Source organism: Cavia porcellus, unplaced genomic scaffold (genome assembly GCF_034190915.1).
Source record: "Cavia porcellus strain 051 isolate PalLab524CR breed Dunkin Hartley unplaced genomic scaffold, mCavPor4.1 scaffold_22, whole genome shotgun sequence".
NCBI classification, from domain to species: Eukaryota; Metazoa; Chordata; class Mammalia; order Rodentia; family Caviidae; genus Cavia; species Cavia porcellus.
This window is the reverse complement of record NW_026947505.1, coordinates 24,525,944-24,670,122: the sequence shown is the minus strand read 5'-3', so window position 1 is coordinate 24,670,122 and position 144,179 is coordinate 24,525,944. Positions and strand designations below refer to the sequence as shown.

General features: G+C 35.0%; 1 long non-coding RNA gene across 3 annotated transcripts; it reads right to left on the bottom strand.

Moving 5' to 3' along the window:
- Positions 1-43,590: 43,590 nt before the first annotated feature.
- On the bottom strand, positions 43,591-104,203 carry LOC111756349 (uncharacterized). 3 transcript variants are annotated; one of them, XR_010042068.1, is made up of 6 exons: positions 104,110-104,203; positions 98,009-98,075; positions 97,485-97,580; positions 76,693-76,741; positions 74,912-75,058; positions 43,591-45,100 (listed from the first exon to the last, which is right to left on the bottom strand). It is a non-coding gene; the product is annotated as an uncharacterized LOC111756349 (long non-coding RNA). The 3 variants fall into 3 exon arrangements; XR_002790834.2 differs by lacking the exon at positions 43,591-45,100 and having other exon boundaries at positions 74,797-75,058; XR_002790835.2 differs by lacking the exons at positions 43,591-45,100; positions 98,009-98,075 and having other exon boundaries at positions 74,797-75,058; positions 104,110-104,184.
- Between the last annotated feature and the right edge of the window lie 39,976 nt (positions 104,204-144,179).

Sequence of the window (144,179 nt, the reverse complement as noted above, 5' to 3'; positions counted from 1 at the left end):
CTTCTTTAGAGAAGCCTTTTGGTCCTCACTCTCAGTACACTTTTCAAATACACTCTCAGTATTACTTTTCAAATCAGGATTGCAATATTCATTACACACTAATTTACATGTGATGTTAATAGACTTCCAGATGGGCCTTGATTTATAATGGGGTTATGTCCCAATAAGCCCATCATTAGATGAAAATATTGTAGCTCAAAAACGCATTTAATAAGATGCTTCCTGATTCATCACAATAGGGTTTAAATTTTTCTTACTCTATGATGATACCAAGGATATATGAATTCAGTGGAAACTGAGCTTTAAATTTTGGATTTAAATCTCTTCTAAGGGCAAGATACGTTATGACCCTCTTTCATGGTGCTGAACAACAAACAGCAGCTCCCATTCAGCCTCACAATCACAAGAGAAAACAACGAATACACTGTCATCTTTGGGGATCATTAGGGGACTGGTTTCTGGCCTTTCACTATACCAAAATTCAAAGATACCCAAGTCTCTGCTATAAAAATGATGTGGTGTTTGCATATAACCTATCCATATGCTCTTATATATACTTTAATCTCTAGATCATGTATGTAGCTGATGTAATATAATGTATTATTTGTATTGTTTAAGAAATAATGAATTTTACTTTTGCACCATCCTAAGTTAGAAAAATTATAGGTCAAACAAATAAACTTGGTACCCTACTGAATACAGCCCTTTGGTTAAATTAATTTAGAAACGTTAGCAAAGAAAATTTAAAATGACTAACATGTTGTAAAAAATCAAAGGATGAGGAGTTAAATTAGTTGAGTGTTTTTTATTTGTTTTTGCTTTGTTCTTATTACTATAATTTGTTTATCCAGAAAAGCAAACTAATTTACTAGTAACTACATTCAGAAAATTGAGTGGAAAATCGCGATTGGTTTGGAGTCTTATAAAATCAGGTAACTCTTCCTAAATAGTGTCACTGTCAGAGCCAAAAGAGAAGTTCACAGAAAATGTGTCAATATATATCCTAAAATTTATTTCCAAACATTTATTTCCACCCAAACCCTGAGATCCCTTGTAGTGAAAAGCAGGTTGTCAGAGACGTTACAGAGTGAACCTCAAAGTCAGAAACAAAAACAAAGCAGTATGAACAAGAGCTTGACTTTTAAAATCACATTTTAGGTTCTATCTTTTACTCCTTTCTCCCAAATGTCACAAGCCAAGGGCAAAATGAGTCTTGAGATTTTCAGTCATTTGTGACTGTTTTATTACAATCTTAGCATTGTTTAAAATACCGATTTTTTTTTTTTTTTTGGTCATGAAAATGGATGTGTAAGTGCAGAAAGACCATGCATATTATTAGCATAATAATGGGAATCTCGCACAAAGCATTGGCTCATCTTGACTTCTCTGACCTTCAGCACTTTAGCTGTAGTTAGAAATGGCTCTGGGTTTTTAGCCTTAGTATGCAAAGGTGGGTGGAGATGGCATAATTTCTTGAAATCATTGCCCTCAGAGAGTGACAAGGTGTAAATTTCCAAAATGTTTGAAATTTCCATCAGCTAGCTGAGTCCGGATGTGTTGCAATGCATAGCACACAGTTCTAGTTAAGGATTTATCTCAGGCTCCAAGCCGCAGGCCAATGAACGCCAGTGCTGTGAAGGTGAAAGGCACACAGTCTCCAAAGCTAAAGAGCTATCCACATCAATTTGCAGCCAGCTAAGTGGCATCAGCAGTGGGAGAGCTATTTACACTCCCTTCCTAGCTGAGAATTATGGTGCTGTAACTGAGAGGGAAGCAAAGGGAATTTAAGGGGCTGCTCAGAAATATAATGGTCATTTATGGCTAAAGTACCCCCATAATAGTAGGCCCCTCGCTTTCACCTGCAGAATATTTGAAGAATCTGCAGTGCAACCCCCCCACACACATACACAACACAGGTCCCCTGGAGACCTTCTGCACCATGTCCATTCATATTAAGGCATGGGATGGCATTTGCTTTGCATATCCAATGGGACAAAACTGATGGTTCTTCCTGAATTTTGTCCCCAATCTCCAAGTGCTGAGAGGGTTCAACTCACCAAGCAAAACATGTTGAGGAGATGGGAGAAATATAATTAGGCAGCATTTATCATGCAATTTGAGAAAGTACTGTATTTTTTGCAGCAGTGTAAATTATAGTATTACATTATCAAGATAATAATTTGTTTTTGTGACAAGAAATCACACCATTATGTGTTGCATCTGTATTATTTTTTAAATTAAGCTTAATTACACAGATAAATTATGTATGTAAGAATTCCACTTTAAAATTTGTATACAACATGTCATCTAAGATCCTATTAAGTGTAAGTGTTTGGAATGGTTCTTCTCATATCTAATTGTTCACAAGAAGTAAAAATTAATTCTTTCCTGGGTGACCAGGGCACTCTGCTGTGTACTGTCACAGGCACCTATTTCACCTTTGGACAACTTTATTTACAGAACAAAGGACACTTTGGGGAATCAAGAGCTCTGCCAGGCTCCACTCAAGGGAAGCTGTTCCAACTCAAGAAAGTAATAGAGCTAATTCGCTTGCTTGGTTTCATGTGATCGAGGAGAAAGCTGCTTTTCCCTCCCAGTTACACATCCTAGAAGATTTAGAGCAGGCAAAGAGGTAAAAAATATGAAGTCAATCTAAAATTAAAGTTACCAATAGAAGGTTTATCTTGGTCTAATACATTAAGGCACAGCAGAGATTTGAGAGCCCATCATATCTTCTTGGGTCTCAGTCTCTTCACCTGCAGAAGAAAGATGGAACTAGTCCATGTAAACCATGATATATTAAGTGGAGCAATTTCTACGAAAGACCAGTTCAGGGCCTTACTACATGTACTACAAGCACGACATGAGAGTAATTATTCATATCATTTTGTTTCAAAGCAGTGATTTGAAACCCAGTTCAATCAGAAGCTCTGCTTTGGAATTCTTTATTTACAAAAGGCCCATGTTTGCTTCGTAAGATGTATTTATCAGCAGAGAATGAGTTTAATACTGCCACCTTTCTTGAGCCATTTGAGAAATAGAGACAATTTAGATAAATATAAACTCAGCTGTCACTGAAGCAATCTGAGCCATCCTTTCCATTACTAGTTGTGTGTAAGGAGATGCCAATTCCATTACATCTAGTCACTGTTCCTTTCTGCAGATGGCGTACAGATGCCCCAAAGTCAGTAAGAAATGGAACAAAGAGGTATTTCCATATGACCAAGTTAGGAGAGTATGCCTTTAAAAACCGGTTATACATCATGTAATGCAGTTTTGCCTAATTTCTTATATTGATTTTATGGATCCTGCCTTTGAAACCATTCCCTGAACTTTTCAAAATGCATGGTTCATACTGAAGAATACTGAAGATCTAGAAAACTCATGAGATGATTATAATTTTCTTTCCTCCTACCAAGCCATCTTCCAGTTAACCAAAAAACTTTTGTTTCTCAGTCATATATTTTTATTAAACACAGTCTCCTCAACATTAGCAAAAAGAAGAGCAGGTGCATTTCCAGAAATGAAGGAGATACAGAAGATAAATTACCACCAAGGAAAAAAATAACCAAAGGAAAGCACACATTTTCAGAAATAAAGAACTGCATTGGGTCTGAGCATATAAGCATAAGAAAGCAACTTAGATGACAAAAATAGGCTTTCAACACAGAAAAGTATGACTATATAAATAACTAAGAAGTGAAAGGTATAATGCACTAAATTTTTCATGCTTTATTTCAAAGCAAGAACAACACCTAAGATAGGAATATTCAGAGAAGAATGAAAAGATTTATTTTTTGCTTCCTATGTTACAAGTCCACCACCAGGAGAGAAGATAGAATATATTATCCTCAATAACAGAATTATTATAACACAAGAATGGGGTGAAAACAGAGCTCATGTACTCAGCCTTAACCAGGCAGTTACAAAGAGAGGAGACTATGCTGAGGGAATCAAGCAGCTAAAACTGATTCAGTTGTACCCAGGCAGGACCCTGTATCCCCATTTGCAATGAATTTGCTAAATTTTCCAACTTCTGAGAAGTAAGGGTACAATTAAAGTAATTTTCTTTAGGCTCAACAATCTAAACAAAGCAAGACATTGAAATAAATTTATGCCATTACAAAGGATGACATAAATATTCAGATCAACAGTCATGGTACAGATGACTCAACTTTGGACCTTCTTCCCCACCTGTGTTTTCTGGAGATTCACAGCCCACAGGCAATTCTGGCCTATCACCTGTGCTTACACAACTTGTCAGGAAAGGAAAGCTTGTAGTACATTTTTAAATGGTTATAAAAACAAACAAACAAGCACAGTATTTTGTGACACTCCCCTCAAAACATTGTATGAATATTGTGTGAATACAAAGATTATATGAAATTCAAATTTCATTGTCAATAAATGTAGTTATATTGGACTCAGCCACAACAGCCCCATGATCTGAGACTCTCTTTACTGCACACCAGCATGATTCAGCAGGTGAGATGTGACAGAGACCAATGGTCCACAAAGACTGAAATATTTACTTTTGTGCCCTTATATGAAGTTGAATGACTTTTGGTTAGAAAAGAGCACAGGCTTTAAAATCAGGAGTATCTGATCCCATTTCCAGCTCCATCACTACCAAGGTCCAGTCCTTTCTCCTTTCTCCCTCTCCCTCTCAGGAGACTTCCTTCTTCCTATGGTGTAAGTGGATCACTTCTTTGCATTTGTCTTGATCCTCCAGTCATCCACTAGATTTCTCCTTATCACTGATGCCTGTAACTCTACACTGAGCCAGACACTCTGATACCTGTATTTCCAATCCTATCTCTGAGTCTTCAAACTTCCTACCTCTCGGGTATCTCCTCTTGGACATCCTGTGAGCACCTCAACTTCAACCTCTGCGAAAGTGAATAAACATATCCTTCCCATCCAAAACTGAACATCTGTAGAATATCAGGAACTTAGGTGACATATAAATTCTTTTCTTACCATTGACATTTCAAAGTATCACCAAATCTCTATTGTCTTTGAGATGTAAGAACCCAGCAGACACACCTCCTTCCTCTTGTTCTATCACCTTTCTTCTTTCGGTTCTAATCAGCTGTATTCTAACCCAGCTACCTTCCCAGAATTGGAGATTAATCTGCCAGAAATCCATACCAGTACATAATTCTAATGTGATCATCTAATTCTCTGATTTGAAAGTTTTCTATACCTCGCTAATGTGTCTCAAATTAAGTGCAAATCTCTAGCCAGGTATCAAAAACCACCTCAAATGTCTCATGTCCTTCCACTTTAGACTCCATTCCTACTGTTCCCTCAACCACACTGGACCATCACTGTTGCCAGCAAGCATCCCCTTTTATCCAGTACCTTTTATTGTCTATTATCTCCAATTCACCTGAAACATTATTCTAACAGATTCCCAACCTACCATTCTGATTAATACATCTATTTCAGTGGAGTTTCCTGACTGTTTGAAGTCCTAGATGATTGTTTTCTTCTCTGAAATCTTATAATTGATGTGTTCTCTCACAGTGTTTGTAATCTTTTTTCTTAAATAATAACACTATGCTTGTATGTTGCACATACAGACAGGAAGACTATATTGCAGGAAGTCAGAGTGATTTCAGTCTACTCCAACTCCTTTCCAGCCATCTGACTTTCAGCAGTTAACTTCTTTTGCCTCTGTTTCCTGACCAACATAATGGGTACAGTCATGACTAGCAGATCACACATTGGGGAGATTAAATGAGGTCAAGTTTATAAGACACTCATCACAGAATGTGCCATGAAAAGGTAAAATTTTTATTCCACTTTCCTTTACAGGTAATATGTCTTCACATCACTGATAGAAATTAAGCAGCTGAGGGCAGCCCTGTGTTTTATTCATAATGGAATCTTCCCAGAAAATGGCCTTAAATTAGGTTCTCAAAAAACTTTTGATCTAATGAACCATAACAACGGTGAGATTTTAATCAAATCCAAAATAGTGTTTATACGAAGTCTGGAGAGTAACTTGAAAGTAAAATTGAATAGCTGTAGATACATATAGATTAAAAATCACTTAGGAGTATTGTATAAATAAAGGTAAAGATATTAATTCTTTCTGATTTCATGAGCTCACTAATTAAGAAAAGAAGATACTAGACAGTGAGTTAATTAAATTTGATTTGGCAAATTTGACCTTGGCAAAAAATTGATTATTAAATTGATCAAAACAGTTCTTCATGGTAAGAAAAGATTCCAAAGTAAATTACTGTGATTCTAATGATCAGTCACATGACATTTTAAAATCAGTGTGTTTCTTAAATCTACTGGGGAATCTCAGTGGTTACTGTCATCCTGAGGATTTCACCTTTCAGAATAAAGGATTCTTTTGTAAGGTACTAGGTCACAGCATGTATGATTTCTAGGGTCTATTCTTATCAGAAGAAAGTGAGGTTTATTGGGGAACTTCGTGCAACTTTATGAAGAAACATTATTTACTGAATTAAAAAGACAAGGAACTATTGATTTCCCGGAAGATTACATAAAAATCTCACAACCAAAATTAGCTTAATGGGCTTGTATGAAAATAAATACATTACATACTCAAAGAACAAAAATATAATACAGAGTTCTAAATATACACTTATTTGTGTGATTATATTTTTCTTGCAGCTGACCTTGTAAATTAAAATTTCACACATCTAAGTTGAGTTTGCATCAAATATTCCATGATTCAACTCTTAAACCATTTGCCAACTAACAGCCCGCCATCTACTTATTGTTGCCATAACACCTAAGTAGGAGAATGTCTTTATAGAGAAATCCAACAAAGACATAAAATCTCATAAGGATCAGTGTTAACTTTCAAGAGTTTAAGTTTAGATATCATTTTAGTGTCAACAGAGTAAAACTACATAGTTTTCTGTTGAAGAGGGGGGAGGTGCTGTCCTTGGAAAATAGCAAGACCAGGAGTTGGGCACCTGAATTCTAAGAGTCAATTCCCAGTGGATCAGATGGCTAAAGGTAAGTTCCTGTGAAGTCCTTAGTATGAGAAAAATGGCCTTTGAAGAGTATTCAGAAGCCAACTATACCTGATAAAGAAAGAAAACATAAAACAAAAAGAGAATGACTGATTCTTTATATCTTCTCAGAAAATTCTGTAGTTTATTGCATTTAGGAGCACACTGAAAGAAGACCAATTCTAAGAAATGCGATACAAAATAACAAATAAAGCTCTTAAGTGCCCACTAAGCCCAGATTCATGCTGAATGTTCTATGTGCAATAATCATTCAATTCTGATAGCCTAAAATGGAACACCATTTTAATAGCAGCACATTTTTTTTTTTTTTTGTGGTACCAGGGATTGAACTCACAACCTCACGCTTGCCAGGCAGGCGCTTATGCCACTGAGCTAAACCCCTGGCCCAATGGAATACCATTTATAGATGGAGAAACAGGGACTGGGAGGAATTACTTTCTCAAGATCACAAAGGTAATGAGAAAGCATAGATTTGATCTGGGTGCAATGGTCAGATATTATTATCTCATTTATTGGCAAATACATAACAGATAATAAACATTAAGTTTATATATAATTATGAAATAAAAAGGAAGCATTCCTTCCTATTGTCAAAGTTGCTTATGTCCTAGGATTTTTATTGAGTGAAAGAGAAAGAATTTTGCTGTGATCAAAGAGAAAGCTGTGTACATCTGAAGTTCTTTCTTGAGAAATAAATGCCCAAGTGCAGTTATAGTTTGTAGGGACAGAACATTTTTTGGAAATGCAGCTTGTTTTTGTACAACCAGAGCCCTGATAATTTATTCAGCTTTTCAAAACATAAAAAAAAAATGGAGCTAACTCTGGTATTAAAAATCATGCTCAACCCAAGGGGAATAAAGGAAGACAAGTTAAAGAGTAGTTTAAATTGGATTTAACCCCAGTATTATGGTGCTTAACAAACTCTGAAACTCATCATGTATAGGACTTTCATCTTAATCATGCATCCTTGTGTCTAAAAATACCTGCTGATGAGACTTAGCACAGTTAGAGATGCCTCTTGAAAAACTACTAAGGATGCTTGTTAAGAATTCACGTGTTTTGATCAATGCTTCTTCCATTAATAAATGAGACTTCTGTTTATCAGAAATGGCCTTCTGGGGATACAGACTCTGTCCTTGTTCCTGTTAAAGGCCTTGAAATTATGAACATTCTCTTCTGTATTTAAAAAGCACACAAGCAAACCTTTTAAACACAGCTAAAGTGATCTCTTTTCCACATTCTATGAAGATAACAATAGCTTCATAATTAAAGTACTATTATTACTATTTAATTGTCTGTTTCATTGTTTAATGAATAGGAACTAGTTAAGTATGGTGATGGGGAAAGACAAAGGATAGTTTTCAAATGGGGAGGCAAATCTCTAGTTTTTATAATGTGGGCTGAAAATTGCTTTATTTATACTTCTGAACATCAGAACCTAGATTCACATATCCTTGTCAAATTATGAATCTCTTTCAACATGATTTGAAAATGTGTTTAAGGATTTTTCCCAGTTATGCATATTTAAATGATATCACATTTACCTTTTGATAGGTTAGAAGGGCTATTCTACATGCATTCATCAAACATTATGAGAGTCAAAAGATCAGAGCATCTTTTTAACCACTCTCCAGCAAGGACAGTTTTCAGGCAAATGAGGTCAAGGACTCACAAAGCACGCAAAGGCAGAAACACAGATCAACTAGTGATAAAACTTACTCCCAAATCTCCACTAGTTGGGCTTAAGCCTCATTGCTTTAACCTCTGAAGAAATCTCAACTTTTATGCAGAATTAATTCTTCTTGATACTTTTACCACCAATGGCAGAGTTACACTTGTGTGGTTTTATGGCTCTGGATTCCATGTTGAATTGTGTTTTATCATTCGAATAGGGCTTTGCTGTTTCCAAAAGCATTTTTACATTTCTTTTATTTGACAATTTAAGCCTGTGAAATGGGTAGTTCGGATACAATGTACATCTTACAAGTTAAGTAAATGAGTTTGATCTTGTGGCTAAGGAATGGTTCAGATACCTCTTCAAACTTCTAGAAAGACAGATAATTACATAAACAAGTTATCAGTGTGGCTTTGATTATCAATGTTAATGTTTTGCCAAGCAACAAAGCAAGGGATAAGATCTTGAGGAGTGCCTACTTCATGAACCTAATCATCATTGTGCAGAGAAGTGTTGAGAGTCACTATGCAATCACACACTCAAACACAGAGGGGGTGAGGTGGAGACAACCTGGAGAAATTTCTCAATGCAAATTGTTCTCAACCCAAAATAGATGTTATCTGGGCAGAATTTCTTATCTAACTCAGTGTTTGTGTTCAGATACATACAGGTATCTTTGGATAGGAGAGGAAGAAAACAAGTGGCACTTCTGAAAGGTATCTGCAGGAGAAGGGAATTAATTTTCTTATCCAGAGAGAAATCAATTATGTAGGGTGAAATAATTTTTCTCGAATTTTGTTTTCCTCAGTAACATTTTAGCAGTAACACCTGTACCAAGGTCATCGCTGCCACCAACACACGCTCTTCACTGTCCTCCCCGCCAAGGATGAGAGTTACACAAGTCCGACTCATTAGATGTATCAGAATCTTCTGGATGAGCAAATGCCAAGAAAGGTAGGAAAAAAATCCAATATGATAGCAGATACTTATTAATCTCAAATTTCTTTAATGAGCATCTTACATGTTGTCAATGTGACTAATGTGAACTTCTTCATTTAGCAGCAGTATCACAGAGAAAATATCTGAAAATTTTGGCCCCAAATATTGATCTCCACAGGTTTTCATCTACCATTTTCTTGGAACCAATACTTTCTTGTGCTTAATATTGATTTTAATATGTTTCTTTGCTGTTAGAAAGTTTGGTATTGTGTTTTTATGTGTAGAATACACATTAAACCAGAAGTCGCATATTGATTGTCCTCCATTCCTGCCATACGCTACGCGTAGAAAACATATTTCTGTCAATTTTTATTCCCTCTGCACTGACCCCATTCTATTAAACAGTAAGAACTGAGAGATGATGATTTTAGGAATCCTTCTAGTCTGAGAAGAAATGAAAACTACATTTTGTGGTTTTCTTTAAAGATTCAAAGTTTAAAATATAATCTGATGACTTGCTAGCCAATTATAATATTGCATAAAAATTATTTTAGTGAAATTATTGTAACTTTTATTACACTATTCAGCTTCTACATACAATTTAAACCAATCAATGAGCTGACACATTACAGACACATTAAATTGATGTAGAAGCATTAATTAATATTTTTGTCTAATGACACTATTATACACCTAAAATATATGCTCCCTAAACTGATGTTTCTGGTCATTTCCAATTCTTATAAACCAATAATATCATCCATTTCCAGATTTGTTCATTTCTACTTCCCAAATCATGCAAGTATAGACTATGTAAATTAAAGATTTAGAAGCCAAGAAATGTTCTCTGTCTTCATTTACTCTACTTTCTGCATCTTTGTTTTCCTGACTAATCTAAAAATTTAACCAGCAGCCTTATGATAAATGGCCTTTAATTGGCAGACACCTATCAAACTATTATGGAAGTCACAGAGTCAAGTAAATTCACAGAACACCTGGATTTCAACTATGGAGTAAGGAAGAGAACCAAACTCCCCAGTGAAAGGGGAAGCCGCGGAAGACAGGCAACATCAGGGAGGATGGACAGCAGGACTCTGTTAATGAGAATCAGCCTAAGAGAAACAAGGGATACCAGTCCATCTATGAGCTAAGGCATGAGAAAACACATCATACTTTAGTATTTAAAAGTCAGAATGCAAAGCAACACAGCAAGCAAAAGACAAAGAGTTCTTGATGTAATATGTGCCAGAAAAGTACCAATTAGAATTCTGTGTATGCTTAGAGCTTATATGAAATAAACTTATGAACAGAATAGGTCCTTAGATTTAGCAAAATGTTATCTAACTCAGTGTTTGTGTTCAGATACATACAGATACCCCTGAATAGGCGATGGAGAAGTAACTCCTAAAATGTATCTGCAGGAGAAGGGATTTAAGTTTCTTATATAGAGAGAAATAAATTCTGTAGTTGGGGTAAGTGGTAACATTAGGATTGGCAAATGGAAAGGCTAGTGGTGTATCAGTAATTCAGGTGGGTGCTTGGTTTTATGATGTCTTTTCTCTTTCCTACCCATGGTCTTGTATACAAATAAATTTGTTCATGTGTCTGATTCTAGAAAACATGGTCAAGACTAATGAAAGCCAGGCATTTCAAATAAGTCATTTATTCTATTTCAGAGAAAATTTAATAGAATTTTATGACTAAAAAGATTGCTACTAAAAAATTTTATTATTCTGAAATGGGTAAAATTGGATGTGAATTTAGCAGATAAGAGTTGGAAACTAGAATTTGGAATTAGACAGGCAGTACAGGCAGCCTATAAGAAGAGGGGTGAATTAGCAACATAAACATCAGAACCATGTGAAATAACGTAAGTATTAATATGAATGCTCACAGGGTGATGAATCCATTTGGCAGAGATGGATCACTAATTGATTAGCAAATATTTCTTAAATGTCTCATTTATCTGGTACGCTGAATAAGATAATGAAGTATACTCAACTATAAGCATATAGTCTCTTACTTTAAGACTTTATTAACTGTAAAGGAAGAATTCAGGATCTATCAATCTATCTATCCATCTGTCATCTATGTATCTGTCTGTTCTCCTGTGTATCTATGAGAATTCACCAAAACTGGAGTTGATGATATTAATATCTGAGGAATAAGTCTTATGAACCCAGAGAGGGAAAGGTGAGCTACACGTTATGGTAGGATAAATTCTTAGGTAGAGTCTTAACCATTTTGATACATGTTTTCTATAATATTATGATATTATTGTTCTCTTGACTTACTGGAGTAAAAAAGAAAGAAGGAAAAGGGATTGGAACTTTGGGATATCATTGCAACAATTGTGATTAAAAGAAAGACATGAAATTCCAATTTTTGGTAAACTAATCAGATATGACATAGTTAGACTTTTGATATTAGTTTAGCAGTCCCCTTCCCCAATCACTTTCATTGCCAACTTAGCCCATTAATCTCCAGAAAGTATCAGCTAAACTTCACTGGCTAATGAAATGAAAAACCAGGAGTAAAAAAATAGTTAGAAATGGTCCAGGGCTACTGGTAACCCAGACACACTGCAATCCCAAGTATAAAACCCTTTGCAGGAAGCTACCCTCAAAGCAATACTTAAAGAATTCCTGTTAATGAAGGTCTCATGGGAAAAAGTTACTATTTGAAACTACAATGCACATGAAGGATAAAGGTACGTAAACAAAAATTAGAAAAAATAATTTATCAACAGAATCAAAACTGAAAAAAATTAAATATTACAATTATCAGACAGAGCAGATCTGTTTTAGGAATATAAAATACATTTTAAATATGACAAAAATCTATACTTAGCAAGATTTGAAAAATATCCCATAACACTTTTACAAATTAAAAATAAAATTAAAATGATAACAGAATGAAAACAATGTAATACACATGAAAATACAACATAAAGAAAAATATCACAAGGAAAGGTGAAACTTATAAGAATATAAAAAATTGTTAACACATCAATTCATTTTTTTAAAGTATACTAGATCTTGCTGAAGAAATAATTAGGAAACTAGAATACAGAGATTTAAAGTAATTAATGAGAATAAAGCATCCTAGAGACACAACCAAGATGAAAAATAAGAAAGAAAGGCTAGGAATCTAGAATAATGTATTCTAAAGCATTCTTACTCGGAAATACAGATAAAAAACAGAAATGAAGGGGAAAAAGGTGGAAAAATTTTATAATTAATGAAGCATAGCATGCAGTATTCATTAGTATCATATAAGCAAGTAAAATAAATACAAAATAAATTCAGCCTAAGTGCATCCAAGTAATATGAAAAATGGAAGCCAAAATAAAACAGAAACATTATACAAACATGCAAAATAAATTTATACTAAGAATAAAAGGTTGAGTAAAGATTAAAAATCTATTAATGTAACAAGAAAATTAAAGTATAAAAAAGAGCAAAATAAAAGATAGATAATAGGAAGAAGGAAGGTAGAGCTTTCTCAAAGGGGAAGATGATCAAGAATGGAGGGAGGGAAGGGAAAGAGGACGAAAGGAACTTGGACGTGCTACGTACATGTACCAGCTCTAACCAGAAATGTAAACATACTTACTGCAAACATACAATTCATAGAGAAAGGTATCAAGAGATAAATGCAGGGGAGAGGAAGGGACTAGAAGGTGGATGGGAGAAAAGGATTTAACATGTATAATGTACATGTACTGATTCCACATAAAGAATGTAAACATTATGTATTACAAATGTATACTAATAAAAAATGAAAAAAACAAATCTATTAATGTAATACATATTAGTGGCTTAAAGGTGAAAAATAAAACATATAGTCATTTAAATAGATGAGGACAAACATATCATTTACATTACAAGTTCTTCTGAAATGACTGAGAGATATCCTCCAACATAGATAAATCAATAATAATTAACAATAAAAATTACTGACTTTGTAAAATGCTTGTATTTTTTTACAAAGAATTATGTTAAGTAGTTTCAATTTTATTCCTCATTACGATCTTAAAAACCATGAACTATTATGATCTGTAACTCACAGACCAATTATTTTTCTACTCAATTTTTACAACCTTGAATCTAAGGCAATATTATTCTTACATTTTCTCTGCCCATTAATGGAGGATAGCTCCTGCCATGAATTAAAATAGTTTTAGTTATTTGAGATTTAATATAAAGCCACCAACACCAAGAATTTTTTATTAGCTATAGGTTCAATTTGAAATATTTCAATTAAAAAGAAAAGTTAGATAATGTATGTGTAACAAGTATGTATCTTACATCTAAAAGATGATGGATTTTTATTGTTCTTTTTATACTTAAAGATTACATACACTGGGTTTTTTATTATCTTTTACAAAACAAAGCAAAAAAAAAAGGAAAGCCTTTTGAATTATGCACAAATAGGTGCATGAATTTTATTTACATGCAGTGTATCTTATAATCTTTCAGTCCATAAAATGAATGCTTTCAAATGCAAAATACAAAACTATTCTACATAGACTATTATTTCAATAACTATATGCTAATATGAATTACAAAAAAGTAATAAAACCTATATCCATAAAGCTGATAGAGCATAAGATCTTGAGAATTTAGCTTTTCAAATTTAAGACTAATTTCAAGCAAAACAGAAAGGATGATTCAGATACAGCCAAAGAAAGTTATATGAACTAAGAATTTATGCCTAAATGATATTCTTAGAAATACAATGTAAGTAGTTATTTCTACATTTGACCATGTTTCTAAATTACAGACAAACCTTAACATTAAAAATATGTATTTCAAATATTTCTAGAGCTTAATTTGTTTTGTATAAAATTCAACCTAAAAACTTTCTACAGTTGTTTCATGTGTGTATATGAGAGAGAGAGAGAGAGAGAGAGAGAGAGAGAGAGAGAGAGAGAGAGAGAGAGAAAGCACATATATTTTCTAAAGTGCTGGCCAACCTTAATGCATCTACTCCACCTTCTATGTCTAGTGGATGCTTTTATGCTTTTCTTGCTCCTGGGATGTTACCAAGCTTTCAAAACCTTACTTAGGTGATGTGAAGATTGAAAAAAAAAAAGTTATATATACCCTTTCATGGCTGCCCTCGTAATGTGCAACACAGAACATCACTTAGGATTTAAAGGTCCATAAAACAGGATGCTTGCTTAACCCCTTGACTGCTTGGTGTCTGGAGCCCACAAGTTGCAGCACCTTGTAATGCTGGTGTTTGTGAGTGGAGAAAGCTAAGGCATGCTCAGCCTTATCCACATATATTCATTCTTTCATAGCGACCCAGATCAGAACCAGCATAGGACTCTCTTAATTAATTTTATTTTCTTTGTCTTTAATACTGTTCCTGGAAATTACAATTTTGAAAATCAAAATGCCTACGGATATATAATAATCCAGGAAATTTACAACAGGAAATACAAAGAATACATTTTCTTTCATGGAACAGAATTTAAAAAAGAACAAAAAGCATTTGCACACATGTCAGAAACATCAATACTAGTGGCATACATCTTCTTAAAAATAACATGAATAGACTATAACAAACTTGGAACTTTAAAAAGAAACAGAAATCAATACTTCTTTAAATACAATATGGTATCACAGTAGTAAGTTACAGATACGGGGTATAACAGGAGTGTTAGCCATTTAAGACAGCATGAAAAGCTCTGAGAGAAAAGGAAAAACCAACATTGGATGAATGTCCACAAGGAATTCTAAGAGAGCGTGAATCAGCCCATGTGAGCCTCTTGGAGCTGAAACTCCGAGACTGCCCCTTGGAATGCTTTGGCATCCTCCCAGAACTTATGGTTTGATTATACATGGGCTTATATGACATGAAACTGTTTTGTTATTATTTTATATGACTACTTCAATTTAAAGAATCATTGCTTCTTCTCTGCACAAACCACTAAGTGGCTTTTGCTAATGAATAACAGACAGGGATTACCCCACAAAATGTTTACATTCTTATAGGAGGGATATGAAAACTATCAGAACAATTATAATAAAAGGCCACATTCAAATATAAAATAAAAATAAGATACAAATGTACTTGGATAATGCTCATTTATGTTTTATGCAACACGTTAACATGTATCATTTTATTTGAGCTTACATCTTCTTGCACAGTACATAATGGCATCAGGGACAACTGAAGCTCAGAGAGGTTGGGGGACCATTCAAAAGTCACATAATTTGTAAGCTGCAGAGCTGGAACTAAACATTGCTACTCTTAATCCAAGTCCGATTTTCACGCTATTACAACATGGTGGATAAATATTTATTACATAGTCAACACTGTACTCTCCCCTAACAAAGCTACCTCTAGACTGTGAAAACAGAAGAGACAGAGGAAGAAACACAGAGATAGGCCTGAGAAGGAGCATCGGAGGACAGGGCGGGTAAAGGAGTTTCTCCTCCCGTTTTCCAGTACTCACCAAAGTTCCAAAGGTATCATCAAATGTTCAAGGGTTTACCCATCCTAGTTAATTTCAGATTTATTTCTTCCTTGAAATCATTCCTCTCATGTCTTGAATTTCAGGATTTTTAAAAGAAATATTTGTTGTTTAAAGTCGTTTCACCTCTTACTATGTAAAGCTTAGTTGAGTCCTCCATCTTCTCTCTTTGTCCATAAACTGAGTTCTCTTTATCCTCCTGAATGTTTTATGTCCTTCCCTGGAATTAGGTTGCTGATGGAGACATGTAAACTCCTCTGACACTTTAACAATCTATATATATCTATTTGGAATTTCCAAAGCCATGTAGTCTAAATTTCAATGTCTTCAAAAGAATGATCAGTTGTTTAAAAGGGTATTATTCCCACAGCCTGTTTATAAGATCAGAAGCTTTGATCACATAAAGTAATTGATGGGTGTGAAAACTGAGTAATTTACTTTTATAATCTCTTTATTTAATAAATCCATGAGCAAAATTAGAAACTGTGCAATACAATATTAATGCTTGCAACTTTTAAAGATAATAATAAATAAAACACTGAAACCTCATTTTAATTCTTAAACATTTTAATGAAGAGAATATGCTATGTGCGCCCCAGTTTTTATTAAATAGATAACAACATGCTGTGAAAATTAAAATCCATCTTACGGAAAGTGAATTAATATTTGGGTGATGAGTTTCTTTTCTGAAAAGTATTTTTTATTTTAGTACATGACATAGCACATGGAAGAGGTCATTTGTGAATGATGACTTTGGGTTTTGTAGGTTTTGCCATGACCTCAAGTTTAAAAGTCATCTTTATGAGCGATATGTCACCACTTAGGAGGCATTTTCAACTTCTTAGAGAACAAAACAGAAGGGAAATGTCCTCAGATCCTGGTTTGCCTTGTAATAGAAAGTACTTAAATTCTGACTGGGATCAATATCTCGACCAGAAAACTCAGGATGAGTTTAATTACCCTTCATGGTTCTTCTTCTTGATTTCATAGAACAGAGCTGTAAAAGTCATGTCAGGGACTATCGGTTTCCTGCCTGGGTCAGCATTTTGTGATTCAGGTTCCCATTTATCAGTGCCACCTCCTGTACTGTTACCATCATGACTACTAAACAGGCAGTGCTACTGGGATAATCATGTGGGATGCAGATGGATTTGGACATTCCTGTAGGGACGGGTAATGCAGAGCTAGCTGCAAGCCTCTTTCGGTGGGGCAGCGCTGAACACCGTCTGGCTTTGGCTCAGGCTTACGTACTTTCTCAGCACATGGATGATCAAGGTGCAGACTTAGGGCACACAGGGATAAAGCATTCTTCGTTTTGCTCAGGAGTCTAAGAACAGCATAATTTTCCCCTGTATTTTCCTGTTGCTCTTCTTCAGCTAACATGCATGTACCAGGCCACTCTTAAAAAACAATGAAATATTGATCATCTGTGTTGAAAGCTAAACTAAAATGTATGTGAAACAATAATTTGTTGTTCTCATGTCCAAAATATGGAAAGCTTAGCAACTAAATTTGCATGTGTCAGGTGTTTTTGTTTTTGTTTTTGTTTTTGTTTTGTCTTCAGGAAATGTGTCTAGGCCTAACACAAAATCTAGGTCATCTGAAACATGATATTTCTACACCAATAATATATGTGCCTCTAAGCGAACAAATAAATTGCTTGATATAAATGTGTAGAAAAATATTTAAAAAACAAAAGAAAAGTTTAAAAAAGTAAAAGATGACTTAGAAAATGATTGTACAAATTGGCCTAAAAGTAAAATCTAAAACCTCACAGGCCAATTTTATCAACAAAAGAAAAAGTTAAATTCTCCTCATTATTTTTAATTTGTGTGATAAATTGATCACTATTGAGATTTTATCAATGTAACTAACATCCTAAATATCTTCACAATGTACCAGAGTTAACTTCTGACTGGAGCAAGTAAAGTACTTACCAAACAGTAAGTAAAATTATTAAAAGTTTGATCAGGTAGATTGAGTTACAGTACACACACACACACACACACACACACACACACACCTTGGATTTGAAACTTTTCATCAATATTTCTGTCTTTTTTGTGTTTCCTTTCTAGTTATACAGGTGATTTTCTAGATGATTTGCACAAGAAAATATGCACGTACCTTTACCTTTTACTGTTGCACTTGATTCCTCATCTTCCTACGCTGATACAGTGTAACAAGCCAGAGGAATTTAAGGACATCAGGCACAAATGCAGTCTGACTGAGTTTATGACAGAGTGACACAGAACAAAGATCACGAGATCAGTCACACACTGCATCCTAAGTGATTGAATTATGCAGTATCAGAATATGTCATTGTGCTCTTAAGTTGTTAATCATCAGCTACTCTTTCAGTGACAAAGAGGAGCATGAAAGAGAAATAAAGCAGTTAATTAAACTGTCAATACCATTCTCTTTAAGAATTTGTGACATATAAGAAGAGATAGCAGACTTGATGTCCGGGTATTTTGGTAATACTTTTACCTCACTATGAAATAGGGTAACATCTTGTGATTCATTTTTGACTTGATTTATCCTATATTTTTACTGGCTTGACAAGCCTCCAAAATCAAACTGTCCAGAGAGAATATCAGTGCATCCATTGCCTCTGTAGTAAAAAATTTGGGTTGTCGGAGATCAAGCGTACATACGCAGTCCCTGCTGTTCTATATGGCCCCCTTTCCCACTCTGCTCATTCAAAGTGTCTAATTAGTAACTACACTTATTTCTCATTGCCTTTAGCTCCTCAATCAAGGATTTCTGCTGAAGGAACCCTGCTGCTGGTGCTAGAATTTAAAAAAAAATCATGAAACTCATATTCATGTAATCAGCCTACCACCCCTTTATCACCAAGGGAAAACAGAATGATTTTCCCTTCTCTCTTCCACATTCACTACTGAAATGATCCTTATGTTACTTTCCCCCTTCATGTCTGATCTTGGTAATTCTCGTGTCATTGTGAACATAAAGGGAAAGCTATAAACAAAGAAAAAAAAAAGAAAATTTTAAGGTCAAGTAAAGTTTCTGTCAAGTCTGGAAAGTTAGGCAAATATTCATCTTGTTGTCAAAAATATCTATAGTCTTTATAAAATGCAGTCTAAACAAATCACCCTAAAGACCTCAAATTTGGAAAGACACAAGTAGAATTACATTTGCTGGATATCTAATTGGTTATTTGAGCTAGTGCATTTCACTATAGGTCAAAAGGGTTCATTCATTCAACAATGGTTAGTGGTTCCCATTGGGCCAGACATCTGTCTAAGCTCTGGGGATGAAAGAATGAGCGGTACATGATCCACGTGTCTAGGATTTTATGGCAGAGACAGATAAGAAACAGTCAATTAATAAGTGCAGTGTGAAAGGCAGCAAACATTCTGGGAGACACAGGGAAGACTGGAAATTTCCTAATAGACTCGACTTCTAACCTATGTCCTCTATGATAAGCAAAACTTACTTAGGCAGAAGGAGCAGCACTTTTGGAAGGGTGGAATAAAGATCTTGAGGATTCACACCTGCATTAAAGTAACAATGCTGCAAAAATGAGCAAAAATCGCTTTTTCAAAACACTGATAATTAACCAAAATGTTGCAATAATATGAGGCACATTATTCAAGAAGAACACCTGAATGTCAGTAAAAATAAGTGCTGGGGTGTTGCAATGTGGCTTATCCCTGTTTTTTTCTCCAGACCCAGGAGCTGTGAATTCCAACTTTGTGATTTCCTACTAAACAAAGACTTAAAACCAGCCATGAAAAGTATGCCTGAAGAAGTAAATGAATTTATAAATACAAAAGTTAAAGAAAATACATGAATTCTAGGGAATATGATAAGGGATAGAAATTACTTAAACGTAACCCAGTATAAATTTCAGCACTTAAAATTACATAACTGAAAAATTCACTAGGAAAAACCAACAGTAGACATGAAAGTCCGGGAAAACGATTAGTTAACTTGACAATAGTATAATCCATAACCTGCCCAAAAAGAGAAGGAAAAAAAGAATTTAAAAAACAGATCCCTATAAACTTGCGAAATAATGACAGACACACTAATGAATGCATGATGAGAGTCATAAGAGAAGTAAAATCTACAGAAATATTTGAAGAAAAAATTCTGAAAAATTAAAACAATAAAGGTAAAAATGCCCCAAGTTTGATGAGAAATATTAATTGTGGATCTGACAAATGCACTATACTCAGTACAGTAAAGTCAAAGAGATCTATATACACAGACTTTATAGTCAAACCACCAAAAAGAAAATACGGAGGAGACTTATCAGAACCAATGGGCAGAGGCAGGGGCTGACAGAAGAAATGCCAACCAAACATTCCACACCCAGCAGAGCTCTCCTTTAAAAATGAATGAGCAGTTAAGATATTGTCAGATAAAGAAAAAAATGAGAGAATTAGTGACCAGAACATTTAAACTATTATACTTAACAGATTTCTTTAATCTGAAATAAAAGAATGCTAGAAAAGTAGAATGCACAAAAAACAGGACGCTTAGTAAATATATACATACAAAACAAATTTACATGTATTTTGACATTAACACTTGTATCTGATTTTTAAAATGTGCATAAAATACTATTTATAAAAGTGAGCTGATGGAGACACACATGTTTACAGATGTAACTTGTTTGACAAATAGCAGCATAATGAAGGAAGGAACAAAGCAACATAGCAACAACATTTCTGAAACCTATTGAACAAAGATCATATTAATTCAAACCAGATCATTTTGAATTAGAAGGTTAATTATGAATAACTAGTACTAAATGACTACTAAGAAAATATAATAAGGGGGATGGGGATAAAATAAACCATCAGAAGACATCTATTTAACATGAAGAATGTGGTACTGAGGAAAGTTTATATGTATGTTCTCCAACCATAAAAGGATGAGGCTAGAAACAAATATCAAAAATAAATTTGAAAAACCCAAAAATAAAATCAAATTAATAAACATGTGTCTCTGAGGAAAGAACCAAGAACCTACAGGTTCTTGATACCAGAAGATAGATGATACCAGAAGATAGATCCTTGAACCACAAAGGATTATTTGCAACCTGTGAAATTGCAAGGAATTTACATGGTTGGATTTCTCAATTGCTTGAAACGGATAACTCCTGTTTCCCTTCCATTTTCTCTTTAATGAGCTTGAATGTCTGTAATTGTTATGCTACGCCTAGACCATCATGGTTTTCTCTTTAGTTTCATAGGTTCACAGATTGAGAAGAATTTTTGCCCAGGATGGGTTCCACCCAGACTCTCAACTGTGCAGAATTTAGATTTAGATGATGAGCTCTGACACTTCTGAAATTGTGAGATTTTGGACTTGAGTTGGTGCTGCAAGGGGTTGTGACTTGCAAAGACATTGTAGAAAGGTGAAATGTTTTTCATTTTGCATGGACATGAATTTTTGGGGGTAAAAGAAAGGGGCTGTGTAGGCAAAATAATAAGCCAACAAATTTATCCATCAATTTCTACAACCCATGAATCTTAATCTATGTGATGAAAAGGACTTTGCAAATGTAATTAAGTATAGGGTATATGCTGTGTCGTTATTCCCTAGTAAGCTAGATTTCTATAGGGCTTGATAATAGCAACTAATAATTTGAAGTTCCTGAGTTGTATATTTTGGCTTTTATTTTTCAATGAATTTTATAATTTATTTGAGTCTAAATTGTTAATAGGAACACAATAAATGAATGGGCTTTAAGTGAGACAGAGGGCTATCATCTTGGGAAAAACAGTGCTTTACATGTTGACATGATCATGAGAGACCTGAAGCTGAAATTTTGTAAGTATTGCTTCCTGTAACTTTAAAAAATTTAAGCATTTCTAACACAAATATTGTATATGATTATGTATATATTAGAGAAATGAGAAAAACAGACGTCTGTTATTAGAGGGATGATTAAGTCTCAAAAATAGAATTCTGGGTCATGTAAATAGGATCAATATGACTTACAATGTCAAGAGAAAGGTCTCAACCAATCATGGATGAGAAAGTGTAGTGTTATTGTTTCTCTCCCTAAAGCTATATTGTAGAGAGCATCTAAGGATCTGATAGTCTTTTTTCAAGCTAACAATTATCTTGCGACAGTTTTAAGGATGCTGGAAGAAGCAAAAATTCTCCTGATTAAGAAGCTAAAAACTTTCTAAGCACAGCAATAGTGGTTGCCAGAGTGTCGGCCTTTGTACCAACTTACCTTCCCATAGTGGGAGATGAAGAAGTGCAACTGATGGATTATGGATTGCAATATGGAACAAGGATCCAGAGATGAGGGAGCACAATATTTTTTTAATGGGCAATAAGCATATGCTATTTTTATTCAAAAGCAAATACTCTTCCAAAATTGTCCCCAAACCTGCTTCACCCTGGAGAGAGACACCGTCTCTCAACCTCAGAGATGAATCTAACTTCCTTAAGGAGATAGTCATTGAAAAGCAGTTGCTGCCTCTGCTCTCATGAAATGCAGGACATGAGAGACCCTTAAGATATGTTTTCCAACATCTAGTAAGTGAAACAGTGTTTCTGAATTTACATTTTTGTCACCAAATCATCTTTCCTGGAAAGTCTATCATTATATAATTTGAGGAAATATGTCATTATTCACTTATAAAATAGGTTAATAGAAGTTAAATTCTGGGAAGCTTCTTCTGAGTCCTACCACAAACACTCAGTGGTATTTAGGTGTTCTGTCAACAACAGAGTAGCAATGTTTGGGGACTATTAAAACAATTATGACTCCCAGAGGTGTTTCTAAAGGTTTCCTCATTTTGAGATAATCAGATATAGGTTAACTCTTGACTCAGGAATTGCTCTGCTCCCCCAATTAAAACTGCAAAAGACCTATTTCTTTATATCTCTGGGTGGTCAGAGAACAGTATTAAGCTTTATTGCAAATGTGTTTGAGTATAACTTTCCTCCTTTGATAAAGATACCGTCCCTAAAAATGTGGCTACCCAGAAAATAATGTTCCCAGAATATTTGTGTCCTGAGCAATAAACTTCCATAGCTACTTACCACAAGCCTGGTGGCTTAAAGCAACAGAAATGCATTCTCTCATTGTTCAGGAGGTGAGAAATCACAAATCAATTTCACTGAGCTGCAATCAAGGTGTCAGCAGACCATGCTCTCTCTGGAGGCTGTGTAGGGTCACAGGGAGTAGGAGGGGTGTTCATTTCTGCATCATCCAGCTCTGCTAGCTCTCAGTTTGTGTTACATTTTGGCCATTTCACCAAACTAGGTGTTTCAGCAATGGGATTTCACAGAAACCCCCCCCCCTTGATTTTTGGCTAATAGAGCTTTCAATTTCTTATAGTACACAGTTGTAAGGGTTATAAAATTTGAATTAAAATTTTGCATAACCACATGTATCTTACGTGAAATTTTCTAAACTACACATGATGATTCCAATAGGTTCTAATGAGAAATTAATAGGTAAATAAGGAATAAATCATCATTTTCTCTTATATAGTCTTTTGACAACAAAGAATAATTTTAAAGACAACACAAAAACTTAGTGGACAAAGATCATCACAAAATATACCAGCAAAACTGAATCTATATGTGCTGTATGTTCTGAGAAATGTTTTATTTTGCAACTTGGTCATGTAAAATTATGGAGTGTACTTAACAAGAATCAAGTGCCTATGACCTCACTGGAGGATGTACTTTCATGTGGTCAACATTATAGATGTGGTTTGTTATTGGCCCAAACATTAGTATATGGTAGAAAACGAATTTTCTGGGCTATGCCACATTTTAAAATCAATAGAAACATTTGTGCAATGGTTCTCAAAATTTCCCATCATCATAAAAATCTCTAGCCAGGTCTCTCCGTCTCCTGCACCCACAGTGAAAGGAGTTGCCGCCATGCCCTGCACATCTCTAGAGGATGGTGATGCTGAACTGCTCGAGCTTCCTGGTCAAGCGGGGAATAAGGAGACGTACAGCACAGAGTCCAGTAATCAGAAGGCCTGTGACTCCTTTGTCTACAATGGGCTAACTCACTGCTAGACTGCTAAATCAGTGGAGCTGGAAGCTGACTGCAAGAGGGTCACGTTGGTCATAAAGTGGAGACGCAGATAGTGGAGGTCAGCCACCACCTATGTAAGCATTACCATCAACAAGGATGCTCTAGTTTCCCTGAGCAGCATCTGCCACATGATCCACAAGAACATGTACTGCCCAGACCTGAGCATGGCCACCATCTGCTGACCCAGCACCATCCCGTTCAACCAGAAGAAGCCTGCGATGGTGAAGAGGATGCAGACCCACCCCACCAAGACTGCCTGAGCAGCCTGGGAGAAGTAAAGAGCTTTTCTGTGCTCTTGACCACAGAGAGTGAGAGACTAGCCAACAGAACAGAACTTGCTAAAATATAGATTCTTAGGTTTCCCAATACAAGTCCCTGTCCACTCGGTTGGGAAAATATTTATAAATCTGTATTGTAAATAACCTATGGTAACTGTAAGGCCCAGAGTCTTCCCATGGGTTGGAAATCCCGAGAAGTCCCACTCAGTAGAAATGCAGGGCAGAGGGTATGTGCACTTAAGCAATTGCAATACCAGAGTCCTTGGGTTAAGGCAACCTACACATCAAGCTTTCTCCTACAGTGCTGTGAGACTAGCCACAACTCCCCTGCAAAATATCACATGTAGCAGAAGCACTGACAAACCATCAAGATCTCATTCTTATATTTATCAGTTCTCCAGTATCACTTTACAAGGCTAGTAGTTTGGACCTTTGAGGCTATTAAGCAAGGTTAGCTTCCCAGAAAAGTTCAATATAGCTGCTCCCCTGATGCTGAAGCCAGTTGTGTCAGAGTTTTATGCATCTCTACTTAAGGACATAGCTAGAAATCTGATAGCTGGTGAGAAAACTCTCTTGGATTCCTCTGAGAAATTCCAATTTCACAGACTAGGAACATCATTAAAAGCCACATGGGCTACAGGCAGGGGTCAGCCACAAGTATAATTGTGAAGCGCCTAGTCAACTGGGCAGCATTTGCCACTCCAGGTCCATGTAACCTCTGTTCTCTTCCCTTGGATGATCGGAAACAAGTAGTACGGCTTTGAGGGGTACTGTGAAATTTCTTCCAAATGAAACAAGGGGCACAGTATCTTTTCACTACAACTCTGTGCTGTATGCAGAAGCAAGGCTCTCACCTGCTAAAAAATCCTTCACTTTTCTTTCCTTAGCTATGTAGTCTAAACTCTTTAGCCTGGCAGACTTTGCCTTATAAGTTCTGGTCCCTAATAACCTTACTATTGTTTGATAATGAAATTTTTTCTCCCATTTTTACCTGAGTCTGAGCTCAGTCCTCCATTTATAACCCACAGACAGTCTTCTTGACACCATTTGACACTTTTGAGAGATGTGAATAATGTCACTTTGTCCTACAAACCTGTTTCCATTATCCTTCTACACACTAAACATCTTTATAAAGTGTCATTCACCTGAGCTGCAGTATGAAAGGTGCCCCTAGAAGTGAACAAACTAGCCTGTACCCATTAGGCACCCTGTGTAGAAGTCATGCCTCAAGTATTTCTGGGTCCTTGCTTAACATTTTCTCTCTCCACCTGGCACTCTAGCACAGCTTTACCTCAATGGCTTGTGTTTTTCTCTCAGTTGTGAACCTCTGGAAAGCAAACCCCTTGTGTGGTTCTATAGTATAGCAAGTATTCCTTTGATGGATGGATGGATGGATGGATGGATGGATGGATGAGTAAACAAATCAGCTAAGCAATCAGTTACCAAGCTTTTAAATAGACACTTCCATAGGTGAAAAACTAAGTCCTCGAGACACTTAAAGTCAGTCAATAGTATGAAGAAGTGAGAGCCCAGAGCATCACACCACAGGGAAACTTTACATTGAGTCAACTGTCTTCATTGGCAGTTAGAATGGCAAACCTGTCTTTGGACTCCATTCTTGCTGATAATTAACAAAGGTGACTTTCTAATGATTGGCAAGGTTCAGAACCGGATAAACAGGATTTTTTTGATCCTTCAGAAGTCTGGAAGAATGTTAGAAAATTCATTATTCAAGAAAGAGACACAGTCTAGAGATGATGACCTGTTTTCACAGTGGCATTGAAGTGGATTTGTGGGCATGTCCTACCTGGCATTTCCACCATTGTCTTTAAAATGCATAACATGAAGCTTCTGGAATGATCACAGGCCTTTTTCCTTAGACATGCACCATTAAGCAGTTTTGAGATAGAGCTTTGCTACATTCCTGGACAGGATGAATGTCAGGATGGTTGACAGCATGCTCAAGAGCAGATTTGCCTATGATATTGGTGCCATTTAAAGACAGGCGGAGAACACCACCTATAAGAACTCCCCAATGCACCTATAGAAATAAGATCCCTTTGGAACACAAGTTTATGGATTATTCTGTATGCCTGTTCATCTTTTGCTATTAATTGAAAAGATGCTAACTTAGAGAAATGTTCTTCTTTATCTCACAGAATCCGTAACTGAAAAATGTTAAAAATGAATTTTATTTTAAAAAAATCACTTCAACTTTCAGACCCTTTTTCTTCCATTTGACTTTAAAACATGCAAGAATATGCTCTGAAAAGCTTTATGTGTAAAAATAGAAGGCTTGAAAAACAGCATAGAAATTCACAGTTCAAAGCAAAAGGAGCTAATTAATAAGCTGCCTTCCTTTCTACTTTTTTTTTGCCTTTCCTTCCCACTGAGCAGCTCTAAATACTTGATGTTGAGTTGGATTTTTATTTTTATTTTTTTAAATGATTGCCTATGTATCCTGCAGACCGTTCCTCGAGATATATTGGCTGGGTACATAAACAGCTGGTGTGCTCCAGGGGCGGTGTATATTTTATTCTGGATGGAATTCATGATAAGAAACTGAATTTAGAAAGCATTTTGTAGGAAACAAAAGTCAGCCACTGAATAAAATACAAAGAAAGGGATTTAAAATGTGTTCTTATTCATTAGAATTTAATGCATCAAAAGTTATCTTATGTCTAAAGTGAGAAGGACAAGAGTAAAAGAATAGGCTTCACAAAATGAAATTCCCTAAAGACATTTATATTTTTCCTCCAGAATAAAGTAAATTCTAAAGGATAGATAATTTTGCATGAAGTAAATGTATTGTATGCCTCAAGAATAAACTCAACCAGTGCCATTCTGCTCCGTCCAATCCACAACAGTACATGGTTAGCCTTCTTTTGGAAACACAGTTCTGCAAACACAGTTCATGTCATGGATGAAAACTGAGTTTTAATTGATTGGAATCACTGCTTTACTGTTCAGGTTAGCCTGTGGTCCCTAACAGAAATGCACAGCCCCACAAATGTCCATGTAAATGATACTTTCTCTTGTCTTCAACTCCAGAGAGCAGGGGATTTTATGCTCTCTCCAGCATCCTGAGTACATAAAGAATTAATCTACAAATATTAAGAGGAGGCTAATCAAGAAAGGAGAGGACACAGGAAATATCTGCATGCTTCTTGTTTGTGAGGGAAAGATGGATAAGAGAAGGAATGCTTTGAACAGAGAAATCTACCACCCACTACACAAAATCTTGGAAGCAGCAGCAGTAGGTGGGAGATCATTGGAAATACAGAGTCTTAAGCCTTGGTTCTAAAGCAGAGCCCCAGAAACGGAATCATAATCTACATTAACCAGGTTTCCAAGGTGTATATGCATGTTAGGCTTGAGAAGTGCTGATCTCTTCACATGGACTTTCTTCCAGGAGCTCCTGGATTTTCTGAGGTGGAAAGGGAGGGATGGAAAGATAAAACAAAAGTATAAATTATGGCCCCATTGGGTCTAAATGTATGGTGAGGATCTCAAAAAATTTTGAGACTCAGAAGAAAAAGAATTCAATGTCAAGGTAAGACAATGCAAACAGACACATAATGGAAGTGTTAGCAGAGGAGATTGAGAAGACAGAGGTAGAGAGAAGAGGGTATCACCAGAGTAAAGCAGGGTGGGTTTATTCATGAAATCCAAGGGAAGCAAAGACACAGAGGGGATATATAAGATCTTTTTAGAGAGCAGGGAGTCTCACAGAAGGTTCACTAACCCTGTACCATCCTAACATGTCTTAATATCTGTAACATGCTGAGTTTGCACAGAGCTTTCTCTTGATACACTTAGAATCATATAAAGAATAGTGAATATTACATTTTGAGCTTTGGCCACCCTCTATTCTCCAAAGACATATATAAAAGTCCTAACTCCCAATTTATGTTATTTGGTTACCTGGGGCCTTTAAAAAGGAGGTTAATTATGAAAGATCATAAGGGTAGCGTCTGATCCAATAGGCTGGTATCTTTATGAGAAGAGGAAGAGACAAGAAGAGATGCACAGGCATAGAGGAAAGACTGTGAGCAGCACATCAAGAATGCAGCTGTCCCCAAGCAGGGAGAGAGTTCAGCAAAGATGAGCCCAGCATGTACCTTGATGTAGACTTCCGGCCTTCGTAACAAAGACAAATGCATCTGTGAGGTTTATGCTCCCCAGTCTGTGGCCTTTGTTCAGATACTTAAAAAAATAACTTGGATAGCTAACTATTGTGGGTTATTTATACTCAGATTAGTGAGTGAATGTTAAAAAGTGAAATTTTAAAAATAAGTGAAATTTCTAAAAGTGAATTTAAAGATTAAAGAAAATACAGAGGTATTAGTATTCAGAAGTTAATGAATTGAGAGCCACATATAAGAAGTAAAGAAAAAGAAGAACATAAGCTGAATAAAAGTTAAGAAGAAAATCAACATAAAGTAATACAGAATTTTAAAGGTAAAGAATTTAAGATGACATTACCAGTAGTTTCAAATGATGAACAAGCAAAGCATGAGAAAAGTATCAGGATCAGCAATTAGGGGATCATTGTTAAATGCATATTTGAATGTATATTTAATATTACAGGCTGTTATGGCTTGTGTCCAGATGTACCTTCAATGCCTCTTCAGTCATGGTAGGGAGAGACGTTTTCAGAGGTAGCTGAATTCAGAGTTTGCACTGATTGTGGCCCAACGCTGGGATTATAGATGTGAGTGTTACACACGCCCTAAGACAGGTAGACTGCATACAATATAAGGGACAGAAAGAGGCTTGTCCCTTCCCTTTTTGCTTTTGTTGCTTTTTCTGTCTTCTACAGCTATGAACTCTTGTCCCCTGCCTTGGAGCCAGCTGATTATAGATTGAAACCTCTACTAACTGTTAGCTAAATAAATCTTTCCCATTTAACTTTGGGTGTCAGGTATTCTGTCTTAGAAACAAGAGAAAAGTAACTAAGACATAGGATAAAGTAAATTGAATAGAAATGGTTCAGAATTCAATGATTTTAGAAGAGTTATGAGAATTTCTTTTTTGGGATAAGCTAGAGTAAAAAAGAGGACAGTAAAGGAAAAAAAAATTCCTAAATGAAGGACAGTGTATATTGGGAATAAAAAAATACAGCCAGGACAGACAGTGAAAGGAGAGAAATTTAAAATATTGGTGAATAAAATAATAGATAAGAAATTGTGAGGAGTTGGAGGAGGACAGTGGGCACCAGGAAGGAACCCAGTCCCAGAAGAGTTATTGGCTTTGGAAAGAAGAAACATTTATTTTCTGTGAAAAGGCAGCAAAGGAAATAAGGGCAGATAAACAGAGACTTTGTGAAGAACAATAGGGAAGTACATACTTAAAAGTCTTCATCAGAGAAAACATAAACAAAAGATACTACCTGAAATATTTTGTTATAATTGACAATTTAATAGTTGTCTACAATCACAGAGGACTGAACAGGCAGTATATCACCAACATATTACAAACATAAAATTTTTAATCATTCCACCTAGCCCCCTTTTCTAGAAACAATGTTATGCAGCATACTTGCCAAGAGAGAATAAACAAATTGCTTATTCAGCAGTTTGAAATGTAGCATCTTTTGAATATTTCATGGCAAGACTTCAGGTATAAAATTTCAGGAGCTGAAATCTATACAGTAATAAGAAACTGGAAAAAATAAAGAAAATTATCAGCAAAAAAAAAAATGTTAATAGAGAGAAGCCAAACAACTGAAATGACTAACTTAGGGCACAAAGGTAGAACCATTTACTGTAAAGCATGGAGTCAGAGGCTACAAAAGCAGTCACACATATACACACACACACACACACACACACACACACACACACGACAAGCACTTGCACAACTTAGTGTTTGTACTTCCACCTAAGGTATCTGATAATATGGATCTGCCTAATATGATTTACGTCCAGTCTTATAATGAACAACAACAAATTCAATACTCAATGTAACATTGGCTTTAGGTAATTAAGTTAGAAATATTTTTCTTCAAATTTTTCATGATTTTATTTTGTCTTCTAAAATGTTTACTCACCAGAGTATGGGAAAACAGGCATCTTCTTAGAAATTTTCTCTTACCGCATCTTAAAATACCACAAACATACTGAAAAGTTCCTGAACTCATGGTTCCACAAAATGTCAAGCTCAAAGGAAACCTATTGCTAGAATCGGGAAAAAATTCTCAATAAAATATGGCCATTGATGCTGGATTAAGAAAATTGATCACTGACCTCTGTTTCACTACATGAAACTAGAAAGCCTAAGATCTATATTTTTATGCATCAGACAGTTACATTATATTATGCAGGACTTAGCATAGCCTTGCTATCATCTTTATTTGGAGATTGAATATGATTAAGGAGATGCATATGTGTGCCAAGTTGACAAGGAGTGGATTTGTGGTGGTGAATTTTATCTGCCAACTTGACTGGATGCTCAAGTAGCTGGTAATTAATTATTTCTGTGTTTCTTGGAGTTTTTTATGAGAGTATTTCCAGAAGAAATTAGCATTTGAATCAGTGCACTTAAGAAAGAAGATCCAACATCACCAGTGTGGGTAGACCATGTCTATTCCATTAAGATCCAGAATAAAACAAAAAAGGGCTCTGATCTGTCTTGCCAATTCCCCCTATTCCTGTCCTATTCCATAAATAGCGTCCTTATTCCCAAGGAAAGGGAGATCTGGCTGACATGTGTTACTAGGAATTTGGAGAAGCCAAGTATGAGGATAGAGGCCTGTGATGGAAGAACTATTCTAGATGACTTCTCCTGAGCAGGTCTTCAGTTTTGTGTTCCCATTCATCTGTTCTGCCCCCTGCACAGGTCAGCTGCCCATCTGTCCTGTCTGATGTAGCCTGTAGAACCTACTCCACACTTCCTGCAAAGCTACCCCAGGATTCCTCCAAACTTCCACTAGGTTTAATTGCTTAAATTTAATATGTTAGAGATTTGATGATTGCCTTTAAAGGGAAATAAAAGGTTAGCTTTAAAATAAGTAATAATGTATGTCTGTAAGATTTTGAAAATATACATAAACTAAGTTTTATGGGCTGGACATGTTTCTTTAGCTTAAAAAGTGCCATAGGAAATTCTACAATTTAACCATCCTGTTCTCTATTATGATATCAAAGACTGATAAATACGTCATTTATTATTAGTGAGAAAAAATGGTTTGGCTCAGTTTCACCCCTCAACAACTCCAAACCCAGGAAAATGTAAGAGGCTGAGTGACAGAACACTATTTAACAAAACAGCATGCCTCATTAGTAGCAGTCCATTTGGCTTACACGATAGAATAGCATAAACCGGCCAGTTTATGAACTACAGATATTTATTTCTTAAGAGTCTGGAGGCTAGAAACTCCAAGATCAAGGCAAATTTGGTGTGTGCTGAAGACCTGTTCCTAGTTCTTGGGTGGTAACTTCTTGCTGTTCCTTAAATGGTGGAAAGAACAAGGAGTCTCAATTAAATTTCCTTTATAAAGTCACTAACCCTGTTCATGGGGGATCCATGTGGCCTACCCAGCTCCTGGAGTTCCTACCTACTAAGGCCACTACTTTGAGAGGTAGGATTTCAGCATATGAATTTGGGGGAATCACTAATATTCAGATAATAGCCACAATATTGGATCAAATACCTTGTTATTTGCTCATAAAGTCTCCACAATTTAAAAAAATTAGTTTATTGTAGACTATAAAAGAAGGAAAAAATTATTCAGTTTAAGGTAACTGTCCAAAGAAACTATCTTACTATACAGGTAGATATGGCAAGCTCATAATAAAGGAATTTTATTTTCTTTTATATATATTTTACTATGTCCCAGCCAATATAATTACAAATGAGGCTTAGGAATGACATTCCAACTGTACAATTTTAAGTAATTATTCTAATATAGAAAGTAGACATTTTCTCATGCAAATTAGCCTGAGCCCTAAAGATCAAACAAGGATGAAAAGGGTCTTAGAAAGATTCAGGACACAAATGAGACCACAGACTTTCATGTCAGTCAGGTTTGGATTTCAGGCTTGGCTGTACCACCTATGAGTTGTGTAATCTTGGAGAAGTTACATCTCCTCTAATTTTGTTTCCTAATATGTCAAGTGGGACTAATATCTAAACCTCTCAGTGCAGACATGAAAATTAGAGTAATGAAAACTTAACCAACACTTGGCACAGGGTAAGTTGTTGGTTAACGTTGACCATGACCCACTGGTATCTTTCTAAAACAATGTGTTATACTTTACCAGATAGAGGTGAGAAAATACCCACAAGTCTAGGATTTATGATGCAGACTCATTCACAAATGTACTGCACTTCTCATGAGGCCTGATAAAAAGAAAGAAAATGAATTTTACAAAGAGAACAGATACTTTCTTGAGATCCTAAAGAAATGGTACGGGTTGAGACTGTACCAGCTTCCACACAAAGGAAGATGTGATTGTGTCCTTCAAATTGCAAAGGCAATTGCTCTCTCTAAGGTCAGATTTCCAAAAGGAAAATGCCTTTTACATAGCACTGCTGACAACATAGGCACTTGTAGACAGAACTATAATTTAAATATGGAATATTCTGGCACTTATTTAGATTTACAAAACTATTATGATGCCTGGATGAACACATTAAATATGATCAAAAAATCAAGAGAAAAGAAGAGATATATAAGGACTGTACATGCCACCTGCATTTTATTGAGGCCTTTTTCCTATCAAATGAAACCACACTTCGATATTTTTCAGCTACTTCTCGAGGCGGAATGGTAGAAGCCATGGAGGGGAGTGAAAGATGATTTAATGTGTCTTGGATATACAATTCTCAAAATAGATAAGACTGGGTAAATGGCAGGGAAACACAGAATAACAAAGAGCCTCATACCTTCACATATACAGGCTGTGATATCTTGCATGGACTTTTGGTGAATGGTTAATGCTGAGTAGTAGTATAGTAAAATCTCCCAAATTTAATCACATAAAATGTAGTTGCTAACAGAACAAACTGCACAAACTAAATCTACGCTCTACATGGCCGTTGCACGGCACCAGGCAGTGATGGAATTCACTGTATTCCACTTCACTATGAAGGGATCACTGTAGGCCTTATGGTTTTCCAGGGACTTTCCAGGACAGTGACACCAATTGCAGTGTCTTCTGAGTGAAAAAATTTTGTTTTATTTGCCCCGTTAAGCAAGTTTGAACTCAAACAATCCTAAGAACCAGGCATCTGTTTCTTCTTATTGGACTTGCCCTCCCAGTCCTGGCTTAGTCCTCCGAAGAAGACACAATAATTTGTTCTGCTTGAAAATTCAGCTGTACAGAAGACAGTCAAATCTTTATACAAGAACTAGGATTATTGTGAAGCAAATTTTTGTGGGTTTTACACTATTTATATTCAAATTAGTACCATAAAGAGAAAGATCAATGTACAGAAAACTGAATTAGTAATGTTCCATAGGTTTCAATATTTCTCAAGATTTGAAGAAAAAGGCAAAAGGAATAGGGAATGAAAATACAATAGAAAAAAATAAAAAATAAAATTGCACAGAATCAAAATTACAAAGTTAGGATTATAGTTATTTCTGAGGAATGTGAAACAACTAGAACAAATAAAGTCAGACACAATCAAAATCATTTTAGTTAATAAGCATGTTAATACAGGAACTAAAAGAATTTACTATAATTCAAATACAATCTAGTAATCTCAATTTAGTGGTATAGTAAAAATAAGAAATTAGCAAAAGGTGGGGAAATATCTATCTTATTCCATTTTATATTTCAATTATAGCATATCAAATAATGAGTATAAATGAAAGAAATATATTTCTCACAATTCTAGAGACTGGCAAGTAAAGATCAAAGTGCTGTTCTGGTAAGAGCTTATTGGCTGCATCAGAACATGGTGGAGGGCATCACATGGTGAGGAAATCTTCTACAAAAGAACCCATCTATGTCAAAGAGAGCTTTTGTAACAAAAGCCACTCCCATGATAACTAAATCAGGCCCACAACAAAAGCACTAGGTAGAGCTCTCAAGACCTAATCACCTTTAAAGACCCCATTTCCTATTCTGTCACAGTCTCAATTAAATTTCACATGCATTTTGGAGAGGGCAGTCAAACCTTAGTAATATCCTGCCTATGACTAAAATGACTAAATGTGGAAAGGTTATTTGTCATGCACAAATCACATTGGGCATGCTTCTTCGAATTTCTACATTCTAGAAAAATGGAAGAATAATATAATTTTGAAGGGAAAATATGAAGCCTCAAGAATTTTATACTAGCATAAGATTTTGATTCTTCTGTATGTTTGTATGTGAAACAATACAAACACATTTCAGATATATATAACTCCTAAAGTATGCCAATCATTTATCCTTCTAAAAAAAGAAAATGTTTTCCATCTGGCCAAGATTCAGCATACAAATATGGGAAACTTGTTACATATAAAGACTGCTGGAAAGAATTTGATAACTAGTTAAATATAGATTCATGTCTAGGAAATTATAGCAGTACTATTTATATTCTCATTAAAAAGAGTAGAAAGGACTATACTAGTGGAATGATTGTTTTTTTACCATTCTAGTCAATATAATTGGATATAAGACATGAGATACATCATCAGAAGAGAACAGATAGGATTGTCATTATTTGTATTTTTTGTTTACTTAGAAAATACAAGAGAATCAAATTAAGACTGTTAAAACCAACATAATATAATTCAAGTGAGCAGTGGAAGTGAAATGAATATATTTAAAAATCAATAATTGTCCTATATACTAGCAATAGCACATTAGGAAACATAATGAAAAATGAGAAGCCATTCAAAATAATAAATGCGTGCTAAATACTACAGTGAAATAGTAGTGATGCAGGACACCAAGAAGACATGACAGACATACAGCTACCTAACTTTTCCAAAAGAAAACAGCATAAATAACGGAGAGAGAAAAATCAAGGGATTTTGCTATGTAAAATTCAAAACTTTTGTATCTCATATATAAGACTGTGAGTGTAGTTCTAGGAAATAGCAGAGACTGTTTCAAATTCAGATTACCAAAAGCAACTGCCAGAGCATGAGAAGTGACTCATTTGACTTGCCTGCTGGTAACCCTTATGTAAGTGGAATGATACTGCACGCACGCCTCTGTGTGTGGCTCTTTTCACTCATCATTGTCTGTGAGGTCAGTGTTGTAGGTGGCTCAGTCAAGCCCATCACACTATCATGTGACAGGATGACTGGAAAGAGGCATTGAAGGAGACTGGAGAGCTGCCAACCATCTGCTCTCCATCTGACCTGATGCTGACAAGGGTGTGTTTAATTTGTAAACATGTACCATGCTGTGCACTTACAACTTTTGGGCTTTATGGATGCCTAACATTCTTTTTTTTTAAATTAAATAATTTTTTAATGAATAAGGGAGAGGATGAGATAAAAGGGGGCATAACAACATAACAATACAGGTTAAAGCATGACACTTTCAGCAACCTAGTGCTTCACCACCAAATAACCCAACTTAATAGTAGTTACCATAGTGTCTTTTTCTTTGAAATATTTGAATATAACTTCATATGCTATAGCATCAAACATATCAAGACTGTGTAACACCATTCAAGTGGATAAAATCATTGTAGAGTATTTAGAACCAGCTAACAGAAAAAAAAAATGATCAATGGCTTCAATATTATCTCTTTGCCTATAACAATTTTTGTTTATACTACCACATACGATAAAATCCAGCAAGTTACAACATGATAAAATCAATGGAGACAGAAGAACCATAGTTTGGTGCGGCTTTAAGACAAGATGTTATTAAATTGGCACTAGCTGTTATTATGTCTTATTTTCTTCAAAGTGGCTGTTCATTGCATCACCGGCCATGATATCAAACAGCCCAGAATAAAGCCATTCCAATTAATGAGTGAAAATTTTATAAGGCTTCAAGGCCATATAATGGGGAATCATGGTTATCACGTACTTTTATATATCTGATTCATTTCCTACACTAGGGAAACTATTCGGAGTTCACAGATGCGAGTTTGATTTAGTTCACTTATGAGTATGGTTTCAATCTGTGCCCATTTATTGATAAACACCTCAATGTGATCCTTCTTTATAGCTGAGTAGTACTCCATTGTATAGAAGTACCACAGCTTTTTTATCCATTCCTTGGTTGATGGACATTTGGGTTGTTTCCATGATCTGGCAATTACAAATTGTGCTGCTATAAACATAGGTGCGCATATATCACTTTGGTATGATGCTTTCAGTTCTTCTGGGAAGATGCCTAGTAGTGGAATAGCTGGAACAAATGGGATGCATAATATTCTTTAATAAAAGGTATATAAGTAAAAATGTTAAATAACTTTTTGAGAGTAAGGCTAAACTTGCGAAGGAGCAAAACAGACAAGTGGAAATAAACAGTAGGAGTAATTCCATAGTGAGAAATATGTTCTAGGGATGCCACAGGAATTTTCTAACTCCTGGAGGACCTGGGTTTAAAAGGGCATATTAACACTGAAGAAAAGAGCAAAATCTGGGACCTAGAGTATGAAGTCTGGGTCAAATACAATGTAAATCTCATCCCCTCTAAAAAGTGATACTTCCAGTGAGTAAACTCAGGAAAATACAAACCAGAGAATGCTCGCCAATTCCATTATTAGATCAGGTATGAAAATAGCACAGGTCCTTTAAAATGCCTATATAGAACTTTATAATCAACACTAGATTTTACATTACTTCTGTGGCCTGAAAACTTCAAATCAAAATTTCATTCCAAGGTATCAGACAAAGCAAGTGTAAATCATATCTAGTGCAACACACTTTAAATTCAGTTTTTTTTTAATTCTATACATAAAGCCCCAGGAGTCATAATCTTATAATCAAAAGCATAAACAAAGAAGCAGAAAAACATCCTGAAAAACTAGTTCTACAGGGCCTGGGATATAGCTCAGTAGCACAGTGCCTGCCTGGCAAGCAAGGGTCCTGAGTTCCATTTCCGTAGACCACTCCCCTCCAAAAAAATAGGCTTACAAAAGCAATAGGAATTGGAATGATCAAAAATAAACATAAAAGAAATAAAAGAGGAGTATGATAGTATAGCTGAGCAAGACAAGAATTTTAGGGCTCAGGAAATGATACCCAAAAGTGAAGACTTTAGAAGCAGTGACCGAAGAAAAGTTTCCTTCTGACTTTCTCCTGCTTTCTTATCTCTTTCTCTGGGCTTGGGATGAGGTTCAATTGTGCAGCGCCTGCCTGACAAGCTGGAGGTCCTGAGTTCAATTCCCAGTACTAAAAAAGAAAATAGTAAAAACAAACAAAAGAAGTCCCTTATTTCTAACCCTTCTTTCTTGCCTAAGGTAAGCCTTAGAAACCACAATTTCATTTCCCCAAACCCAGCCTCAAAACTTAAAAATTTTTCTTTAGCCTACCACTGCCATCCGTTTGTGTCATAGTTGTCCATTAGTTAACTGTCTCATTTAACTTGTTTGATTGTAGTCCATAAGCTTCCCAGCAAGGGTCCTGCCCCCATTAAGAAAGAAAGAATCCTGCATGAAGGGACTAAGACGACTCTGGACAGATAAGCCTTGCCAGGTTTCCCCACTCAGTCTATTCCCATTAAGGCTGATCTTCTTGTTCAGTCACATTTTTATACGGAAGTCCTTGTTTTATCATCCTTCATCATAAAAATGAAAAGTTTACTCTGAGTCTTTGAGTCATTCCAAAGTCTTCCTTGAAATATAAATCTCTAATCAAGTGCTACATTTGTTATGTTTTTCTCTTGCTAACCTGCTTTTGTCATACTGGTTTCAACCATGACCCTTTATAATGGACAGAAATGAGATCACTCCTTTTTCTGGCCCCTACAGAACCACTAAATTTAACCAGGAATATAAAGAAACAAGTAGAATATCTAGAAACAATAAATACAATTAGCAAAATTAGAAACTCAACACAAAAATTAAATACTACATTAGAATCTGCCTATAACTAATATATATATATATATATATATTTATATATATACTAGAAGAGGAAAAAAAAACAGCCAGAATGCACTATGGAATAGAAGGGTTACAAAACATGAAAGAGAATTCAAGCAATATGGGTAAAACAACAAAGTCCAAGGCAAAATTCAAAGATAAAATGGCTAAGAATATTCCAGACTTGCAGAAAAATAACTTTCAAATTCAGAAATCCCAGTGAAACACAAATACAATGAATAAAAAGAAAACCATGCCTAGAAATATTTTCATGAAACTATAAAACTCTAAAGACAAAGGAAAAATATTACACCATTATTCATGCTGAAAGAAATTCAAAATAAAACTACTTTAAGATACTATTTTTTTGTGCGTATCAGATTAGCAAAATCTAAACATTTGACAAAACACTCTGTTGGGGAGGCTGGAGGGAGAGAGACCCTCTCATATATTTCTGGTGAAAATGTAAAATAATATAAGCCCTGTGGAAGAAAATTTGATCGTATCAAACAGACCTGTCCATGCATGTTTTTGATTTAGCAAACATATACCAAAAAACAGTCCTCAAAGATACACTTGGAAAAAATGTTAAAGGTGTAGCGAAGGTCTACTAATTAAAACAACTATACAGCACACACACACACACACACACACACACACACACGCCTCAAATGTCCATCCATGGGACATTAAAGTGAAACTAAAAGTTTTTTTTAAAAGCACGAGATTAAAATGAAAATAATATATATGCATAGAAGGAGTTCATATTTATTTTTTTTGTATATTTCAACTTGGACCTATGTCTATATTTTAAGCAATTACAATATAAAAAATTAAATTTAAAACCAATTATGAAAATTGAAGGTATTATTTAGGTTAGTAAAATTACTTATGAAAGAGCTCTAACATTGTAGCTTACATAATAAAACTAATCAAAAATTTAAATTTTCCAGATCAATAGGCATTAGCAATAAATACAGAAGAAATGTTAATTAATGATAATATATATAGCAGCAACAAAGTAAGCCACTTAAGAATAAATCTTAGACCTTACATAAAAAGTAGGAAAAGTTAAAACATCTGAAAGAATACATAATTGGAAAAGAAAGCAACTGTCTGTTTTCTCAAATCTGAGAAAAGTACCTGATACTTACAAGTTAAAGAGTAAAGGTTTATTTCAGCTCAGTTTGTAGAGGTTTCAGTTCATAGTCAGCTGACTCCAAGGCAGGATGGTATGGCAGCGGGGTATCACAGAGGAGAAACAGATCTTGGTGGCAGGAAGAAGGCAGTAAGCAGCAGAAGCAGCAGCAATGGCAGCCCTTTCCCTTCTATCTCATCCAAAAAACCAGGGGACACTTTTGGGTAGTGTCACCTAGAACTGTGCTAATTCTAACCAGTGAACCAATTTAGTACTATACCACACATTCTTAATTCCAGTATCATACATCCTAGCTCCAGCCAGCTCTAAAAAGCCCCAGCTATGAGTGCATGAGGCTTTGGGGGGACATCTAGATATGAGTCAGAACAGCAGATAAGGAAATATTATTAATCAGTTTTCAAAAAAATTCAAAAGATTTTAATATAAATACTTACAGGCTTTCTTCACTTGGGGATTTTGTAAACTTGACAAGGTGATTTATAAGTTACTATAGAAGAGTTTAAAAATCCAAGCCAAGAACATGCAACTTCGCCTACCAGATAGGACTGATTATAAAGTTAAAAAGGTAGACCCTCTAGTACGGAAAAAAGGTTGAGCAAATAGGAGAAATAATTCATTGGACCTAAAAGTACGTGCATGTATGGTGTGTGTTTAGATATGTGTGTATCCAAAAAAAAAAATGCCAGAATGAAACCAAAGATCAATTTTTAAAAAGAGAGAGTTTATACAATAAATTATACTGGAATAACAATTAATCTATGTGGACATTTTTTAGCAGATCCCTTCCTCACATGATATACAAAAACAAATTCTGGAGTGATTAAAAGCTTACATATAATGTTTTAAAACTAGTATTTTAAAAAATGATTTAAGAAGATAAATTTATAACTTTGAAATAAAGTTTTCTTAAATGAGGCACAAACTATTCAACAAAAATCAAGGGATTCAACTCTTTTAGAGTCATTCTTCTGTTCAGAGAAGACACATAAAGAAAAAGAGAAAATAAAAACAGACAAGCATAAGTAGAATAAGATATTTTTTAACAATGTAACTGTTAGGCTAAAACGGATGCACAACTGAGACCACTGAGGCAGGCTAAGGTGAAACAAATGGCGATAACTTTATGCAGACCGGGTACTGTCCGGCCAAGGATGTAAAGACCATTGGCCCTGAAAGCGGGCAGCAGGCGTATTTTACAGGGGTGGTCTACATAGGGGAGGGAGGTTTTGTTGAGACGGAGATCTTACTGAGTCAAGTAAAAATGTGGACACTTTCCAAGAGACAGGGATGTCCAGGTAGGACATCAGTAATTTTGGGCACCAAGCAAAGGGTATAGGACAACTTCTGTGGGCTCCTTGTATCGGGAACCCAGAGTAAAAGGGTTTCTTGCAGGCAAGGTGTGAAGCATAGAGTGGTTTTTCTATTCTGCTGTGGAGGACCCAGCCCGTGAACCTAACAATAATAAATGGTTATTATTCACAATATATAGACTTTTCATGAACAAATAAGAAAACGCACAAAGAAGAGGAAACATGAACCGTCACTGAAGGAAGGATTGTTGAGCTATCAGTAGTTATGTAAACGGACTCTCTGCCTTCCCTTTTTATTGGCCTAAAGGTTAGATAGACATCTACAAATACAAAATGCTTGTCTACACCATTCCCCCTCAAGAAAAGGCTAAAAATTTTCCTTTACAGCTTTGTGAGCTCCAAGATGGCATCAGAACAAAATGAGATCAGTCTATCTTTCTTTTCCACAATTTTCCCATCCACAAAAATCTAGGGCTCTTTTCTCTTTGCGTTGTCCTTTTTCTAAGACTTTTTGGTCTTTGTTGAAGATGAAACTGTGCCCTAAACACTGTTTTGAATAACTTTTGAACTGATGTTACTACCCTGTAATACATGCTGCAGGCATTAATACATTTGTTTGTTTTTCTCTTAGTCTGATTTTTGTTGCAGGAGACGGTCCCATGTATGAATTATGGAATCTGAAGAAAATATATTTTCTTCCTTCCATCAAAGATACAAATTGAAATCACAATAAAGTACTATCTCAACTCATTAATACCAAAGATAGAGTGCAACTGAAGTTCTCATATTTTACTGAAAGGATTATAAATTAGTGTAATTAGTTTCAAAAGTGATTTGGTATAGCTGAACAAAGATGTGCGTGAAATTATAAGGATGCCTCTTTTAATTATTTGCATAAAGACACACAAAAAACCAAAGTAAACAAAAAATACCAGAGCATATATCCAAATGAAAACTTCAGGGATGACCTGTGCTGGCAACATTGTTCATAAGAATACAATAATGTAAGTATTTGCCTATGACATAATAAGAGACAATGGGAATCAATGTCTATAGCTTCATGCACTGGACATTCATTCCAAATTCCTGTTTGTTCCTCTTAAGTTGGAGAACTGAACATATTTTTCCCATGAGAAAAAATAATTGGTTCTAAGGCCCCAAAATTGCACTTATACAATCATTTCTCCAGGACTTTAACAAATTTCAAATTGACTTGTCTAACTCAGTCTTGGTTCTCAGCTTTCTCGTAGCTCTTCTGCTGATATCACTAACTTTCTTTGCAGCCACGGTTATGATATTTTATGCAAATAAAGCTTTTTTAAAATTAACAAAAAGCACAGTGATGAAAGTTTTAATGCACTCGTATAAACATTGTGTATTCCAGGGGAGAGCCACATTTAGACCAAAGTGTCATCAGCCCTTTGTATCTGCTGCGAGACGTGACACGTGATTCACTCTCTGCCGGTAGAGGTTTTTTCAAGTCAGATTTTCCGTTTAACTTATGAACACAGCAGATATTTTTTTTTTGTTTGTTTGTTTTTGAACTTTGCTGTTGAAGTAAAGTTCGAGCTTGCAACTATTCAACGACCGAGGTACCACTGTATTTGCAATGTATATTCACAAAACATTATCTCATGTATACAAACTGCCAAAGCAGGCAAAATTGAATAGTGTTTACTATGCAGTTATTTTAAGTTACAAAAAGCAAGGCACAAATTCAAACAAATTTCAAGTTAATAATTACATTTGGGATAAGGAGAGGAGAAAAGTGATAGGAAAGCAACATACCAAGGTCCTTAAAGTAATGCTCATCTTTTGTTTTTTAAGGCTGTTTTGGAATCGTGGGTATTTATTGACCATTAGTGGTCTACAAACTTCATATATACATATACATATACATATACATATACATATACATATACATATACATATACATATATGTATTTCATGAAGCATATATACTTCATACATATACTTCATACATATACTTCATATATATAATTTATATATATATTGCTTTTAAGTATATTTCATAATAGAAATAAAAATATTTGTAATGTATATAACACACTGAACTATATGAAGCATTAATAAAAATTCTACCATTAGACAAAGGTGAAATAAATCAATCTTTGCTTCTTTTCTAAAATGGAATTAAATAACAAGGTATAATTTTTCATTAGTGAAACCAAAATTTTGTTTTTATTTTATGAAATTGCTTACAGTGCTTGAAGCAATTGTAGTTTCTCTTACTGTTCATGGGAAAAGAAACTGCTATATACTTTCCCAAAGCAACATATTTCTATTATTATTAATTTACTTGTAGGACTATATTGATATTATAAGGATATGTGTTACATCACTTGTGATATATAATGTTCTTATCACTTTTATAAGAGCAATAGATTAGAAACTAAAAGTCCAGTAACAGAGAGAGTTAAGTAAATTATGATAGGCAATATGATAGAATATTGAATAACATATAAAAGTCATAACTGAAGAATAAAGCAGTGGAAAAGTCTGATGATATATTAAATAAGAAAAGTCAGATATCAAACTGTTTTTACAATATGATGTAACTTAAAAACTTATTCCCAAGTAATTTATTATGTTGTATGTATAAATTAAATATACATAAAAGGAACAATCCTAAAAATACTAACAATGATAATCTCTGGGTGATTAGATCTTGGATAACTTTATTGTAGTTCATTAAATGCTTCCATAATTCCTCTTTTTCTCCAAGTGTCGTACTATGTATATCTTTTTTTCTATAAGAGCATGCATTTATAATACAAATTAAACTAATTAAGACTTTAAAATGTATGCATAGTTTCAATATGCAAATGGTTTTGAGAACTAGAGTGAGAATACATTAAGTAGTCCACATGCTTGTGTGAAGAGTAAAATGGTTTGGGAACATGCACGGTGCCAAGTTAAACCTGAAACATGCCATAGGAAAATATATGTAAGCAGATAGCATTTATAATTAAAAGAACCTCTTCCTTAATGTTTTCTGTATGTGTACACACATGCTTGTGTATGTGCATATGAGTTTTAATTCAAACAAAATTAAGTTTCCTGGAAAAGTTATACTAAAAAGTCCTGTTTTTCAGTGTTTACTGGCCTTATTTCCTAAGTCTAGATTGCATAATTTTAAAACAGTCCTTCACTCCATCAGTATTTTTTAAAATTGATATCCACAAGTATCTTTTGTTTTCTTTAGAAAAATTGAGTGTTCTGCTTCAAAAGCAATGAGAGTGCTGTTTAGTGTTAAAAATACTATATGAACTATCTGTGCAAGTTAACTATTAAAATCATATATTAATTAAATGTGTTAACCAGATTTGGTGACTGTGAAATTTAACAAATTTTCACAATTTATATGATAGAAAAAAAAAAAAAAACTAAAGATGACAAGTATCCTTAGGTTAAAAATAGAATCATCCAGGGCTGGGGATTTAGCTCAGTGGCATGAGCCCCTGCCTTGCAAGCAGGTGGTCATGAGTTCGATCCTCGGAACCGCTTAAAAAAAAAAAAAAATAGAATCACCCTTCTGTGACTCATGAGAGGAGTCATGCTTGTTTTCATGAAATGGTAAAATAATAAATACATGGAAGACTGCCCCATAGTAATACTTGTTGCATAAACAAATGATAACATTCATCAGTATATTGATTATCTGCTTTCAGGTTGGTCCACAGCCAATTTTCATTCAGTAAACACTTATCAATCCACTGTATCGAGCAACATTGTGCTACACTGGAGGACGAGGAAGGAGGTTGGTGCTCAGTGCGCGGGGGAAGGAGTCAGGACACAGTGTGTCTGGGAACAAGAAGATAAAGGAACATGCAAGTGCACATCTCAAGTGAAGTCTCAGAGTGGGACAGATTCAGCTTCATTCATCAGAGTGACTCCGGGGTGTCAAGTGTTATCCCTATCTGCCAGTAACTGGCTAAGGACCACCCCAGCAGACTTAAATTCTCTTGTCACTTGTATTGTGGCAAAGCTGCTGCAGTAGCTCGAGTGTATTCGAAGAAGAATTAGAGTGGATCAAGGCAGACAACAGGGCACTGTCCTGGGGGTCTAGGTTGAAGTGTGACAGGCTCAGCTCCAGAAACCAGACAGTAGAGGAGACAGAAAGGAGAAGACAGGCATGACCTCTGTCCTCAGCCGATGGTGGACCTAGAGACACAGGAGACAGTAAAGGCTGGAGGTTACTGAAATGATCCCTGCATGAGGAGACACATATTCTGCCTTGGCCACACAGCTACCCCACTAGTCCCGGAAACATTTTCCTCTGTGCACATCAAAGCCCACAGGGTATCTGAGGGTGAGTTTTTACCATCAGAGGTCATGTTATTGTAAGCAGTTTTTAAGCTGCAAATTTCTCAGTGAATTGCAGTATAAGACAAGGCAAGAATTGTGTGTTCACTGTGTAAGGGTGAAGAATCCAATGTAAGGGAAAGCGGGGGCAGAATCTGAGCTAATTTCTGAAGTGCGAATAACATTTTAAGAACAAACTGGAGAAGGAGAGCATTCCAGGGGATGACAACATTGTTCGAAAGACCCAGATATACGCAACCCACTGCTGTGACTTTCCGTCAGGTGTGTGCCTCTCGGCTTGGTGTGTTCCTGGGCAGACTGACTCCCCTGTGCTTTATATATTTCTACAACCTGCAGAGCTGGGTCTCATCTCACGGCCTCACTTCTTGTTCTTCCTGACCAGGAACATTTTCTCCCACTTCTTTGCAAGGCTCATTCACTCCCTTTTCCTTTCAGATCTTTTCTTCAAAATCATTCTCCTGAGGATTCTGCCCAACAGAGTAGCAAATACCTGAGCAAAATGAAATTCAAGATCCAGCCACTGAAGACTGCATTAGTCCTTGAAAAAATTTGTGGGTACAGTAACTACCATCTTACCTAGCTAAAAACTGAGAATTTCTAAACCAATTAAGAATGTGAATCTCTCATGCTATCTTTTGTCTTTTGGTTCACAGTAAAATCTTTTTTAAAAATTATTTTTGATATAAAATACTCTAAACTCAGTCAATGGCTATGTAGCTACTAAAGTTAGATAAAAATATATTTGTAGCCTGAAATATGAAATATAATGACTCTATTCAAACTGAAGAAACTTACATTTAGCAACCAGATATACTTTTAAATATTTTAAAATATACTATACATATCACACATATACTACTAAGTCTTATGAAAATTTTATGATCCCAAATGTCAGGCATTACAAAAATGTAAAGAATATTATGCATAAAAAAATTTCCATTACAAGGTTATTTAACTATGATAATAATTGACACTTGAATATTTGAATGATGAACATTTGCAAGGCTTTTTCTTCCTTAATCCTCAGTGGAGTTCTAGGATAGTTATTAGCAAGAGGAAACTGAAGTTTGGAACAATCAAGTCAAGTGTTAGAGGATGTGCAGCCCAAATGTGCTCAGATCAGATCAAAATTCAGGTCATCAGACACTTACCTGTACTTCTTAGATCTTGTCAGAATGTCTCATTTTATAGCTGTCACTTATAAATCCATATTTATTTTTTAGAAGTCTTACTAATAGTTTATAGCCTCAAACACAGAAGACAAATACCAAGAAAGTTAGGAAAAACTATAATTCTCTTTGTCTTTTACTCCTCTTTTGGAGGAAGGAGTACTTTATTTGATAATATCTTTTATAGTTGACCATCTGTATCACATTCTTCATAGATCAGGCATCCATTTCAGACATGGGGCTGTTCAGGTTTTATCATTCACCACTAAGATATCCTTCATATAATAACATGATTTGGGATAGTCATTTATATATAGAGAAGAACAACTCCAAGGTGACAAATACACTTTAGGTTGTGTCTAGAATTTACTAGAACTGGAATGGAGTCTTGTGACCCTCATTATTATGTGTGAGCCACTGACCCTTGATCAAAGATAAACAGTTCACTTTACTCTCCACCATCATATATGTACAAACACCAGGGCGGGGGAAGGAGTAAAGAAGAAGTAAATTCATGGAATTATTGATTATTAGCATATATTTATTAGTTGTTTCATGTGCATTGTGTTAGTCTCAAAATAATCCCATGTGTTAACTTCATGATCTTTATTTTACAGGTAACAAAGATCCCGAAGTAGACATCTCCCAAGCCTGTAGTAATCCTCTCTTCTCTCGAACCTACCCTGAAGCTGTATGTAGAGTTCATGTGTTGCTCATTCATCTCTTGGTCTATTCACCAACACATTTAAATATCCCTGCTAAGTGATGTCAGTTCCAAAAGCATAATAATTAGGGAAAATTTTTGACCTTGAGGATCAAAAAATATACAAAAATAGGTGGGTTCATATCAAAGAAATAGAGTGGATATCTGTTTTGAAAGACAACATGATTAATAAAAATATGTCAATCAAAGGGGCAAGGGTCTGAGATATAAGCCTGGAAGAGAAGGCAACTTTCAGTGAATTTAAGTGTCTGCCAGAAAAGGGCTTGGCCAGAGACAAACACATAGCATCATTCCAACTCCCTTGCAAGCAAAACTCGTATTGTGGAAATGAATGATTCAATCAGTCTTACACATGTGCCTCTACATATTTGGATTGTGTAATCTCTCATTTTGGTTTCTTGTTCACTTAGCAAATTTTCGATGACAATATTACTTTTAAATAGATATGTCTTTACACAGAGAACATACCAATTTAAATATCTTAAATATGTGTGACAGTTACACCTCAAGTTCATAAACTGGCATCTCATTTAACTACCAGTCTTCAGATCAGAATACCTCTCCAGGTGTTGATGAAGCCAAGTTTTCTAGTCTTGGTATAATGAAGGACTGAATTTACCAACACTGTGTCTTGAAATACAGTCTTCTGGCAAACATTTAGAAGCCTGCGGTGATGTCTAATTTTATTTGTCAACTTTCCTGGGTAATTATATACAGATATTTGGTTGAACCACAGTATAAATATTCTCAGGAAGGTATTTTTAGACATAATTCACATTTCAATCAATAGACTGTAAGTAAAACAGATTACCTTGCATAATATGATTAGGACACATTCAATCAGATGAACGCCTAAAGGGCAAAGACAAAGGTTTCCCAAAGAAGGAATTAAACTTCAAGATTGCAACATCAACTCTTATCTGGATGCTCTACCTGCCCACTATCTACAGATTTCAACCTGGGCAGCTGCTGTAATCACATGTGGCAATTTCCTAAATCAATCTCTCCCTCTCTCTCTCTTTCTCTCTCTCTCTCTCTCTCTTTCTCTCTCTCTCTCTCTCTCTCCCTCTCCCTGAGTTATGTTTTCTTTTAACAGGCTTGTGCTCTGAGAAATGTATCATTAGATGATTATGTCATTACAAAACAAACATCATTAAGTAAATTCACAAAGTTCTAAAAGTTATTGATCAATCATTCGACATGACCTTTTAATACAACCAAGAGATGCAACAAACATGTGATGTTTACAGTAAACCTTTTTTATAAGTAGAAGTACACTTAAAGTAAAGATAAAATATGTAGTATGGTAAATACACAAACCTGCAATATGCTCATTTTATCAAGCATTATATACTCTCCATAATTGTACTTGCTATATTTATATGAGTGGCTGGGAACAGTAAGTATTTTTATACCAGCATCATCATAAACATGTAAGTAATTCACAGCACTGCAGTATTGTGAAAGCTACAGATCATTAGACAAAGAAATTTTTCAACTTCATTATAATCTTAAGGAACCAGTATTATATACAAGTCTGAAGTTGACCAAAATATTATGTGACTCACAATGGCATAGATGAAACAGCTACTCTCTCTGGGCCGAAAGTTTTCTTTTGACTTAAATTCTATGATTCAGTGAAAGAGCATTTTAAAACAAACCTTTATGATATAGAAATATATAAAATATTAATGTTCATGAATGAAACTAAATATATTTATAAAATTACATATACTTATAAAAACCAATTCTACTTGTCTAGAAAATCCTAATACATCTCTCCTGCAATCTTCCAACTGGATCAACCACCTTCTCATCAAAAATGCTTAAATAACGTTATTGCTCTCTCAGCTCCTTCACGCTATGACAGCATTCAGGGCAAGAGCTCACCTTCAGCCCACACAGAATGGCTTATTTCAACAAATACAACATAGTTCTCTAGAATCTTGCACTTGTTCTTTCATAATGATGTTTGTTCATCAGTTATCTTCAAACCTGTTTTTGGTTTCCTTTGACCTGCTAATTCTTAGCCCTGAATTCGTAATGGTTTTACTATTAATTTTCAGTTGGGGATCCTTCTGTCTTTATCCGTTAAGAAGAGCAGGGGATATTCTAATCATAGGCTTTGGCATCTATTCCCTGCTAAGAAGTTTTCCTGAACATTACATCATAATTTTAAAAGAAATGTAGGAGACATTTACATATTTCCTTAGACCTCACCAAGGTTTCCTTTAGGAAGAATGCTACTGCTAAGTTACTACTGGTTATGCTCTTCAAAAAACTCTTTAATTTGAAATTATAAAAGTTTACTAATTTTTACATTTTCACATGTTGCTAGCTAATGTAATTGGATTTTATGAAAAAAAGAAAAAAACTATGAAACCCTTAGTAGTTTTACAGCAGCACTTTGGAATGACTTTGATAGAGAGAGCTTTCTCTGACTCCTGTTGACACACCAATAGTTACTCACACTTCCTTAATGAGACCACTATCATTTCTAAATTTCTACATTAAACTCAATCAAAGGTAAGTTGGTCTCACTGTATGTATCTTGCAGTGGTTATATGCTTGTCAAACCCCTGGTGTAATCATACTTTAGGGATTATTGAATGTCATTCTGCTCATGAGTCAAAAATTGATTTTGAAATAATTTAATGGACACATGATATGTTCTTCTGAAAGGGAAACAAAATGAGAAATAGTCATTGTTGCCTAAGACCAAGATCACATAGTTATGTGCTGAGTCCTTGTCTGACTCTCAATTGCTCATCTCTAACAAAACATTGTGCAAATTACCCGAGTTTGCTGACTCTGATTGTCACTGGTTTTATTTTCAGTGCCTATGAGCAAGGGATGTTGGGCTTTTTCCTTTTAACCTCATAAAAATTTCATCCACCAGCAAAAGACGGTTTAGTTTGAAGTCTGATCATTTTTAAGAGGGGGTGAGGACTTGGTGATTTACTCATTCACTCATCAGATCTCTAGCAACTATGCTGGACAGTCTATGTGGACCAGATAAAAGCTGACCTCGTGATGCTATTTATCAGATTCTATTGAAGAGATTCTGTTTGAGAGATAGAAAAGGCTAAAGGTAAAATGCATACCATACTGTCATTCACTGACAGACATTTTCATGAGCATAAAGATAAAATTTCTAACACAAAAGCAATTCATGGTAAGTTTATGGTTAAGCACTCCTTCACAGTTTGAGCCATATTATGTTTTGTCTTTGTTTTAAAATATATATATATGGTCTCCTGTTTATATTCAGTGATCTGTGACCTAAATTCAGTTCTCAAAGGAAAACAAACACTTTCCTACAAAGCACCACCCTATGCTAAGTGGGCATTTATGAGCTATTAATCATGTGTCCAATTATTTTTTGTGAAACATTTAGCATGTATTGCTGCATAAAAATATAACTGTATTACCCCCTCAAGAGAGCTGGCAATCAAAATCTCATTCAAACACATAGCCTCAGCCCAATTCATATAAGAGGGGATAAAAGATTGATTAAACACATTCCCAGAAGCATCTCTGAGATATCATCTGACACAAGACAGTGCTTACAACCACAGAATTCCCTGGTTGCCTTCCTAGAATTAGCTAGGGCTACCCATTTGGTCTGTTTGTGTTTATAGGAGAGTTAACATGAATTCACAATTTCCTCCATGTCTCCTACAAACAGTGTGCCAGCACAAACTTGAAAGCTTTAGAGGTCAAGGCTTCGCAGTGCAAGAGGGGCTCATTAAAGCTGTAGGAAAAATGTTGGCTTGCACACAAATCTTCACTCAGGTCTAATTCTAATCTATATGTTTAACAGCTGGTAAATCCAGACTGTTAGAGTCTCTTTCTCCCAATACAGGAAAAATTAGCTTTTGCCATGTACATGTAAGTCGTTGGTAGTATTGTTAAAAAAGAACATAATAAAGGTCTTTTACTGGGAAAATTTTGAAGAACTTCACCCAGCATCCCTCTTGGATATGATGCCACACATGACCTTTATATCCCAGTAGGGTACAAGTAGGGAAAGACCTCATCCTCTGGGTTGATCCCAGTTGAGTTTTAGGAAGATGCGGTAGTGCAAAAGAGTATGAAATTCCATCAATATTAATAAGAAATATTAAAACGATGAATTATTTGAAAATACAAAGAATAATCTCTTTCAAAAAATCTCTAGGAGAGTTTCTAGTAACACAACACCCAATATGTCAAAGGCTGATAGTGATGTTGTAGAAACTTTAATATATGTTGAAACGACGAAAGTGCTTGCAGTACTATATAGCCCAAAGAGTAGCATTCTTATTCATCTTTGATGAAATAATTTCTATATTAACTACTACAAGAAGTCCCAGCTCACCTCATTTCATTGGGTTTTCATAATAAAATGTATATAATTCTGAAATGAATGGCCATGTAAACATTCCTATTTTGTTGAAATGAAACAGATAAACACCCATGAGGCATATTTTTCCACTTTTCATTTACACACCATATATTGACTAGGAGTCTTATTTTGAGCATAGATGAACAGGAATCATTTAATTCCATCTCTAAGATCATAGCCTCATGAATGAAAAGATTTTTTCTTCTTTTACATTATTTATTGAAAAATAATTTAACCATAGGATTTTTGATGAGATCATAACAATATTTTTTGCTTATGATTGTGCAGAATTATATAAAAATTAACAACACAATGCAAGTTTTCAACCCAATGTCATTACAAGAAGACCCATCCAAAGGTTTTTGGAGAGAAGCCTTCTCCATTTTGTGTAGGATATTCTTTCATAAGGAAGTGAACAGAAAAGGAAGAGAATCTTAACACACCAATATTTATCTCAGTGGTGCAAATCTTAGAGACAAAGAGTCCCAGCAATCTTCAAGTATAAGTCAGCAAAACAGTAATTCAAATGAGGCTAGTGTGCAAAGTTGTAGCACTGCAGGCATATAAATTGCTGTCATTGGGACAATAGGGAATGTCTCTGGGGCGGGACAATCTTACTGTGCCCTTGGAGATCTCCAGAATGTTAACAAGATCACTATTGTCCTCTCTTCAATGAATGTTCTGGCCTTTTGTGTGTGGGGGCCAGGAAATCCCATGACATCCTGTGGAGCCTGGTGGTTGTGTGCATATTTGTGTTCACTCACTGCTGACTTTAGACAGGTGACGGCAGTGACCTGCACACTAATGGCATATATTGAAATTTCAGAGATGAAACCACATGGGACGAATTTTACTATATGTAAATTTTAAAGTAAATTTAATTCAAAAATAAGAAGATGAATTTGACATCTGAATAAAAATTGTATGCCTTTTCCCATGTACCATTCCACTGCCTATTTACTGTTGCTGGGTTTCTCTCTTGCAGTATGTGAATCCTTTCCCAACAAAGCTCTCTGTATTGTTTTTTAATTGAAGTACCTTTTCCAATATTGCCTACCTTAGACCTTGATATTTATCTTCTCATTCTCTTTGTTTTTATTTATAATTTACAGAGTGGAGTCCCAAACATTCCTTTGGAGGAAAAAAATCTCCATCACACATATAACAGCGACATTTGCTACAGACAGAATTAAAATTGTACAAACATCTCTTTAATGGAGGAAACTATAGCTCTTTGAAACTGTGCTTTTTATTTAATATCTACATTTGCAACTTCACAAAATCACCCGTGAGTTCCCTCTAGTCATCTATTTTTATCTGTGAACTGGTACCTAATAGAGAACAAAAAAGAAGAAAGATTGGAATATAAAACTATAGTTATGATATTTTAAGAATACTAGAACTTTCTCTTACTTATCAAGAAATTGAGCATCAAGTGACCTTAAGAATCTCCTTTGTGTATAACACTAATTAGTAGGTGACATGGGCTTATATTCCATAGGGAGATGTATTTGGGGCCTTCTCATGTTTGATAATCAAAAAGGAAATAGTATGTAAACTTGCAAATATTTCCTTCATTTCATAATAGGTTGTATATATACAGTTACTTGAACATACTTTTAGCTCATCATTTTGTAGATATGCCATAGTGAAACCCCTTTGTATCAAATATATCGATAAAACCTCAGACAATACAAAAAAATAGACATTTTCTTTAAATTGAGAAGAAAAAACTTACAAATTCCTTTGAACTTGAGCCTCTCAGAGGCAATGAAACATGTACGATATCCAAGTTTTGTCCCCCTTCCCTGTCCCTCCCACTTAGCCATGTTATTTCTTATAGGAGCTCAGTACTTTTCTATAAAGCTTAGCTTCTTGAGATTCGAAGGCCAAAGATATATGGATGTTACGCATCACAGACTCTAAGCACTGTAGGAAATTAAGCAACTGCTTCTGTACTGTAAATCTCCAATGTTTGACCAATATACTCCTTAACTTAGCTATTGCTTTTTCTCTAAACACTCAAACCAACAAACTTCAGAACTGACAAATATCAACCACCTTCTGGGTCTGTGTGAGCTATATTAGTTCTCTAATTAAGTGCTGCTAGTCTGGAGTCGAATTTATACTGACAAACCTGTCTTTTCATCTTTCCTCTGATCTAGACACTGTCATAGTCCTGTCACTACTTGACTTGAAAGTTTTCCGCTAGTGACACTTTCCATTTCCTCCTGTACTGCACATTTTGTTCTCCTCTTTTTCTTGGTTGGTAGGTACACTTTGTCATTTCCTAACATATAACATACACAGCAGCAATAACATTCGAATATCTAGGAATGAATGTAGGAAAAAGATCATCATGGGAAAACCAAAATAGAAATTGCAACGTAAAAGAAAATGTGGCAAGAATAAATATTATAAAAGCTGTTGGCTCTCCCAAAATTAATCTATAGATCAAAACTAATTTCAATCAAAATTCTAAAAAGATAATTCATGAATATTGATAAATCAAAAGTTCCTATGAAAGAAAAAGTGGGAAAATATCCATAACAGTTTTCAAGAACAACAGAAGGGATTTTTTTGTATATGAAGACCTACTATATACCTGCAATAGTAGAAATAAGGTGAAATTAGTACAGGGATAGACAAAATTTCATCAAATATGGAAAACATAGAATAGAAACAGATGCACATATACATGAGAGTTTGGTGTACGTCAGAGATAATTCAAATCACTGGGAAAAAAATACTCAAAAAAAGCCAGTGACTTAATTGATCCTTTATTAACAAAAAAATAAAATGTGACCTATAAGGGCTGGCGATTTACTTAGCTGTATAAGTGCCTGCCCGGTAAGTGTGAGGTTGTGAGTTTAGTCCCTGGTACAAAAAAAAAAAAAAAAAAAAAAAAAAAAAGTGACCTTTAACTCACACCATACGCTGAAATTTATCCCAAAAGGATTGTGACTTAAGCATGCATGTTTTTAATCAGTACATACTTTAACAATGAATAATATTTTTAGTAAAAAGTAAAGTGATAAAGTATTTAGCATAACTTTGTGACACTGGGGTGAGAAATGTATTCTTAGATAGGATATAAAAGCGTATCTAATATACAAAATTTCAATAAATAGAGCTCCAATGAAACTAGTAATTCTGGATATGTGAAATGTCATTGTTGAATTATTCAGTTATGAGAAAAGATATTTGTATTCAGAGCACTTGAATGTAAAAGATGTGAAAATACTTGTAGATCAGTAAGAAATTGATAGAAAAATTAGTCGAGAATGTTAATAAGCAATTCACAAAGAAAGAAACCTGGGTATAAATTAAAAATGTTTTAAAAAAGTTTAAAATGATCCAAATGCTGATGAGAGAAGATGAGCATTAACAGTGGGAGTGTAAACTGATGATTTTTGTAAGAAAGGACTTATATTCAGTGCAGTTTAGGGATTTTTTGTTTTTCCCTTCCTTCCTTTCTTTCTTTCTTGCTTGCTTTCTTTCTTTTCCCTCTTGAGACAAGATATCACTTTGGCCGACTTTAAATGGTTACGTAGCCCAGGCTGGCCTGGAATCTTCTTGCCTCAGCCTCCTGAGTGCTAGAATTACAAGCAAGTATCACCGCACCAAGCTTCAGTACAGTTCAATTTAGAAATATTCGTTTACCAGTAAATTTTATTTCCTAATAACTTCAGGAAATATCTCCACATCTGCAGAAAATACAAACAAGTAAAATGATGTTTGTTATTATTATAGTTCATTTTGACCGTCAACTTGGTAGATTAGAGAGACACACGCGAGATTGGTGAGATCCACTGCTGGGTGTGTCTGTGTGGGACATGGTAGTGTGACCTTTAGAATTATGGTTCTTGGTGCCTTGTCTTGGGCTATTCCTCAGCTCTTTGCTCTGGGTGACTGACATGAGTTGAGCAGCTCTCCTCTGCCATGCCTTTCTGTCACAGTCCTTCTGCCTTGGATCCAGCAGACCATGAACTAAAACCTCTGAACTGTGAGCTAAAGTAAGATAAACCCCTGCTCCTTTAAAATGCAAGTGTCAGGTATTTTGTCTCAGCAGTTAAATGCTGACTAATACAGTTGCCTTACAATTGTAAAAACAAACTCACAAACTACTTGCTTATTTATAGCAAAAATTAGCACTTTACTCATATATTTGAGTAATGAATAGCAATTCAATTGAACATGACCATGTGAATCAACATTTATAATAAATATAAGGATCAATTTTAAGTGAAAATGATGGTTTCTATAGGTAAAACTTGGAAATTTAAAATATAAAACAATAATATACATTAATTATAGACATATAAACTTATTTAAAACTAAGTGCATTGGCCGGGGATACAGCCAATGGCACACCACCTGCCTGGCAAATGTGAGGTCCTGAGTGCGAGTTCCAGTGCCAAAAATAGAATAAATAAAATAAAATAAATGAATTGATACACATTTTCTCAAGCAACAGAAAGGTGCCAAAAACAGGTGAGTTTCAGCTTTATCTACTGTTTCATTTATTTAAAAAGTCAAAAATTAAGGTAAGAAAATTGCAAGAGTTCTTATTTAATCTTAGATTAGTAGTTAAACTTTGTAAGGCATGTAAGTTATAATTTTCAGCATTTTTGCACTTGAAAACATTTCAAAAATTTTAAATTTACATAATAAAGAAAGCAAAACAACATTCCTATTAACTTAGAAATAAATGCCATTAAAGTTGCATTTATCAGAATCCACAGAATATTGACTACATATTACTGAGAGAAAAACACTTAATATATGCTAAATTGGATTAAAATTGAAATGATTATAAATTAAATAAACATTCATCTAGAGAGAAAATGGAAAATAACTTAAATTCAAAGAAATTAAATAATAATAAAAGCAGAAAATATGTATGGAAAGGCAAAGAACAACAGACTTTACCTATAAAATGAAATGCTTTATCTTAAAACTTAAAAGAATAATACTATAAGCCAATCTCTGCCAAATGTAATCAGGAAAAGAAAAATAAAGACCTAAGTTTAATAGAAATGAGAGTAAGACAAGTGATATAATGAAGATGGGGAGATTTTTTTCCAATTAAATAAACAACTTTATATAAGTATAAATGAAAGAGATAGTCTCCATATTCCAGAACATAAAAACATACACAATGTCCCCAAACAATTTTACACTCTCTAGAATGTGAAGTACAACTCTATTACCAAAAACAGAGCAAAGGCAGTAATCACACACACACACACACACACACACACACACAATTATAAAGCAAATTGAAAAGAGTAAGACAGAAACAAAGTCCTAAATGAATATGTAAACAAAATGAATTAAAAATGTATTGAAGGGCCAAGGATGTAGCTCAGTGGCGCAGTGCCTGCCTGGCAACAGTAAGGTCCTGAGTTTGACTTTTGCTGCGAAAGAGAGAGAGAGAGAGAGAGAGAGAGAGAGAGAGAGAGAGAGAGAGAGAGAGAGAGACAGAGAGAGAGAGAGAGACAGAGAGAGACAGAGACAGAGACAGAGAGAACAAAGGGAAAAAAGGAAGAGAAAGAGACAGAGACAGAGAGAAGGAAGGAAGGGAGGAAAAGGAGGGAGGGGAGGCAAGGGTAGAGGAGGGGATGGGAGCGGAAGGGAGGAGAGGAGGAGAGGAAAAAGATGCCCTGGAAGAGCATTACACCATAGCCAGCATGACTTATTACTGGACACAGTGCAGAGCTCATCACCCACCGACTCTCATATCTATGTACTCCCTTTCCTACTTTGCTAAGGACTGTATTTTTTTTTTCCCTTGGTGTACTGGTTTGCTCAGTGGATAGGACTACAGGAAATAGGGGACAGAAACTGCAAAAACCTAATGGTTAGCTCTTCAAGCTCCTCACTGTTGAGGACATCTCCTGTAGATCCTGCCCCTCTTCAGATGCTCCGGCTCCTGTGGGTCTGGCCCCCAGTGACCTTCTCTCCTGCGGCCCAGTGCTTGTCTCTGCACCCAAGGACAGCACTGGCTCCTGACTGTGCCACCTCTTGGTACTTTAGCGTCCCCAGCTGTCCTGTTAACTCTCCCAACATATTTGTCACTAGTTCTCATGTTAAATTTCTACTTTGAAAAACTAGGTATCCATTTTCTTTTTTGTATCCTGACTGAAACAAAAAAAAGGTAAAATCAGATGAACTATATTAATTTAATTCATTTGCTAGTGAGATATATGAGTTAAATTACAATAATCTAACAGACTGGGAAAAAATGTAGACAAGGTCAGTGGCACATGTCTGTGATCCTAGCTACTCCGACTAAGGAAGCTGAATCTCAGTGCAGGCCAGCCTGCACCTGTTGAGACTCTGTTTCAATATTTAAATTGAGGTCCTGTTTCAAAATCTAAAAAAATAAAAATAAATAAAGGCTGAGGATGTAGCTTAGTGTAAAGTCCTGGGTTCAATTCCCAGGACTAGGAAAAAAATGAACACTTCCTTATATGGAAGAAAAATAAGACTCAAACTCCAAAATGAAATTAACGCATGGAAAAGAAGGACAAAACTATAAATATTTTAAGATGACATCACTGCTGTGTGCAATAGCACAACCTTCTATTCTCATAAGCAATAAATAAGCTGGCCGATTCCGCACAGTCTCTGCAGTACAATGTACAATTAAACTAGGTGCCCTGATTTAGGGGACAGTTTAGTGTAGTTTGATCTGTATTTCCTTATTAAGATTGAGATGAATAACCATCTTATCTTATGTTGGCAGATGTTGTGAACCGCCTACTCCTCTACATTTTCCATTTTTCTACAGTTTTATATTAAACTTTATATAAATTAAAATTTATATAATTTCCCTGTTGTATGTTATTTTAACTTCCTTTATGTTCTTTTAAAACTGTGTACATAATCTTTCTTTTTTATTCAGTTTTATCAATCTTTTCTTTTATAGCTTTTGAGTTACAAATTATGGTTAGAAAGACTTTCACTCCACATTCATTACCTGTTTTAGAAATGTTTTGTTTTACTTTTCACATTTAATTATTCAATTGATCTTAGAAATATGAAGTATGGAGGTGATGTCATTGTCCCCCATTGATAATTCAGTGTTCACAGTCCCTTAAGTTAATCAATCTGTCTGTACCCACTGGTTTGTGATCATACCCTAAGTCCTATTTTTTTCTGTGTATTTAGTGTCTATTCCTAGACTTTGTAGTCTCCATTTTATTCTGTGATAGTCTTTTTTACATTCTACATTGTTTAATTACTGCCACATTAAAACTTGTTTTCTGTGATTTTTGGATGGCTACTTAAATATAGAATAAAGAATTATTGGGGGGGAAGCCTGAGAACAGAGCGATATTCTCCTCTTGTAGCCTGACTGTACAGAGGCTTTTTGTTTTTTGTTTTTTCTTCTAGAAAATTCAAGAACTGTTAGGATCATGGTCACTCGAGCAACACATATATTAAAGAACTATTAGTCTTTCACTCAGTATTGAATATTGAAATCTTCGTCTTTTGGCATACAGTGTGTCTTTTAAATATGTATGTATATCTTGGATTTTTGAAAGTAAATTTCAATTACACTTTTAAATATTGCTTCCACTCCAATGTTGCCAAGCAGGCACTTATGCCACTGAGCTAAATCCACAGCCCCACTCCATTGTTTTTGCTTGCCTTTCCCAGACTCCACTTATATACGTATTGAACCTCATTTGCCCTACAATTTTCTGTTTTATCTATTTAAATACATACATTTTTAATTTTCTATTTTATTGTGATCATTACTCTTGCTCCAGCCTTTAGGTTCATGTCCTCATTTTGTGGTGTATATTTTCTTTGAGAGACTTCCTTTTCCTTTCTGTATTTACTGGTTAGCTTTATCTTTTCCCCAAATTTTGCCAGGATCTTGATTTATCCATCCCTATTTTCTCATCATTTTCTTCTCAAATTCAAATGTTTTTGGTTTGTCCTGTGTCTTCAGGTTTTTTTTTTTTTAATGGCAAAATTTCAGTACTTTAACGTGCTTCATGGCAGTATTTTCTGTAAGTGTGTCCTAGTGGATTGAGCTCTCCTTCCTGCCTATTTCCCTAAGGTATCTTTGAATCAGACTGATGGCAGTATCTTTTTGTAAACCTTAGTCCAGACTTAAGCTAATATTTTCCAAAATCTGCCATCTCGTCACATTCTGAATTTTCTCTCCATGTACTCTCTGCTCAGTTTCTTTGTGTTTCTTTCCAGTCGTTAATCTTTTATGAGATACAAGTATTATTGAGTTATTTTAGAATACGAATTTTCTTCATTGATAGGAAATACAGTACATATTCCTGGTTTGCTTTTGCTTTTGTTTCTTCTGAGATCTGCCGCTAGATATCACACTCATATTTAACTTTTCCTATTATGACTTTAAAAGTACTTCACTCATGAGATTTTTGTGATAATTTTGGTTACTTTTGATAACCTCTGTGCATTTTAATAGAATGTACTATGAAAGTGCAGCTTATAAAATAGTTGTCATTTTTATTACTATTGTTATTATTATTATTAACATTATGGCAAAAAGACAGAAGTTTGTGCTCCAGTTTTTAGACCCAAGTAACAAGTCCATCAGGACCCTGGTACCAGAAACATGGTTTGCATCCTAGCTCTGCCATTGATTAGCTGTGTGGCTTTCAGGAAGTTACTAATTCTTGCTCCATTGTCCTTCTTTATTACATAATGATAACATTATGTCCTAATTGAAGTTTGTGATTGATCGTGTCACTCTCCTGTACTAGTAGTATACTGAATAGCCATGAATTTGGCATGGCCTTATAGAGAGAAGAGTTATTCTCTATTCTATTATTTGGGGACTGGCCATTTGTTTTTTTTTATTATTGTTTTTGTTGTTGTTGTTGCTGTTGTTGTTGATGATGATGAACCAGAAAATAATGATATGATAGAAGTATAAGCTTGAAATGTGAGTATGTATTGGACTTTTTCCACTAAGCTTCTGCCATTTACAGTAGCACATATAACAGGTAGGTGGTGCTTGTCTGCCTGACCTTCAGGGTAGATTATGCCCCAAATCACTCCTGGCATAACATTGCTCTACCAACTTGCCAGCCTGCAAGCTCAGAACTGAGTCTCCTAACCAGCTTAGATAAATAAAGCATGAAATTCTATTATTTTATATCTTTACTCATATCTCTCCTATTGATAAATTTTACGTATATATGGTACTGTTTGAAGATCTATAATCCATTAAAAGAATATTCATGTTTCAAGAGTCAGATTACTATAAATTTGGAGTAGTTTAGAAACTATTGTTGATTAGTTCTGATTTAATTTGGAGATAAAATGAATCTACGTTCATAATTCTGGATACTAAAAAATAAATTATACACATAAATCAAAAGAAAGTGTCTAATATAAAATGTGAAAACAGAGTGAAATCACCCAGAAGTATTCCTGAGCTCTTCATTCATTATAACCACAAAAAGGGGAGGAGAGATTAAGATTTGTGAAAGAACTGATAATTTGAAGCTATGAATTATTTGTTTGGAACTGTTTTCTGGTGAATTTCTGGTTTGTAAACTCCTTCCTTGTCTCAAACTTTGGGAGGTTTAAGAAAAACATTTACATCCTATAGTGAGTCATTGGACAAATTCAAGTGAATAAACATGTATTATGAAATCTTAGATTGCATTCAAGAAATTGTCAAATTTTATAGCTTACATTATTTAGAAAATTACAACTTTTTTCTTAGAATCATAATTTGTCTGCAAATTTGAAATTTTAGGATTTGTGAATATGAAATATTAAAATTATAACATTGTCCTTTCTAATACACTGCATTATCATATTATTAAAAATGAGTGAAGTTTTAAACATACACAGTACAAAGAGGAGCTCACTGACAGTTCTATGAACATTACTGTTAATCAGTATCATGAGCTTGGGATAAAAAGAATCCTAATTTTAAAATAACTATTTTAAGGAAAATCAAAATAGAAAAGTATGCTCAAATATTAGAAAGATTATTACATGTGAATATAGAATATTTATGTTGAATATTATTTTAAATGAACAAAGTGATTGGCCATAATTTGCAGTCTCTATGAAGTACAGTTGCCTTGTAGCAATTTTATTTCATGTAGCAAAAAGCTCAGACATACCAGCTGAATTAGGATCAGGTACTGCCATCACACAGCAATACAAAATTCCACTGGCATGAGATGAAAGTTTCATGTTCAGAACAATGGTGGATTCAAGACAATATGGTGAATACAATGTACTTCCTATAAAAAGCACAACTTCTTACTCTGTCAGTATTCAAGGCTACACTAAAGGTCATGTTTGCTGCTGCTCTCCGTTGTCCTTAACCACTGACATTTTTAAAAGTCTAGATGCACGATGCCTTGGGACTCTTTATAAAAGGGGGCTTTATAAGTGTAAAGAGTTGTTGGTACAACCTTTATTTGACTTCTGATTATCACCTCTGGTTCCAAGTAGAACAAGTTTTGCAGCCTTTGCAGAGTTCTTTGCAGTCCCCACATTTCCTTGGGGAGTCCAAATTCCATCTGGCAAAATCATCATTGTAATTTGTCAAAGCAAGAAGAATTGTGCCTCAAAAGCATGTGTTCTAAAGAAACAGAACTGTGTGCTTGGCTTCTGTAGCATCAGCACATTTAAAAGCCTGCTGTAAATGAATGATCAGCTGGACAGAGAAAATGGTCTGGGGTAAATATGAGCTCTTACTGGTCTGTTGCAGGAGGATCTATTAAAATAAAAAATGGGTGGAGTTTTTGCTATGCAGGAGATGTGTTTCCCGAGTAACAATGCAAATGCCAGAGGCTGTCTTAGCTCAAGTTGGAAATCTGCCCTGATAAAGAAAGGGTCAAAGAACCTGATTTGAATCATTAATTTGAACCTTTTCATTGTAGTAACCACCTCAAAGGAGCAGCCAAAAAGCAGCTATACAATATGCTCAGTAAACAGTAGTATGTGTGTTTCCACATAGTAAATGGAATTGAGCAAGTTGATCTCTTTCCAAAAGATGTGTTGTTGATCCTTTTTTGGAGTTGAAAATACAACAAATATCTGAGAACATAATATTCGTAAATGTACGAGCTACCAACTCTGCCACTAACATTACTTGACCATGAACTTCAGTGACAGATGAGACCCAATGTCAATCTGGGTCTGCCACTTTAAAAAACCCTGAGCCTTGGGCAACAGTTTTCAAAGCTTGCATTCCATCCCCTTGTCTATTGCTCTCTGCTCCACAGGACCATAAAACACACTGAACACTTAAACATTTATGTCTAATATGCTTGCAGTAAATGTTAGTGATTATTAGTTAGATTTATTGCTCTCCCTTAAAGAAATGGAAGTCATATATAATGAAAACCAAATATACAATAAAAATAAAAGATGACAAATAATGTAAGGCATGAGAACAACTATTTATACCAGAAGTACAATTAAAAGATAATTTTCAAGCAGGGCATAGTGGCCCATTCCTAAAATCCCAGCACTTGGAGGCTAAGACAGGAAGATCGCTACAGGTTGGAGGCCAGCCTTGGTTACGAAGTAAGATGAAGGCCAGCCTGAACTACATAGTGACAACCTGTCTCAAAAAAAAAAAAAAAAAAAAAAAAGAAAGAAAGAAAAGAAAAGAAAAAGTTTCAGCAATCCAAAGGCAAAGCAAGGCAAATAAGAAATTCAATCCTCTTGTCCCTCTGTGATAAGACACCGCATTGTCACAGAGCACCACCACCCTGTCATCACCACTATTGCCTTCTCCTGGCTGCCCTTACTCACTTTCCAGCAGCTACTGCAGCCAAAAAATAAACCATCAACCAGATCAAGATAATAGTACCACATGCCATTGTGTTTTCCTAGAAAGTTTTTTAAAACTACACACAAGTGTATAGAGCCATGTTAATCCTTGTTACTAATATATATATATATATATATATATATATATATATATGTAGCCTAACAAAGAAAACACAAATTTTTTTTGGGAAAATCCAATATAATTTTTATGATAGCACTGATAGTTTAATAATAGGGAATTCTATCAAACAGCTCAGCCCTCAAGACTTGTGGAATCTCTAGCTTTCACATAATACTTGCTCTATCTTTGGCTCATTCTTTCCTTCTAGTTATTAGTTAGAGCATCTTTAACTTTTGAGTTTAAGATTATGTAGCTGCCTTCCAGGACTAAAGAGAATGGTACTGTGACTATGTGGAAAAGCCTTTGTTCTATATGTATTGACTAGGTGTGATGTGTTATACATGCCTGAGTCAGTATAGAATTGTAGTGGTTGATTGATTGTGTCAACTTGAGACATCTAGAAGCTTAACTAAATGGGTTTAGCAACTCTACATCCAAGGGTGTAGGAGACCCACCCTAGGGTGGCTCATCACCTGGAGGTATAAAAGGGAAGGGGAAGGAGGAAGGAGGACTGCATTCCATTCTTGGGAGAAGCTCCAGTCTTCACCTTTGGTTTAGACCTTGTCACTTGGCTTCCAGTGTAGATTCTTCAGCCTTTCATCGTAGAGCCTTTGGCTTTCTGTCACAGACCCATCAGCCTGCTGGTGTGGACTTTCACAAGACATTAGGGTGAATTCCAGAACTTGGATTGAATTCTTCGGTCTCCAGTGCGTAGACACGCTCTGCACACTTCCTCTTGGACTCTGTGGCTGACCATCGTAAGCCAGTCTTATTTCTTTTGCATCTGTATATCTCATGTTATATCTGTTCTCTCTAGTAAAACCTTGACTAATACAAGAATGAACCTCAATACACTCTATATGATCCTATCTACAGTGAATAGAATAATCTATCACTGAATATTTATATATGTAATTGCATATAAAGGTGATATATTAAGTTAATTGTTCATGAGTATAACAACTCAAAAATTTATTTCATGAGACCATAATGTCTTATGAAGTCATTCCATAAGACAATTCACATGCATAAAAAGTGTAGCATAGACTATAGCAAGTAAGACTTGAAATTGAAGTCTGGAAATAATATAGTTTTTCTTCTATATCCATGGTTAGGAACCGTCAGGTTTATCAAAATCTTTGGATGTTCCAGTCCCTGAAATAAAATGGCATAACATTTGCATATAACTTTCATAAATCCTACTTACATTTTAACTCAACTCTAATTTGCTTATAATAATTAATCCAATGTAAGTATTATGTAGCTATTATGCCACATTGTTAGGTAATAATGACAAGAAAAAGGTTCATATGTTGAGTAAAAATGAAATTTTAAAAATATTTTTTACACAGAGTTGATTCACTCCATAGAAGCAGAATCCATGAAAATGGAGGCCAGCTATTTCCTATCTTCCTTGGTATATTAGACTTCTTGGGATTTCATAACAAATTAACATATAGTGGGTAGCTTAAATAACCGAATTTATCTTTTATCATTGTTCTAGAGACTGGAAAGTGCAACATCAAGATGTCAGTCCATTTGGTTTCTGGTGAACACCCTCTTTCTGGCTTGCAGTCAGCTTCTTGCTATTCAGTGACTGGGACAAAGAGATCTGTGGTGTCTCTTGACACAGAATTTCAAAACAAAATAATAGAAAATTAACAATGGTTAATATATTGCATATTGTTATCTTCTAAGTAGTTGTTCAGATTACAAATTTAGGCGTAAATTATTATAATAAAAATATTTTCTGAGAAATGTTTTTTAGGTAATTTAATTGTGCAAAATTCACAGAGCATGCTTACGCAAACCCAGATGGTCTAGTCAACCATTTGACATAGCCTCAATATATCAAGAAATATATTAAACGTGAGGTGTGTAAGCCTGCTGCCAACATAATAATTATGTTTTATAGTAGATTTTTAAAAATAAATAGAAGGAATATATCCTAAAATAACAATAAAACTACAAAATAATAGATATGCAAACACAGTTGTTCATTATCAAGTATTATGCATAGTACATAATTGTATTGCTATAGTTATACGTGACTGGCAACATCGTGCATTTTACACCAGCATCAACATAAATACATGAGTAATGTATAGCACTGAGGCATTAAGAAACCACTTGCAATAGGGAGTTTTCAGCTCTGTTATAATTTTATGAAACCACCGTTTTATATGCAATCCATTGTTGGCTCAGTGCATGACTATGCATTAATTCTACTGGGTTAGGACCCCACCCTTATAACCTCATTCAACCTTTGCCTTTAATACATCTATTCCTTCAAAGATAGTAACATTGGAGGTTAGGACTTCAGTGAATGAATTTGGAAAGAAAAGAATTCAGTTGGTCGCATTCTCCTAACACAACAACTACCTGATTGTACATGACTGAGTAAATTGAATTATGAGCCACCCTAATTGGTCAGTAAGAGAAAGTTTGGAGTACCTACAGCCAGGATTCTCTTATAAAAATTTAAAGCGTCAGCTAGGCAACATTAGTACCCAAAATAGAATTCTGGGTATGAGGTAACTTTTATTCTTGGGGAAATCCAGGAGTATTGAAAATAAAAATTTTCATATTACAATATAAAATGAAATTCCAAGGCTCGTAAAAGTGGTACGATAGTCTTAACGGTTAAAGAAGAAGATGATGCGGAAGGATTCCAAGACTGAAGCAATACCTTAGTAGCTAGAATTGTATCTGTTTCTCTATGTGAGAGCAAATGACAGTGCAGGATGTAAGTAGGCAAATCAACTGCCACTGCTGTCATTGTTAAACTCCAGTATAAAAAGGCAATTTTATGGAATAGTCCTTAGGTAAACAAGATTATGTTCATTTAAAGGAGCTTCTTGACTCCTGAGAGGACAAAGTATGCTAGTGTGAAGTACACTGCCCTTCACATAGTGCAAAATAAGATCTGAACTGTAGCAAATACAAACAAAACTTCAAGTGATAATAATCGGCAATAACAAAGCAAACTTACGTTGACAAGACAAAATGTAATATAACATCTAACTTTCCCCAGATCACAAGAATCCCAAGAGAGGGACTGATTTCTAAGAATAATAAGTATTTTCAAACATTATACATATCCCATCCTTTCAGCTCTCCCTTTACTAACTTAATGGTTCAATAAATGCCTATTTAGGGAAATAATTAAACCTGTTTCAAAATTTCTGGGGAGCATATTTCTCCCTCATTTGTTGTTTTCCTTCAAGTTCTCTGTATTCATCTTTAATGTTGCTCTTGTCCATACAAATATCTGTGCAGAACTTTATACCAAGACCTAAATTTTGATAGTGTCATGTATGAATGCTAAAACTGCCACCTTGGTGATTAATCAAATTTTCTCTAAATGAGATTAATTCGGGTATAAGTATGAAGAAGATTGTCAGGGTGCATGTCCCTCTTCGTGTTTGTCCCCAGGTCTTTTTTCCTCCTCCGCTGCTGAATTGAAAATGAAGCTGAGCTATAATCTTGCTTGGCAGATACCGGCTCCTTCCTTTGATAAACATCTAAAATGCTAATGAATGTGGGTTCAGCAAGCAGAGGGCTGACAAGAATCTGGAGGGTAAAAAGAAGAACTTTTTGACTTAAAAGAACTCTTTTTGTTCATATTCAGTATTGTTTCTTGAAGGAAAAATTTTCCTCCACCAGAAAACAGAAAAAATTCTGCTACATCAAAATGAAAAACTGATGAGCTTTCAGATTGTCCTCTTTTGCATGCAAATCATATCAGAAGTTCTCATTAGCATAAATGCATGAGCAACTCTAAATGCTTTTAATTTCCAATCTCAGCCAGCAGAGGAGTAATTTGTCACTGTCAGGGTGAAAATCTAAAAAGAAAAAAAGAGAGAGAGAAGGACTCCATGCTAAATTGGAATCATATAAATTTTTGATTTGCTAATTGACTGATGCTGCAGTTCAATCAGCTGCCTTGAAGGTGTAAATAATTCAATGTACAGTCAGAAATAAAAGCCTAATGTGCCGCTACCGAATGTATATTAGTATTCAGGGCAGCAGGACATACCTGGCCATGTCTTTTGCATAGATGCCTTCTTTAGTTAAATTATAAGTCTTCTGCAAACTACATTCATACAAGCCAATAAAAATATCTCTCATATACCCCAAATTTTGCAAGTAAGAGACATTAGACCTAAGGAAGCAGAACTCAGCAATCTTTAACTGTGAGCAACCCAGCAGGTTACAATAAGCTTTTTGAACCAGCTTCCTGTGGTAACTCACTAATGCAATCATAAAGGGAGAGAAGGAAAATGTGCCCAGGTAAAAACCTCATTCCTACTCCGCTAACTTTCCGTCATTCCTTTTCCTTAATCGACTGCCTCCAGTGTCACATGTAAAATGTATTTATTATTTAAAAAAATCTCTTTGGGACAGGCTTGATAATGATATTTTAGAGACCATTGCCTGTGGTTTATTTTTACCATGCAGTTCTATAATAATTACAACTTTACCTTAAACATTTTAATTTACATTGTCCAAAAATTAGCTTATAAATATCTTTGGGAGTATTGTAGGGCTAGGGGTACAGCTCAGTGGTAGAGTAATTTCTTAGCATCTGTGAAGCCCTGGATTCAACCCCAAGCAACCCCCCTAAAATGGCTTAATTCAACATCAAATGGAGCTCATATGACTAAAGTTTCATCTTATGGGATCTGTATTTCATCATGTATAATTGACATTTATTTAACAGTAATCTTAAACGGGAAAATCAAGGAGCTGTGCTAAAATCAGGCTCAGGTACTTTCATTCCAAAATGCTAGCATATCTCTTTCTAAAGTGAATATGCAAGTGGAAATTGATACTAGAAATTAACTTTAACAGAGAAATGATAAAGGCTATATGTGCCAATACTCAAATAGATTCATTTAAACTATGTTTTAGTTATAAGATACAGAGACCAGACTTAATGAAAATGTATGTATTTAAAATCTATAGTGAACCACACAAACCACTGGAAAAATTGACTTGTACATAATAATCAAATGTGCCTACAAGGAAAGAGAATTCAAAGTTAAATTTTATAAACCTAATTCAACAATTAACATATATCATGAAAAATGAAGGATGGCCTCTCCCTAATATTAGCTTATTGCTAGCTCTCATGCTAGATTCTGACTCAAATACTATTTTTGAAAATTTATTCTTCAACATCCCTCCCAATTATTCTAGAGTTGTTTGGAAGTTTCACAGATCACTACTCTTTAATACCACATAGACGAACAGAATAACTTTTATCTACTACATGTTATAGGGTATTTTTTTAAATGTCCTTACACTTCCTGACTTTTTGTATTTGTCACTGTCTCTTAGGAAACTCAGAACAATGAGACAAGGACAATAAAATGATGCAACTCTCAGCTTTTGAAATTAAAGTAAGGTAACACAAGCACTTGAACTTCTGAAGTTCAAAATCATTACCCACTTACACCATATTTATCTTAGAAACCATCAACCTGATTGAATGTGTGATCAGTTAGAGCCAGTTTTTTGTTTTGTTCCGGATTTTTGCCTGCCCCAGGCCAGATTAAATAACCAGAAATTTAGAAAGAAACATAACGAGAGGCAAAACAACGTGAGCGAATGAGTTTTAATGTACAAACAAACAATAGGTGGGCTATCTGAGACTCAGAGCTTTGATTCACTCTGCCGGCAACTCGCCGAGCAAAGCAACAATTTACCTAAGACATCAACCCAAGGAGTCAGTCTGCTGTGTTTATTAGCAGTCCAGAAAGCAACACAATTTCTGTAACAATCTACCTAAAACATCCAAGGTTTGATGAGCAACTGACAACTTCTTTAATTTTGTCCTCACTTTGAACTCCACACCAACCAGAAAAAGCTAAATAAGCATCCCTCTGAGTCACACAGGATACTCTCCTTACAGGTCGAGGCCTCCAGCTTCCCTGTGCCAACAGCCTCTCATCAGGGTATGACAGAAGGATCCCTTTCACTAGGAAGATCTATCCTTCCTCTGCCTGCTTTGAGTCTCTGGCCAAATAAAAGTGGCACGGCCCATTTTTCTTGCACCCAGCAGTCACATGTCTCATTTGATTTATCTTCATTTACTTCCAGAAAAGCAAAACAGTGCCCAAGGGAAAACCCACCCCTCTAAGCAAGAGAGCACCTTGACCGAGAATCTGCCCAGGAGTGGTGAGAACAGCATGTGATCTGCCACAGGCTGTTCTATTGCGTACATTCCATTTACTAACTCGAGATGTCCTGAGCCAGGAGGACCTGAATCTCAAGTGACCCTGGCCTCAAACTCTTCATCATCTTACTCGTTAGAAAACTGGAATTGCACAGCCCATACTCCTGATCCACAGGAGCACACCTCATTGGAGAACCTTTCTTGAGCAACTGTTCACAAACTCCTGAACTTTAGCTGACTTTTCTTTTCTAAACCTCTACAAATCATCTCTTCCTCTCCAAGACAGAACAGCTCTTCTTGCAGACATTTTGCAAAGGCTCATTCTCAGCAAGGTCCCTCTCGGTTTCCTTCCACATTGGTCTAGATACTTCATGTCTGATTTAATGTCATTGTCATAACTACTAGTAACCACATTTTAGAGAGGAGGAAATTCTGGTATGATGAAATTTTCTGCATATAATTATTAGAACACACACTATACAGAGAAATATATCAAATACGTAAATATAACGAGGAGTCCCCTCACCTTGTCACCACTGATATTTTGGGCAGAGGATTCATTGCTTTTAGAAAGGGTGCAAAATGTAGCCCTGTGGCTCAGTGGTCACAGTGCCTGTCTTATAGCAAGGACGAAAAGAAATAACAGAGAAGAGTCCTGTACATAACCTTTAAAACTTGCCTTTTGTTTTTTTTAAAAAATAAGCATTTATTGGTTTTATTGTTTGAAAAACACCAAAGAAAGAACATTTCAAGAGAAAAGAAAGATCACTTTTGTGTTCTCAGCAGCCATGTCACATTACTGGTTTATACTGAGCTCATGATTAAACTTTACTAGCCTTCTTTTACATAAATCATTTTGTTTCCTCAGACCTGTATTTATAAAATTAATTTTTCAAAAAATACAAAGCTGGGCTGGGAATTTAGCTCAGCGGCATAAGCGTCTGCTTGGCAAGTATCAGCTCGTGAGTTGGATCTCTGGTACCAAAATAAACAAAAAATAAAAAAAAATACAAGGTGTTATAGTTAATCTGGGCTAAATTTCACATTCTTTGTTTTGGCCTTGCATTTTAAACTGACAGCTGTTTTCTTGAACTTAACTCTATCATACAATTTACACAAATTATCTAATCCAGTTATCACCTGCAAGCCAGGTCATGGTATTTAAAAGCTAATGTAGTACTGTTAAGAAAAGGACTAAGTATCTCGGCCTTACTCCACTAGAAACCTCCTGCCTTCAAGTGGTAACGCATTATAAACACAACTCTAAATTGTTCCACCAGCCAACTGTCACTGAACCTAGCCATCTGCATGGCCCCCGATCCCCAACAGGGATTGGTATTCTCTAGGGTCTTGGTCATAAATTAAGGTTCTAGTCACCCACTTGACAGTCCCTTATTTTTATGCTGCTGAAATTAGTGACAACCATAAAGTGATTCTACACACAGAGAAAAATAAATTGGAGCATAAAAAATCCTACCTAGAACACAGGGTGGGAGCAGGAGATGCCTGGTTGGGCCCGTATTTACGTTCACTAAAAACACACATGAGTTAAGTAATCTCTTTTACTCTGTAAGTGTCTGTATAAAGAGCATTAAATTGATACATTTATGTAAGGGAAAAGTTAAAATTTGGGAAAACAGAAATAGTTCTTACAAAATTATCTCATTTTTGCAAATCAAGCTTTTATCATTCACAGTCTTCTGGAACTAGGTCCATGCACTTTAGCTTCTCAAAAGTTGCAAACAGTGGTTGCGCATTGATAGAGAGGGATTTCCCTCACGGCCACCATGCTATATTTTGACTTTGAAGTATATATTATCTTCTACCAGTACCTTTCTTCTCTATCTGTTTCCTTCAGCTTCTACCTTGTTAAACAATGAGTTTTCAGACTTTGAGAAGTCTGTGATCTCACTCAACATCCTCTGTACACGAGGTTAGGCCCCTATACAGTTCTAAAAATAGCCCAGAATGGTGGATGGAGTATCTGGCATATGAAGTATCCCAGAAAATTGTACTTGCTTATTTCCTTTTCTGGCCCCTCTACTATCTTTAAACTCTGGAACTCCAAATGACTGAGTCTCACTTGTTCAACACCGTATACAGAATGTGGTAGATACATAGCTACTATTTGATGAATGAATGAAGAGATGAAACTGAATTAATACACTTAAGCCAGATATTTTGTGACTTCTTTCCTTTATTAGGCTTCAATTTCTTTTAAAATAATTGCTCTAAAATATCTTTCCCATTAGAACATAATTTTCCTGAATGGCACAAGCTTAGCAGGACTGACGCTGGAGATCTGTTCTCTCTCAGTCACCTATTAGCATTGTACCATCTGTTCCAAGCAGAGCGCCTCTCTTTCCTTCTTTGCTCTAAATACAGCTATAAAGGATCTTTTTTGTGGTCGTTGGCACTTTTTGCAAGCCTCAGCTCACTGTGGGCATCACCCTCCAGAAATCATTACTATAAATTTGCATATTCATCATTATTTATGTTCTACTCCTTTCATGTCTTATATACGTCATTTTCCAGCTTGAGCTCATCAGATAACCTCTCAGCAATCACACAGTCACAAGAGGTTTTGCACACAACACAACTTTCCTTTTTTATCAGAAATGTTTAGTAGCCTGTATTGCCTCTATATTGTCAGAAAATTGTTTATAGAAGATACGAGCTTTACCTTCTTAGATATGGCCTTTGGTCATAGAATAATACTGTTTTTTTAATAAGTATTTCAAATTACTTTGCTAAAACTTGTGATCAATGTTGTTATTTTTGACTGTTTTTCATCAGAAGTTCATATGATTTCTAACCACTTAGACTTTTTTTTCCTATTTATGCAGTTGATTTGCAAAATCAAGATGATAGAGACTATAATTTTGTTTTGTTCATGTGTTTTACTCAATTAATCTCTCTCTCTTCCTTCTTTTATATTCCTCATTTTCTTCCTGTCTTCCTTCCATCTTCTTTTCTTTCTTTCTTTCTTTCTTTCTTTCTTTCTTTCTTTCTTTCTTTCTTTCTTTCTTTCTTTCTCAGGCTGGAAACCAAAACCAGGGCTTTGCATATGCTAGGCAAATACTCTACCACAGAGCTATACCCCAAACCATACTTGAATAACTTCTTACTAAGTACTTATTAAGTTTCTCAACCTGTACATCAGAGATAAATGTTATTCACATCAACTTTCTAGTTCTCTTACATAATAGTTGTTGAACACAGGAGTTCTCAACCAGAGCTATTTTGTTCTCCCAGGGGACATTTGGCACTGTCTGGTGACATTTTGATTTTTCACAGCTAGAGAGAATTGCTAAAGACATACAGTTGGCAGAGGCTACTAAACATTCCATCAGAAAGAGTTATCCAACCCCAAAATGCCAAGGTTAAGAAGCTCTGGCAATGAAAATCCTGTGAAGGCAACAGCATGTCATAATTGCTACTGTATACCTGGTACCTAGCCCTGTATGTGGCGCATGGTGGGGATATAGTAAAGGTTCACAAAAAGGGTAACTGAAGGAATTAATATAGTGCTAAACAAAGGTCTAAAAGCTGCCTGAATTCAAATGTCAAGAGGAGAATTACAAATGATAAAGAAATCATAGACTGAAGCACACTTATTAACCATTGTTCAGTACCCTGTGCCCAGAAAGGTCTCTCATTAATAAAAACAGAGAGAAGCAAGTAATTAAGTAGCTTCAAACATAAATAACCAATGGGAACTGGGCAAAGTTTAATAGTGTTGGGCAGGGAGTGGAGGGAAGGAAGCCCTTGTTTGTAGTGTTTGCTAAATACTACTGTGGCTCTTTTCAAGCTACCAATATCACTCAACTAGGACTTGGGAAGAATAGTTTATTCTCAGCTTTCAAATAAGCCAGGATGCCACTGGCTTCACCGGAGCCCTCTGTTTGCCTTGTACCATCCCATTTACCCTGTGATTTACATCTTACCTTCAGATGCCCTCTCCAAACCCTGATGGTAAAATATTCAATATTAGACTGTATCAAATCTAATAATAGAATCAAAATAACTATAGTTGACCTGTAGGGTCCTTGTGAGCATGAAAAGTCTGTAAAATATTTCTAGTCTGTGACTTTAAAATACTGTGATTTAAAAATACTCTGATTTTGCTGTGAGTCCTTTAACGTTCTGAAAGAAAATGCCAAAATTGTGTCTAGAACATCTTCAAACCATGTTATGGTAAACTATAGATGCTGACTAGTAAGAGTACAAGTATAGGGGCTGGGGATTTAGCTCAGCAGCATAAGCACCTGCCTTGCAAGCAGGCGGTCGTGAGTTCAATCTCCGGTACCGATAAAAAGAAAGAAAAAGGAAAAACATGAGTACAAGTATAATTATGCATTAAATAAATAAATAAATGTCCTAAAAGTTATGAACTCCCTCAGTTTACTTTCTTTGATGACTAATTCAGTGAAATAATCTATTTTATTTTGTTTTTATTTGGAAATGTGGCAGAAACAGGGAGTTCATGCTTTGGTTAGTCATACTAATACAGAGACCTCCTTTCACTCCATACACAACATATCTTAAGCAAATAAAAGTTCATTTTTAATGCCATGAAAATTGTTTGCATATTTTTTGTTATAACAAATGTTAAATGGAAGAACTATTTTACTAACTTATTTTTAAATTCAGTAAGCTTATAAACTTTTGAGCTCAAAAGAAATTGTGAACTATCAAAGGTTATTTACCTCCTTGATTTTAAAAACATGCTAGCACATTTCATTTGCTTTTCCATTTAAATAGACTTTAACCAACAAACATTGGTAGTTATGCACTTTGTAACCTTAGTGAAATGCCCAGAATTCCTTTCCGTTTACTGTTTGGAATATGGGATAATCATGGGTGATGTGCCTGTGAGAGCAGACGACAAGCAGTAACATTGTTTGCATTTTTTTCACTATATATAATTTTTATGAATGCATATTAACTTTACAAAACACAGTGGTACCTTTTTGTACAAAACTTAATTCATTCCACAAGTCTAGAAAAGATAGCCACATTCATGTTTGTGTGGGAAAGATGGCCATAACTGTATCTGTCACCAGATACAGAATTCACAAGCAAAAATAAAATTGTGCTGAACACTCCTGTTTGCAAACCAATTCATAAATAAAACATCTGTCATGTGCCACTGTATTGAGTTTTATTATGATATTTTCATGTATGTGCATAACGTATTTTGACATATCCATTCCCCCATTATGCCCTTCTTTCTTATAGCCATCCCACCCATCTTCTGACCTCAATCAGTGGTGGAATTCACCTCCACTCAGGGTTCCCCAATTCCTGTTTCCTCTCCTCTTGGTTATTCTATCCTGGAACAAGATTTATAGGTCACTCTTTGTGAAGAGTACCAGCTTCTTCTGTAGATGTCTTTTGGAGTCCAAGCTGGAAGAAGTGAAAAACATCACAGGATCTAGTTTGCCTTCATAGATTCCAGATTGTTTTGTAAGCATCTGAGTTAGCATTGCTCACTCTTACTTCATATATCATCTTTCTTTCCAATTATCACCCCTTGCCTTGCAAACACAAGTCCCTCACCAGACCCAGAAGCAACAGTCTTCGATGGACTTCAATAGTTCACTAATGGCTTCTCATTCACAGTGGGTGAGCCCTAACAAATACACTGTTTGGATTATTGTTGCTTCACAATTGTTATCTCCCCTTAACATGTAGCAGTATATACCTGTTGGAAGACTTGTTTGAATTCGAATTGATACAGCAGATTTTTACATGTGCTGCTTCATCGAGGTTCTCTCCTCTTATTGTAGAGAAATGCATACCTCTTAGAGCTTGGCCCATACTCTTTCATCCCCTTGCAGAGCAAACCTACACTCAATTTTTGGATGTTCCATATCCTCATGCGTCTCTTTACAAGACTGGTATCCTTAGCTATACGAATGTGCTTGGCTGTCATCTGAGAAAGGACTTTACGTGTTAAAAAGTCAGAGCCGCAGAAGTGATCCTCAAACAATTAACAGATGGCAGTCAGTGGGTAAGTTTCCCCAGTTCTTTATCCTTCTTCAGGATAATTTTGAAGTGTTTTTCACTCAGTTTTAGCGAGGTCCCTGCCCCATTGTCCTCTGTGATCTGCTGCATATTACAGCACACTTTAATTTTTCTCTCTTTCCTTCCTTGTAATTTTCCACTAGCATGTAGCACTTTTCAGATCATCACCCAAATTATACTCAAATCTTTCAGAAACTGCTTTTGGTGAAATTTAAACCAATGTAACCTATAGCTATCTTTGCATTTTGTTTTTTAAAATAATATATTCTTTTTTGGAAAATACAGGATCCATTTTCTCAGACTGGGCCTCACTGTGTTACCTAGTCTTTGCCCTCAATCTCCTGGATCAAATGATCCTTTGATGCTCCTACCTCACCTGCTACAGTAGATGAGACTGCAAGTGCACATAATGTCCATCTTGTGTTTTAAAGTCATCATTTCACCGTAGTTTCTTACAGAAAATTTAACAGATTTTCCAACATTTTATAAAGATCTGCTTTATATTCCTCCCAAAACTCATAATCTATGTGTCAACCTTGCATATTGACTTTAGAATTACAGAAGCACTAAAACTTTTTACACATGTAGAGTGATCAGGCCACAACTACTTGCAGGAAAATAGAACTTGATAAGGTGGTAAGAGCCATGTGGAAAACAAAGCATATACGTGTGCCTGTCTCCTGCTGTATAACAACTAAATTTGTGGAAAGGCTGAGTAGGCAAAGTCAGCTTGAATTTCTACTTTTATAATATATACTGTATCATGTTTTTGTAAACATATTTACTTGATTTGCTTATCTTTTAAAAAATATTATGTAAGAAATAGATGTTTTGGGTATCTTAGTTCTTATTCCAAATAGAAAACAAGTCAGAAGCATTTCATCTATTTCTTTTCAATAATATCAAGAAAATTATTATTATGGAGAAGTCCATAATGAGGGATAGTATACTAGTCAGCTTTTATAAACACCTAAAATAATCAACTTACAAAGAAAAGGCTTATGCTCACTCACAGTTTTGGAGATTTCAATCCATGATTAGTTTTCTCTGTCACTCTTGGGCCTGTGGAGAGGTAGCGAATTGTGTCAGGTGTGATAGAGGAAGAGTATTCATCTCACATTCAGGTGTGACAAAGACAGGAAAAGGAAGGAAGTGGGACCCCCATGTCCCCCTCAAAAGTGCAACCTAACTTCCTCCCACCAGATCTCAGCTCTTAAAAATTCTACTAACTCCCAGCATTATCAAAGGCAGGAAAGCAAGCTTTCAACACATGGACATTTGGGGGATCCTTATGCAATCCATAGCAGTGAGGTTTGAGAGAACAGTTTGGAACAGCAATTATATATGCTATTCAAATATGTATTCCTTATTTGCTTCTTGGTTTCTGAACTAAATGACAATTATAATAATTTTATTACACTAATAGAGAATGAAAGGGAAAGAATCAGTCACAAGGTAGTTGATGATCCGTAAAATATGATTGTGTTGGGGAAACCTGCTTTGGAGGTCAAATAACAACATGTCCTAAGTGAAACAAAGACTCCCGGGGAGAGTCAACACCTTAATTGCAGATGAAATGTTGAAATCATCATTTAACAACCCAGCACACATCCCAAATACTTCTCATGTAAGTAGAAAGGAAGCTTTCTATGTTTTTAATCACATTTTAGCAGAATAAATTAACCAACCTATATTGGAAGACAGAAATTGATAAACAAAAGCTATCAATGTGCTCATTTACAAAAATAGAGCAATCACAAATGTTGGTTCTGTTTTCTAAGAAGAGATTCTAACATTCTTTAAGCAAATTCCCATGTATAAACAATTCAGCAAGAAAGCTCAAAATAAATGTTTTTATTATTGAAAGGATATCACCAATGAAAATAAAAGTAAACTTAGCTTACAGTTAAAGATCAATAGTTATACATGTGTAGATAAACCAGTAATTTTCCCCTTTAAATAACTAAAACAATTGTTTCATATGTTTTTGGCTTCTTTTGAACAATGGCCATTACCATTTTCCCTTCCATGAAATATAATAACTCTATTTACAATGATAGTAATAAAATATGATCTTATTTGAATAAGTAATAATGTAATAGTAAATAAATTTTATTAAAATAAAACAGTAATAATGAATATGATTTTAAGTATATCACTGGAAATCATTTGAAAGTAGCGTTTTGAACAGTAGGAGAAAATCAAAACTATTGTATTAGATTGTATCATATTATGGATATTCATGAATTCACTATTTGCCTTTTAGAAACTGTTGTAGTCAGGGGTTGTGAAGAGAACAATTAGCATCAGGACACAGAATTTATAATCTTATTTTATGATGGTCACCCCAAGTTAAACACAGAAAGTACAGGAAATCTGTCCACAACACTAAAGACTCAGAATATTCAGCCAAGGTCTTGGGTCCCACAACAATGCCCTGCATGACTCCAAATGAAAACCTAGAGCCCAGGAAAATGCCTCACAAGATTCCAACTGGAGGTCTAGAGCCCATATGAAGGACTCACACCAGTCTGGTTTACAGATCCGTGCTGGAAAAGTCCAAAGGTCAATGGTGAAATCTTGAAAGTCTATGCCAGTGGGCTAAAGGAGCTGTGCTGGTTGGTTGAGGGTTCCACCCTGGAGCCCAGAAGTCATGCTCAAAACAAAGACCAGTGCTGTCCTGAAAAGCACCACAGTCATCCTCAGTGACAGAGAGGTCCTGAGCTCCTCTGAGGATAAGAACAGTTGAGTATACCAGGAAGCCAGCATGACGAGTTTGTCCTGGAAATTAAACAGCACACATCTTCCCCTCCGGAGTCCGGAAGTGATGCTCCATGTAAGGACCAGAGCTCTCTGAAAGTGAACCTCAGCCACTCTCACCAACAAGGTCCCAAGCTCCTCTGAAGACAATGGTCTAAACTCACTCTGGGGAAGCTAGTCATGATGAGCTCCTACAGGAGAACTAAGGGCTCAAAACAGCAACACTTAGAGAAACCAACAATGCCTCACTCATCTTCTCTACGTTTCTATTTACGCTGGCAACTTTCCTCAGGTGGAGCATCTTCACTCAGAATCATGTTGATTTAATTCAGCTGGTGTTAAATTCACCACCAGGTTTTAATCCATAATAGAAACCAAGTGCTCAAAATGCAACTCCAAACTCCCTATCGCAAAGTGCCAACACTGCAATTAAACCTGAATACTTAAGCTTTTAATCTAGGAAAAAAAAAAAACAGCTATCATCTGATGTGTGACTTCTGGGATGACGTGGCTTACATGCCTAAACAAAAGACCTCTGTATTTCACCCCTACTTTAGAGTTTTAATTCAGTGGCCAACTATAATCATGCATATCAAAAACACTTTCTGTAACGTGGAAGTGAACTTTATTTTTCAAGAGAGAGAGAGAGAGAGAGAGAGAGAGAGAGAGAGATTCCAGTACAACTGGAGTGCACTAAGTGTAAAAAAAATTATTTGGGAGATGCCCTTGTAATTGCTCCAATTTTAATTTATAGTATCCATTTATTATTTTCTCTGTTTTGCTTTCTGATGAAAGCTTTATGCTTTGCAGAAATTCAGTGCAATGAGGCAGGTCTAGTATTATTTTTTGTTATGCTGGGTAAGTATCCAATCTGTGTTTTTTTTTTTTTTTATGCTAAGTTATTGTTTTAGATGATTCTCAGTTGTTCCTAATACTATAGCTCACTCTTGCAGAAATGTATGCAAATGTTTTTATTTGCTGAAAAATGGAAGAAAAAATCATATATTATGCTGCTCTTGCAAAAAAAATCATTAAATTTTGCCAGAGGCAAAATAGTTGATCTTTGCCATGCTGTTGTATATGAGTACTAATTTCCCATCAAGCATTGTCCTGTAATAAATAGAAAGGCCCTTGTTTGATGCCAAAAGGCAGATGACTTTGATAATGCAGCAAGATTACCTCTATTTCTTTAAAAGATCTGTTTAAGGGAAACATGTCTATGGTTTTTTAAAAAAATACCAAGGATATGAGTCTTCCTTGGGCAGATTTAATTGTAACAGTAATTAGATGATCATCTCATTCACTAATTAATTATAGAATCATTCAGTGATAAAGTTGAAAAAGACCTTGAGAAATCAGCAGAGCCAGTACCTATACTCTGTGTGGGCCACATATAAACTACTCTAGATCTAAGGAAAACTGTCTTATTTTTCAAACCAAAAATTTCACCTAGAACCTTCTTTCACATCCTAGTCCAGGAATGAGAAAATCTTCCATTTATTTATCATTTTCACAGTAGCCTGAGAATAAATCTGATACTCTCAGTCAGTCCCTGTTACTTTCTTTCCCCTAAAATTGTTACCTGTCTAGGTTAAATACACTTACTGCTTCAAATGTATAAGCAGCAGTCTTCTTTTCTTACATTTTAGTTGCCATTACTTATTCCAAATTTTCTTAAAATGTTCCATATTTTCTGTTATTTCCAGAACTTGTGCTTTGAAAATGTAAAGCTCTGATGGTGGCAGAATAAAAAAAAATAACCTCTGACAAAACCTACGTCATTGCCAAATTATGTAGCACAAGAAATTTGGTTTAATGTCCATTCTTCCCACTTTAAATAGCAGCAATGGAGGTTAACTTCACGTACCAATTGTATTTCTAATTGTCACAATTGCATGTGCCACCAGTATGCATGATTTATAATGTCACTATCAGCCATATATTGGACTCTGAAGAGTTGATCTAGATACAAACAAGTAAAATATTTGTAATGTTAAGTAGAGTTTAGCTCAGCAGCATAAGGGACTGTCTGGCAAGCATGAGGTCATGAGTTTGATTCCCAGTATAAAAAAACAAAACAAAAAACAAACAAACAAAAAAACCCCCCACAAACTTGGCTTGTAATATTCTTGTTGCCATAGATAGTGACAATGATAATGATAATAGTAATAAAGTGTATGTGTTTGTGTTAACTGTTATTTGCATCAATCATTATATTATTCCTGTAAAAAATTAAAGTATTACATTACATGGCAAAAATACTATTACATTCTTTCATCATAACCAGAAACAGTTAAACTAGAGTTTATCCAGTACATTCAAGAAAAAGCAACAGTGGCAGTGTAATTAGAGGAAAAAAGAAAACAGAGCAGATTATAAGTAGAAACAGAGATGAACTCACTCAGGTAGTATAAGTCCATTTATGACAATTAAGAATTTCAGCTTTTACTTTAAATAAGACAGGAAGCCATTGGAGAGACTCGAGCAGAAGACCGACATGATTTGGCTTTAGTATTTAAACATAAACATTCTTACATAAAATAAATAAGTCAAAAATAGAAGCAAGCAAATGAGTTACAAGGTTACTGGGAAAATTCAGATAAGAGATGAGGCTGACTCATACCAAAGTACTGAGGGTGTTGAGACAGTGGCAGAGTTTTTGGTATAGTGTGAAAGTAATACAAACAGAATTTTCTGATGATACAAAGTGAGAAAGAAGAAAGAAAGAAAGAAAGAAAGAAAGAAAGAAAGAAAGAAAGAACAAAGAAGCCACTAGGTTTAGGAGATGATTGAATTGGAAGCATTAAATTCTCATCTGAAATATATTTTTCATTCTTTATTAGAAAGACCATCTAGAAAGTCCCTTGTGTAAGTCAATCTAGAAATCAGAGAGCTCAAATCAAAATTTGGTACTTAATGCCAGAAGACTAGGTGAGATCATCAACAGAGTCAGTGTATTTAGTTAAGAGGTACAAGAAGTTCAGTGTCCAGAGTTAGAGAGATGAAAAGGAAAGGACATTAAGAGGAGAAAAACCAAGGAAGTGGGTTTTCTCAGGGAAAAATAGAAAAAATATTTCACAGGAAAAGGATTGCCTCGTCAAGTGACACTAATGGGTTGAATAACATGATTACTGAGAACATATTATTAGATGTACTAACCCGGAAGTCACTCATGATGTTGACAAGAGCTGAGTTTCTGGTTAGTGAGGACTCGAGAGGATTAAAAAAAGGAGAAACTGGAAATGCTAAATACTCTTTTGAGCTTCTAATAATGGTGAGCAGAGCTCTGGGATGGTAACTAAACGAGGATGTGAAGTCAGCAAGGATATTTCTTAATGAAAGAAATCATAACATACAAATGAAATTAATCTAGAAGAAAAAAGGGAAGAATTGAATTACCCCAGACAGAAAATGAGATTGCTTGAGCTGTAAATGAACCCATGGAGGGTTTCAGCTATGTTTCAAGAAAGAGACAGCATTTAGATAGTCAAAAATATAGTTAGGAATGCTATTTAAAATTAATAAATCATGATCAGTTGCATATAAGAGAAATATACAGAGTATATTTCTATATATAGATGAACTGAGATGAAGTTATAAGAATGGAAGTTCAGAAAACATTTTAGATGTGGAATACCAGGCATTCTAAATTTACTTTTCAGTAGGAAATCTGAGTTTAGACTGAGCTAGTTAGCAAGTTATTCCCATTGTAAGAATTATACTGAAAATATGTGTTGAAACTAATGAACAAAATTTGTCATTTGAACAAGATTTTATTCCACCTACACACTGAGAAGTTGACAGAAGAAGGACCACTGTCACCACTGTAAGGATAAAATACTTAGATTCCTAAAGAGTCACATTCACTTACCCAAATTTACAAAGACTTTAGCCATCAAATATTATCTAGAAGACTAGAAATATGTATTTGAATCCAGAATTCCTATTCTTGCTGCAATTTTCAAAAAGTGTTTGGTTCAGCAAATATGTTTCTTTTAAAAGGCCTTTTAACTGGAAGTTGAAATCTAATATGAAAAATGATCTCTACACACCGTTCCTCTGAGGGAGAAAAAAACTAAACTTTGAACAAAATACAGTAGATAGTTGACAGTTCTGAGCTGCAGACAAAAGAAGTTTAATGTGAAAGAGAGAAGACTCAAAATTTAAAGAATCAGCAACTGCTGGTAAGAATCTGAGATTATGAGGGTTTTTTTTTGTTTTTGTTTTTGTTTTTTTTCTGTTGTTTAGTTCATACCGCAGTATGGTATAAGTGAGTACAAACCCAACAGAAACTCAGATGTCTGGCTGGCTAAAGAGACCAAAGAAAAAAATCCTAAGCAGTCACTGAAAAACGAATGGACTATGAGAAAAGAGCCAAGGATGTACACTCCTTCACCATGTACAAAATCGCACACATGACATGGGACCAAAACTGTACAGTAAAGCATCAAAAAAGAAATTTACAGAATCACCCAAAGAAATAAAACAGTTCTCAAATCTGAGTCTACTGGACTGATAGCCTAATGAACTGAAAACAACATTCTGCACAACAGAACTCAAAGTCTAGAATATTTAACATGCACTACATGTAGTATAACATACCAAATTAGTCAGCATACAAGGAAATGGGGAAAATGTGAGCTATTCTCAAGAAAAAGACACAAACATTAATTTTGAATGAACCAAACTGTGAAATTATCAAATGAGTACTTTTAAGTAACTATTGTAAATACATTTCTGGAGATTGTTTTTTAAGTACTCGAAAATACCTCCCAATGAATAAAAAATAGAGAAGCTTAAGAAAGAAACAAAAATATTCCACAGGATGAACTTAATATCAGAGGGAAATAGAACATATGTTTGAAGATATAACGAAGTATATATGGTTGAAGATATAGCAAGATAAATATTCTAATATAATGAGCAAATAGAAGTAAATAGACCATTGGGAAGCTATATAAAAACATCAGAAGGTCTGATATTATTATGAGAGTCCAAGAAGAAAAGAGAAAAAATAAGGTAAAAAATGGTTACATTTCAAATAGCCAAAACCTTGCTGAGTTATGTGAAGGACATAAATTTAAATACTGAATTTCAAAACACTGCCCCAATAGATACACTAAAAACCATGTCTAGATACATTACAGTCCAGATGTAGCATATAAAAGATATGGAGAAAAACTTGAAAGTAGTCAGAAAAATGAGGAGAAAATGTGCCACGTGTACAGGAGATCACAATGCAAATAACTGCAGATTTCTCATTAAGAACCACTGAGGCCAAAGACAGAGAATCAATGAAACGGTGAAGTTAAATTAAATGCAGAATTCTTTACCAAGTGAAAAATGTCTTCAAAACTGAAACAGTGATATTTTAGGACACAAAATCTATGTCACCAGTGGATCGTTACTCTGAGAATTTCTTAACACATTTTCTCAGGCTGAAAAGAAATGTGCCCAAAGAAAAATTTGAATTTTTAGGGGCAAATTAAAAGCATCAGAAATAATAAACATATCACATATATATGCAATAGGATACTACATGACTAAAAGAGAAACAAAATATTGATATATGCTACAAATGGATGAATCTCAAAATAATTGTACTGAGTGAAAAAAGACAAAAAATATGATTCATTTTTAAAAGTCAAGAAAATAGAAGCCATTTATTAGTTATTTCCCAGGAACAGAGCTATAGGAAAAGATGGATTGCAACAGATCGTAAGAAAACATTTGGGAGTATTATATTTCATTCTCATATAAGTGTTAACCAATGAGTATATACAAATGGCAAAACTGATTAAATTAGTGTTTAAAATATGTGGGCTTTGTTGCAGATAAACAATTCTTCAATAAAATTAGAAAATGTTTGTAAAGTGCTTGTCCAGGACTAAAAGTAATCCAGTACAGTTAAGGTTATAAGAATATATTTAAGGAACGTGAAAAAAATAACCAAAACAAATAATTATAAATGAGAGTTATTCTAATTTTGCTCAGCTATGCAAACAAAATAGTCACACGGCTAGAACTTTCCACATCAGTAGTTTACTGTTTTGGCTCAGCTTTTACTCAGAAGCTCCATTTAGTTTATATTTCTAATAGGAGCACTATGACCATGATTCACTCTTCAATTAGAATCATCAGTCTGAGTGTTGCAAAGCTAACAGACTCGGCATCATTTTCCAATGAGGGGGAAAAAAGTCTCAGAAACACAACACTTCTATTAAGAGTACAGATGTTATCTTTATTAAACTGCAAACATTCTCTCTTTCCACATTTTCTGGGCAATATTTCAGCTAATAAATGATCTATTTCATACTTGCCACCAGACAATTAAATGTCTCAAAATCTGTAATAAAATAGAAATTACATTAGTAAACTCCAGCTTCCTTTGGATTTTTTTTAAAAAAATTAATTTTTCCCTTTCACAGAATTATCTGTATAAACAAAATATCTTAACATAAAATGTTAATCTGTATTAATCAAAATAGTATGTCCCTCAAAGAAACAGTGGTCAACCATGAAACAACTTGAAATTTATTTAAATATGCTTCTAATATGCATTCTTCTGGAAAAAGAAAAAAAGGTGTTCTAGTACCTATATCAGTGAAAATTCATTATTGACTGGTCAAACAAATTACTTAATATTGATATGCTAATTAAATCCTCAGTACATATTACTCATACCTAGTGTGATGAATAAATCTTGTTAATGAAGAGGATAAAAATATCTTAAAGAATGAGCATAAAGTAACTAGCAAAAATGCTATGATGGTGAACACGACATAGCAGAATACATCATTATAAATCTAAGGCTGTTGATTGCTTTCCTAGCTTTTCCTGTCTTACTCTGATAATCAGATCAATTGTCAATAAAATATTTGTACCTCACAGATATGGCTTAGGAATAATTTAATCTTGCTTTATAGTTATAATTTAATCCTACTTTGTAATTACAATGTAGCAAATACTACACTGTAAGAATAGTTGGACTAGATCAGTGTTAGAATGCAGTGGTGTAATTATCCTGAGGTGGCAGTACAGACAGACATAAAGAAGACAAAACATGAAAGGCCTGACCTTCTCCAAATCTGAGAATGTCTACCCAAGTCTAAGAATAAGGCCAAAAGCATAGATAAAAAGAGAAGACAACAGACTACTATTTGATGCTAAACCAGACTAAGAAGATTGATCTCAGTCTGGTTTAGAACAGCAGTGATTCAGAGCTAGGAATAAGGCAATTCAGAGGAAAGTCTTCTAAAATGCCTGCGATTTCCTTCACAGAAACTGTAAGCTTTAACTCCACAATCACAATTTTACTTATGCCATGAACTGGTAATTATCCTCCAAAATCTAACATTCTTCATCTTCTGCTATACCAAAATTCCAGGTTTTTAGCTGGCATCCTCCCTAATAGTTAAATGTGGCCATTTAATTAAGTACTAACTTGATGTCCTCTATAAAGACCCTATTTCCAAATAAGATCACATTTTGAGGCACTGGTGGGCCGCATCTTAGGATTGGTATATTCCCCTAACACCTAACATGTGACATTTTTACTCATAACCCGAACATAACAGCTAACTTATGCCTTCTCATCTGTGCTTAAATCTGCCGATGAACATAATGTGAAATGTCAGAAATGAACCCTGTCCCACTCTTCCCTGATTATTGTTAAACTAAAGAAAAGTCCATGCTCTTAAGTAAGCTAATCTACCAAAGTTATCAATCAACTGCACGTTGCTGTGCATATGAATGGATATCTATAATTTTCTCCTCACTATGCATTATGCACACATTCTTGAAAGTCTTTTGGTGATGCAGATACATCATTTCTGGTGACTCAGATCTCAAAGAATCATGAATAAGTTTCTGAGAAGTAAAGTAATATTTTTAGAATGCTACTAATGACCTTATTTGATATCTGTTATGGCAAAAACCAAACATTATATTTCTATATAATAATAACAACTTCTATATAACAATATAAATTTTTATATACTAAAAAAAAAACTTGATGTCAACATTAAGAATATTTAGCCAAGCATGGTTACACACACCTATAATCCAAACACTTGGGAAGCTGAGGCAAGAGGGTCACCACACATTCTAGGACAACCTGGACTCAAAGTGAGTTCAAGGCAGCCTGACCTACATAGTAAACCCCTGTATCTAAGAGATCAAAAGAAAAAAAAAGACATTCAAATACATAATACATGCCAACATAATCAACCAAAATCAAGCAGCATACAACTTTAAATGGCAATGGACAACTTTTTCATCTGTGCTGTGTATCATATTCAATACACATTGTAAAGAGTAATAAAAATGAATTTCTGGAAATTAGGTCCATGTGTTATGTAGATATTCTCACTTGCTCACATCCATAATTTTATAGTCAAGTTTCCTCTTCAACAAACTGCCGCTTTTACAAACTGATCATAAATTTGTGATAGTTATATTGTTTAAATGCTCATATATAAAACATTAGATACCTACAGGAAAACTTCATCTTTCTCTAATTACTGTATGTCGAAAAAACCACAATGGCTCAGACAACTGCTTTCACTTCCTGCAGACCAAAGAAGAGGCTGGCCAACAGTTCATTCACTTTTTAAAAAGCCAAGATGAAGAAAATTCAGGCCGCAGGCAGCCTGTTACATAGATCCATCACATTTGAAATCTAATAACTTTTTCATAAGTACAATAAAAGAACAGAAAACCATTTTTATTTGAATAAAATCTACCTCCACTGAAAGAGAATTACCAAGCTACTTCAAAGTGAATACCTCAAGGATGGTTTTCGGTTTAAAATTTAGAGAAGGACTCAAAACAATAGTCATATAGAAAGACACAAAGAATTCTATTTACAATAAGAAACATGTTACAGAAAACAAAGGCAAAAAAAATTTACCGTAGTGGATGGATGATTTGTTAAAAAAAAAATCAGGAACAAGAATGAGAAATTTTCATGAAAAATATTTTCAAAAATACAATACAAAGACTTTTTAGCAAAAACTCTTGACAATACATAAAACTATAGCTTTTATATTTAAGAATTATCTTTCTTTACTGTTTCTTTCTCCTCACAAATATGTGCAGCTCTTCTGGAGTTTCCCTTTTCAGTGAGATGTTTTTGATTTTCCTATCATTGCTCACTTTTTGTTATCACTGTAATTTTTAAGCGTAATGTCCGTATTTGCCATTTTCACGTGCTCTCCGCCTAACTCTTCAGAGCCCTGACTGCCTGAATTTACCATTCTCTTTTCAGGAAACCACTCCACATTGTTTCTCTCAGAACTCCGCTTGAGATTTTTTATGCTAAAACTCTGCTCTTAATTTGTATCTTCTTTCTCTTTCCTTTCCTAATTCTTTCAACAGGTCTCTAATTATATTTTTTCATCCTCGTCCACCATTACATCTCTGTCTTCCCACTCTCTTAATATACACATTTTTTTCTAAGGGTCTACACTCAGTTATCTTACCTTTTTCCTTACTAGATGACCATTGTAGTTCCCATTAATAATATGTTGATAAGTCTGACTCAGTACTATTTTTTTCATGTAAACACTTTAGCTCTACCAGCTCAGCTACTTTAGACAACTTCTGGTTTCATTACTGATATATTTAGGAGTAACCTATGCAATTTTTAATCACACACCAAGTTTTCCAGGTAGAAGACATAAAGTTAAACACACAAGGCACGATCTTTATCTTTGTTTCTCTTTGATTATTTTATTAACCCCTCATAATAAATGATAAAATAAAACTTATAAACTATAAAGGATATGTATGTGGGGTTGTTAGAGCAAATATTCGGGGGATTGACAGTTTAGAAGTCAGAAAGAAAGCACATACAGATGCCTGAAGCAAAAGCAGGACAGTAGGTGAATACTCAGAAGAATCTGGATAGTTTGGCTGCCTTCCTATGTTCCCAGTAATTTTATCCACAACTCAGGACAATTAGTAACACTGACGATAACAAGATTATTATTTCCTTAATTTATTCTTTTAGTTCTCCCAGTTCTTACAACCAATAGACCATTGTGATAATTAATTTAAGTATCAACTTGACTGGGCCATAGTATGCCCAGATAAGCTGTTCAAGCATTATTCTGAAAATTCTTTTAAGAGTGGTTTTAGATGAGATGAACATTTATACTGGTAGACTGAAGAAAACGAATTGCCTTCCCTAATGTGGGTGAGCCTCATTTAAAAAGCTGAATGTCTGAACTGAACAAAAAGAATGACTTTTTCCCAAAGAAAGGGGATTCTTCCTGCCTGAAAGATTTAAAATAGGAAACTGAGCTCAAACCAAAATTCCTCGACCTTAACCGCACTGGTCTTTGGATCAGAAACACGCCATCAGCTTGGTCCTCCGACTTTCAGATTTAGAATGAAACTACACGTCAACTCTCTTAGGTCTCTATATTGCCAACTCACCCTGCAGATCTTGGAAATTAATAATATCCATGATTATGGGAGCCAAGTTCTTTCTTATAATAAATTGTGTGTGCATATGCATGCGTGTGTGTGTGTGTGTGTGTGTGTGTGTGTGTACACACATGTCCTTTTGTTTCTGTTGTTCTAGAGAAACAACACAGTTAACAAAAATTTCTAGTGAAATTTCCTAGTGTAATCTCTGCAATTGTTTTTATGTTAACCCACTGAGAATAAGAAAAATGAATTGAGTATCCGCTGACAGTGAGTATATTAAAGGATGTCATTTGTTTTCACTGGGAAATCATATAGATAAATTTATAAAGATAAAAGCCAGGCATAGTGACACACACCTGTAATCCCTGCACTTAGTAGGCTGAGGGAGAAAGATTGCTGTGAGTTCAAGGCCAGCCTGAACTGCACTGTGAAACTCTATCTCAAAACAAAACAACACAACAACAACAACAACAACAACAACACCCCCATAAAGATCGGTACAAAAAAATAAGGCCACAAATCATTATGGGTAAGCCATTTTACATGGAACAAGATTAGCTTACTTTTGCTTCTGGGAGAAAATACTAAGATAAGAGGAAAAAAATGAGGAAATAGGAAAAGTTAGCAATCAGTGCTCTAGAGGAAAGAAGGCCAGAAAGCTAAGAAATGAAGGGATGAGAGAAGAAGGCCTTGATGTGGAAACTAGACAGATTTGAAAAACCAGACCTTCAGTGTTCATCACTAGATAGCTATGTGACTCTGTGGCAGGCTCTCACAGGCGATCCTCTTCCCTGTAGAAAACCATTTCACTCACACGGCGTGTGGCCCTGGACCTCTCCCAAGGCCCAGGCAGGAAATATGCACTAATTTAAACCAATAATTGTACTATATTCATTTTTTCCGACTAGTTTAGGCATGTGCATATGCCAGCACTGTGGCTTCGGGGGGAGGGAGCGGGAATTGTATTTAACATTTTTTCAGAAATGTTTCATACGGAACTCTTCCTCCTCTTTCTCACCCAAATAAAATTTGGGCCTTAACAGAGCAAACTGGAAGAGTTCACCAACCTTGGAACTTATCTCTCAAATCTTCTTATGTGAGAAAAGAATTTCTTTGTGCTTTTCATTTTTTACCCAACTTTACTGTTATTTGCAGCCCAAGGCAACACAACTAAAAGACGGTTGCTTGTCAGTAACTTGATGAAAGCAATGTATAAAAACTGGTGAAAATAAACTCATTTAATATATTCTGGTCTGAAAATTTTATGATGCATAAAACAATTTTTAAGCAATCATACCATGTTATCTACCAGAACATAGTCTGTTAATTTATTTAAATATCTATTTTGCTAATAAAACTGCAAGATACTTATTATGTATGATTTTAATGCCCCTGAAAAGTAAATAATGAATGATATAAAATCATTTTACATTTACATAATATTCTGTATGTTGCTGGCTAATAAAAAAAATCTGTGTAAGACATGAAATGCATCCTAACCCATTTTACTCCTAAAATTATAATTGAATTCCCAAAGTATTTTGATTTAATTTTTCTGTACCTCTAAGGATACCTTCCCATTTTCTTTAATAAGAGCAGAGGGTTGTTCATATTCTATTAGCAATGTGTATTTCCAAGCTAAATTAGCCCTTATAAGATTATGATAATTAGAAAAATAATAACATTACTGTGTTGTAGGTATTGAGCTAAAAAGCCTGCTTAGACTGTTTCATTTCAACCTCACCTTCCAATCTTTCAGGTGAGAACCCAAGAATCATATTTAAAATAACTAATTTGTTTGTTTGTAAAACCATGAGTCAGTGAAATAGTTAATAAATTAATTTTTCAAGACATCAAAAGACTAGTGAAACTAGATCTTTAAGCAAAAATTATTTTATAAAGATATTCTTTTTTATTTATTTTAGGAAAATTTAAAACTTAGGAACTTAAAACTTTAGGAAAAAAATCTTAAATGTCATAATTTTATTGTTTTAAATATTTTAGTAGCATTAATTTTTTGTTGAATTAATACAGAATATATTCTAAAATATTGTGTAATAACACAAGTAAGTTTAAAAGACTGAATTAACAGGCAAGTTTGTTACATTTACATTTACAGAACACTATCTAGCTCTTCTGAATATCAGAAAATTACATATATTAAAATTTGATATTCATCTATAAAATTTCATTTAGATATTAAGTCCAGTATCCACTTAGAACATTTTTTCAACTTGTTTTCTTGCACTCTCTGGAGACTCAACTGCAAACAATGAAAGGATACATGCATTTAAGGCATACAGAAAAAAAAAAAACACTCAGCATTGTGTGAATTCTTAAGAACACATATAATGTGAACTGTTTTAATGAATGTCAAATCTATTGTCTTACATTGAGAGTTTCTGTAATTACCAAAATGATTATAACAAAACTGATCTCTGTAGGGATATATTTATTACAAAGAGCTATAGCTTTAAGGTACATGAGCAATGAACTACTTGCATTAATGAAGTATAGATGCTTTACATGAAAGAATCATCCTTTCCTTGCTGCACCACAAAACTTGGTCTTTCATTTGATCCAAAAATAATTTCTATGTTAAAAGCACAGAGTTCAAAGTTAAAGTTGAAGAGTTCCCAATTCTCAGGCTCAGCAATTTTGATAAAGGGAATAGTGTCTTTTTAGTAGAAGCAGAATGTAACAGAGGTATAAAACCATCAAAAAAAAGCAATGGTATCATTTGATATGAGTTGTTTTTAGTAAATGCATACTGGCTATCGAGTTCACCATTTCCATGACTATCACCATTAATCATCTTATTTATTTCCACCATAAAATCTTCCCAACATATAATTATTAACCAAAAAGATACTAAAAAGAACTGTAAAATGTAATTTACAAATTCATAAAAATATAAAACATAGCTTTATAAATAAGAAGGAGAATAGGGGAAAAAAAGAGGTACCATGATATATCACATGCAGGTAAAAATTTCCTATGAAGAATGTGATCAATATGTATTATCTAAATTGTACCAATAAATTTAATAATAAAAAATGATAATAGCATAGCAACTAATCCAAAATAAAAAAACTAAAACACACATATTTTGACATACGCCTGGGACCAGGTACTTTCATCTGTCTCCCTCACAGAAACTCAGTAAAATGACCATTAAAGGAATAAAATGCTATAAAAATACAAGAACCAAGAGAACAAGAGAGGAGAACAGTAAATAAAACTATCATTTGGAAGATGAAAAGCAGATGATTTAGTAAAATGGAAGAAGCTATAACCTCCAAGATTACAGGATGGAATATCAATGAGACTGGTGCCAGCAGATTTTACAGAAACCCAGAAAAGCTTAGGATGTGAACCAAACAGAAACCAAGTACACTAAGGATGATGCCCGGCAGCTGACATGGGAGCATTACATGAAAGTGCCTTTTTGGAATAATCAGACCAAAGTATCACAACCAAGCATTAGTCCATCTGCCCACACTCTCATGAAAATGGAGGAAACCTAAGTGCAATTCAATTGAGAAATCAAATCTGAGAGACCAGACTTCTGTGTACGAGGCACAAAATAGAACAGAAGTGAACAACAGAGACCAAAACAAGGTGATATCCATTGTATGAATATTTTTGTCTCCCTACTCCCAAGTATTTATCTTGATATCTAATTCCCAGTGGGATGCTATTTTGAGACAAGGCTTTTGGGAGGTGACTATGTCACGAGGCCAAGACTGAATGAACAGATCAGTATCCCTTAAAAAGGAGACCCAGAGAACTGCTGTGCCTCTTCCCTGTGAGAATACAGCAGGAAGGTGCCACAGCCATGAAAAAAGAAATGGTCCCTTGCTGGATACTGAATCTGCCAGCACTTTGAATCTTGGACTTCTCAATCTTCAGGGCTGTAACAAATTTCTCTTATTTATGAGCTTCCCGATCTGTGACAGTCTGGACAGATGCAGACAGGGACTAAGTGAAATTCTGAATATAATATAATAGGAAACAATCCTTGTCTCTCAGACTGTTCCAAAACAATGAATAAGACAATAAAGAGAAACACTTGGAAATTGAATAAATGTTGAAATAGATTTTCAATAATGGAAGGAAAAGTACAGTTTCAAAAATCTTTCATCAATGGGACCAAAATGACATACATAGCTAATAGGACAGAAAAACTGAATTTGATGGATTTGATTGGTAGAGATTCTAAATTTAGCAGAGAAAATGCTACAGGAAGAAATTATGAAAGAAATATTACAAGAAATTTTCCAAGACTACATCACTAAAAGAAACAAGTACCTACAAAGCGGCATAAAACCATATAGTAATAAAATTTTGTATCATTTAAATAAAAAGTATGTGTCCTAAAAGCTTCCAGAGGGAGAGATACACACACTAAGAATCAAGAATAAGAAAATTGTGCACAAAAATATTCACTATATCTTATTAAGGAAAGAAAAAAGTTGGGAAAAAATGACACTATCCATAATATTCATTAAAGGTAGCACTAAATTTAGCAATTTAAGAAAAATTAGCGACTGCTACATAGAACGATGTAGATGAATATGAAAGACGTAATGTTGAGAATAAGCCAAATACAAAAGGTTATATACTGCATAACCCCTTTTAGATGATGTTCAAGAGCAGGCAAATATAATGCTAATAACAATCAGAAAATCAGCTAGATATACTAGCTAAGAATGATTTACTAAGACAGAACATCTGTGGCAGGCCTTTACGAGTTCCAGAAATATTTTATGTGACCTTAACCTCACTAAGTGCTGCTATTTATATATAACAATTCACTAAACTATATATTTAAGATTTGTACACTCCATATATAAAATGCATCACTTATCTTTTATAAAAGAATACAAATGGCATTGGGGTTATTTGCAACATCACTGAAAACTGGAAGATAATAGAAAAATGAGTGCAAAATTCTAGAGAGGTGATTTTTCAACTTAGAATTTTATAACCACTCAAATATTAATGTTTTAAAACCCTAGAAAATCTCAAATTTTACTTCCTCAGTACCCTTACTTAGAAAAATAGAGTAGGCCATGCTTCACAAAGGTGAAGCATACACTAAGAGAGAAAGAGATAGACAGAGACAGAGACATAGAGAAACAAAGACAGAGAGAAAACAGAGACATAGAAAACAATTAGACTTAGGATCCAAGAAACTAGAATAACACAGAAGAAACAAGGGTTACCTCCAAATGATACAAAAATAAATGATCAAAATATAATGAGACCTATGTCACAGAACTGTGTGATGCCACCTTGCTCGTTAGGACACAACACAGAAAAAGTAAAAATAAAAGAAATCGAAATGATAATTTTTCTCATGCCTTCACCATGGAGCACTGGAGAACAACTGGCAATAGTAAATAAGAAACTAGGCAGAGGGGTCATTTTTATGAGGCGTTCTGTTTCCCTTTCCTCTTCACAAGAAGAAAAAGTAAGACATAGCACATAACTTGGATCAGAATTGAAAAATACTAATAGATAGACTATTGATTTAATGAAAATAGTTATAACTACGTTGGTAAGGTAGGCAAGGAGACAATGAGGGGAAAAGGCTAAATCCTCATCTATCATCTTAGGCAAGGGTAGTAATTAAATTGATAAGCAAAAATGGCAGATTAAGCATGCTATTGTAAAATATAAAGTACAATATTGAAAGACATTAGCTTTGAAGTACTCACCTAAACAACTGTGGAAAAAATGGCTGATACTGGTTTTTTAGTGTTATTCGAGTCTTAAAATACGTGAAAGCAGTACTGAAATTCTAGAAAATCGAAGTAAAAAGGCTACAAGCAAATTTTGGAAGGAGTAAAGAGAGTTTTACTAGCTGTTTTTTATTGGTGTTATGTATAACTCATTTGTTACAAAACCTTCTTTTGTTACTTAAAGTGTTTGAAAATGCTGGCTGTTCATTCTCTGTCAAGGATGGTCCCCCTCAGGATTTTCTAACCTTAGAGCTGTGCAAAAGCAATATGCATCCAGTTGGAACTACACTCTGCTTTTTTAATTTTTGTCTTTTCCTGAGCTAGTGACACATAATACAGCACTCTCACAATTTTGGCTGGCAGCAGTAATTTTGGTTCCCAGTCATCCATGGATCAGAAGGGGAAACAGCTGATCCTCTACAGTGCACTGTGTTGCCAGGGGGAAATGTTTCATAGGTTACATGGATCAAATACATTTTCAGTTTGCAATGGTTTTATCAGAATGTAATCTGATAAAGTAAAAGAAGACAATAAGCTTTCTAATTTATCATGATGGCAAAACCTCCAGAGAAAAAGCACAGAAAATTTTAGTTATGAATATAGATGAAATTTTGAAATAAAATAGTAACAAATTAAACATACAATTATATAACATTGTTGTAAAACTAAAGCTTATTCCAACATGATTCAGTACCAGCACTTTGATGATATTTATTACATTTAAAAGTTGAAGAAAAAATAATATAATCACATGAAAAAAATTTATTAGATGACCTTTAGAAGCTCCTTATTAATAAAAAAATTAAAATCAAAAGATACTCTCAATACATAATGAGGAACATTTTCCAGAAACTAATGGTAAATATACTAAAAGAAATGTGTTGCTGTGAAATCAGAAGTCAGGAGAACCCATTACGAGCATCATTACTTAATGATTTGGGGGGGATTTGTTTGTTTGTTTGTTTGTTTGTTTTTGGCACCAAGAATCAAACTTAATTTTGTTTTAGAGGTGCTAGCTAATATAGTGGCGATGGTGAGGATGTCACATAAATGAAGAAGAACTAAGAGAAAGAAGTCATCATTATCTGTAGCTCAGGCTATATATTCAAAAAATCTAAAGGACTCAAGTATTTTTAATAAGGTAGTGCTGGGAGAAAATTCCTCCTGGGCCTTTCATATTTCTGCATGTCTTGCTTTTGTTCCAAACCATCCTAACAAGGATGAAGAGGCGGTAAGCAGCCACGGAAGGACCACATGGCATATCTCTCTGGAGCAGAAGTTTATTGAGCACCCAGTAAATTAAAGATAGTGTTTCACTGAAGACCAAAGATCAGGTAGGTTTGCTATCTGTTAGCTTTAAAACTCTGAGTTTCCTAAGTTTGGGTTTTCTCTGCTGTGATGTAAACAGACTATCTGCATATACCTGGGTTGCTCTTCTGGGAGCTGGGGAGAACATGAGCAGGAAGCGCATGCTACACTGTAAATAACAGTTCTTTGCCTCTGACTCAGAAGCGGTAAATGTTTAAAGATAAGGTTGGAGAGACACAGGCAGGTCTCAGGGGCTGGTGACACGTGGAAGAAAAGAGACACCAACAAAGGCTTCTTTTTTACTCTTTCAGAAGATGTTTCAGTGTATCTCAGCCATCAGCCTGCTCCTGCCTCCCTAACAGTGAGTGAAAACAAAGAAACTGAACTGCTATCACAGACTAAAGGATGAACAGGTAAACAAGAATCGCCATGCGATGCATAAAAATCCATTCCATTACATGAGACATCAGTGTGAAGAAAATAAAAGTGCATACTCTATAGCAATGATGAGGCAAACAGAACAAGGCTTTAAAATAAATATACCAACAATAATATAAATATACCAACAATATACCAAAAATTAAACTATTCTTTAAAATTTAAACAAATTAGAATTTGGTCATAAAAATATAAAAGCCGATTTGACTCAAAAGCTAAATGATCAATAAAGAGAAAAGTATTGAGCTTTAAGACTGAACTAATAAATGTTCTAGAATGACAAAAGGATTATAAAATTAAAATTATAAAAGAAGAGGTGAAAGATGTGGAGGACAGGAATAGAAGCCTTTATACATATCTCATAGGATTTCCTAAATGGAAGAATTAGAAAGAATGAGGGCCAGCTGCCGGACATGGTTCACATGCCTGTAATCCCAGCACTTGGGAGGCTGAGGCAGGTTCACTGCAAGTTCGAGACCAGCCTGGGCTACAAAGTGAGTCCCAGGCCAGCCTGAACTGCATAGTGAGATCCTGACGCAAAAAGACAAAAAAAAAAAAAAAAAGAAAGAAAGAAGAAAAACAACATTATTTTAAGACTATGAGAGAATCTTTTCCCTGTACTCAGATTACTTATCTAGAATTGGACAGAAGTAATTGAAACACACACATATATACACGTATATGCTAAACATATCATCACTGAATTTTACATTATTATGAAAGAATAAAAAAATACTAAATCCTTTCAAAAAGAATAATATACAAAAAAAAATCCAGATTGCCACTGTCTCCTCATTAGCAATGTGAGACAAAATTAGAACGATGTTGTCAAGATTCAGAAGAAGACAGGCAAGCAAACAGGCTCATGCTGGCTGAGTGGCACCCTGACACAAGGGTGAGACCACTCACCAACTTTAAGCCTGTTCTCCATTTTGCTTAATGTTGACATACAGCAGCAGAGGTGCAGACTAACCAACTGACCTAATCCTGGACAGAAACAACACCCAAATGCTGCCAAGGTTGCTGGGGAAAAGGAACCTGTCTTAGTTACTTTTTACTCATCACTGAGACAAAATACCTGATGCTCAAAGTTGGGGAAAGACAGGTTTATTTCTTACAGGTTTTGGAGGTTTCAGTCCATTCTCAGTTGATTCCAAAGCAGGGTGGCATGGTGGGCCGCAGTTCATGGCAGCTGCAAACAGCAAGGTAGAAACCTGCAAGAGAGAGACACACATCTTCTTCCTGCCATTGTATTGTATGCTGGCTCCACCCCTAGGTGGGTGTAACACTGACACCGTCAATCCAAGTGCTAGACAATGAACCAATCACAAATGCACAATGCAAATGCATGAGCCCTGGGGGCCACCGACAGAAACCATGACAAAGCCGGTCTACATTTGTCAGTGGGAATGTAAGCTAGTGCACCACTATGGAAACCAGTGTGGAGATTCCTCAAAAAACTAAACATAGAAATTCCATTTGACCCAGATATCTTCCTGAAAGAGTTAAAGACATCGTATTACAGCCATACATGCAGCTCATGTTTATAGCAGCACAATTCATAATAGTTAAATCATGGAGGCAGCCTATTTGTCCATCAACAGCATGGCTAAAAAGTGGATAAAGAAAGTGTGGTACTTACACACAGTGGAATTCTACTCTGCCATAAAGAAGAATAAATCTGAGTCCTTTGTAGGGGAATGGATGCACTGAAACCATAATGTTAAATACAATTAATCAGACTTGCAAGCTTACATATCACATGGTTTGCCTTATATATGAAATATAAAATATAAACAGCAAGACAAATAACAGAAAAAAGATGCATAATAGAAAACAGGGAAATAGACTTTTCTCAAAGGTGAAGAGGATCAAGAGATGGAGGAAGAGGAAAGTGAAAAGGGATTGAAAAAAAAGAACTGAATTGTGTTACATACATGTACCAATTCAACAGGAATATAGGAATATTCCTATTTATAAACATTATGTATTGCAAATATGTACTAACAAAAAAAACCTAGTACACATTTGGAAATTTATTTCAGGAAATAAGGAAAATATGAACCTATGAATGACATCCAGATGAGCTATTCACCATATATGAAAAAATTATATTTTTTAGAGGTTTAAGGGCTCATAAAATATATACTCAGAAATGTTATAAAATAACACTTTGCCAATATATCCTAGATAAAAATTATTTTAAGAGTCATATGTGGTACAACTAGAAAAAGAAATAAAATCCATGATTTTCAAATGAATAAAGAAAAAACAAAAAGCGATAGAACATGATAAGCACAAAAAAGCTAAGCTAGAACCATAGAAAGAAAAAAAAAGAGAAAATATAAAGTAAGAGAATTAGAACCAGTCAAATACATAAATATGATTATAAATACAAATGTGTTGTTTTTCTATTAAAAGATAAAAACTGTAACTTTTAATTCTACCTATATGTTATCATCAAACACAATTCAAAATAGTAAAAATAATAAAAATAGAAAAAAATAAGCCAAATGATTTTAAAACGAAATAGTAAGTGAAAGAAAGAAAGAAGACAGGTAAGCAAAGAGTCACTAAAGGATTTTTAAAAATGCAAACCAAAAAGCAATTAAAGAAACAAGATATTTCATATTGTTTAAAAGAAAATTTTGTTTAGAAAATATAGCAGCCTGAAGCTCCATGAATTTATCCATATTTTTAAATATACAAAACAAAACTGATAGAATAATATAGGAGAAGTTGACAAAACTACAGCCACAGTCATGATGGATTATCTTAATACATTCCTCCCGGAATCCTGTTCCAAGAAAGAAAAAATAAAACTAAAAAATCTAAATTATACAACTAATAAGCTGGATCTAAAACATTACAGTGAACTTTGTATTTAACTTACAGAGGACATACTATATTTAAACATCCATAAAACATCCATAAAACATTCTCAACAGCTGATCATATATTAGGCCACAAGGAAAAGTACAACAAATTCCAAAAACTTGTTATACAAGCAAAGTTTATTGACCACAATAAAATAAATGTAAAACAAACACTTTAAACAACAGTGGCAAAGCAAGGACACTGGATATCAAAGTCTAAATTCGGAGGAATATAACCAAAGTAGTGCTCAGAGAGGGAAAAAAAAATCCTGAAAGCATTTATTATAAATTGAGAACCAGTAAAAATATATTAATTACATTTTTCAAGGAAAAAAACCCAGGTAACCTTCCAAAAAGGAGAAGAGAATTATTAAAGATAGAAATTTAAAATATAGGAAGAAAGACCAGGAATATAGCTCAGCTGCACAGCATCTGCCTCACAGTACAAAGTTGTGAGTTCAACCGCTACTACCAAAAATAAAAGGAAAGGAAAAAAAAAAGTGAGATCTGGCCAGTACAACTCTAAACTGGATGAGAAATATAGTATTAGTAGTAAATTTGGTTTCTGATCTCCCAAAACCTCTATGAAAATAGAGAAAACCAAAGCTGGATAAAAGAAAGTGGCAGTATCTCAAGTGTGCAAGGCCAAACTGAACTGTTCCAAGACTGCATTGTCACTCTGTAGAAGGCAGCAGTGGAAAAAGCACCAGGATCTAAAATGTATGGATGCTAATTGTCAATCCCAGCAGACAACCTAAGGACAGCAGCTGGAGACCTACTCTCGGGTGTAAGCAAACCCATACTGCAAAGATCTGATAGCACTGGCCCACCTGGACATTACAATTTAAAAAGCTAACAAACTATAAAGCTCTTCCCACGCAGCACCTTCTATTGCAGAGAAATAGCTGGAGTAACATCCAAATTAAGCAGAACAAGGTCAATGGAAAGAAGAGAAAGTGACAGTGTATATAAAAGTCAGGAAGGAAAGCAATGAACACAAATCTCAGGAAAGATGAGACATTTTCGATCACTGTGTAGAAGATGAAAAGATTTAAAGCTATAAAGTATAAGGGTAGGGGGTAAAGAAAAAGCTACCCTTTCTTCCATAAGTAAATGAATGCTTGCGTTACATAAAAAATAAAGAAGTTCAAACAAAGGCCATGTAAATTTACCATTAGGAAGGAGAGCTACAGAGTATCTTCATACACAAAAAGCAGCAGAAAGAGAAGCCCTACAGATAAGACTAGAGCCTTATGTTTTAACACAAGCCGTGCTGCCATCCTTAACAGTAAAAATATGAATTAGAAAAAACATCACAAAGAGAGATTTTAGAAAATAAAATTGTGTAAAGAGGTGGCAAAATTAATAAAGGACTTTTAAAAAACATATAAAAAATGAAGAAGACAGCCGGGGATTTAGCTCAGCAGCATAAGCTCCTGCCTGGCAAGTGCTAGGTTGTGAGTTAAGTACCTGGTACAAAAAAGACAAAAGAAATAAAGAAGACTAGAAAAAAACTAAGAGCTAATGATGTAACAATACCTGACAAGAACCAGAAGATGGAATGGAAGAAAACTTTTAAATCTATAAAATATAAAGAAACAGATAACAAAGAATTGAAAGAAGTAAATAGATTTGATTTATGTTTTAAGAAAAGCTGAGAACTCAAAGATTAAAACTTGCACTACAATTGCAATTCAAGAAGAGTTTTATGAACTGCAAGATAGCTTGAAACTGTACATTAATGAACCATCATGTGTCTTTGAAGACTGACCCAGAACGGCTCAAATCAAGATTTCGTGGGTTATGGTTTGTGTCTAAATGTCCCCCCCCCCACCACCACCGCCACCGCCAAAGCCTCATGCAGACATGTGGGGAGGAGGCTTTTCAGAGGAGGCTGAAATGTGTGTGTAAAGGTGGGACTAAGGGTATGTGATCAGTGTCCATTGATTGGTTTGACATCATCCTAATCCCAGCAGCCTTGACAAAGGGCAGAAAGCTGCTGTAAAGGTTGCTTGTTGCTTTTGCTATCTTCTACAGCCATGAATAATTGCCACACTGTGTTGGAGCCAAAGGATTAAGGACTGAAACCTCTACAAGCTGTGACCTACAAAAACCCCTTCCTCCCTTAACTTTAAGCATCAGGCATTTTTGTCTCAGTAGTGAGAAAAGTAAGACATGATGTATTAAAGTAGTAGACCTTTGAAAAGAAAGGGGAAATGAGATATTTGGTCATCCAGGTAAAGAGGTAAAATCACTTATATGAAAACAAAAATCAAATTTTTGACACTATTTATCGGTGGAACAAAGAGAAAATCATTACAAAGAAAATAGTTTAATACCTAATGATTTTGACATTAATTTAATATGTCCTTTTTCTTAATTTCAATGTTACCACCTAGAAAATAATTTAAAATTTAAATTGAACACATCATTACGTAAAAATACATTTTCTAGCTTTTTCCATTGAAAATAATTTTTTTGTCTTTTTGAGACAGGGTCCCACTATGCAGTTCAGGCTGGCCTTGGACTCACTTTGTAGCCCAGGCTGGTCTCAAACTTGCAACGATTCTCCTGCTTCAGACTCCTGAGTGCTGGGATCACCACCATGCACCACCACACTTGGCTCTGAAAATACTTTTTAAAATTTATCACTTCCACACCAAAAAACATTCCTAACAGTGAAATGTGATTCTTACATTTGTTTTCCACTCAAAAGAACCAGAGTTCCTTGGAAAAATGGCTGATTTCAGGTTACAGCAGGAAGTATACTACATGAGTGATGCTTATCATACTAAAAGAAGAAAGTCATTGAAGGCCCAAAGTTTATCTCAAAAGAATTTGGAATCCAACCTGAATAAAGTTTCATAGATTAACAGGTTGGGCAATTAGAGCAACAATGATAATAATAGCCACAATCTGTTTAAACATGTCAGGTATCTTGGTTTATAAACATACAGTGATATATTTTAAAACATTGTTAACCTTCACAAACTCATAATTTTGAAAAATGACAAAGAGAAAGAATTAAATATTTATCCCGAATTCCCTGGAGGGTCTAATGTCAAGGTAATTGATTATCAAGCATTATCAGTACAAGTAACAACACATAAGGAAGCAATCGGCCCTGAAGGGAACACACAGCAACACTATGAAGTAGGCTTGCCAAAATTAAAAACAAAAATTAAAACTGAGTCTGACCCAACTCTCAAGTATCACTACAATTCACAGGATATGAAAAGGACATAGGGAAATATTCACTGTATCGCAATTAAGAAAAGCTAAAATGTGAAAAATTCCATAGGACAAATCACGCAGTTTGTAAATTGCATCCTGAAAAAGATGGCGAGAGGGCCTGAAGCTTGAAGATTTAAAATGAATGTCAAACACTGGCAATGATGGATGTATTTGGATCCTAATTTCATATGTGTGTGTGTACGTTTGTGTGTCTATGTGTGTGCGCATGTATACACAAATGTGGGATAATCTGAATATATGAACACCATTAATGTTTGATGTTAATTATTCCAATATAGAGATGTGATGGAACTGTTGCTGTATATTACCAAAGTGTAACTATCATGCAGAGATATGAACTGAAATATATGCATTAAGCATTTGTATTTGAAATGTTATGACGTCTGCAGAGGTATAAATGAAACAAGAGCCCACAATGATGATTATTGAATACAGATGACAGATATATTGATTCACTAAATGTTATTTCTACATTTGTATGTCTTTTTTTCCTAATAAAGCACTTACTTTAGAAAAACTAATATGCATAATCAAGACAAACATATTTTTTTCAAAAAGACAAAGTAAACATTAGGAATGAAGAGAAACTATATACATTTGTTAAAAACCATAAGTATACATGCATTAATTTATAAACTGTTTAAATTAGCTGATTTTTCAAAATTAGCTCAAAAATAAAATCTTGAGTAGAACATCTTTATTGAAGAAATTAAAACCATAAAGATACAATTCCTGGGAGAACTATTAGACATGCTTGGCTATACAGTGGAATTTATCACATTTTTAAGAAATAGAAATTTCTCATCTTGGTGCTTGGGATTTAGCTCATCGGCATAAGCGCCTGCCTTGTAAGCGTGTGGTTGTGAGTTCGATCCCTGGTACCGGTAAAAATACAAAAAAAAAAAGAAAGAAAAAAAAAGAAATTTCTCATCTTACAGAATCTCCTTAAATCAAGGCATAATAAAAGCAGCTTCTCAAATTAGTAACTTTCACATCACAAATCTAATAAAATATCAGGAAGACTCATGTTAAACAAAAAAGTGTTCAGTGTCCACAAGGATAGTAGTATTTAACAGTGTGCTTTAAGGTTCTACACATAATAATAATAATAATAGTAATAATAATAATAATAAAACTAAAAGAACAAATACAAGAAAGGAACAAATGCCTTTTTGTTTGTTTGTTTTTTTGAGACAGGGTCTCTATGCAGGTCAGGCTGGCCTTGAACTCACTTTGTAGCCCAGGCTAGTCTCGAACTTGCAGTGCTCCTCCTGCCTTAGCCTCCTGAGTCCTGGGATTACAGGCATGAGCCACCACGCCTGGCTAAGTGTCACAATTTGGAAATATGAAAATACAAGAAAATCAACTAGAAAACAACTAGAATAAAAAATTAAAGAAATTAGACAACTGAGCCTTTACATGACCAAATCAACATCTTCCTTTTACAAAAAATAGATTGGAGCTATGGAAGAGAAATAATTACCTTCAACACTTGAGAGTAATCAAATTGTTCCCCAGAGTATGTATTTCTTATCAATACAAATGGTTATTTCTTAAAGCAATAAAATGCTTAAAAATTAAAGAAATCCAAAGAAGAAAAAAACAAACTTACGTGGTGCTGATGACAAGGTCACATTTATGAAATGTGCTTCTATCTCCTAAAAAGTAAGATATATATTCAATGAATTTCCCTCCCCTCCATTCTCCTGTCACCATACAAGCATGTACCCCATGATGCCTAAACTGTCCCTACAGACATTCCATAACTAGCTTTTCTGTATTCTCCATATATAGTCACTTTCAAACTCTCCCAACAAGTAGTCCAGGGAGCAGACAGTCTCAAGAGACTGAAGGAATAATGTTCTCAGCTCTAGTTACAATGACAAAATATCCTAGAGTCTCATGTTTTATATTAAAATGGTTCGAATACTACATGGTAAGACTTACTGTGGCCTTTTATTTCAATGTAAAATTATTTACATTACCTAAACTACTTGCAAGATCCTCGCTTTCACAAATTGTAATATGAAAGTCCACCAGGAAACTGTGCTCATTAACCCTACAACTGAAAACACCAGCTAGAAAGTTGTTTGTGTGTTGTGTTCTCAGAGCTGAAGTTCTTTTTATCAACCAACATGTCTTTTCATTTTCCTACCTCTTCTTTCTAAATGTTTTTTAAATTGGCCTTAAATAAATGTTTGTTGGGTTTAATGCAGCGGAATTTCTTTCCTTGATTTTAGTGCTCCCAATAGCCTGATTATCCCAGCCTGTAAGAGAGTAAGAAAGTATATTTAGTCAGCATTTTACCATTGTTCTTTGTCCCAACCCCCTGTCCTCCCTTCCCGCCCAGCAACAGCCTCATCTGTCACTAATTAAATGAACAGACATGGCTGGGATCTGGATCGCCTCACTTCAAGTTTAGTGTACTTTATACGGCCAAATTGTCGCCAAAATCACTTGAAAAGGTAGGAAAAAAGAATAATATACTCAGAAAGAACAACAAACTTGATCACTTCTGGAGAACATGAGCAAAATGGAATTATTAGAAAAATATGAGCACACTGAATTGCCAGGAAGTTTGAAGATACAGCCTTGAAAACAAGCAGAGGAAAAAACATCAGAGCACTGGAGTGAGGTCCAAGGGTGTTTCCCGTGTGGGAGCCAGTGCTTTGTCAAGGCAAGGCCTGAATAAACGTTGGAGACAGCCACTTCCAGTCAGCCACGTACAAGCGTCTAGAAGGGCCCACACAACGGTGCCTTGGCTAGGAGCAGCCATGCATCGATTAAGGTTTCAAGCCTATAATATTCTATAGGGAAGAAGCAATTCATCACAGAAAAAAATGAAGCTCTCTTAACAAATGGGATGGAAGGTGAGGGACAACAACAAAACAATACCATCAGTTTCACAGAATGACTGTGACCAGGGAGTGAAGGAATGTATGTGAAAGTACTTTGTAAATTATAACAAGTTCTACAAAGGCGTTGTGATTGATATTTTCTTTTCAAGGTAGCGTTTAATGACTCCATTTAATACTTAGGTTCTATTCATTTTAATGTCTTCTTTCCCCCATAGAAACCAAAACAAATCCAACTATATGTATGTGGGTGACACAAAGGAAAGACAAGAGACCAAAGTTCAAAATAAGTATAAGTATTATAACCTAGAGAAGAGAATAAAGTATTACTAAATGAGAAATAGAGAGGGGACATACAGACAGAAGAATCAAGGACACACGGAAGACTTCAGAAAATAAAAAGAATAGTGACAGATACTTTCAAACCAAAATTAGTAAAAAGATATACAACATGGACAAAATTTCCATTAAAACGTAATATGAGGATAGAGCATTCAAAATTAATAAAAACATGAATATAAGAGGACTTTACAAGGTAGTTTAAATTTGAATGAAATGAGTTATAGGAAAAGATAGAAAAAAACAGAAGAATTTATCAGAGAAATAATTTAAGGAAGCTTTACAGCAGATAAATTCATTAATTTAAAGGACACACAACATGACCAAAAAAATGAATTTATAAAGACTATTATCTGGGTATATAATTATGAAATATCAAGGCATCAGTAATAAATAGAATGCTATAAGCTTTTAGAGAAAAGTTAAAGGGTACATACAAAGGATTGGGAATCAAATGGCAAAAGGAATTTTAAGAACATTGGAAGCTAAGCAACAATATAAAATAACTGCCAAATTATAAGGGAAAAAAACATTTTTCACACTAAAGCAAACCAGTTATCAAATATGAGCACAAATGAAAACATTTTTTCAACTATAAAAGACTTAAAAAGAAAAAAGAAAATTTATTTGAATTATAAGCCAAATTTTGTTCCCTAACAAAATCTATTAATACAAAACTTAATATATTGTCATGCATTAATCATCATGAACTGCAGGATAGTGCCTGCAAGAGCTATCCCCAGGGCGAAACGAGCTAAAATTTCTCCAATAGAAGGGAAAAGGTCGACTAATCTTTGCATATTAGCATCCTACTGTAGCTATAACAAATTATCATGCACATATCAGTTTTAGAATAACATCCACTTATTATCTCCAGCTTCCCAAGTTGAAGGTTCAGGCTAGCACTAAGACTTTCACTACCACAGGGTTCAGAGAGTCAAACTCAAGACGTTGGCTGACTTGGGCTCTCAGAAGAATCTGCTTCCACACTGATTCAAGAAGGAGGCAGAATCCAGATGCTTGGGACTGTGGGCTGAAGTTCCCATTTCCTGGCTGGCTGCTGGCTGGGAGCCACTCTTGTTCCTATCGGACACTACCCAGCCTTGCAGATGTCCCAATATTTCTCAGAGGCAAAAACACCATGTACTCAGAGAACTGTCAAACTAGAATCTCTGGTTTTCTCTTCTGTCATATCTCCCTGGCTGATGGTATCTCCTCCCTTCTGTTATTCTCAAAGCCTCCTTTGATTGCACAGTCCCACCTGGAAGAGGTAACTTATTCTAAGGTCAGCTAATTAGTAATCTTAATATATGCAAAATCCCTTCACAACAGCTCTATCCTTCACAACAGCACAATAAGGGCAAGTATTAGTGTTTGGTTGAATAATCAGGACACAAAACTTTTGGTAGGGCAGGAGATTTTTAGCATTCTACACACCAAGGTGTATCTTTAGGCAATGACCAGAAAGTCTAAAAAAAAAAAAAATCAGAAACCATTACTTTACTGCAAAATATCACAAGAAATTCAGAATGATTGCTTTGGAATCATGATTTTATTTGGCTCCAAATGATTCACAATTTTCAAAGCCTACCATGAGATCAATATCATACTTAAAGTCCCTAGTGAATCAGTAATTGATGTAACCAATGATGAAAAAGAAATATTTATTTACATTTCTCATATGTAAGATACTCTTTAAAAATTTCAAATAAATATTTTTGGTTATAGCTAACACCTGATTCTTCAATATTAATAAATTCCTCTATATTAGATTTTAGGAGATATAGTTTCCAAGGATTCAAATATATTCATAATCTTCATACAAAGTTTAATTATATTTTGCATTATACTTCTAAATAGCAAAATTAGCACATAATACAGAATCTAGATTCCTTATTTTTTTGCCAAATGCAGTATTTGATACAGTCTGCAAACTTAGAGGCTAATAAGCAAATATTTGTTGAAGACCCACAGGGCAAACAGTACCATATCTAATTATTTGGGAACATATTATATTATCTGTAAGGTTTTTTGGTGCAGTTGAGTGACACAGAGGTAAAAAAGTATTGTCAGCGCAGGAGGGCTGCTGGAGATTGAAGACCCTTCAAAGAGACAAAGCAGGGAGTCGCTTTTATGGCACTGGGAAGGGGTGGAAAATATCAGGTCCTGATCTAGATCACCGATCTTCTAAACCAATGCATGGAGGAGGTTAAAAACAAAGAGACGAATTGTATGAATTTTAGGGCTCCAGGAGGGTCGAAATCCTTTAGTTGAGCTCACAACTCCCTAGGGCTATGACAAAGCATTCTCTGGATTAGCCCACTTTTATTAGGACTAAGACAAAAGACAGAGAAACTGAGGAAAGCACAGGAAAGGAGCAGAAGCTCAGGGGTCACTTCAAAGACTTCCCCAAGCAGTAGGTTAAGCCAATGTAGGAGAACCATCTTATCTCCAAGATAACATTGATGGTAGGATTGAGACTGCAGGAGTGAGATGCCTGCAGCTGCAGTCTCTATATACTTAGTTAGTGTTGGAGCCAAGTGTCTTCAGCTGTGGCCTTATCTTGGCCTTTGAGATATCTCTGGCCTCACAGGCCACTACAGGCCTCAGCCAGGACCAGTGATTCATAGAGCTTCACTTATGAATCAGCTCCCATCGCCAGGCAGGGACCGAGTCCTAGGACAGACTCACAGATAAACACAGAAAGCCAATTAGTAAAATTTAAAGCCTGCTCAGAGCTTCTGGGTTGTGATCCCCAACAGGAAAATATGTGCGTGGACAGGTCATTGTGTTGGTAGAGGATTGGAAGAACTAAGGTGCATGAAGGGGAAGGGGAAGTTTATTTCGGGACTAGAAGAAGAACACGGAAGTTAGTGTAGGTGAGATAAATTGTTATTTGGGGGCTCGGTGCCATGTTGAGTCTGGCAGGTCCCATATGAGCGGAACCCATCGGTATCTCTCATATATTTGTATATATACTATAAATATATATGCATTTATATAGAGGGAGAGGCAGACCGAGACAGAGAGATGGAGCGAGAGACTATTCCCATCCTACTGTCCTAAAATATTTCAGAAAAAAGGCACATGTATAATCAACATAAATAATGTTTTCAAATAAATATATACCATGATATTAAATTGTGATAAGAAGGATATTACTATTATTGTAACTTTCAAAAGAAAATAGGAAGCTCCAAAGCGACTGTGGGATATATGAATTTGAGCACTGCTAATAGGAGACTGTTATTTTGTATACTGAAATATATTGAGAAGAGCAGGAGAGCTATGATAAGGACGAACACCACAGCTGATTTACAACTCTACGAGAGCTGGCCTGGAGAAAGAGCTAGTCTGATGAAAAGCTTTGAAGGCTATTATTAGTAGATTGTATTTGATTCAGTAGACAGTGAGACTCTGTGACACAGTTGGGGAAAACAGGCATGTAATCAAGGCAACTGGCTTGAAATAGAGATTTATCGCAGAGTGCAAAATAACTCCAAAAACCAGAGTCTGAAAGCAAGGAGGTAGAATAACCTAGTAGCAATTTGTCAGTGGTCAAGAGATTATGCCATGGTGATGGTCACAAATGATTTGATGATTTGATGGTTCTAAATGGGAAGGAGATAGACTGAGGTAAAGATAGAATCAGATTGTGCTAGAAAAATAGCACAATGACCCTGTAGTTTCAAAGATATTTATTTCATGAGATGCCAAATTACTCTTACTAATTCTGATAAAAGCTCCAGTTATTTTTATTCAACTAGCCTAATATTTAAAGAAGTTTAGCTTTATATCTTTTCTGTGTTTTTCCATATCAAAAAAACATTTTCCATGCACAATTCACACTTTTAATACATGGGGACTCCGACAACTGTCTAGGTGACTGCTAAACTGAGTCTGCAGTATGAAAATGAGTCAGCACTGCTTTCAGGAAGGGCATGGTCAGATTTGGGTGTCAGACAAGTCTTCCAGGGTGGCAGTCACTGGAAATAACAGAACTTGGATCAATAGCTGAGTGACTTCTGAAGTACTATGAAGGGAAACAGTGGTGGCAACTAGCACTATGGTAGTAGCAGAGAGAATGGGGAAGGGGTAGCCAAGGTAAATCCTGGGTTTCTGGGTTTAACTACTGAGGTCAGGTTTATTGGGAGTACAATATTGTGTCTGAGAAATGTTGAATTTGAGAGGCAAGGGGGACTTTGTTGGGTATAGAATGGGAAGTTGGCTCTCTGAGGCTTCAGTTTTACGAAAAGGCCCAAAATCTTGGGCACTGGCATGAAAGGTATGTATGTGACCTCACAGGGAGATCTGGTGAGTGGAAGAGATGAGAACCCAGACAAAGCTCAGTCCCAAAGGGCATTCCTACTTAAATATGCATCTCTGTTGTGGACAAGTGGAACCACAGGAAAGATATTGCATATCTCAGAAAGCAATCACTGGATTCTTCAGAATGAATTATCCTGGGGCTCTCAGGAAATGAAGCCACAGTTAATGCATTCTTTCAATACCCACTTTTTTTCCAGACCTCATACCAGGCACTAAGAAGATGCTCTGAATCCCTAACTGAAGATTAACCTCCAAAGCATTAATTTCAAGATCTGTATCTTGAATCTTCAAGTTAACCACATAGTCAAATCCCAAATAAAATGTTTTGTTTGGGACAGACATTCTTAAAGGTCATTTAGAATGAAAACACACCTCTATGTGAGTGTAAATTTGCATTGAACTCAATTTAACTGTCACTTGGAGAAGACTTTTCTGAATCCTCATAGATAATTTCACAGTTTGATTGTAGCTAATTTACTGGGAGGAGTATTATTTAAACTATGGAGGGTTCTTTGTGGCTGCCAGAACTGACTGGTAATATTTATCCATAAAAAATATCTAGATTATTTTAGCATTTTATATGTTGTGGTCCTGATCTCAGAAGTCTCAGACAAGTATCTAATAAGAAATTTCTCTTTTGATCGCATTTAAATATTAAGCATAGGAACACTTACAGTCTTCCTGGGGGGAAAATATATTTTTGCTATTGTTGAGAGCAAATCTGAGTTAATCACTGTGTAACTAAGTGCCAATTGTGTTGCCACACATGAAATATGAGAAACATGTGGAAACTGTCTCCCTCTCAGAGGTATGTCACAAAACATGTTCACATGTAGATCCTTTAATCATCACAGTAACATGTTAAAACCACTTCTGTTTTACAGAAGAGAAAGTTAAGACTCTAGAAAAGTGATTACCAAGGCCACCCAGCAAGCATATGGCAAATGAGGACAGTCTGATTCTAGACAGTTTGATCTCAAATTAATTCTAAGTAAACCAATATTCTAAGCACCCAACATATGGCAGCAAACAATTTCATTCTCCATGGTAGTCATACTATTCTAATTTCTGGTATAGATTTTTTCCCTTTTATGTGTTTATAATCCTTCTTCGTGGTCTTTTCATTAATCTTTTATATGATTTAATTATCTTTGCTTTAAATCACTTTTTGAAAAAGATGGATATCATAAATAAATTAATAAATAGACACATAAATAGATAATACATCTGAGGCTTACTGATTCCCTTGGCAATCACAAAAGCTTAAAAATATATTTAGACAATAAACAGAGTGAAAATAGAGATATGAGCTGGATTTTAACTGTCCTCCATGATAATACATATTCATTTCTATTAATGAAGATAATTCCCATTATCCCAAAATTAATCCTAATGCCAGAAAATAGTCCCAACTGTTCCTGACATTTACCCAATCTCAGAGAATGCTTCCACCTCCTCTTGATCCTTGGAAACACTTAAGCAATTTAGAAGGTCTAGTGATTCTTTCATTTCAAAAAAGGAGGAAAGAAGCCACATAGCAGAGGCACCATAGGGAGTGATCCTTTCAATACTCACCCTCCTCCCTTCACTTCTCCAAAATCACCCTTCTTATATATGCTGTGTATCTTGAGGCTTTCTCATTTCACTTGCTTTCACTATTTATAATTTTAGCACTTATATATTATCCCTATTCTTTAACAGTTCTTTAAATAATCATAAATATTACTGACATTCATTGACTCACCAAGTATTTATTAAAACCTGCTATGTGTGAAGCTCTACACTAATAACTGGTGATAGGGCATAATAATCTAAACACATTCATGAATGATGATGTGTGCTCAACCATTCAGAAGAAGTTCTCTATGCTGCTTAAACGTACTGGTTGGTTGGTTATTTTTTGTGCTTCTTGTGGTAGGTTGATGATATAGCAAGACACTGGTGACATTATGTCCAGAACACAGTCCCTGAGTGACTTTATATCCCTCATAGAGCTTCAGGGACCACCTTCCCACAGTCTTCCCAGTGCAAAGCTCACACAGTCCTGGCCTCCTGCCCACATCAGCAGTCTACTTCTCTGAATGCCTGCCAACCAGCCTTGGCTCACCTTTACTCCCCAGAGCTACAGCAATGTGGACTTACCCTAGAAGCCTGTTCCCTTTTCCCAGGCCTGGTCAATCTGGAGAACTTTTCTACCACCTAGTGGCTGTCACCGTACCTTTTTCCATAAGGTACGTACTGCAGTCCTTGGGGTAAGGACACTTCTTCCAAATTTGTCTTTTCTGGAGTCCTCACCTTCAGCCCTAAGGCATTCTTTCAAGTTCTCTTTGTGCTTTTATAGTTAGTATCCTACCATAGCTTCATAATTGTTTATAATCAATTTCTTCTCTTCGAATTACTGTGTAGTTTTTGTCTCTTGGCTGGACCTAGAATGACACAAAAGGGCTTTTGAGATTATCAGGAGACCTGCTGATGATGAAAGCAGAGATATGAAAAACTGCAATAAAATGCTTCACTAATTTCAACAGCTGAGATAGAGCTTATTTAAAGTTCATTCTCTTCCTTCTCCCTACCTACATTGTCATCTTCTGACAGCATCCTGATTTTAGGATTCAAGTGAGAAATTAAGGGGAGGAGGTAGTTAATCTTAAAATCTAGCTCCATCTTTGTATTACATTTTCTTTGCAAACCCTTTTTATATTCCAAGTAATCAACTCATGAACTTTTAGAAATAGAAGACATTAGAAATATGGCCATGTCCTATTTTAGCTACCACATTTCAAAAATTAGATTAATATTAAACTAAAAAATTCAAAGGGAAAGCAAATTGACAAGGTAGTAGGAGCAGACAGAAGTAATGTGGACTTCTGTATCACGTCAAAGCAATTTAACTTTTATGTGACTACTCACCAGCTGATGATCCTAAGCACATTCACCGCTGGGAATCTCAAAGATTCAGTGGGAAGACTCACACCCACCACAGGTTTCCCATGGGAATGATGTATTACAGTCTATGTAAGGTACATCTCACACAGTCTATGCTACATACCTCTCTCTCCCTCTTCCTCTAAATGAGATATATTTCTTGAATATATTGTATCTTTGGAATGTATTACATTTCTTATAATTCTGTACATTCTTCTTTTTCTGGATTCTACCCAAACACAGGGACTACTTGAGGCATCATTTCTACCTGTATTTGCCCTGTGAAGTATTTTCTTGAGGGAGAAACGGATTGAAAGAGTTACACCTCTCTGATATGACCTCTCTAGTGGCAGCTGAGCTGTTCATATTGGTCGCCCAAACAGGTATCCAGCAAGACCCCCTTCAACATGTGTTAGGCTGCAAGTCTCCAAGTGTGGCATTATGAATGTTTTCAATTGTCATGAGTTGAATATAATTTCTCTTGCATATGTGATTCTGTGACTTTCATAAGTGATAAAGTAGGTTTTGTCTTCCCTAGAGGAAGCCTGTTTATGTATGGTAGAGTTCATTCTTCTTTTAGGGTGAGAGGAAGGCTGGGAGGAGTTACCAGGATGTGTGAAAGGAAAATATGTCAGAAATGTTAGTCAAGAAATGCTCTGAGACATGGTTCAGAGCCCAATTAGGATGAAACAAAGAAATATATATAACCTACTTAAGCTAAAGAATCCTTAATTAAGCCACAGGAAAGCCAAGGGTTTTAAAGTTCAAAGGATATGTAGACAACTGTCAAATTCTTTTCAGAAAACAGGACATGAGAAAGATTTTATAGGAGTGATAGACATAAAAAAATTCTGAATGAAGCCTTAACATAATTAAACTTCAGGAAAAATGAATAATAGAGGTTTCTACAATATTTTTGTCTATTGGTTTATCTTTTATGATGAAAGAGTTTCAGTGAGTACTTTTTAAAAGTACACACCTATTTAATTTATAGTAATTATGTTTGAGTTGGAGAAGTTATAGTAGTTACATTTCTGAATGACACTAGTTCACAGTTATTTGAATTCTTTCAAGAAATCTTAATCCTTTGGAATACCCCAGGGCCAAGATGGCTTTGACAGGACTCAAGTCACTTTTAGTTCCAATTCATACATTCAAATTTTACTTGGCAAAGCATGGGATATTCTTGTAATTTTTTTACCTTTTTTTGCAATAAGTAATTAAATAGTATTAACAGAAATAAAATGCCTGCCTTATGGATCTATCTAGATCACTGAAGGTTGCTTCACTCTATCCTTTGGTCCAATCCATATTCATCCACACAATCACTGATTCACTGTAGGTTGTCATCTTCCAGCTCCCAGTCTGTCTCAAAGGCCTCCTGAGTATTTTCCTTCTTCTGGTCACCTTGTAGACAATCTATTTACGTCACTCCCAGTCATTCTCTAAATGACTATCCATTGCCATGTCTTTTTCACGTGTCTGAGGCCCCCTTCACACCACAGCCTTGTCATCTCAGTTTCTCCTTTCACTCTTCCAGAAGCTTCTGCACCCACATTGAAAATCCCCCTATTTGCGCTTCTACAAGAGCTCTACAAGCTCTCCCCTGCATGCAATAGCCATATAACCTTGCTTCAAGATAGTCTAGCAATTGCTACTCTGTCAAATTAATATTAAGCTACAGAAAAGACAGAGCTGTGTGGGTAAGAGCTCATCCAAATAACCAAGTAGCAGTTAAGCAGACCTGAGTCCCAGGAAGCCACTTAGTGACCATCTGTTGTTGCATGAGCACAGCCCTTGGGAGCCTCCCTCCTATACAACAATCCGTTTTTCATAGCATTTCTTACAACTACAATCAGTGCTCTCCCTGGGAAGAGTTCTAATAAATACAATTGTACCAGCTTTTAATTGTCAAGGAATGCTTTAGCACCCTGAGTAGAGTGGCACCCTTGTAAGCTGCCCATCTGATCAACCCCCTTATCCACAGTGACAAATTCCCACCCATTCCTCAAGATTCAATTAGCACATCACCTCTGTGAAGATTTGCCTACCTCATCCCCAGCTCTCTAGCAGAATTAATTAGTTTAATAGATACTTTAAAGGCACACTAATAGTATATCTCAGTGCCTTATGATTTCTATTCTCAGTGCTTTTCAAATTTCATCCCACTTTTTTTTTTTTTTTGCACAGCAACAACTTCCCAAGAAATCTACTCTTTTTTGTGCCTTGTTTATAGTCAGGAATCCTGTTAGAGAAATGATAGATGACATAGGTGGGAGTCAAAACCTAACAGACAAGTTTCAGACTGGTGCTTAGTTATAACTAAGCTGCTCTCTCCCTTCATCTGATTTTAAGAAGTAATGAATATAAAAGGACCAGTAGCACATGGGAAAAAACCACTTTTATTTGAAAACATAAACATTTCACAGTGTTAGTGCTTTCTTTTTCCACTGTCAGAACACCTTACAATGACTTCTGTTTTAGTAGCCATCTAATGAGGTATTCATATATATATGTTGGTTTTTCTTTAGAGTTTGAGGTCTCTAAAGGTAGAGCTTTTACTCGTATGTTTGTGTTCAAAAACTTGCTTGGTCTCTGTGTATCTTAGGCATTCTCTACATATTTGTGCTATTGTGAATGAATCTGTCAGTTGTAGTAAGTGAAACCTGTGTTTGGATCCCTGTATAAAAATTCAAGAAAGCATTTCCTACATATACTAAAAAAGTTGCATTTCACCTGGGGTAATGGAGAATAACAAAGTATTTGGTCAGATTTCTTCAAAAACCAAAACAAATTGGTTAAATTATACTACTTGCTAATGTTAAATTCAATTATAAAGTTGCATGTGCAATAATAAGATGTTTTCTGAAGTGAGTTTTATAATGTATCATGTAAATGTATCCTAGTAATAAATATTTTGGGTGCCATCAGTGTAATTTTAAAAGATGATTTTTTGTGAATCCCCTCTAGAAGAATTATTACAATGCCAAGATAATTAAGGCCAACCAGGGAGATAAAAACTTTCAAATTCAAGATGTGAAGAAATGTCAGAGGGTGTGAAACAATTGCTTTAATTTTTCCTCATTTGTAAATTCATTTTATGCCTTCAAGTGCAATGTAAATTATTTACCAAAATTAGCTGCAATCATTTACAGGGACAAGAACAAGAGATTCACACATAAACCTGTATAGTTGCTTTATTTGCATGTAAACTGTGCTAATGTCTAATTAGAAAGGTAACTATGGAAGTAAACAATGCTTAATGTTGTAAAAAAAAATCCCGATTCCCTCCCTTCATCTGATTTAAAAAAGTAAGGACTGTAAAAGTGCCAGTAATACAAGGGGATAAAAACACTCTTATTTGAAAACATTTCACAAGCCATATTTCAACACAAAATTATGAAAGATTGTTATCTGGTTTCTCATTCTCTGTATCCATTATCATTTAAGTTTATGCAATGTGCTAGAAATTATATTTTAAGTTTGAAACATACATCCTTGTCAACAGTCTGACACTTCATGTTACAAAGTTTCCTTTTCCTGTATAAGCTGTTGGTCCTACAAATTTTTTCAAACTTTCGTCATGGTCTCATCCTCTGTAATTCTTATGACCAAATACAAGGATAACTTTTGACCTAGCAGATAAAATACCATGAAAAGTGCTTTAAATGAGCCAGCTGAGCACTTTGATCTATTATTTTTAATTAATCTTTCTCTTTGGTCTGATTTCAATTGATCTTTCTTCCCCAACCTTTGACAGGTAGGGTCAGTACCTAGCCTAAGCCTGTAGATTCATTTGCATTCCTTATTTTAAGCTTAGTGCATATCTTATGCAATTACAAGCAGAAAGGATTTGAAATGATGGAGAATGTCTCCATGGACTACAGGCAAATCTATGAAGGAAAGAAGATCCTTTCTGGGGGCTGGGGATTTAGCTCAGTGGCATAAGCGCCTGCCTTGAAGCAGGCAGTCGTGAGTTCGATCCCCGGTACCGGTAAAAAGGAAAAAGACAAAAAAAAAAAAAAAAAAAAAAAAGAAGAAGATCCTTTCTGAAATCGAACTGTCATTGAGTAAACATTACTCCATGGACACTTCTAAAGGTGACCCTGAGAAGAACTCCACTACATTGTGATCAAACTTTATAAATCTCTCATTATAGTAACAGCAATTACCTTTCCTATGGTAAGGAACATTTTTCATGACCATGTCCTGATTTAAAGAAGTCACTGTGGATGTCACTTGAGAGATTGTGAAGAGAAACTGATGACAAACAAAAAGTTTCCAGCATATTCTTGGTGAGGCCTCATTTCCAATCTCAGACACAAATAAAGAAATCTAACTGCTATCCTACATTACCTATTCCTTGCATATACTGGATCTTCACCAAGATTCTGTGTTAAATGAGTTAATAAAAAGTAACCAATATTATTGTTTATTCTTGCCCTTGGACATTCACTTTGCAGAACTGATACGCCTTTGTATATATACATGAACAGGCAAATACATGAATGTAAACTCTGAATGTTTTTACAAGCACAGTTTATAGGGGCAGATAAACTCTTCCTGGTGAATGCCATTGCTAGGAAACCTCAAGTTCAGCAAGCCACATATGTACAAGGGTGGCAAGCAGTCCTTGGAGCTAGTGTTAAAAGCTAAGTCAATTTATAAGCACTGCCATGCCTGCATCTTTAACTGTGCCTGTAGCTGTAGGCTAGACTGCATTTCAATCAGTTCGAGTTCAGCTGTCTGTTTTATTACACCCAGGCCAGTAACACTTTGGGGATTTTTAGTCCGTTCAATGACAAATGTATATTCAACCACTTCTGCGAGCAGCAGCCCACAATGCAGGTCACCAAAGGACACAAACCGAGTAGGTATGTCAGAGAAATGTTCAGACAAATATCTCCATGGGTGTCTGCAATTGCCTTTACTTCCAATCTTTTCAATCTTTGGGAAGCATATGAAGTTGTTTCTTTCACGCCTTACAAAAGGAACAATCTGTGTCTCTTAACAAGGAATGTCTAGTGAATTTCTAGCAAAATTGTATACAAATTTAACTCATTCAGATGGCAGACAAAGACAAGCTTTTTACACTACCTAATGTGGTGGTGGTTGGGTATAGTGTGTTTTAATACAAACCAAGAAAGTCTATTCACAGATGCCACTATGAGATTCTTATTTCCCAAAGCTGAAAGAATTGTCCTTAAATCACATAATGCATTAGCTATGTTTAGTGAGACACTGAGAGAAATTCCCTGCCATCGTGTTGTCACTTAGCCAACACAGTTGAAAGAAAGAAAAATGCCTTCCAATCAGAGAGGTGCCAGGTGTGCTGACTCAGAGCAGACACTGAAGTGGCCTTAATATATTTTCTCTCCACTGCCAGTCCCCGTTGTTAAGGCCCCAGCTACACTGATGTACCCAAATTATCTCTGTGTAGTTCTTTTATTTCATAAAGGAAGTAGGAAGTTTTCATCATCTCATCAATCAACTGTAAACTCTCTTTCTGCTGACCCTGAATCTGGCTCCATCTGTTATAAAATTCCAATTAATTTGTGTGAGATGCAAATTTTACTTAACTGAAAGAAAGTCTGTGAAATTTTAATTGTTGGCCTTCACTCATGGCCCTCCCACTGCAAAATTCCACCTTCAAATACACCTTGTTAGAGAGCTGAGTGCAACAATAACTTTTGATTTGCTTTTCTCAACTCTTATGGCTGCAATATCAGGAGCTAATCACTTGACAAGCAATGTCAGAGCATCAAGAGAATAGATGCCTTTAATGTCTATAGTATTTTTTAACTAGTTACGATGTGCATACTTTCTCTTACACTATCCATCTCTTAGATCTAAGAAGTAATGTACATTGTTTTCTATATTAGAGTCTACATACAGGTTCACTTAGCAAAAACTCTGTAGTTGAATTAGTCTTAAGCAAACCTGGGTGAAGATAAGCTTCCTCTGAGATCAAAGACAGTTTGATTTTCTGCTGTAAAATTCATAATGGCCAATAAGCCATGTTCAAATCAATACTCACTTACTATCACATTTGTTCCCAGCAATAAACATTAAAAGGAGGATGCATTGAGTGTTAATATGTCAGAGTTTGAAATGAATATATATATATATATATATATATAGATAGATAGATAGATATAGATATATATCCTAAACTCCTGTGTGTATTACTCAGTATTTCCTTTTCATAGTCTCTTTGCAAGGAAACTGGAAATACTTCAAACAATTAAGGAGAGAAAAAACTTATCTTCAGGGAATACCCTTCAATAATATTTTTGTTTGAAGGTGCACACAGTTCTGTGACATGGTTTTCTCTTCTTCAAGTCTTTGCAGTGACAGTCCTCAAAGCTTCTATTACCAGAGAAGAATGTGTTTCAGTTTTCCTGTATTGCTACATTATTAAAAACATCTCTTTTTGTAAGTTCCATTAATTTTTACAAGGAAATTGTGGAGCTATTGCTTTACCCATGATTGAACCTCTGAATGCCCTTTAAGATCCCATTTTGTAGCAGAAAATACTAAAAATCATATGTCATAAATCAGGTATGCAAAGGTAAATTATTCATTGCTATCTACTGACCCTTACTTCAGTCTCAAGTCTTCCCAAACCACTACCTAATTCCTAAGAAAATTCCTCTCTCCCTCAGCTATCTTTAGTCACAGTAACGAAATGGCTAAATGAATTAATTTGTTCCATGAATTAGCAATTAATATGCCACAACTGTCAAGGACGTTTGCTTCATCCACGCAGATAATTTATCATTGTGAAGCCCATTCTGCCTGGGATTTTATGGCTCAAAGAAAATACAGCCACAGGAGGGATTCACCCCGAGTTCCTCTTTTTCTGAAACTCTTGGCAAATGCCTCTGTCATTTCTAGTAGTTTTTGTTGTGTTTTCTAACCTTTCCTTTCTTTTCTCTTGTTCATTCTTGCCTGAGCTTTTTCCATTTTGTTAGGATAAAGATGTTATCCTTTGAATTTTATTTTCTATTTAATTAAGTTTTGAACTTTATTATTTTCTTCCTTTTGCTACCTTTGCCTGTGCTGTGCTGTTCCCTCTTCTAACTTCTTGAGTTGACTGCTTTGTTCTTTAATGTATAATTTCTCTATTAGGCTTATTTGGAGGTCATATATTTCCTTCTAAGAAATGATTAATATTCCTCCATCTTTGATGTGTGACATTTTCATTTTTTTTTTGTTTGAGAAGTTATTTGGAAAGGCATGTTTTATTATTTCATTCTCTTGAATTCTAAATTTATTGTTCAGAAAAGGCAGCCCATATGATACTGATTTGTTTGGTACTTGAAGATCTGATTTTGTGGCACAGTGAGTGATACCTTGCACTTGTAATGTGGCAGTCCTTTCCCTAGCTGTAGTCTGCCGAGCTCTGCATATAACCTTTTCAAAAGCCTTATCCTTAATTGCTATTCCAACTCTATGCTTCATTAAGTTTATATTAAAGAATCCCAGATAAGTGTTAAAACATTTCAGTGTAATTGTGAATTTGAAAATTTTCTACTTAAGATTCTGATAATTTCATTTCATAAAATTTGAAGAAAGTTATGTACAGGTGGAGAATTGCTACACTGCCCCTGAGAACTCTTTCTCTTATTATTAGGTTTTTGCCTAGAAGTGAGTTTTGTTGTGATATTCATACAGCTCCTCTACATTTTGTTATTGTTTTCTTTGTATATAAGTTCTACTCTCCCTTATTCTCAGTCTGTGTAACTGTTTTAGAAACACTACATTTAAAGGATATATAGTAACTTTTAAAAGAATCTCTGTACTAAATAATTGTTTACTTACATTTACTGTGAGTCCTGATACATTAAGGGAAATATTTGCCTAAAGAACATAAATTTTACATGCAATGTAAAGAAGTACAAAGAGAGGGAAAAATGAAAGAAAAGGTAAACAAGATGAATTTAACATAGGCTTGGTGGTGGTCCGTGTTATCTACTCATAACCACAAAGAATGCCTGGCATGGTAGTGATGAGCTTCCTTGTGGATCAGATTCCAATCTATAGTGTAATTCAAGACTAAAAGGAACAAGGGGACTTTGAGAGAAATGGTTGAAGGCAGACCTGAGCGAAGAAGTTACAGTGTGAGCAGGAATATCTTGCTCTGCCAGGACATTTTCAAGATTACTGGGATCTGTTCAAAGAACCTCAGAGTCAACTTGAAGAGATTCTCTAATGGCCAGAATTGAGACAAGCTGAACACTGAAAAGAATAATAACTGCTTTGAATTGAACCGCTTGGAATCTATGAAATCTGTGTGCAATGACAGATAAATGTTCTCTAACAGTAGAAAAAAGTTTTAAATGCCTTTGTTATTAATTGAAGTTACCCTTCAAACAACTCTTTACTCTGAAAATTAATTAAATTAAGGAAAAATTAAACTTTTTTAAAACATATTTTTCCCCTTCAGGAAAGACCTCTATTTTAAGATAGTCAAATAGTCTGTTGACGGAGCAAATACTTCTACTTTTTAGAAGAATGTCAGGTAATACATTTAAAAATGAATGATGGAATTAGAAATCATCACTTTATAACTTAGAATAAAATTTTTGATGCAGGGAAAGATTTTCCATTGCTGTCAACGTTAAGTAAATGCCTGGTGAACAACTAAAAACACTTTTGTTACCAAAGGCACCTACCAAGTTAAAAAGGGAAGATACTCTTGCACAGTGAAGAGCCCAGCATTTATCACCATGAAATTATCACAAAAGTGGACCAAACCCACAATCACATACTGGGGCAATTTCAATGTTTTCTGGCTTTATATAAAATAAAATACATTATTTTAAAAAGATATACTCTAAAAAAACCCAAAGATCCCTATCTTGAATTCATCAATTTTTTTATCCAGATTATATGAAATATGGAAAATAGATTATCAATACTCATAAGAGTCCTGTAAAGAAACCTATGAGATGAGACCAGTCTGATTTTTCTAAGAGGAACATGCCAAAGAAAAGGGAAAAATTCTGGAATGAAAGAGATGTGAGGGAAGAAATAACCAATCATCACCTAAGACTCCTACATTGGATTCTACTTTTAAAAAATCACCTCTAAGAATATTTTCTATAACAAGAAAACAAAATTTCAATATACAATGGATATTGAAAGATATGAAGGAATTACTACTACTGGCTATAACAGTATTTTGCATACATAAGTTTTAAAGTTTGGATACATATGTTTTAAAGAAGAAATATGAAACAGAAAAATACAACAAAATTTAAAAATAAAATACAGACAGTATAAACAAAATGTATATTCAGCATATCATTTTGTTCTGTGTTATCAATGTGTTGTGCTATAGAAATAGCTTGCAATTCTTTAGGGAAAATGGTTATTTTATGAAAATACATAAATACATTCTATTTTTTTCTTTTACTGTTTGCCCTTAATTTTAATGTTCACAAAAATATGTTAAATAAACGTAATAAATTGTAAAGTTAATTAACTTCCCTACATTCTTCACAAGTAATACAAAGCCTTAGAGAAAGCTTCATCCCTAATCCTGTTCTACTGATCTTGTTATTGCTGCTCTGTTTTTCAGTTCAATCTTGTATTTAGATCTAACATTTATTATCACTGGCACCACTATTACCATCATCATCATCGTCGTCATCATCATTATATTTAGATTTCCCATAGGTTAACAATTTACTAATATGTCAATGTCTTTCCTCCTTTTTGGATGTTTAAAATTCTTATCATTATTCTTCTAATAAGTGGTAAATTCTCTAATTTTTTTTCTGAAAATATCTTTAACTCATACCATAGCTCAGCTGGGTATGAAAATCTAATTTAAGATGACTTCTCAAAGCTCCTTGAAATCTTAATTCCTTGCTGCCTGCTTGCTTTTATTGTAACTGGTAAGCATAATGACATCCTAATTTTCATTAATTTGTAAGTTGTTTTTGTTTTTTTATTCTACTTTTTTTGTCACTAAATATTGCTAGAAACGGAGCTCTGTATTTAGCCAGAAAGTTGCTGTGATTCTTGAATCTAAAGATTCATTATTTTTGAAAATTTTTACCAGGCAGTTTTAAATTGGATCTCCTGCCTTCTTATTCTTTTCCCTTGTTTTTATCTCTTATATACGATGTTAAAATATCTTATGTGGAGCTAGTGATATAGCTCAGTGGCACAGCATGTGCCTGGCAAGCTCAAGGTCCTAAGTTTGATTCCTGGTACGAAAGAAATAAAGGAAGAAAGGAAGAAAGAAAGAAAGAAGAGAGGGAAGGAAGGAAGAAAGGGAGAGAGAGAGAGAGAGAGAGAGAGAGAGCAAGCAAAGAAAGAAACAAGCAAAGAAAAAAGGAAAAGGCATCATATATATTACAAATTCTGTGTCCAGCTATCTAATATGTCTACTAGATTTATTGTTTCAAATATTGCATTTTTAATTTTTTGGAAATCTATATTTCTTTCTCTAAAATATTTATATACAATAAAATTTATTTTATATTCTATTCACAATCCTTTTATCTCAAATTGTTTAATATGCTTGTTCATGCTATATTTTGAGCATGGTAAGCACTTTCATGAGCTTTAAAATATTATAAGCTTATCATTTGTCATTTACATCTCTCATGATATAAGGTACTTTCTCTGAAGTTCCTGATGCACAAACTTTCAAAATCTGCTGAGATTATTTCATTTACCTATATTTGGACAATAAATTTATTTCTCAAAAAGGAAATTAGTTGAGGGAAGAACTGTCTCCTTTCAAATATTCCTAGTTTTCATATGCTAATCTTTATTATTGTCAGCTTTAATATCTTTGATACTGCTGTATTTTTTATGCCCTGGGAATTACACTTGATTGGTCTGTTATTTCTCAGACATCTTCAGTACCGATTTGTTCTATTCTTACCTGTCCCACAGGAAGTTAAGCCTTCTTTTCTTCTTTAAATCAATGATCTAGGAAGGTCTTTTCTGATTCTACTAGACTATCTAAATGACCACATAGTTTACAACAGCTTTAGCTACTTTTCCTGACTTATTCCTCCTGGACTCACTTCCTCAGATTCAGTATTTTTGTCTTTTACAGAACAGATTGGACATTATGGCCATCACAATATGTTCAAAAATTCTGCCATTTCTTTCTATAGAATAGTATGCGCATCTTCCTGTTCCACTTTATGGTCTCAATCAATTTTTTTCTGGAGAGAGTTAGCCCTCTGATGCTGAGCCCCTGCTGTCCCTGCTCTTTTCTCTCCAGTCTCTGACTTGTGTGTATGCCATGTCTCTAATTATTCCTTGCTAGACTAAACTTCTAGAATTCCAAATTCAAGGTTTTCCATCAATTGCAACTTCTCCTTTTTATTCTTTCATTCCTGTCTTCAAATTTAGGTTTACTGCATGGCCTAACATAAAATTTATTTCAAATTTCCAAAGAAAAACTTTTTATTTTGTTAATATAAACTATTTTGTTTTATTTATCCTATTTATTGTTATTATATTTAGAAAGACATCTGTAATACCAATCATTAGCATCACTCCATAGCCAGCTGGAAAAAAATAAAATGTTCATAAGCAATCATCTTTTCTTCTCCAATTCCATCATATTATTCTTTCTCATCTCCACTGTATGTGTGAAATAATTCTATTGTCTTTTACTTTATCAAATAAGCATTGTCTAAAATAAAGGCAGTTTCCATGTCCTTAGTATTACCATATTAGTATCTATTAAAGTAGGAAGCACAGCAAGATCCAGAGGACAAATCAATTAATAAGTATAAATTACAATTATTATTTGACAAACATCATGCTACCAAGTCAGAGTTCCTGCTCTAGAGGGTCCTACAACTCTTTGAGAGGAAAATTAAACACTATAGTGTATGTGAGTGTATGTGTGTGTGTGGCGGGGTGTGGTGTGGGTATAAATAGACAGAGCCATGAATGCCAATCAAAAACATTTTCAGAAATTTAAAATAGTCCTATTTTGATTGAAGAATCTTGAAAATTCTGCAACAGTTGTTACTTCCTTTTTCCTTTCCATGATACTTGAAAGAGATAAAGAAGGACAGCAGGTAAATTTTTAAAATGATTGAGTGTTGTGAAAATGAAGCAAAACAGGAGCCAACTATTATTTTTTGAAAAGCTCACAGTTGGTGTTGCTCAGACTTTCAGCCATTTATAGCTAAAGCTAGAGGATGATTTTTTTAAATTGGTTTTCATCATATGCGCATCCTTCAAGGCCTCTGGTTCCAGGACTGCAGCGCATCTCAGAAGCTGCAGTGGGAAGGCTCTTGTGAGCACTGCCCAGCTCTTTCACATTGCAGAGTGCACATTGTGGAACCTGAAGATGTCCCGGCGCCTGGGATCCACCAGATGGCAATAGTGTTCACCTTTTTTTTCTTTTTTTCTTTTTCTTTCTTATCTTTTTAAAAAAGCTAATTTCATGATACTGTCACTATTTTATCTTTTTTCTTAAAGGATAATGATATCCATCATAATTATGATAAATATCAATGACTCATTTAATATCTCTGCAAAGACTCCAAATAAAATGTTACTCCCCTCTTCTTTACATCTGTGTTTGAAAGTTGATCACCTCTTTCCTCAAACTTGAATATCTCCCTTCTGTTGTCAGATCCCAAAGCTACACTGTCCAATACAGTCACCAGCCACCACACAAGTTATTTAAAGTTCAATTAATAAAAATTTTTAAAAATTAAAATTCAGTTAATTACACAACCTATATCAGGCCAAGGTGTTACCATACTGCAGAGAGCAGATATTAAAAATTCACATCATCACACCAACTTCTATTGGGCCCCATGAAGCCATGATAACGCAAGGACTTCCGTATAGTCCCAGGAACTGGTATGTACAAGTAGTATCTCACTCTGTGACATTTCCATTCTGATAAAGAAATGGCACAGAATAGAAAGATAAAATTACAAAGTAAACTTTCATATACCTTTATACGCATCATACATTTGGAGTACAGCAGCATCTTCTAAAATATTCACAAGTTGGCTGTGTGTTTAAGTTACAAAATACATTGGCACAATATTATGTATCTTTGGGGCAGCTATTGCTTCCTACTATTTTTTAACTTTACTTTTATTAATGAAACCTAGCATAGCATGGCTGGAAAAGAACCTGGAGTTCATCTAATCCAGACTCTGTGGAGGACTCCTAAGAAGATGAAACCATAGAATTAGGCAAGAGATGAAATGAGATGTCTCCTGGTCCAAGAGACCAAAACCAAATTTGGTTCTGATGATCGTGGCTGAACTTTTTCTTCCGAAGTTTTATTACACAGTAAATGAAGGATTAGAAAAGGTTATCAGCAACTTTACTTTCAGTTCTGACTTGCTGTCTTGTATCACAGTCAGTGTCAGGAATCAAAGAGATTTCAAAGTCACAAGATAAAAACAACACATCTGCCTTGAGTATTCATTTTACTCAAAGATTGGAGGGGGAGAGTTAAGTACGTTGGCTCGTAAGTGATTTAAAAATTATCTTTTTATCTCTAAAAATGCAGACGTGTTACAGAGAAGATAAAGCATGAAACTACAAAGAAATATTCTGCCTGCAGTGGACCGTTTGAGACACACTCCTGAACCTCTTCGAGTTCTCATTCATTCTTTCTTCCTCAAGGGACAGTTTTTAAACATTTGAGAAATGCTTTAAGAGATGAAAACATGGGAGTAAAAGGCCCCCCCCATCATAAGTTTAGATACTCAAACTCACTTTGATAAAGTCTATAGGTCCAGATATTTTATTTCATTAAATCAAAAACGAGAATAAAATTTTATTTTTAATGAAAAATAAAGTAAGGTTGTAGTGCTTTGTTCTGATGATAGTGGAGACTATGCCTGAAAAGTGGAACAAATAATTACTAAATTATATTTTTAAAATATACTCTAAATTTTTGGAAGCTAACTAAAAAGAAAATAGTGATATCATTCTCATTTCATAATAAATGAGAAAAAGTTTATATAAGAAAATAAACATGAAAAATTAGACAAACCGCAGGGATCAGATGCAAGTGTATTTTACAGAAATATTAGGATTATATAATAAATATGAAGTTTAATAACAATTTGGCAGATGATAAAGAAATATTCTTCATAAAACCATTTTTAGGTTGACCCTGAATAAAGATCAAAAACATGTATTATTTAAAACTTAAAATTTATCAAACCACTTTTATAGAGTTAAAAATTACTATGTTCCTGAATATGGCATTTGAATGGGCTAATTTATAATAAAGGAATGCAAAAATTAGAAAATGAAGAAATGGAGGCCAACAATTATAATTTCTTTTTTATTTATGCCAAGTGCTGCATTTTATTTTGCACACTAAAATTCTACCAATGCCGAAAGAAATCCATACTATACCAAAAGGAGTGAACTGTTCCAAACAGAGATGTTACAGGAGAACCATTATACAGATGCTTGCTGTCCCTGAAAAGAAACTATCAACAAATATTATTTTTCCCAAATCCTGTTGTAAACTAAGACAGGAAGACATTGTTAATATTTTTTCTTAGATTTCCAAGCAGCATTAATGATTATGTACTGATCAGTAGATATTTTTCCTTATAGTATGCAAATAAAATAATACATTTAGCATCTTAATTTTTTTTTTTTTTTTGTGGTTCCAGGGACTGAACCCGAGGTCTCAATATCACATGGTAGGCACTCTACCATAGAGTTACATGTCCAACCTTTTTTAAATTTTTAAATTTTGAAACAGGGTATTGCTAAGATACCCAGGGAGGCCTTCAGCTTACCATCCTCCTGTCTCAGCCTCCTGGTAGTTGGGTTTGCAGGAGAGTATCTCTGTTCCTGGCCATACTAAATATTTTAAATATACAGTTCAGATTAATTAAGTATATTTTCCTTGTTGTATGACTCATCTCTAGAATGTTTGCATCTTGCAAAACTGAAACTAAACTTGTTGAACATTAATCTTCCTTTCCTTCTCCTGCAGTCTATGACAATCACTTTTTTACCTTCTATTTCTTTCCATTTGACTACTACAAACACTTAAATCATACAGTATTTGTGCTTTTGTGATTAATTTATTTCAGTAAGCATAATGCCCTTAAAATTCATTCATGCAGTATGTAAAAAGATTTGTTTTTCTCATAAGGCTGAATAATATCCCACTGTAGTACAGATATATACTACATTTTCTTTATCCATTCATCAGCCAAAGACACTTGGGTTCTTTTCACTTCTTAGCTAGCATGAGTAACACTGAAATGAACAGGTGTGAATAATTTTTCTTTGAGGATCTGTTTTCAATTCTTTTGGATATATTTTCATAAATGCTATTATTGGAAAATACAGGAAATCTATTTTTAGCTTTTTGAGCAACATACTACTGTTTCCTACAATGACTGTACTCCTACCAAGATTGCATGAGGATTTCAATTTTTTCATGTTATCTCCAACACTTATTTATTTTCTTTTGACAGTGATCACCTTGGTGGATAATGTTCACTTCTATGTTGTTGTGTCTACTATGGCAGTCAACCTTTTGACAGGAATATTATATGACAAATATCTAAAGATGGAAGTTGCTTGAATGGACCAAATTTAAGGTAATGTCAGAATTGTAAGGACTGCAGAAGTCTTAAACCTCTCCATGGAATGAACTTGAAATAATGTAGTAATGGAAATTAGTCAAATACCAGTGCCTATAGAATAGAGTAGTGAACATCAATGATATGGTAGGAGCAATATTTTTGAGAATATAACTTGGGTTTCACAGTCCTGCTTCTATGACTATAAAGTTATGTGATGTGGGAAAATATATCAACCATTCTCAGTCCATTTTCCACATATACAGAACAGCACATTGCTAGTGTGAGGATTAAACTAAAGTCTATACCTAAAGAATCCACATGCTATCAACAAATGTTAGTTCTTTTCTCTTAATCTTTATATATACTTTTCATGAAAATTAACATAGTGAGAGATCAAGACTTAGTTTTTTAATATAAGACAGGTATGAAGTTTCAGGAGACACTCGGAAGGTACAATAATTTTATAAATATTTATTATAGTCAACTATAGCAAGTATATCTATCAGAAACGATCCTGACTGATGAGGGGTCTTCTATTCCAAACTAAGATTTAAGTCATGCCTTTGGAAAAACATGTTTCCCCACTTTTTCGCTTTAATATAATATGCTAAATCAAAATATTGGTTTGAGTGAAATATGTTGGAGTCTTAAGCAACTAGATCTGAGAATCTATACTCACAATCCCAGAAGAAAACAACAGCATTGCATAATACCTCTGGTAGTCTACTGGTACTTTCTGGATAATAAAGGCATTGTACTTGTATATGGCATCTATATAATATCATCTATTTAATCAGTTGTATATAGATAAACCAGAAGGATCTTCCAAAAACATAAACTAAATCACATCATACCTCTATCAAAACCTTCCAACAGCTTCCTATTAGAAAATTGTTCTGTGGCAAGAATAAGGATCTTTCACTTATTCACTGCTATAAACCCACAATATAGAACAGTGCCTGACAGATACCAAGCCCTTAATAATAACATCATGAGTATATATTTAAGTGACTTTAAAAATGAATATAGTAATCAAATTGAAGTAATTTTCTTCGTATCCCTGGAATCTGCTTAAACACTTATTTTTCTAGGATTTTCTTAACTTTCAGCAAAGGTCTGAAATGGAATCAGGAGACCAGCAATCCCTAAAGATGGAAGTTATCATGTTCTCTCTGATGTTTGGATCTATAATCAGTGTAGATATCTTTCCTAAAGGCTGTTGGCCTGCACATTGTAACAATTTAACGCTTCCTCCAGAGAAAAGATCTCATTTTAACTCAGCCACTAAATTGATATACAAACTTAGGATGAGTAATGGGGGATGATCAAGTCCATCATGGCAGTACTTCCAATCCTATCTAAAATTCTGTTCTCATAGATTAGGACTAACAAGGATACATTAAATAATCAATGTCAATAAAGTTTTGCTCCTTCTATATAAACAAGGTTATCTTAAGACATATCCAAGGGCTTACACTTAACTGTGTTGAACTGTAGCTTTGAATTTGATCAAACATGTCTCTCTTTGGATAAGATATCATTGCAATAATAACAATATATAGAGAAACAATTTTTCAAAGTCAAGTAATTGAACAATAGAATTTTATTAGGACTTTTTATTTTGAACATTCAGAGCTTCTAAATTTACTAGATCAATTAAGAGGTGCTTCAAAATGGTTCAACCAGATCTCTTCCAGAATTAGAAAACTGGTCCTTTACATGCCCCAGTGGGCATGAGAAAGAGAATGAGAAAGAAAAAGACACAGACAGACAGACAGACACAGACAAAGAATACACACAATTAGAACTCCTTTGTGGAACAGTTAAGTGAGAACTAGAAAGAGATTTTAATTTAAAATTGATCTTATCAATAGTAACCCTAATAACTGCAACAAAGAATCCATAAACCCTACTATGTATTTGGTAGAGTGATTCAGTGTTTTTAAAAAATTATTCTCTAAAAAACAAATAAAAAGAGAAAAGCTACTCCATTGAAAGATCAATAAGTGAAATTTGGAAAAGTGTACTCAGCATCTTAGAAAATTACTTTCAGGATAGAAAGTGCACATATACCCCTGAGAATCTGATTTTAAAACATGGCTTTTCACTCAGGAAGCCTGGACTGGGATTACAACTCTACATTTATCAAATGAACATTAGTACGGGTGGTGCTGGTCTGTAGTCTATATTTTGAGTAACAAGGTTTTAGAATACGCTCACCCAAAAGACTACTTCCCCACATTGAGAAAGATGTCATTCATACACTGTATGCAAATCATGGTTGTAGAAGGCTTTTGTATCCTCTTTAGCTCATGATTAGTTTATTGGTATGATAATGATTGTGTTTGGGATAGGAATCATTATTTTATTATTGTGCTATAAACCAAGCTCTCTTCTTGTCACAAGTGAAAATCAGTGGTCTTTTGACTAAGGTTCCTGCCTTGAGCCTTCACAGTCTGAGCTCTAAAGCTGGAGGACAAGTTTGTTTTTGTTTTTGTTTTATCCTGAGTCCTTTTCACACTTACAGGAAAAATAAATGAAAGAACATGTAGCGATGCAGTGTAAAGCTCAATGCTCCAAATGCACGTCATGAGAGATTCACTGAAATAATCAGTTCTCTGTTAGATGTCTGTCTGTGGATGGGATTTGTCTTTTCAGTCTTGAACTCTGGAAGAGTCATGGAATGTAATAAGGCCCCAAGGAAGGCAGGAAAAACGCCCACGGCTTGGAGTCCTGTAGCTTTACCAAGTGCCAAGAACCACACTGGGCCATTATGATTGTTCCTGTCTCTACCGGGGCACATCCAGAGGCTGTGCATTTAGTAGCAAGAAATTTTTTAAAAAGAGCCCATCGTATGAAAGAGCTTTGCCAGGTGAAAAGACCAAATCAAAAGTTCTTTGTCTTGCTAAAAATTCTGTACTTAAATAAAATTTATTTAATTTTGAGTTTTCCCCACAGAGTTTTGCTGGCATGCCCTGCTGTGCTGTGTCAAAAAACCAAGCAAAGTCAGTCATTTCTATCACTGCAGTTTGAACAGAAATGCAAGCTGGAGGAAATGTTTCTGGAATTAATCCAGAAACAGCACTTTACTTGGTATTGTAAAAAGAAAGCTCACAGATCTCAGAATTCTGTGGCTGCAGGGTTGACTCGTTTAAATAACACACATAAATTATGTACCTTGCAATATCATAGTTCTAGACAAAGTTATATTGGGTGTGATATACCAAATTGAATTTTCATTGAAAATAATTTATTGTTTATTCAATAATAGTCAATGTCAGTGTGTCTTGCCTGAATATTGAAGAACATATAGAAGAAGTAGGCACCTTGTAACAGGTTGAGCTGGAATCCCACTGGAGTGGAATGACAGAGGAAATTGAGGTCTCAACGAATGTAGTTATGGAAGAGAATATAATGAAAGGCAGAAAATATAATGGAAGGCAGAGATCCAAGTAAATAGCTTCAGAGAAATTTTACACTTGAGTAGAAAGCAAAGAGCCATGAAAGACTGAGAAAAGAAGTGGTCTGAAAAAACCAAAAACCCAGTAGAATGTATTGGCACAAAAACCAAAAGATGAGAATGGCTCAGAGTGTCCAACAGTGGGGGAACACTCAAGAAAGCCTAAGAAGCGTGAATCCATAAGCCACTGGATTTCACAATTATTCTAGCTTGAGTGTGTAATTTAATTATATTCAATGCAAATGAGGGAGAAAAGTTTACACTGAAAGGATGAGGTAGTAGCAGGGAAATGGTAAAGTTTAGTTTCATTTGGAAGAGATTAAGAAGAAACACCAAAATTCAGGTTTTTAAGAGCAGGACAGAGAAAACACCTTGATGTAATATAACAGAAGATCCATGCCCATGTTTTGGATATAGTCTCTTGGGCACAACTGATGGTGGCAGTGCCACTTCGGACAAGGATGAGTAGGACTACTGCTAGGACAGAGGAGTATTCTGATACAGTCGATGAATTTATCAGAGAGGAACACAAGATTGCTCAGCAAATGTGTAGGTAGATTTGGAGTTCACATGATGTGGTGCAGAGATTATTTTAAAATGCACCTGATAAAAGACTGCCTATTTCTTTGATTCTGTTTAGTCATTAGGTGCATCCCTTGGACTATATCTTTAGAAAGTAGTGTTTATAGGAAGGTTTTCCTAAGCAAACATCATGTTCATTTTTCTGTATATGTTGCTGCTCAGCCAGAGTGAGATCAGAGTGAGATAGAAGGAAATAGAGTAGAAAAGCGATTTGGAGAGAATTCTGCTCCAGCTGACAAGGCGTGACTTCCCTCACTGACACACACTATAATCGTCACTTCCTGTCATAAACCAGCCTCCCTTCACTAGTCTTCAATGGGAAAACATACATAAATAGCCTATAATGCCCCTGGAATTGTATAGCAAATAAATAATAGATAAAAAAATATCAGATTTCAGGCAACCCACTGGGGAGCCCTCCTATCTCTCTCTCTCTGACAGAAGCTTTCTTTCTCCCAATAAATATATTCAACCTCTGTTGTTCTTAAAATTCATTCTTCGATTTTAGAAAACATGAACTTGTACCGGACATATAATAGGCTAGGGGTTTAATTCAGATATATATATATAGATAGATAGGTATAGATATATAGATATATATTTTAATACCAGATCTCTTGATTTGAGACTCAATTCTGTATCTGTAACTCATATATATCTCCATGTTTGGCTTGGCTTGTAACAGACACCTGAAATTACTCAACATTTGATCTATGGTAATTGGTCAACAGAATAGAAAATCTAGGAGGATTTGTCAAAAGAATGTGCTGTCATTTTTAAACACTTACTATGCTCAGCAAAAAATCCATACAGAATAACTCTCATAAAACAATTCTGTTGATTACTTTATAAGGCCTAGTTATGCCAAAAAACTGTCTGATTACCAATTCTACCTGTCTTATGAGCAAGGCAGTGTTCAGGCTGCTAGAACAAAATGCCCTAAATTAAGTGGTTTATGAACAACAGAGTTTTATTTTTCACAGTTTTAGGAACTGGAAAGTATATAACATCAAAACACAATATGTATCTGACGAGAGTCTGTTTTCTGACTTGCAAGTGATACCTTCTTCTTCAGCCTTCATGATAGTAGAGGCAACAGCTCTCTCAGGACTCTATCTGGGTACCAGTAGTAACCAGCAGAGCTCCCTCCCCATGACCTAATCACTTCCCTAAGGTATCACCTCCAAATACCATCATCACATTAAGCATGAGGACTTTTAATATACCAATTTTAGGAACAGGGACTGAAGAGAGAAAGTCACAATCGTATCATTGAATACACAGACCAATTTTGATCTTTTTCTCCACTATAACATGCATGAATTTATGCTATTCTTAGATAAGGATCTGTTCTTGCCACCCAGTTATCAAGAAGGGTGTGTGTGTGTGTGTGTGTGTGTGTGTGTGTGTGTGTGTGCCCTGGGTATTCTTGACATAGAGCGACCCAAATTGTATTATCTAGCATCCTTTATAATGTGTATAAATTGAAGCAACTTTTTAATCTCCTTAAGAGTATAGTTGCAATGAAACAATGTCTTCCAGTTGATAAGGGATTGACTACAAATTTGGATTCATTAATACTACATTCAAACTATCTTGGTTAACCCTCTGTGGCAGGGCATTAAGAGATTATTACACTGAGATACATTAAGTTTAGAATACAATCTCACAATAGTGTATCAGTATTATTGGAATGGACAATGAATGCTCTAACAGTATTTCAGAGATAAAGCAAAGGAACAAGATCAGAAATTACAAAGTAGGGGGATACACTCATACATATTAAACATGTGCCTATCATTCAAAACCTTTGTCAACAAAGAGTTTATGGAAAAATCCGTGGGAGTAGCCTAAGACAATTTACAGTGGTCAACTACTCAAAGCAAAACGATGAAGAAAATACATAGGCAAAAAATCAGACAAGATTTGGAGATGTTGGCTACTGGCTGGTGTTGGATGGATGGCCTCGCTTTGCAGGCTTAGTTTTTTATGTGGCTCTCTTCTCCTACCAGGGTTAGCCTGAGAACATTATCATGTGAAACAAAAGAGAAGTGGAAGGACTAGTCAAAGGTTTTTCCAGTCTTTGTTCTTATCTAATTTATAATTGTATCATTAGCTAAAGCAAGTCTCAGGTTTAACCTCAGAGTCAGTGTGGGAGGGCACTACCAAAGAATGCTGGTGCAGTTTACCATCAATACAATCAGTATTCCATGTGAAGAATCAATACCAGGGCCTTGGCAGTTCAGAGCCAAGTGATGAGGACAGGTAAGTCCCTATACCTTATGAAAAGGACAGGCTGGGAACTAACGCATGTGAAGAAAGTATTGGATTTGTAAATACTTGTTCATTTGCTCAACAGTAATTAAAGAAAAAGACCATTCAAATCTTGACTGCATATTTATACCTGCTAAGATTTAAGAATGCAATGTGGGACATTTAGGGTAGATATAAAAAAAAAAAAAAACCTTGCTGACAATGAGAGTTGTTAAACACTGGAATGAATTACTAAAGGAAACTATAATTTTCTTTTCTTTTAAAGTACTTAAAATCAGACTAGCTACATAGTTATCTGGTATGTGTTCTTGGACAGAAGCAGAAAGATGAACTAATTGACCTTTCAGAGTCCCTCCAGACCTATTATTGTCACACTGAACCTATTCACACAGAGGTAGAAAAAGTCTAACAGCCTGCCTTTTATTCCTACCACTTAACACACATTTATTACAGACCCTCTCTGTGCTCAGCACTTTGCTTGGTACAGGGGATGCAATCCAACCTTTGAGGAGATCATAGGCTTTGGTCAAAAGGTGGAGCAAAATGCTCCATCTACATTTGTGTTTAATACATAGGGTGATAGAAGATGTTATTTAAAACTGTGAATGTCTTCAAAGGACAAAAGACACTGTGAAAGGAAAGTCCCTTACCTTGGGTCTCTCCCCATCTTTTGTGCTGGCCAAAAGAGCAGAGGCTTTTTTGTTCAACTCACCACATGCCTGTGGATGGTTTTGATTCAGACAAAGAGGTTTAAAGCAGTACAGGTTAGGAGTCGCAGAGAACTGTTTTCTGCATTATCAAAGGAGAATTTGGTGCTCTAGAAAACCTAGGTAAGAATGGGAGAGGATCAAGGTGGAATAGGCAAAGGGTCCAGTATTATATGAGGTAATTTTGCCAGTAGATTATTTCTTGTTTTGTGGTGGTTATTTAATAAGCCTAACAAAAGTGACTTATGTCCAAACCAGTTAATGAGTATAGACTCATGTCTTCCTGCTTCTCCCTGCTGTGCACAATGAGAAACCCTGAAAATCATGCTGAAGAAAATCAAATAGCTTGAGAAGTGGTAAGAGAAAAGCAAACTGATTTGGGGCTACAAGAGAAAAAGGTTATATTATATTATAATCAACCTACCCTCGGGGTCTTTACAATCCCTGTCTAACACAGGAAGGTGACTCAGGCCCAGCATTTCACATACATAAAACAGAACAGAAGGTGAACAGATAGTCCCAATGGCAATAGGGTGTAACATCAAAGCTACCAGGCAGAACAATAAAGAATGGAGCTGACAACCCAGTGACAATGGGAAACCACAGCAAATTCTCCTCTGTCAGTCTCCCCTCTTCAACCAGAGATGCCACCTGGAGGGGACACTGGGCTGTTCGAAGGAGCACTGTCCTACAATAAGCAGGAAGCTTGCCTAGACCCATACATCAGGGATTCTATCCCATCATTCAGAGGTACAAGTGACATAACAGATGATTTTTCATCAGCACCCCAAACAGCACCAGCAGGGACAGAAAGAGCCCCAACAGCCAATTTAAACAATAACTAAAGGAAGTCCTCCAACAGAAGGAAAATGAAAATGGAAGTTTTCCTGAGCAAGAAAAAAGAAATACAACAGAATAGCCTTCTCTTCATGAGTGTTTTAGATGCATTCTACAATCGAAACAAAAGCTATAAAGTCATCTAGTAATTTAAACAATTAAAAGTGGAAGAGATAAAGTGACAAGTGTTGATACCAGCAGTCTGTGATAAATCATAAATATTATATTATGTATAATACTATATTATATATAATATTATAATATATTGTAATACCCAGAGTAGTCACCAAGAAAACCACTCAAAGTACTAAAAATACACCAAATTAGAATTCTTTTGAAGGTTTAATCCACAGAAAGGAAAGAAACAAGAAAGAATAGAATAAGAAAAAGGGAATAGATAACAATCAAAAGATAAAATGTCAGACTTACTAACACATTAAAAATTAGATTACAGGTAAATGGCTTAAATACAAGAATTTAAAGTCAGTAACTGGCAGAGTAGATAAAGGAAAAACCCAAATATATGCTGTGAACAAGAGGTGGAGAAGGAGAAGGAAGGCGTTAATGCGTTGCTGCATTGAGGATTGAGGCATTGTGGGTTCTCCTAGGACATGCTGTTTGAGCTGTTGGTTCTCCCGGAAAAACTTTGGTCCTCACATCCAGCATTGCTTCCTGGCTCCAGAGGGGAAGATGTGTGCCACTTGGTCTCCAGGATGAACTCGTCACACTGGCTCCCTGGCATGTACCGGACTGTGCTTGTCAGAGGAGTAACTTGGGGCCTCCATGTCACTGAGATCACTGTGGTACCTTTCAGGCCCTGGTCTTTGTTGTGAGTGTGACTTCTCAGTTCCAGTGTAGAACCCTCATTCCACCCGCACAGCTCCTTCACCCCGCTGATATGGACTTTCTGGCTTCCACCGCTGACCTTAGGGCCTTCCCAGCACAGATCCATAAAAGACTGGCGTAAGTCCTTCTTGTGGGCTCTGGACCTCCAGTTGTACTTGTGGGAGGCACTGTCATGAGCTCTGGATTTTCATCTGGACTCATGTGGGACATTGCTGTGGGATTTAGGCCCTTGACTAAATATCCTATGTTTTTGATGTTGCAGATAGATTTCCTGCAGTTTCTTGTGTTAACTCTGGGTGACCATCGTAAAACAATATTATAAACTGCATGTCCTGAATCTAATTGTTGTCAGCACACTCCCTGACTACAACAATTACCATCAGATAAGGTAGACACAAGGCAAGACATTCCATGATGATAAAGGGATAAATGTACCAAGAATACGTTTCAGTCCCAAACATGTATACAGAGAACAACAAAGCACCTAATGCAGGAAACAAAAGTTGATTGAACTGAAAGAAGAAATAGACAAATCTACAATTATAGTTGAGCCATCAGTACCTAACTCTCAGCAACTGATAAAACTGTTGGCAGAAAAGCAATCTGGATATCAAAGAGCTAAGCAATACAATCAAACTGACCTGTATAGACCTGTATATATTTGTTATGAGCTTTACCTCAAAATTCATCACAGACTTAAAGATAAAATGTAAACCTATAACATTGTTAAAACAAAACATAAAAAATAGCATATAGATGTTAAAAAAAAAGACTTCTTTAACTCAAAAAACTGAGAAGCCAACTTTTATATGATGCATAAACTTTGCTCTAGGGCCTTATCCCAGAGACAAATGAAAACATGCTCATGTGAAAACATGCACATGAATTTTTATAACAGCTTTACTCATAATAATCCCAAATTGGAAATAGCCCAGATGTTCTCCAGTGGGTAAGGAGCCAAACCCACACCATTGAGTATCGCTCAATAGTACAAAGAAACAAAATAGTAAGACACAGAGCAACATGGATGAATTCCTAAGAAGTTAAGTGAAGAAAGCAGATATTTACAGAATGTTTGATTCTATTTATATAACATTCTTGAAATAGGAAACTAGAGAAACAGAATAACAAATTAGTATTCCTCTGGGATTAGGAACAGGAAATAGGATAAGGACATGGTGTGACTATTAAAAGGCATTATGGGAGGTCGTTGTGTTGATGGAAATGGTCTGTCTCTTGATCGTGCCAATTTCATTATCCTGGTTGAAATATTGTAATACAGTTTGCAGGATGTCAACACTGAGAGGAAACTGAGTAAAACTTGGAACTCACAGTACTATTTTTTACAATTGAATGTGGATCTATAATTATATCAAAGTAGATAGTTTAATTTTAAAAGCTTAACAAAAAGTAAGCAGGGTCAGGATACAAAATTGACCTTTAAAACAAATAGCTTTTCTATATACCAATGATTAAATAGCAAACAATTAAATCAGGAAAAGAATTCCATTCATAGTACCTTAAAATAAAATGAAATATCAACCTTACCAATGCAGTGAAAGACCGCTATACTGAAAGTTATACAATACTAAAAAAAGAAATTAAGGAAGACAGAAGATGCAAAGAACTCCCATTGTTTATGCATCAGTAGAGAATTAATATTAAATGACTGTATGTTTAAAAGCAATCCATTGATCTATTGAACCCTCCCTCAAAATTTCAATGACATGCTTCAAAGGACTAGAGAAAAAAATCCTAAAATTCATGTAGAAACACAAAAGACAATAATGAATGCTATCATCAGCAAAAAAGATCAAGGCTGAAAGCATCACAATACTCAATTTTAAATTATACTACAAAACCATACTAACAAAAACAGTGTGATACTGGCACAAAAATAGATACGTAGATCAGTGGAGTGGAATAGAAAACATAGAAACAACTACACACAACTACAGCCATCTGATTCTGGAAAAATGATCCAAAAACATGTGTTTGAGGAAAAATAGCCTCTTTATCAAATAGTGCTGGAAAAACTGGATATCCATATATAGAAAATAAAAACTAAATCCCTATATTTCACCTTGTACAAAAGAAATCAAATTTAAAAGGGGTCAAAGACCCAGGTACAATATCTGAAATTTTGAAACTGTTGGGTAAAAGACAGATGAAACACTTAAAGACACAGGCATAAGCAAAGACTTCATGAATAAGACTACAGTAGCACAGAAAATAGTAGCGTTTGTCAACAAATGAGACTATATCAAATTTAAAGTTTTCTGCAAAGTAAGGATACAAGGATGCAACTTTCAGAGTGAAGAGCTTATAGGCTGGGCTTTATCAGAAAATATTTGTCTAATACTTTTTTGACAGAGGGTTATTATCTAGAATATACATAGAATTCAAAAACTTCAACATCAAGAAGATTAAATAGACTAATAAATAAATAGTCAAATGAATGGGACAGACATTTTTTTCAAGAGAAGTATAAATGTCCAGTAAGATATGAAAAAACACTCAGCATCTTTAGTCACTAGGTAAATGTTAATCAAACTACACTGAAATTCTATCTGTCCTCAGCCAGAATACCTATGAAGAATACAAAAAATACTGGCAAGGTTTTAGAACAAGGAAACCCTTCTAAACTGCTGATGGGAATGTAGATTAGTATAGCCACCAAGGAAATCAATAGCAGTTTCTTCAAAAAAGAATACAAGCTAAAAACAGAGCTATCCTATAGCCCAACCATATCCAGTCCTTGGTATATAACCTAGGGAATTGAAGTCAGCATATTACAGGAATACTTACACGCCTGTATTTAGGGTGGTACAATTAACAGTAGCCAAATTGTGTAACCAGCTGAGGTGCCCATCAACAGATGGGTGGTTAAAGAAAATGTGGTATATAAACAATGGAGTATTATTCATTATTATTTCAAAAGAATGAAATTGTATTATTTGCAGGAAAAATGGATGGCACTAGAAATCATCATTTAAGTGAAATCAGAGACTCAGAAAGTATAAGTATCACATGTTTTCCCTCATATGTGGAATTCAAAAAACATGACATGAAAGTAGAAGTGAGATTATTATCAGACAAAAGGAAAGAAATAATGGGGAGAGGAAAGGGGTAAGCAATGAGTAGTAACTGGATATGATCAAAATATATTACATGCACACATGAAAACCCCACATTGAATCCAATATTTTGTAAAATTAATAAACACCAAGAAACAAGCAAAATTTACAACAAAGAAAAGGTAAAAGCTACTCAAAAATAGGACAAACACATTTCAGAGTGGTAAGGTGGTATGCAGGTGTCTAGAGGTCCCCCCAAAGCTTCAAGTGTTTTTGGGAGCTGGAAGTATCTGGGGTGTGCAATACTGGGATGAAGGGTGTGTAGACCTAAATTAGTTCACTGGTTGGAGTTCACATAGTTGTGGTTGTGGCTGAATGGGTTTATTGAACACAGAAGCCCAACTTGGGTGTATGTGGCACCATCCAAAAAAGTCTGCAAACTTTTGGGGATAGAAGACAAAGGCAGCCTCCTGCTACAGCTGCTTTCTCTTTTCTGTCTGCCATGCCATGGAATGATTCCTCCTCTGTGATTCCCTCTGCCATGCTTCCCTGCTTTGGAACCAAATGACTGTGGACTGAAACCTCCACAAACTGGGCTGAAGTAAACCTTTTCTCCTTTAATTTTGGATGTCAAGAATCTTGTATTAGCAACAAGAAAAGTAATAAGACACAGAGCATTTGGTTTTTAGTAGCATAATGGAAAATATTATTTCTCCTAAATTATTCAATAATTCAGTGATAGTCCATTAAAACTGCAAATGAGATTGGGGGGATATAGTGAGAAAAGTCAATTCTAAAAGAGAATAATTTGGTTATACTTACAGAAGTTGTCTATTTCCTATCATATGTTTTATTTTGCTCATTAAATTATTTATACTTTGGGGTCCTCATATAAGAGATATTGTGCTATATACTTTTGTTTCTGATTTATTTAACATAACATTATGGCCTCCAGATGCATCTACTTCCTTACAAGTGATTTAAATTTATAGTTCTTTATGACTATGTACATACCACATTTTTTTATCTGTTTATCTGTTGATGGGCATGCAGGCTACTTCCAAGATTTAGCTATTATGGATATAAATATTCATGTATCACTTGTATTACTGTAAATACTGTCATTAACACTTTGGGACAGATACTCAAAAGAGAGGTGAATCAAATTACATCTATATTATTGGAGGGTTTTTTTACTTATTAAATAAAAAATTTCAATCATAGAAATTTACCCCACCAAATCTTCCGTGATACTCACATGGATGCATATTAAAATAGTACCCAACTCTAACCATCTGGACTATTAATAGCTAATTGAGTAATATAGTATGGCACACCTCAAGCAATACATTTATTATGTTTCTATTTAAAGAATAAAACATATTTAAGACAGTGATATCAAAATACTTTGTCACATGAAATACAAGGTACACCATATGTTTATAAAGTAAGATTGCAGATGTGTTAAGATATTTCTTTATAAAATAAGTATAACATTTCTTTATAAAATAAGATTACAGATGTATTAAGATATTATACAATATACAAAAATTATTCACTGTAATTACTTCTAGGCAGGATAACTGAGGATCTCAAGAAGAATATTTTTCACTGGAAAGCCTCTTATGCTATTTAAAAATGTTAACATGTGTACTGTTTTAAGTTTTCTTAAGCATTTCAAACAATGAACTGAAGAAATACTTTGCTTACTAAAATGTATAATTATCTACTTACCCATTTTTATGTTGTTTGTGTTGGTACCATGACAGGCCCTATCATCAGTGCAAGTCATAAACCCTTACTAAAAGTCCTACACTATGAGATCAACCTGCATTAATGTTACTGTAGGGCACAAGGAGCATCAAGGCAAAATGAGCCATGTTCATCCTATGTGTCAATATCAAGATTGAAATTGGAGCCATAAGATGAAGAAATATTTCTTTGGCAGAAAGAGAAACAGAATCATAGTCAACCTTGAAAATATAAACCCCAGCTTCTCCATCTCCTATAGTTATAGAAATCATGATGAAGTCACTGAACTCTTTCAGGGCTACATGTAATTGTTCAAATTTATTTCATTTGAGTCTCAAAGAAAGCATTCCTTAGCTGACCACTAGGTACAGCATCATGACCTATATCTTGGTTTGCATTTTATACCCAATTTTAGAAAGACAGAATGGAATGAAACAGCCAAAAACTATACATGCAGCATTCCCAAAAACTTTCTAGGATAATGCTCATTGACAAGTTATTATTGTAATTAACCTTTTTTTCTAAATTATAATAAAAGACTCATGTTCTTCAAATACAAATAATTTAAAGCAGCTATACTATTATTTGCAACACACCAGCAGCCACTGGAAAATTCAGAAATGGATTGTCCCATGAACTGAGCCCTCCATGACAAATTCTATTCCCAGCCTCATGACAGTAGCAGTGAATGAGATGGATGACTCACAACTCTCATACATTATGATTTTTCCCCATTAGCTATTTATAGGGAAATCTTTTAAAAATGTATATGCTTAAAAGTTTAAAGTGCGCTACACAGGATGTTACACTGACAAATGATTATGCTGTAGGTTACTCAGTTCTTTTACTTCAGACTTAATTTTATTGCCAATGGTAACCAGAAATATAGATGATTTCAAGTTCCTCATTCAAACTCTTAAATAGAAATTTTTATTTCTAGATAAAAGAATAGTGTCCTAAATCCTTAAATTAAAAAAAGATGAGCAATTTCGCATAGGAAATACATAATAAAACAAGAAATTACAATTCTTATAAGGTGCTTCAGATCTAGCAAAGGTGTGGTATTTGGAGATTCAGGAAAAAATATTCAGATTAAATGGAGAAAATGACAAAAATATTGAAAGAATAACTGGTCTCTAGGGATTGCATTGCTAGCCTTCTTTCCTATTCCTCTTTCTAATATGGTCTTACAAAAGAATGAGGTTACTGTGGTGACCACCATACTCGACTTCAGTCTGTCCCATTTCTGTCTGTAAAACACAAGTATTTTGAAGATCTAATTTTTTTATTGTGTTATTAGTTTCACTCTAGTACTTGGCTTAATCTGTGAAGGATATCAGCAAGCCATCGGAAACCAAGTCTGAAAGATGTTAGAGGAACAGCACATGATGACACCACAGTTAATTCAAAAGATTGGTTAAGTAAATCTAAAGTTATGGACCAGTTTTCCTTTTTTCTTTGAATCATCTATGTACTCACAATCAAATTCAACTAACCTACCTAAATATTTACACTGCTTTTAAGAAATTTACTACTGAATGAGGTAACCAGCGTAAGAAATTTTTCAGTTATGCAAAGGATTGCAAAGAGAATTGAAAGAAGAAAAAAACAAACTAGAATCACTATGGGGAAAAAGAGGCAATGATTTATGTGGAATATTTACCATTGGAATGTTTTCACCAAAAAGACTGACTGTATGACATATGATACCATATTAAGGAGATTTAGTCTGGTAAAAGCAAATTGTGGACTAGGAGAAGTAAAAAGAATGTTTCCACATCAACTAATGAAATCTGAGCAACATGGCATAAGTCATTTGGCTTTGTTCTAATTTCTATATCTATACAATGAACTCCTTAAATTAGTTACTTCTGAGCTCTGTACAAAATCTGCTCCTTAATTACTAGAAGTCAGACATTTAAAAATATATTATTTTGGATATAGTAACACTGACTATATATTGTTTCCTCTGGATAGTTTTATATTTGGTCTTTGCAAAAATAATTTTTGTAAAAACATTCAGACATTTGACTTTTTCTAAAGGATTAGGTATTATTAAAGGTAGGAATAGAAGACTATCAGTGTTTATTAATAATGACAATCTCGAGAATCTCA